Genomic DNA, 144,179 nt, shown 5'->3' with positions numbered 1-144,179 from the left:
TGACCTCACGAGGGATAAAACAACATGAAAGGGCCTTAGCGTAGTTATATTTAACCACAAAAGACTTCTCCAGAAGCAGTGACCCAGACAACACACTGAAGGTGTGACTGAGAAATGCAAGGAATGCCCTGTGGTGAAAACAGAGGGCAGCAGGTTCTGCAGGGGTACTGCAGCTCCACAACATCCCAGACCATGCGAGAACCACCATGGCATGTTTTAGGGTCATCTTAGCTCACAGTCATCTTCTCAGCAAGATCTAACTTTAACCTCTTACAGACACAGCAGTGAAATTCACTGTGTACAACTCATCAGTTTTGGAAAGGAAGAAGAAAGAAACCAGCTATTGAAATCCTTTATCTTCTTCTTCTTTTTAATTAAAAAGTTGGAGCAAAGGAAGCATTTAAGTATATGAAAAGTATGAAAAAACAATAAAGCAGATCTTCAATAGAGATGGCTTTGCTCAGTACTATGAACCTGCCCCACTTCCCCGCCACTGCAGCTACACCTCTTTGGAGGACATCTGTGCCATTCTATGCCATTGCTTCTGGCTGGAGGATGCTCCATTTATACAGAGTTCTTCCCAAGCCACGATTTCAGAAGGTGAGTCCTGTTTTTGCATTTCAGCATTTGGGTTCTGGCCACATCTGAGCAAGATTTCCCCATTCCTGCACAAACATTACAGCTGGATGATGATGCTCTGAAATGTTTCATGTACGGAAGGAATGTACTGCTACTGAAGAATTACTGGAAACACAAGTATCTCCAGAGACAAGCATATTTTTTGTATACTTGCAATACTCAAAATACTTTGTAGTAGACTTGCAATGTAGTACTGCCTCCTAGTAAGAGGCCATAAGCTTTGCATTTTGTCAGGGTTGCTCTGTCTGAACTTCTCCTGTGCTGTTCCTGACTTGAGGATCCAGAGGAGCATGGAAGAGTGAGCGCACTCCCAGGAAATGGAACAGAAAGCTACTACGCATATTACAATGTTAATTCTATTACTGCTATCCTTGTGACCTTCTCTGTAATAACAACATCTAAACATCTAAACTAACAACAATTATTGAATTAGACTGAAGATTTAGTTTCAACAAGACCAAGTGCTGGGTCCTGCACTTTGACAACAACAACCTCAGGCAATGCTATGAGCTTGGGGGAGAGTGTCTGGAAGACTCTGTAGAGGAAACGGACCTAGAGGTATTGGTCCATGCTCAGCAGAACATGAGCCAGCAGTGTGCCCAGGTGGCCAAGAAGGCCAATGGCATCCTGGCTTGCATCAGAAACAGTGTTGCCAGCAGCAGTAGGGAAATGATTGTCCCCCTGTATTCAGCCCTGGTGGAGCTGCACCTTGATTGCTGCGTATAGTTTTGGGCCCCTCACTGCAAGAAGGACATTGAAGCCCTGGGGTGTAGCCTGAGAAGGGCAACAAAGCTGTGAGGGGTCTGGAGCACATCTTGTGAGGAGCGGCTGAAGGAGCTGGGGTCGTTCAGCCTGGAGAAGAGGAGGCTCAGGGGAAACCTTGCTGCTCTCTATAACTTCCTGAAGGGAGGTTGTAGTGAGCTGGGGGTCGGCCTCTTCTCTCGTGTAACTGGTGATAGGACCAGAGGGAATGGCTTCAAGCTGCACCAGGGGAGATTCAGGCCGGACATTAGGAAATACTGCTTTTCCAAAGGAGTGTTCAGGCACTGGAATGGGCTGCCCAGGGAGGTGGTGGGGTCACCAACCCTGGCTGTGTTTAAGGAATGTTTGGATGTTGTGATGAGGGACATGGTTTAGTGAGAAACATTGGTGATTGGTGGATGGTTGGACTGGATGATATTGTAGATCTTTTCCAACTTATGTGATTCTGTGATTTACATTTTAATAAAAATATGTTCTTGGCTCTACTTATATATATAAGATGCTTTCTCTTTGCCTACAAACAAGACTTTGAGCCTAATGGTTTGTTATTTCATGGATAGAAAACGGAAGTTTTATTGGCATTTTGTGAGACAAGCCCTCCAAGCTCATAGTCCCAGTACCTAGGAAGACTGCATGACTGCACCAGAGCTTGATATTTCCAGTTGTGAGCTGCCCTGGAAAGCTATGGCTGTTGGTGAGTCCACAGAATAGACAAAAAGAGACATTTATCTTTTATGTTTTGGCTAGTGAGCTCAAGGCCAGCAGATATTATAATAATCTTATAAAGATTTTTCTTCAGGAAAGGGAAGATACAGATTGAACAGCACAAGGAGGTGCCTGTCTGGGGCCTTGGAAGACAAAAGGTTTTGTCACTTCCACAGTTCTGCACTGTGAGCCAACATCCATGTGCCACATCCAGGTAAAAAAACAATTTTCTTACCACTAAAAACAAGACGTTTAAGTCTCAACAAGGTAATCAAGATGAAATTTTGGCCATCGGTGAAAGTGCTGTGCTTCCATTTGGGAAAATATATGTTTATACGTTAAAATGAGTGCAAATATAAGGAATACTATAGTGCTGCTGTAAATATCAGAGGAACACTGGCCTGTTCGAAAAGTCAGGGAGCAGTGGAAAATTCATTATAGCTCTGGCAGAAGGAGGTGGATGTGGGAAGAGAGAGTTTTCATTACAGATACCCTCTGATGGTAGTCTTACCAGGAAATAACTGTAAATTTACATTTTTGAAGGCAGATTTCCAGACTAACAAAGCTACTGCTGCTGTCCTCTGAGAGCTGCTATGCCTCTGAGAGCACCATGTGCTGTGCCATGTGCCATAAGGGCACAACTGCTCTGTCATGCACAGCGAGGGCTTTGCTTAAAAAGAACATATCAACACACTCTGCACATATGGGGGTATAGTACACATATCTGCACATATGGGGGTATAGTACACACACAGTGTGCACAGACAGGGTGCAGAGCAAGCTTACAGGGAAATGAACTTTCATTTCTTACTGTTTTCTATTGCCTGAAATACCAGGATGCCAACTGCAAATTATGAATTCCTGCACATTTATGTACACATCCACGTCACTTAAAGCATTTTGAAAATAACTGCACATGCAACAAGCTCTTCTCCATGATAATTGTCACAAGCAGAGGTTTTGTGCAGTGCTAACTGCCTCCACTGAAATATCCTATTGTATTTCCACCCACCTCAAAAGTAAAATTTTCTTCTTTTTCTGCTTCAAATACGTACATAATTTAAATTTTGTCCTGATTTGCAGTTTCTAGATCCAATGTTAATTACAATTTCGCATGCACATGCTAGAAGACCTATGGGCATTGCTTTGAGAACACACCAGAATGTACTCTGAAAGCTTCAGGATCTGTACTGAATGTGATGGGTTTAGATGTATTTCTCAAAGAAATCCACTTGTATTAGAATCTGATGCAAACAACTAGAACACATGCCATCTAGCCTGAAACATATAATTTGCATCTACAATAACCTCAAAAAGATACACTCACTAAGTGGTCTTTCTCTTGGAAAAAGAGTTCAAGTCTATCCTACTAAGTAGGCAGTAATTAGATTAAGAAATGCAACATTAAATGTAGCATTATTGTTTCAGATTTAAATTAGGAGGCTAAGGACAAAATGCAACAAGTCTGTTCTATCAGGGCTGACATTAATACGTTATTTACTCCCTCCTCAAGCCATCCTCCAAATCCTGCCTCTATTTAGGTCCTATTAGTGTTTTCCTGATCTAGATGGGTTGATAAAATTACGACTGAGTTGTATTGATGTAAAAATTCTCTCTTCAATCCCTTTTGGGAATCCGATGCAAGCCAGCTGCTGTGATTATCTTCCACACATTTCCATTCGATTTGAAAGACTTCACCCCACCCCTTGAATCTGTTAAGTTTTGAAGTACTAGCAGTTATTGTTGTGATGCTCTAAGACTATAAGACAAGCAATATCCATAAATGTAGCCACTGTCACTTGAAGAAAAGAAACAACATCTCATAAGATTTGGGATACTCAAAATTCTACTCAGGATTCTTTTTTGTGCATGAAAGGGTAGGGGGGAATACCCAAAAGAACATGCATTTCACCAATTGCATTACTTTTTATATACAAGATTTCACATCTTCCTTCCTTGCATTTCAACAGCAGACAAACACCTGGAGAACACAGGGCAGTAAGAAAATTCTGTGTTCTGACTAGGTGAAAAAGTAAGTATTAAAATCTCAGCTAAAACAGAAGATCATCTGTTCTGAATTCAAGCTGATCCACAGAGTTGACACTGCATGCCAACACTAAGTAAATCTTAGATGGTGATGCGCCAATCCATAAAGCCAAAACTGACTATGGGAGTATGATGAATGGTATGATGAAAACTGAATGTTCTTTACCATTGCATGCTACTGCACTGCTGAATTATCCCACTTTGTATTTCTCAGAAGCTGGCCAGATACATAATTGGATATCAAAGAGAGAAAGCTTTGATAGCAACATTTTGTAAATACAGATCTTTTATTAAAAACAAACAAACAAACAAACAAACAAACAAAAACAAAACAAAAAACTTCCCTGAGCAAAATTCACAGCTGAGGTGGAATTTGGGGCCGAAAGCAGTATGAAAGGAAAAAAAAAAAAGAAGATACTCCTTCAGAAATGCAGAAAACTCAGGCTCTGAGTTTGATTGTGCTCACAGCTGTAAGAAGACATCACGTCTGCTCCTGGTACGGAAATTGAGCTTGGCATCAGATGCACGTGATCCTCCTTCCAGCTCCAACAGTTCTGCATCTGGGATGAAGCACAGCATTACAACCACTGGAAAAATACAAACAATGGTTTGCTGTTTCTGGCTAACAGCTCCACCTGTTCTGCATGGCAAAGGCCCCATTCCTCGCCTCACCATTAGAACTGTCAATAGGCACCTCAGTGCATGAGGTGGAGAGTATCGCTCAGAGCAGGAGAGAGGTTCTATTGGAGGACCACTCTCCTTAGGCTCAGTACAGCACCCACACAGATCTCATCAAAGTCAATTTGAAAAAGCTGCAAGACACTTCTAATTGGTAATCTACTGCGTGAATTTCTTCCTTCTCAATACTTTTTTTAGTAATGTCCATTATCAATATTCGGTACTGTCAAAATAACTGCATGTTGAAGATGTGTTGCTGTCAGTGGAACATATACATGGGCAAACACATCACAAACTCAGGCAGAAACTAAGTAATGTGATGCTTTTAGTGCAATCAGTGCTGACAACTAAAATGTGTACTTTTTATAGACAGATGAAAAAGAAAAACATGAAGTTATTCTCTAGTATTGTTGTTAATGTATGGTGAACATTTTAGAGAACATGAATCCTGCAGGGACTAGCAAATGTTATCTACCAGCTGATGAGTTTCCTGCACTAATGGATTGGCTGCTCTCCAGACTGAACTTCCTATATGAAAACAGACACATTTGTAAAGAGTTTACTCAGCAGATTCTTCCTTTTCAACAAAGAAACTAACACCTTCCCAAATCTTTGCAGTGTTTGTGTGACAATGACAAATTAATACATGTGCAGACAATGCTAAATCCTAAACTGGTTTCTTGGACTAATTCAGCTATCATAGGTGGCTTTATATTTTGCTTTTCAGATACTAACAGTGCTCTAATTTTTGGCCTCAAGCAAAGAGAAAAGTATGAACAGTTGTGTTGTTTATGGAATATGGAATTAATCTTATACACTGAAGTAATAAAAGTAATAACTTGTCCAAGACTTAGGGAGGAATGGCAGGGGCAGAGACAAGTGAGGAAAGAAACAAGACTGAAAGACATTCAGAGGGATACACTCTTCATAAATACATTCAAGAACATGGCCTTCCCTTGTGGATGGATCTGGAAAGGCTAATGAGTAAGTCCACGGTGCCTATTAAGCAATTTTATCTTGTTCCTGTCAGAAGTTATTTGCTTCCATGAAAGTTACTTCTCTTTGAAGTTGTTCCTTGCTTCATAGTTACTGAAATAAAAAAAAGCAATGGGAAACAGAAGTAGGAAGCTTGCCTCGCTGAGGTGGCACTATATGAAACCACGAAAGATAAATGCTCAGAAACCTCGGAGGAACAGAGAATCAGAACATGAAGCTTTAAGACAGAAGTTCCTTAACTGGAACCCCAAACTAAATGCTTACTGAGCTTTGCACACTTGAAATCCTAACTTGAATCCTCACAACAAGTTTGAGTATCATTTCAATTTAGATGTGCAGGAATATAGTAGTGCTCAGCTGTGCTGTGTGTTAGGATGCTGGACAGAGTAATTTTTTAAGTGGCAGGGAAATTTGGTTTGTCCTATTTAAGAAAACTTCTCAATTTTCTGGCTCATTAGCAGCATCTACCTTCATTTTGCAGAACAAATAATGTCTGTGCAACTGCTGTTATTAAAGTTGAAAAATAAAAACATATAAGTGATGTAAACTTCTCAACTAGTTGCAAACACATTCATTACAGGTTTTAAAACTTGGTGTTTGCTCAGTAAGGTCATAGTGCTAGTTCTGAAATTATTAGTGGAAAACTGAATATTTTGGCAAGTATTTGTAAGAAGCATTACTAAACGGAAACAACTCCAACCAAACTTGGGCAGTACATTAAATAGCATTTTGATGTGCATAAGTTGGCATAAGAATGACTTATTTTGGCTGCTTCCTATGTTAACTGAGTGAAATGAAAAACCTGCTCCATGCTAAATGCAAAAACTTTTGCCCTAGCAGGCAGGGGTGCTCTTAACTCTTCTTTCCTGCCTTCCTGTCAGTGCTACTTACAGAGTTGTCCAAGTCTTTTGAGGAGAAGCAGAGGAAGGCAGCACATCCCGCACAAAAACAAGAGATGCAGTTCCTCAGCACAGGACTAGTAAATATACAGTGAATAAATAATTGCTTCACTTAGAAGCAGTTCCTGAGTTTTAGCAGTTGATAAGGAAAATGGCCGCAGTTTTCTATCTTCAAAACTACCATGCTTCAGCAAATTGCAAAAGCCTCCAATACACAGGACAGATTTCCATCCTGAGCTCTCTCTATCCCAGAGAAATAAAAACTTAAGATATATTTTAAGCTTTTCTTCAAAATTAAGGTATAACACTGCTACCTCCATGTTACTGAAGTGACATAAATCAACACACAGTATCTGCAGTATCTTGTTCCATTAGGTTAAAATACATCTTGTTTATATTTTGGATCATGAAACTGAGTATCTGGAAAATCATATAGCATGTAACTTGAGATATAGGTATGGTTAGAATTTCCACTGTGTATCAGAGAGATTTCAAGCTTAAAGATGATAAAATGAACAGGGGAAAAAAAGGAAAAAAAAAGCAAAGGTCAGGAAATTCAACTGCACATTACATACACATAAGGCCTTTTAGGAGTAGAACTTCACTTCCAGTGCAGACTTGGGCAGCAGGATGAGTGGAAATAGGCTTTAACAGCTGTAAGAAGATGACTTCAGGAGCCAGAGCAGTCCTGCTGCACCTTGTGCTGCAGGTGCAATCATATTGCCCTTAGGCAGGAGTACTTGTTTCATGTCAACTAATATTTATCTCACCATTTTAACTGTGCCTGGTTAATATGTGTTCAGAATGCAAATGTATGCAGTCAGACACCAGAATGAGTACATGAGATCTGGGCCTCAGTCTCTATTTCTTGAGATTTTCTTTTGGCCCTTTATCCTTCCTGCAGTATCTGCAATGAGAGAGATCTGCTTGCAGCAGTGTTTCTCCACACTGGAGAAGGAAAACAAAGCCAAAAGAGGCTGCAAGAACCCCCCCGCTGGCCTGTGAAGGGTCATACGCACATAGAAATGCTCCTTAGAAAAAACCTCTCCTTAGCAAACTGCAGCTTTGCACCCCAAGCAGCTGGCAAGTCTCATTCTGCTCTCTGATCTGCGTCTTTCATGTTTGGCTCACTGCTGTATGAGAACACCTGTCAGGCACCTGAAATTACTGCTACAATCAGTATTCTCCAACATTACCACCATTTATCAAAATATTCTGTCTGTGTCAATATCTTACCCCAGAACCCTTCACATACAGAAAACTATGATGTGCTAGGACCAACAATAACTTGTTTGTGCCATCCATGTAGACCAAGCATATTCAGATCTTACTTAAGTTCATCCTATCTGAATATTCCCTACATGAGGAACACACAGAACTCCTTCAAAAAGATATTAGAAAGATTCTGACCATTCAGAAACATTCCTTGAAAATATGAGTGCAGAACACTGGAAATGAATACTTTCAGGAATGTATACAGCAAGGACGGGGCTGAATATATTTACAGTGACTATTTCAAAACAACTTTTTTGTGCCATGGCCAGAGACATAAAAAATATCAAGAGAGCCTTGACGCTAACTATTCTGCCAGAGATGAGTGATGGAATAAATGAGGCAGTGTAATGGAGGGAGTCAATTTTGTTCCTAGTTCACAATAAACTAGAGCTCAACTTCTTTATGAGTTGGCTATTGGCAAGAAATATAAAGTCAGCATATCAAGAGCACCCGAGGACAAATCTGAAATACAAATGCTACCTCATTAAAGCAGCTCAATAGAACCAACACATATCAGACTGTACCTATAGAACCAATGGAGATAGTATTTCCTGGGCTCTTCTTCAGTGCCTTGGACACTGATTAAATTCTGTCTATATATGCAAACAGACCCAGCTGATGGAAGAGCTATCACAGTCCCTATGAATCCAGTAAATTCTTTCCAGCTCACCAGTTCAGCTAACAAAACATCTGGCATCAGAATGCATCCAACTTCTAAGCAAAGGCCAAACATGATGCTGCTCAGAGACAGATGGGATCTATCCCCCTACAGATGGTGAAGGTCCTTTTTCAAAAATGACTGGTTGGGATGAGCTCACTTAGTTGACAGTGCATCAAACCCAACAGCTGGATGCCAGCTCAGCAGGTACAGGAGTGGCAGAACAACTCTAAGGAGGTAGGGGGCACATCTGGAGCTTGTGGGTCCAGCTGCTGCATGGCAGCATGTTGGTAGGTGGCAGGGCAGTTCGTTCTCTGAGAGCAAGGATGCTGCTGACTCAGGGATCCACAGCTGCCTCTGGACAGCTGATTTGAGGTTTGTGATCTAAATCCCACTGTGTTTGTTTTGCCCATACAATGAGACTGCAGTGAATTACAGCAATAAATATGACCTAATGAGGTGGGGTGCACAGAGACCAGACACACTCACCAGTGTGCACTGACACAGCGCTCATGATGGGAAGGTTCAACTGGTAACAAGACCAGTATCAGAGGATGTATATGTAGTCAAGAAACAAATAAACCCCCCACATTCATCTGTTTTGCACTGATTTAAAGAACATTCCTGTGTGGTTTCAGCAACGAATGGACTGGAATGAGTTTTGAGGAAGGACACTGTAAAATGAAATTATTAGAGAACCCTTATTAGGCAGGTTTCTTTAACAGAGTCTAAAAGAGATATGAAGTACAGAATTAACTACAGATTATTCAAAGATTAGACTGTGATCTGTAAAGACCATCAGTTCATGTCAAACAAAGGATGATTTATGTAATTGGCTTGTGCAATGCTCCAGACAACTGAATGGGAGTCAGGACACAGCTGCCTTTTATGTCCAGGCCCTAGATGGGAAGTAGACACAGAATTTTGTGATTTGGTCATGCAGAAGAACTGCCAGCTTTAGCAACTGGATGATACTTTGTTGATTATGTGATTATGTTACTTACATACGTGATTTGTCAGGTGTTAGAGGTGTTCCAGGAGGGTAGGGCATCCAAGCCATTCATTCTATATATTGAATGAACATTAGAGAAGCACCACCAGCAAGAAAAGCACCAACAGGAATACAGGATCCTGGAGTTTCAGAGCCTGTGTCCTATCAAATGAGAGTCCAAAGAGAAACGCTTTAACATAAATGGAACAAAAATTCATCTTAGCAGAGCCATCTCTAGTGTGCAAAAGGCCTGCAAGCATATTAAGGATACAACTTTACTTCTAAACATAATCAGATTGCACAAAGCCAGTCGTTCAGTGCTGCGGTAACCTCACCCTTCACCACTGTTCACAAGAGTATCTCTAGAGATTCAATGGCCCTCTGGGGCTACAATAAGCTACTGCAGCTGCTAGAATCACTCAGGGAGTTGTGACACCTCCAAGGCACAGAGTCCACATTGTTTATGGCAAGGAGTTAGGATATTGCACATCTTCTCTTTGCACTAGGTGTTGATTGCAATGGTTGACAATTAGCAATAAAAAAATAAGAACAATGTAAAGCAATTAACAAGATCATTAAGCTGACAGGGAGGTGAGTAAAACAGATGCAAAGATAGGTGTGTTTTGAAGCATACCTTATCATGTAGTCAATACGATAAAAGAGACGTACAAATTTAGTCTCCAGTAACTTCAGTTTAAAAGATACTTTAAAAGGTCTGTTTCTGAATCAGAGAAAACTGGGATTATATGGAATGTCTTTGCAGATCATCACAACAGCAACACAAGTCTAGGATCATACAATGGACAAACCTGAAAGATTGCATCAAATTTTTACTGCCTCTTGATATCTCACATGGAAGCTTTTGTGATTTTGGAAGAATAAATGTGTTTGACACGGCATCTCCACCAGACTTGCTGCTTAGAAAGGATTATGCTCCTTCTTAGCCACATGCGTAATACTGACAAAACATCTTCTTTAATCTGACGTTGGCTTCCTATTCTAATTTTCCTTCTTTCCTTTCCTTCAGATGGGATTTCCCTGCCAATAGGAAATCAGTAGAAAATCTATCATCAGCTGGAAAAAGTAATAAAAGAAGAGAATCAGATAATTTTAATGTATGGAAGAACAAACTTTCCTGGAATCTGACTGCTAGCAAAATCATAGCTTACAACTGCCTTCACATCCTGTTCTTGCAATGTAAGTAGGACACGGAAAATACAACAGTTTTACGAAGAGCGGAAATTCTAGCTAGAAAAGTTTTTCACATTTTGAAGATTGACTTCGCTTTAAACTGGATAAAAGCCCAAAAATTCAAGTTTCTTCCTAGTAAAATGCCAAAGCATTTTCCAAGCTGCTTGGTTTCAATGTAATATACTTTTCAAAAGCTGTTCCAAAAAGAGAGTGAAAACAGCTACATTTTTTCCATTTTTAAACAATTCATGTGCACCCTTTTTCCTTAATAAAGTATTTTTTTGCAACTGCACATTTCAGAGCAATGTTATTCTGCAGTCTGTCCAGTGAGTTCCAAACAGATCTTTTAGGTCTCATCGCTCCAGTTTTCCCCAAACTGTTGCTCTCTGCATTTGCAACAGTGAGGAGGGATGACTGAAGGAAATCGATTTTTACAGTGAGTTTAGTACGTGTTAAAGAAGAGTGTTTTCTTAGTAGATACCAGCATGGTATTTTCCAGCTCAATACTCAGCCAGTGACAATGCAGCAATTCCCACCATGGCTGTCAGAGCCCCACGCAGACCGTGTCCACACCGCAGACAGCAGCAGCTCCATAGATACCAGGGTGTGGTACCGAGCAATGTGCAGCTGGTGGGCATTATTTATGGACAATTTGGCAAATTAGGCCAATGCTGCACATGAATGTTGGTGCAGCAGGAGGGCCAGAATGAGGCTTTTCCCTCAGAGATGTTGCTGGAGGACAGTGCACTGAGAGAGACTCCTCTGACTCCAGAGATCTTGCAAATGCAGGGGAAAATACTTGAGCATCTGACGTGGCAGGACAAGCCTCCATGATCACTACTTTTTACTATTTAAGTGTTCACAGCAATTACTGATCTATTTGCTTTCTATTTGTCGCTGGGTTTTGATTAGCAGGTACTTGTTCATACAGTCCTTTGATATTTGCTTTGTATTGATGGAAGGCTAGGAAACAGGTTAATCCCTTAAAGCACTTCAATATAATAAATATCCTGTTTCTGTTTAAAAGACGCAATGCTATCAGGTGGGGAACGATCTAAATGCTTCACACAGGCAGGATCCTGTAGCTCTAATAGGAGCTGAGCTGTCTAGGGTGAGAGCTCCTGGATGCAAACCTTTTGCTCCTGATAATTCCTCCTTTTTACAATGGTAAGCATATAATCTGCTTAATGACTGTAGTGATCTCATAGAAGATTTTAAATGGGCTGGGCTGCAGGAAGACTCTGACCCAACGATGTTTACTTTAGACCATCTGACGGGTTCCAAGTCCCCATGAAGTAATCCAGTTGGAGTGAAATCCAGCTGGCTCCAATCTCTGATTCACTGATGAGTGCAGTAATATGTAAAATGAATAAGGTGAGCTAGAGTTATGTTAGGAAGCAGAGAAAATGGAAGTTCAACATCAGTAGTAACAGAATTAGCTAAATGATGCTGGACCAGTAACAGGTTTTGTGATGTTTGTACAAGTCATTAAAGCATTTGTTTTCATCTGAAAATGGCCTCAGTGGTTGGCAAATATTTTTCCTAAGAATTTGGGATTGAAGAGGACACAGTCTTATCACCATACACAGCCTCCCTCCCACAGCTTGAGAAATTAGTGAAATGGGTGGCAGCTGGGTTGGCTGGTAGCACTGGATGGGTGCAGCAGGGGAAGCCTTGGTGCCCATCTTATTGCATTAAAATCACCAAGGTTAAGAATAGATCTGAACTTCCAGCCCTCCCACGGACCTCCTTCAGTATTTGCTTTGTGATTCATTTCTAATGCTGCTACACCAAAAGAAAACAGATCTCATCTGAGGTAAGGCATCTACTTTAGTACTAATATTTTAGGTCAGGAGGTTTTTTTCCCAAACAACTCCTGTTTAGGAATGTTCTGACTTCGAATGAAGAAACATATATGAGATAAGTGCATAAGTATATTAATCTGGAGGTTTCTAAGGATTTTCTGTTTTGAAATGAAATAATTTTCAAAGTGCAGATTAAAGGCTTAACAATATGCATAAAAATTACATTGAATAATAAAGAGAATGCAGTCAGATGCTATACTTCATTGAAAACTGACACTTACCTACAACCAAGTTGACCCAGTTCAGCCAGTTCTATTGACTTCCCAAAAGGAGCTCTTCCAGCCCATGCTCTCCCAGTACTGCAAAGCATCAGGGCAGGAAGTGAAGGACAAGATTTTAGGTCAGGTCTCCGATGCCGTTAAGGAGGTATCCAGCTGGACCTGCTGGTGATTCATGCACCCATCAGCAGGAGATGTGAGTGAATCAGGATGGCAAGAAACAAATGTAGATACTGACCTGGGACTGACACATCCTTACACTAGCTTTTGGGCTCTACAGGAAAGTGGAGGATTCCAGGAAAGATGAGATTTTTCATAAAGAAGAAGTTAAAAGATTTGATCAGTGTGGAAGAAAGGGTATATTCCAGTACTATTTTTTTTTTTAAGAGAGTTTTTCTTTCAAAGTGTCATTTCTATTTATGCCAGTTAGTTGGAAATTTTTTTTTTCCCACTTGTTTTTCCAGCAGAAATGCTGGAAACATCTAAGACTAGACTGAGGGGCCAAGAAAAATATTTGGTTTATGGATCAGAAAAATATGCTACATGCACACTACAGTGTGACAAGTTAATGTGTGATTTGAATAGTATGAATTTGATATCTGAGTAATAATTACTGGAATAGCATTTGTTAAAGATAAGGCGACTCAAACTCATGGTTTGCTTCTTACAGGTCCCACAGTTGCTGTCATTTCCACAAAAATACTTCCAAAACTGCTTACATAATCTCACTACTTAACCTAAGAAAAGCTCTCTCACAAATTCCTTTCTGTGTAAAACTAATATTTTCTTCCTTAATCCCTTTGTAAATTATAAAAAATCTGTTCTGTTTTAAATGGCAGAAAGCACTTTTCAACACCAAGGCAGTATGTAAGTCAAACTCTCACCCTAGATCAAGGAATCATGCTTTGTGGATGTGCAGAACAAACCATGTGGCTGCTACTATATTATCAGCTCAACACCACAGCCCTGGGCTGCTCTGCCCAGCTGTGTTTAGGGCCATCCATGAGGGTGAAGCACCTCATTGCTCCTGCAAAGAAGTATTAATTAAGAGTTTCAGAACATGGACATGAAAAAAGCAACTATATGCATTTGGAAATACTGTCAATAGGACAAAACAAAAACAATTTTAAAAACCTTTTTCCTGCTGTGAGGAACCTTCTGTATTTCATCTACATCTTTTAAATATACCACGGTCTTTGTATTAGAAGTCTGCTCTTGCAGCTTAATTATCATAGATGAAAGAGTAGCAGTGGACTTCTACTGTCCATTTACTTTCATTTAGGATTTATGTTTTGAGGAGAGATTGATGGTGATGAAAATACGACTCAGGAGGCTGTCCCAAGCTCTACTAGCCAACAGAACAGTGCAGTCCCTTTAATTGCTGTGAGATACATTGTCACCAAAATCCAGGAATGAAACTCACCAACCTGAGTGACAGATCAGAAAGCCAACATTGCTATATTGCAACACTGGATGCATAGGAGATGTATCCTAGCATGAACATCCAGGAGGTAAAGCACACAGATTATATACATTCAGCATGTGAGTATTCATACAATTTACACAAAGTGCCCACTTATTACAAGAATTGCTGTACATATTAAAATCTAATCTAACATCACACGTGCACTGTGTTAATGTTTGGCTCTTGCAAGAGGACTTTGGTGGTCATGGGATTCCACTGGGAGGTGTTATTCAGGCAAAAGATCATGTGTAGTGTAGGCCAGGTCCCATATTTGGTCAAGAACTTATTTACTAAAAAATGGCTGTTGATTAGGTTTACAGTTAACACACTGACCTTGTTGTAGTGCTTATATTATCCACCCAGGAAGGGCATAGTACACACACTCAAGGCTTGTGGAATACTGGGACTGCTTTTAGGTGCCAGATGTCCTGCTTACCTAGGAAAAACCTTCCCTAGACAGAAAGTCAGTTTGCTGAAGAGTTTGAATTAATTGCTTGAAGGCTCTGAATTTATTGCCAAGTCAAAGCATCACCATGCTGATGCTTTCTAAATTCCCATTCTGCTTTCTAAATTCCCATGTTGTAATATAAGTTTCACACTAAGAATTTTAGCAAGAAGTTATAGGATATCCTAATGGTAGAAAGTAAGTTTGGAAACTGTGTAAATGGAAGTCATATTTTTACTACAGTACAGATAAAACAGGTTTAAAGCTCAAATTTTACAGTCCTCAAGCCTAGCTGCTTTTCTACTAAGAGAACAGAAATAGATGCCTCTGAATACTCTCATCAGGAAACTGCCATTGTAACAATTGCTTTTAATAGGATATAGGTTTGCTAGTAACAGCATGAAATGCCAAAAAGATTGATGAGAAGCAGCCCAAGAAACATGAAATTAATAAATCATAGCTACATAGCAACTAAATCCGTAAGTTGCCTTTGCCAAGACACAGCATAATGTAAAATGTTATTGCTTTGTCCTGTAATGTGTTTTAAATGCCTTAACCGTGAGAAATGTGCTGCTTACCCACGAGGTTATATATTTTACTGCATAATGATTCTCAGCATAATGGAAGAAGTGCATCTGGTAAGACTTTCATTTATTGAAACAGCTCCTAAAACTTCTCAGAATACAAATAATTCAGCCTCTTCAATATGTGAGTGAGAAAAAGTTCTTTGTAGAACTTCCACAGATTTGAAAAATTTACAAGAAAACTTAGAAAAAGTTAAAAACAAGAAAAAAATCAGAAGTGAGAGCACAAAACCCAAATTTTTAACACAATAACATTGCAGAAAGATTGAAAGGCAAATTTGAATTTAGATAAAACTTGTATTAAAGTCATTTTGTTAACCACCATCCTAACTAGATTCACATTCAGCTAGCACACATTACCTGTGTGTTGCATCACTTTCTTTTAGCAGTAGCTTCACTGTTTTCTTCACATGTTAATTATGAAAATCTGAATATGAAAACAGAAATCTGAAGTTTCACTACAACTGCACCTGCCATCTTCTGTAATGCTGCCGTGGAATAAAACAAGTCCTTCACATCTTACAGCAGACATGCTCACAAACAACTGCTTATTTTTTTGCCCTAGTTTGGGGTATGTTTTGGCTTACCATATCAACTATATGATCATTGCTACTATAGTAAGAAGAACTTGTTTTTTCTTTATCTCTCCAAATGTGTTTATTATCCTTGCATGAATTATAGACCATTTAGTAGAAAAAAATGTAGTTATGTGTGTGACCAACTTGGCAGAAAGCATGCATAGAGTTCTCTTACTAAAAATACAGGGAGGTTTAGCTAATTGTAGAATTGGCTTGAAATCCAGAGCTCAAAAATTAGTCATAGGTTTATGAAAATACTCCACTGCCCTTGGAGAAAACACAGAAAAAGCACATGACTGTAATTAAAAAGATTTTTTACCCCTGCTGTTTTCCTACGCAAGACCATTTGTTTTGAGTACCAGAATTACTCTTTCTAGTTCCTACACCTTGTATTTTTCTGAATATAATTATTTTCTTTGTGACTGTATTTACAGGTCTGACATCTCCTGTTCTTGTTGTCCAACACTTTTGGGCACAACATACCCACAGCAGCTCTTTGGTTTATGACCTTCAGTCCTGACCTTGCAGTTAGCCTGTGAGGACCTCAGTCAGCTTCAGTCCTTAGGCTTTTAACTTTTTGAAATGCTGATATCATTTATAAATCCTTCAAAAATTTCTGTCTGGAGGAATTTCAGAGAAAAGTGGTAGCAGTACAGTCACAGGCTGCCCCTTTCAGTTAAGAGCACAGCTTTCTGGCTGCTGGCAGCAATTAGATCCTAAGCATGGCAGAGGCAGTCCAGCAGAGCTTGCTGCACCACCTGGGACATCAGAGCAGATGTGGCTTCTCTTCATTCCTCCTTAAGTGGCCTAGTAGTTATGACTTACTTCCTCATTTCTGTGTGGTTGAGTATGCTGACTGTGGAGGGAAATTCTGCCAAAAAGAGAGGAATGGAGAAAAAAATCTTACAGATCTTACAGCAGAGTTGTACGTCCAGGTTGTTAGTTACTTATCAGTTACTCTGCTTATGAATCTAATAAGCTTGTGAACTTCCAGTGTGTGATTGGCTGATTAAGCTGTAGACTTGTCCACTCTTGTCAGCTTCTCTTTTTACATCAGCTGCACTCAATTCATCATTTTCAAGGCCCTTTGATGGGCATGGTCCATTAGATGCCCATTTTCTTGTGCCCAGGGACAGACCACCCCGCTGCCTGGCCTGCAGCCAGTATCATTTACAACTCAAGGACTTGTGAAGAATTCAGTCTGAATGGAAGCACACAGACTTAATCTCATTAACCTAGTTTTAAGTATCAGAGCAGCAGAAACAATCCACGTAAGCCCTAGGGCATCTTCAGAAGATGAGTCAAAGACTATGCCTGCCCGCCAAAAAGAAGGCGGCCAGGAGTGTGTCTGAGCACCGGCGGCCTGATTGTCTGCACTGATTAACCTCTGGCTCAGCTCAGGGATCCTCCAGCCAGCTCCCTCCCAGGCAAGCCTTGGAAATGAGCAGGAAGAGGACTGACTCCAAGGACCACTCCCGAAAGACAAATCAAATAAAGTGGTGCTTGAGAGGCATCGAACAATTGAGTTTGCTCTTCAGCAGGAGAACTCAAGTTCAAGCACCACTGGCAACACAGCTCGTGGTGTTGCCAGGATTTCTGTTTGCATCTGAACTTTGCCAGTTGTGACTTGAAAGCAAGGAAGAATGCTCAAAAAAACAGTCAAAATGATGCTGCAAAATCTGATATGGGCTGTCATGCATGCATGACAAGAAAGGAGAAAAGAAACTGGTAAACTGATATTTCAGAGTTACACCTAGACTTGGTTAACATGGCTCACTCCTTGTGAGTTTCTTACCATATGCTCAATGAGATTACATTTTAATTAATTACTGATTAGTAATGACTACTTTATAACTGATCGTGTTTGTTTTCAAAGGAAATTACAAACTGACAGAATAATCATTCTTCATTTTTATAGATGTGTGCTTTTGGCCAGGTGTTAAGAGGAAAATGATCTCGACAAATCTTTAGATAGTGGTAAAATAATTTGTCTTAAGGCACAGCACGTAATTCTTAAACGAGCTCTCACCCACCACCGAATTTACAAGGTAAAGTCTCTAATACTGGTAAGCTGGAGTCAAAATCATGCTGCTGTTAACTCGAGCCACAGACAAATTCTACAAATTCCATTTATAAATAACTTTTCAAATTGTAATGCAGTTCTAGTTATCACATCCCAAAGAAAATCACTATTTTCTAGCAGTTAAAAAGGCTGGTAGAAATGTTAACAGCTTGAAGACTCTCAAAAAGCAGCAGTTGTGAACCAAACTAAACAGAAATTTTTCTGATGAATATAAATATTGGTGGGGGAGGGAAGAGAGAAAGGGAAAGGAAAGGAAACCTCTTTCCTGATCCCTGCAGGGAAGGAAGTTATATTTTCCTAACTCGGAAGCACATGTTCACAGTTCACAGCTCTGTTTGAAACCAACTGCTTTTTGAACTAGGAGTTGAAAACTCAAGTTTCAGACAGTACCAATATTAGCAAGCTTCTCATCCAAAGAAATAGTGATTTTGAATCTTCAGAGTTAGCAGAGAGATGCTTTTTGATAGCATTTCAAAGGCAGTTTGGAATCTTGCTGTGATGTGAACACTTCTCCCAAGGGAAAGTTTCAAGCCTGTATGAACTGCAGGTTCACAGCATGATGGATTTAAAGATAACAACTATGTTCTAAGTAGGGAGCTCTTCATTAACAAATAATACTTCCACATCTATTTAACGAGAGCAAGTGTAGAGTCTTGCACATAGGCAAGAACAACCCCAGGTACCAGTATAGGCTGGGGACTGACCTGTTGGAGGGCAGCGTAGGGGAAAGGATCCTAGAGTTCCTGGTGGACAGCAGGATGACAGCGAGCCAGCACTGTGCCCTTGTGGCCAAGAAGGCCAATGGCATCTTGGGGTACATTAGAAGGGGTCTGGTTAGTAGGTTGAGAGATATTCTCCCCCTATTCCCTGCCCCGATGAGACCGCAACAGCCCAGTTCTGGGCCCCTCAATTCAAGAAGGTCAAGCAATTGCTTCAGAGAGTCCAGTGCACAGCCACAAAGATAAGGGAGTGGAGCACCTCCCTGTCAGGACAGGCTGAGGGAGCTGGGTTTCTTTAGCTTGGAGGAGACTGTGGGGTGATCTCATTAATGTTTATAAATTCGTAAAGAGTGAGTGCCAGGAGGATGGAGCCAGGCTATTCTCAGTGACATCCAATGATAGGACAAGGGGCTACAGGTGCAAGCTGGAACAAAGGAGGTTCCACATAAACATGAGAAAAACCTTCTTCGTGGTGAGGGCAACAGGACACTGGAGCAGGCTGCCCAGAGAGGTTGCAGGGTCTCCTTCTCTGGAGACATTCAGAACCCATCTGGATGCATTCCTGTGTGACCTGATCCAGGTGCTCCTGCTCCAGCAGGGGGATTGGACTGGATGATCTTTCGAGGACCTTTCAATCCGTGACATTCTGTGGTGCTGTGATTCTGTAATCAGTAGCAGAAACTATTTACCATCCCAGAAGTCAGCTGATTGATTGAGTCAATCACTCTTGCACCTCCTCCCTTCCACAGAAGGAGACAGAAAGTCATCATTCAGGCTTGCAGAATTTCTTTTATCTTTCTGCTTGTTTTTATTCCTGAACATATCTTCTTGCTCCTACTTCAAGTATGTTCAATCTAATTTATTTTACCAAGCAGCAATCATTAGGGATACATTATCATTGTAATCAAAGCAATTCACGTAACAAAAGTCAAAGTAATTCATCCCTCAAAATCATAATGCTTTAACTATTTCTGAAGAAGGATTCATGAAGAGGAGAAGGCTTAAGCAACCTTCCAGCAAAGGGAAAGGCAACCCTTTGAGACTGTGCTTATCACATCATTTGAGTACCACAAAAAAATGTACGTGCATCTGGATATCAGAAATTCGGTTTGCATTTAGGAAGCATATTGCTGCAAACTGTTTGCATTTGTAAGTAATAGTATTTAAGAAATGGCCTAAAACCCATGAAAATAGGCAAGGATGTGAAAATGGAAACTGCATGGTGAAGAGTTGATGAGCTCTGGGAGGTGAGCAAACACATTTACAGTAAGACTTGGCTTTAAATGTACTCAATCAATCAGAGTGCTCCAACATTGTTATTTGCGAAAGGACACCAAGCAATATTTCTGTAAAACTCAAAAGAAGTGGAACCTCTCAGGAGCAAATAATGTAAAGGAAATGAAGAATTTGAGGGAAATTTCTGTGAACAGGGAATGAACAACGAGGCTGAGGAAATTTCAAGAGGAAATGAAAAATAAAAATGAAGAGGTAGAGTGAAAAAAGATTGCAAGAATGAGAGCTCAAACCCTGACTTTCCTGCAGGCCAGATGACTTACGTCATTGGCTTCAGCTGAGACAAGAGTTCACTGAAGGAGCACTGGAGCTGTTAGCAGTCCAACCAAGATTATTTGGTGAAGGAAAGGATTTGAGGAAAAACAGTCTTATTGTGTTAAAAGCCCCAAGGAGAACAAAAGTTTTTGAAGCCATAGCAAAGTTCCAATGTGCTGAGACTTTCAGGATCGGGAATAAAAAATAGCCATTTCTAGCTTCAGCTCTATAATCTGCTGTCAAGCTGACCCATGAGAAGGAGCTGAGGGAGATCCCTGGAGTTTTTATTTTTCTGAGAGCTACAGGTAGCCAATGTCCATTAATATGTTTTTACCTAGATGACATACTTGGGAAAGTGTGTTGATTTTAGAAGAGTTTCTGAAGAGTAGGTTAGCCATTGCATCAGTTAGAAACAACTTGAAAAGCACCACCAGCACAACAGGAAAGGGAGCCTGAGGTGGTGGCTGTCCGTACACCATCAGGCCATTCTGGGGCAGTTCTGCAGTGGTACCAACATTTGTGCTGCTGAAAAATCTGAACTTTGCAAATGCAAATGGCAAATGCAGATGGTTCCTGGATGCTGAAGACTGCAAACACATTTTTGAATGGTCAGCCATCTGCAGAGGAAGGAGAGAAATTTCAGAATATTTTTTACAAACTTATAAATTTGTGAAGAATGGATGTCAATGTAGCATTGAAAAGTTTGCCATGTGAGCATTTTAAACCTTTTTTTTTTTTTTTTGCCAATATGAAATATTATTTCTGCTGGAACTTTGTCCATTTATTTGCTCAGATAATCTCCTCAGTAAGGAGTAGGGAATATATATTTATTCTGCACATCTGTCAGTATGAAATTCAAAAATATTTTGAAAACATGTATCCTTTTCTTTCTGCTCCTTACTAGGAGCAAATACAATAATCTTGGTGGATCTTTGTGGAGTGAGTAGGGTAACATCAGAGTAAAGAATCTGATCACTTACTGTATTTCTACACCATTAAAAAAAATCTCAAAGCAAGCAAAAAGGTCACTGACACATAATAACTGGATGACCATGACAAAATAAGCCTGACTTAAACAATGGAAAAATCTGACCAGAAAAAGATGAATTTCCAAAGCATTATAACGACAATAAAAGAAATAATAGTAATAATAATAATAACAACCATAAATACCTCCTTGTTATAATACAATCAAATTAACAGATATGCATTATGCTTTTATTAGGATCAGATGATTTGCTTCAGCTTCAGAAATTTTGAGACGTAGTGTGTAACTCTTGTGCTAATTATCAGATATAAATTACATTCATTTTTGGTCCTTTATCAATTCTCAAGATAAAAATTTACAACATATTATTTTCCACTCTACTTTATTGATCATAGTCTCTCTGATGCATTTTGGAACATTAATTCATTTTCAAAAAGTTGCTGTGGTTTGGCTAAGAGAGAGAAAGTGTTTTTCATGGCATCTATAAAACATTTTCCTCTCTATTTAGCAAAAACATTTACTGGAATTTGCACAGAAGGAAGAATGTGCCAAGTTAGAAAATAGATGCTTGGCAGAATATTCTGTACATGCATCGATGCAGGAAGACTGCTCCTTTTGTGAAACAGTCTAGCTCAAAGAACGGAAAAGAAGGGATTAAAATATCCTCTGAGGAATTGTCAGAGCTTTAACTTAAAAGGGAGCCTGCTTTAAACCTTTCTGTGTTTGACATGAGTAAAAATCGTACTTCACTTATCATCTTCCTATACCCTAACTTGTTCCTGGAGTATTCTCTGGGCAGGTGTTGTCAGAGCATCTCACCTTTGGGGACCAGAGCCTGGTAATGGGTGATGTAGCAGAGGATAAAGAGGTGCCTTAGAAGGGAGCAGTAGTGGAGCCCAAGTGCTGCAGCCAGACTTGGAATTGAAAGTTTTATTAATTAAAACAAATCCATTGGAAGAGAAAAAGACTGTTACTGAAAAAGACTGAATTTGTTGCAAATGAAGTGCCTGAGTATAATTGACATGCAATTATCAGTCTCACCTCTGTGCAAGGCAAGATCATGGGGCAGATCCTCCAGGAAGATACACTAACACACATGGAAGACAGGAAGGTGATATGGGAGAATCAGCGTGGCTTCACCAAGGGCAAAATCTGCTTGAGCAACCTAGTGGCCTACTGTGATGGTGTCACTGCATCACTGGTTAAGGGAACAGCCACTGATGTCAACTATCTGGACTTCAGTAAAGCCTTTGACATGGTATGCCCCTACTTCCTTCTCTCCAAACTGGACAGAGATGGATTTGATGGGCTACCTGTTTGATGGAGAAAGAACTGGCTGCAGGATAAAGTCCAGAGAGTGGCGATCAATTACTCCATGTCTGGATGGAGTTTGGTGACAAGTGGTGTCTCCCAGGGGTTGGTGCTGGGGCCAGTACTCTTTAATATCTTCATCAAAGACTCTGAGAGTGGGGTTGAGTGCACCCTCAGCAAGTTTGCTGATGACACCAAGCTGTGGGGTGCAGTTGACACACCAGAGGGATGGGATGCCATCTGGAGTGACCTAGACAGGCTTGTGCAGTGGTGCCAGGTGAACTTCACTAGGTTCAACGAATCTAAATGCAAGATCTTGCTGCAGGGTTGAGGCAACCCCCATTACCAACACAAGCCGGGAATGAAAGGACTGAGAGCAGCCCTGCCAAAAAAGACCAGAGGGTAATGGTGAAAGGCAAGCTGGAGATGAACCAGCAATGTGCCCTTGCAGTCCAGAAAGCCTACCATATCCTGGGCTGCATCAAAAGAAGCATGGCCAGCAGGGTGAGGGAGGTGATCCTGCTCCTCTACTCTGCGCTGGTGAGTACGTGGAGTACTGCATCCAGATGTTGAGTCCTCAGGACAGGAGAGACATGGACCTGTTTGGAGCATGTTCAGAGGAGGGCCACAGAAATGATCCACAGAATGGAACACCTCTCCTATGAGGACAGACTGAGGCAGCTGGGACTCTTCAGCTTGGAGAATAGAAGTGACAAAAGTGACCTGATTGAGGCCTTTCTGTATCTAAAGATTTGCTACAAGAAAGCAAGGAACAGACTCTTCAGACTCTTAGCAGGGTCTGTGGTGACAGAAAGGGAAATGGCTTCAGCTCAAAAAGGGTAAATCTGGCTGGATTTAAGGAAAAAGTATTTTACAGTGAGGGTGGTGAGGCACTGGAACAGGTTACCCAGAGATGTGTCTGATGCCCCGTCCTTGGAGACTTTGAAGGCAAGGCTGGATAAGGCCCTGGGCAACCTGATCTAGCTGTGCATGTCCCTGTTCATTGCAGGGGAGTTGGACTAGATGACCTTTGAAGGCCCCTTCCAACTCTAAGGATTCTACAATTCTATAATTACACAAACATGTACTCAACTTACCACCCACAAGCACTAAAAACTGCCTATTCAAATATTCATTTTAAGTATTGAAAGAAAATCAATTAGACTTTCAAAACCAGAAGGAGTAACCAAAAAAAGGTATCCCAAACTACCTCAATCATAGTCTTTCTTTCTATCCTGTGACCTCACACTGTTCATTCATTTTTCTTTTTCCTCTTGCTTTCAGCAGGTGGCTGTCTTTGTAATAAATTGTACAGTCTTTCCTAGCTCTTGAGGGGGTCTACTTGTTATTTCATCATTTCTGAAGCTTGGCCATAGCTTGCTCTTTGCCACAGTCTGCAACTGCTGCAATGTGTCATGGCCTCTCCAAGCTCCCCATCCCCCAGCTGAGCACAGAGCAGGCACAGCTTCCTCCCCGTAGATTTATCTGGCTTCATGAAGAGAAGCCAAGCAGGGCAAGTACAGCAGGCTTGTTCACTGCTGCTCAGCTGCGCCCTTTTGATGAATGCCGCCACACATCGCGCACAGAGTTAGCTGTGAACACACAAAAACAGAGATGATATGTAATTTAGCACGTGGTGTATCTCCAGTATACTAAAGGCCCAAGGAAATGATGTGGCTGAAACTAAGCAAGCACTAGAGGGAACTTATACCAAGCCAAAAAGAAAAAAAAAAGACACCACTCAGAGAAATTTTTGTTCAAAAAACAAACATACCATATCTGATTTCTTAAACATAATCCCCAAAGAAGAATGTTGAAATAAGCATCCCAGGAGCCCAAATCCTTAGCTGTACTGAAAATTAAGGTCCCAAAAAATACATTCATTTAAGTATTTGTTATGACCTTCCTCATATCCCTCACTGTATCACCCAGGATGCAACTACACACTTACCTACTCAGTTAATGCAATTAAATATAACTAAAAGCAGTCCTGTAGAATCTGCATTTAGCTTGGATTCTACTGTTTTTTACTGCAGCCTTTCAGTACCTAAAGGGAGCCTACAAACAGAAGGGGAATTTGAAAGGGTAGATAACAGCAGGACAAGGGGAAATGGTTTTAAGTTGAGGGAGGGAAGATTTAGATTGGATGTCAGGGGGAAGTTCTTTACAGAGAGTGGTGAGGTGCTGGAACAGGCTGCCCAGAGAGGTTGTGGATGCCCCATCCCTGGAGGTGTTCAAGGCCAGGTTGGATGGGGCCCTGGGCAGCCTGGTTTGGTATTAAATGTGGAGGTTGGTGGCCCTTCCTGTGGCAGAGGGGTTGGAGATTCATGAACCTTGAGGTCCCTTCCAACCCTGGCCATTCTGTGATTCTATGATTCTGTTTTCTGGCCACATAATTAAGCACCCTGAAGCTTTTCCCCTCCTCTCCTGCAGTAGCAGATTCAATCCAAGAGGCTGCTTCTGTAAGGGAAGAGATTGCTTTGCCCACTTTTCTCCTACATGAGGACTCTGGTGTTAATCGTATCCTTTCACAGGTAGATTAAAAAAAAAAACTGAAGTTTTGATGTTTTTTAATTGTCAAATTTAGTTTACTTGGGAGATTTTGGCACAAAGTAATAGGAGGGGCAGTCAGACTTTTGTTGAGATGGTGGGTTGCCTTATCCCTATTCACAGTGGTCTCCTGGTCAGAGGAAAGATACTGTCACATAAGATTTCAGACCAGAGAAGATGGTGATTAACATAGCTGTATAAGGCACTTGTCAAGTACTGATCAGAAACTGTCAGATCTAGAGTGAAGTACCAAGATGTACCTCGCACAAACATGTCCTTAACACAAAATTCTGTGGTATGCAAGAGGTCAAAATAAATGAACTAATGATCCCTTTGGCCTATTAAAAATGTAAGAAAAAGGAAAACATAAATAAGTAAATGACTTGTAAACAGCTCACTGCTGGAATCCAGAATCTTTTTTTGGACTTCAGTCTGGCTTTGAAGTCTCTCTCCTCCACTGCTATGCATTTTTAAACTCAAAATAAAGAAAATTGGTTCAGATGTATGGGCTTCTAGAAAAGGGAAAAGATGCTAACTTACTATCTTAAATGAGACAAACTGGCTAGTATCTCAAATTGTATTTCAGGCTGAAGTTCATGTTCTAGTGCTGCTTTTTCTCTTCTCTATCCACAAAGACTATTGGAAACCTTTTGAGTTTAAGTATTACATCAACAGAGGGTAAAGAGAGCAGCTCTTTGGTCTTGGCATGCGATCAGAATAAGGTCAGATTTGCTGCAATAACGAAAACTGGTAGAATTTAGAAAATAATTGAACAGTGGCAACACTATCACCTCTGGCACTGGCTTATTGCATACAAAGGCAGCTCTACCTTAAGAGTCAAAGCATTTATTTTACTCTTTGGCATTCTCTATCTTTTTTGTACCACTACTTCTATGGGAGATTATTTCAGAGCTGACGCCCTGGGCTAGAATTAACCACCTGATTTATTCAGGACTTAATAGGGAAATGCTTTTTACAATAAATTGTCTTATCTCCAGATCAGTGCAGCAAAAAGAATCCTGCAGTGTTATGTTCCTGCCTTCACTTCTCTATGGGTGGTGCTACTCTATCTACTCCTAGCATACAGACCTAGATAGGCTAATAATGATTTCAGTAAAATCTCTCTGTGGCTAAGGATGAAGTCACTTGCCTTCCCTTATTTCTGCTGGACCAACAGCTAAGCACAGTGCCAAGGCTGATGTTGCACACTGCACTCCCTAGTTGCCTCGTGATTTCCTTTTTTTTTTTCCATTTGGGATGCTTCAACCTCCCTTCTGCCCTTCAAGATGAATATGTTTTCAGTAAGGACAGACAGGCCTGCATCTGTTTTCAGTTGATGTCCTAGTACAGAATTAAACCTTGAAGCTGAGAGCAGGCAGGACAGCGTGAGTCACTGGGAAAGGACTGGAACACAAGGGCAGTTTAAAATAGTTTCTTTCTCCCAGGAGTGTTTCTTTTCAGAGGTCAGATGCTGCAAAGAACTTGTAAGCCTGCTCAACCTGAAAAAGGCTGTAAGCAGTTCTCTTTTGGGACGTACTCCATATTTATTTGCTGCTCCTCTTTTTCTCCAGTTCCGCACTATCCTTTATCTGGATTTTCCCTTTTCCTCTATACACTTCTTCCTTATACACCTGTGTCATGGCAATGAGATGTGTCTGGAGATGCATCTCAGCCACATCCCAACCTGTACCAGGGAGGGATTCAGATGAGGTGAGGGCTATGAGCCACACTGCACAGACCTTTATGGGCTTTTATGGCAAAACTTTCGCAGATTGCAGAAGAAAGAGTCATTGTGACTCTGTTTTTCCATGGAAGCATAGTTTTTGGATATACTCAAACCATAGTATGAATTTATCTACTTAATTAATTGGGCACAACAGAAAATAAATACCATAAATGAAATTGAGAAATAGCATCTTAGAGTTTGTTTATGTATTTGTGAGGGCCAATAAATCAGACAGAGGCAAAATGATAACATTTGTTCCGTGTATGACTTCTTTATTCTGGACTGTATCAGATTCAGGCCGCATACAATTAAGAAACTTGACACAACACAGCTGGGGCTCCGCCGCACTCTGAACCTACCTGTGCTCAGATATAGGTGCTATACTCAGGTCACTCTCACACTTAAGGGATTTTGCACTGATGTAACTTCAAAACAGTGAAACTAAATCATGATCAGTATGATGGTTTGGATAAAAGATTCATCTAAAGTATGAATGGTTCAAACCCAGGAAATTCTTTTTAAGATTCACGCTGTTGGAAACACTTCTATCGCTTTTCATAAGAGGAGTTCCCACTCCCACAAGAGCAAAGACTTGAGCTGGAAAGGAAAGACAACTAGCACCTTGGAGTTCTGGTTTTCAGTTATGGTCACACAAAGCCCAAGGCTGAGTTCTGCTGGGCAGGGCAGGTGAGATCTTCTCCCCATCTTCTGGCCAACCAAGAGAAGCTGCCTGGTACTACCCACCCCAGGGGTCAGGGCAGGCAGCCTGGCCTAGTTTTCCTGAGTCCTGCTTTGAGGGAAACATATTGTGAAGGACTTGGAGAGCCTTCTACAAGCAGAGAGAGGGGAAGCAGGAAGAAAGAGAAGGGCTGCACACTGCAGAGGAAGCAGGGACCGTAGCTCTGGAGGGCGGAGCCTGCCTTCACAGCTGGGCCTCGGAGGTCTGCTGTGCTTCTGCCTGAAAGGGATAGTTGGAAATGAGCAGTATTTAGGGATGCGAGATTAAACTGCTGATAAAGGAAGAACTGAGTGGGTCTTGCTGGTGTAATTGGTGAGGGCAGAGACTGGGAAATTCAGCCAGAAAGTCTGCACTGGAGGACGTGAGAGCAGAGCGCCATGGGGAGGTGGGGAGGAGCTGTGTGAGGTGAGGAGGCTCTTTGTGGAAATGCGCCCAGGTACAATGGGACAGGCAAGCAGCCATAGCGTGCTCCGTCTCTTTCTCAAGAAACCTCAAATTTGGATGTGAGTTTTCTCCCCTAGCTTAAGGCTGCTAGCTTAAGGCTGCTCTGTGCTTATTCAGCCAAATATTCAAGCATGCGGTTAACTTCTGGGCACATGAGTCAGCCCCTGGGGCTCCAGTTGGACTAAATCATGTGCTTAACTTTTAGTTTGTGCTGAGGTTCTTTGCTGAACAGGAAGGGAATCTCCTGCACACTTAAGGTTAAGCAAGTGCTGGAGCACAGGTCTGGGCCAGGGCTAACCTGGGAGTGAGGCCACAAAATCAACACAATCTGCAGATCTGCTAGAAGCAGAGAGAAATGACAGAACCAGGTCTGCTTTTTTATGGAGCTTTTCCTCTTGGTTGAATCTGTCAAAGTGAGCAAAATTTGCGATACTTAATAAAAGAAAAAAAGGAAAGATAGGAAGAAATAATGCTTGTTTCAACACTTACGGGAGACAGAAATCCAGACAGGAGATCATTATGCAATTTTCTATCTTAAAAGACACTGACTGTGATAATTACCCTGGTTTTCCTTTTTCATCACTGTAAAATTTTCATACACCATTATAAGTGTTGTAAATTGGAGGTAATATTGCAGGTGTGCAATAATGTAAGAGAAAGGAGAATTAGACTGATCATTACATGCATCTGGTTGGATCAATTCATGCTTTTAATCAAAGATGCATCCATTTATTTTTAATTATACTACATTTTTTTCCAACTCATTTCTAGGTCTTAATAAACAAACAAACAAATAAATAAATAATACTAAAAAAAAAACCAAACAATATTCAAGCCACAGAAATCGTTTGTATCATGATTCTTCTGGAAAATTTTGCTGCTTATCATGTGCTGAATGCTTTGTTTCAAGCTTGCAGAGGTTGTCTGGAATGCTTCTCCACAATTATACCAAGCCTGCATTTAACAAGCACTTAAAACTGAGGATGTGTATTTGTAGCAAAAAGGAGAATGTGCGGCTTTATGACAACTCCTATTGAAAATCACCCCCTCTTCAATGCTGGTGGCTGGGAATTGTGATCAGTGGTTCTGTCTCTGGGTGGAGGCAGGTCAGAAGCAATGTCTCTAAAGGGTCGGTCTTGGGTTCAGTGCTCTTTAACATCTTCATGAATGATATAGATGATGGCATTGAGTGCACAGCAAGTTTGCGGATAACACCAAGCTGAGCAGTGCAGCCAATACACAGGAGGGAAAGGAAGCCATCCAGAGGGACTTGAACAAGCAGGAGAAGTGGGCATAAAACAACCTAATGAGGTTCAACAAGGCCAACTGCAGGGTATTGCACTTGGGTCAGGGCAATCCCAGGTATTTATACAGACTGTAGTGAGATCTCCTTGAGAGCAGCCCTGAAGAGAAGAACTTGGGGGTCCTGGTAGACGAGAAGCTGGACATGAGCCAGCAGTGTTCTTGCAGCCAGAAGGCCAACTGTGTTCTGGGCTGCATTAAAAAATTTAGGAAATACTACTTTTCTGAAAGAGTGGTCAGGCACTGGAATGGGCTGCCCAGGGAGGTGATGGAGTCACCAACCCTGGAGGTGTTCAAGCAACACCTGGATTTTATGTTGAGGGTATGGTGTAGTGAGAACTATTGGCGATAGGTAGATGGTTGGACTGGATGATCTTGTAGGTCTTCTCCAACTTTGGTGTTTCTGTGATTCTGTGGTTCTGTGAAAAAAAAGGGTGGCCAGCAGGGACAGGGAGGTGATTGTCCCCCTCTACTCAGCTCTTGTGAGGCCCCATCTGCAGAACTGCATCCAGTACAAGAAGGATGTGGAGCTCTTGAAGCGGGTCCAGAGGAGGGCCATAAGATGATCAGAGGGCTGGAGCACCCTTCCTATGAGGAAAGGTTGAGGGAACTGGGCCTGTTTAGCTTGGAGAAGAGAAGGCTTCATTGTGGCAATCCAGTACTTGAAGAGAGTGTATAACAGGAGGGAGAATGGCTGTTTGTGAGGGTGGATAGTAATAGGGCAAGGGGGAATGGTTTTAAACTGAGACAGGGGAGGTTTAGGTTAGATATTAGAAGGAAGTTTTTCATGCAGAGGGTGGTGAAGCACTGGAACAGGTTGCCCAAGGAGGCTGTGGATGCCCCACCCCTGGAAGCATTCAAGGCCAGGCTGGATGTGGCTCTGGGCAGCCTGGTCTGGTGGTTGGTGACCCTGCACATAGCAGGGGGGTTGAAACTACGTGATCATTGTGGTCCTTTTCAACCCAGACCATTTTATGATTCTATGAATTGCTGCAATTACTAGCAGGAAACTTCTGGAAGCCTGAAATAGTAAGAATAATAATAAAAATACAGGTATGATTTAGAAATGTAAATACTTTTCCATTCCATTACTTATTAACAACTGTAAACAATTTTTAAAAGATTATTTTAAAGTTCCAGAGGCATTCCTATATATTTCAGAGTTGTTGAGAAGCTATAATCATCTATTTCTAGCTTTGGTAGAATGCAAAATTGTGCCTGTTTACAAAAGTTGTGAAGTTATTAATATGAAAGCCATGAATTAGCAACCACTATGACATTAGTTCTTTGCCCCCATGGACAGCAAGAAATATAAGGTGTTTTCTAGAGGCTGTGTTTAGCACAGACCCACTGTCTTCATAACCAGCACTAAACCATGAAGTTTCTTATCATCATGCTAACTTTCATTCAACTGCTGGCTTGGAAATCATGGAGTCCTGGGTACTTCCATTTCCTCTGTCTTCTAATGATACAAGTATGCTTTCAGTAACGTGCACTAAAAAAACGGTTTGGTATCCTTTCCTCTTCTGCTGGGGTCTATGAATGCCACTGTGTAGTTTGCAGGTATACTCCTTATTAGGTTCTGAAGTAAACATCAAATAACTCTCTATGATAAACATTATTCTGCCTTTTACATTATATTGGCTCTTTTCAACACCAGGATTTGCACCATTTGTAAAAACAAGTCCTCTTTCCCCCCTCTCAGAATTCCCATTAAACGTTCAATGATTTATAGTTCACCAGGCTCACTTTCATAATTCCTACAAATGTATTGAAATTGAATTTTATGATGCATTGCACTGGGAAATTAGAGGAACTGACAATGTAACCATTCAGTAGTCACAGGACAGCCAAGTGACATTGACATTAATTTCCACAATTCAATTCACACACTTTTTGAGATGAAATGGAGAGATTGCTTCAAAAACGTCAGTGAGAGATGCAGCATTAGAATATCCAGATTCTGGTCTCAATTACTCGAAAGAAAACCTACACCTGGTTTAAATAATTTGGATCCTTTTGTTCCACATCATGGAAAGAGTGATGTCAGATTAATTTAACAGATGCAGAATAATTTTAGCAAATAGAATTGATTAATCAGATGGCCTCACATACTGCACTGCAAAGGTAACATTAATGGTGTTCTTTGTCTACCAGATACATAAAGGCCTGTCAAAAATCAGGTTCAGACTTCACCATCTTTGTTCCTATGTCTGCTGCACGTACTAGACCTTGAGGTACAGTAGACCATTTGGATCAAAGTAAACTGTAGGAAGAACAGTCAAATAACAGCTGCGTTCCCTGAGCTTCATCTCATTCTGCCTCGTCCAGCTCCAGTGCTGTGGTTTTTGCTCAGAGGCAGGGCAGCATTTTCCTGGTTCCTGTACCAATTACTGCAGTGTTCTGCAGCAGAATGAGCAGATGTTAGAACATCTTCCCTTGTTGGCTTACCTAGATGAAGCAAAAAGCACTGTGTTTTCCAACAAGTTAATTTGGAACTTAAATGCCACAACTGGAGGAATTAATATAAGACGTTGCTACAAAGTCCTATGCTTTCCAAAAAGCATTCAAAAGCATACTGGGTAATCAGCTAGAGTAAACATGTGGATAGTGTTTAGTTTCTTCTTGGATGAACTTTACAGATGTTGTGTATATCATTACTAAAACATAGATCACAAAGAGAGACTGATGGAATTTAATTTGATTTATTGTATTTTATTACTTTTCTTTTCTTTTTTTTTTTTTTTTTGTCTCCTGAAGAGACTTGTCTGTTACTTTGTAAAAACAAAACAAAACTGCTTTTGCTTTGCAAGATTTACACTTAGTACTGTAACTTATTGACTCTTACTTCTGCTAAAACTCTGCATTTTTTTTACAGACAGCATAGAAATGAGGTAATGAATTGTTTTAACTGTGACAGCTACTATCGGAATGAAATCAAGAGTACAGAAATAGTGGCTGCTAGCATAATGCATAGCAGGTTCATGCATCCTAACTTTCCTTTTAATAGCGTCCAAGAAAACAGCTTCAAATTTGGATACACTTCAGTTACAGAATAAATATCCTAATTCCCTCTGAAGACCAACAGGCCCTTTGAGAAAATATTTACGATCTTAGAGAAAAAGCTTTAAAATGATAATGGAGGAAAGGACTGACTTCAAAAGGATTTTGTGTAGAGGTAGGAAATAACTATCACACATCCTCTCCAAAATTCTATGTAAGTTTAGTGCTGACTATAAAAATGCCTTCCTGCAGTTTAAAGCTAAATAAAATTGCCAATGAATTCAGTCAATAAGCACCGCAGTATCAAATCCAAAGAAGTAGAAGTAAATATTATTTCTTCCTGTCCATGTCAGAGTCTTTTACTTTTAAGATAAGCTGCCTAGGGCCATCACTTTTATTCATAAACTCCCCAAGGAAAATCCTTCCAAGGACACTTTCAGCTATTTAATTCAGTGGGAAACGTCATGCATAGCTGAGAGCTGATGCACATTTCCCTCACTATTTCCTGCAAGCCCTTTGGTTCCTTAAGGGATCATTCGTGTTAAAGCATTATATTCAATCTCTGGTTCATTAATCACGCAGAAAATAAGGAAGAAAACTAGAATCTGTCTGAAATGCAAATATTTTATCGCAACTCCGAAACCTTCTTTGGAATGTTTACTACCCAACAAGGCATTCAACTGTATATTCGATTGAAAGATTTTTCTGAGTTGTAATTAACTTCTCAATTAAAGCCCAAAAGTCCCGAGCAAGCAGTTATACCAGTGAGCTCAGGCATCAGATCTGGCTGCCTCTAAACATGTGCCTGTCATCACTTCCAGATTTTCTGGCTTTTACACCGAATTCTTTGAGCATTGTCAGTGCATTGCATCACATCAAAGCTGTAAGCAGGACAACAGCAATTTAGCTTTAAGAGTAACAAAGGCAGGAAATAGGGAATGCAGGCTTTATCTACATTAGCTGAAACATGCTTCCATGGACATGGTATTGAAGAACAGGGGAATATATATAGCCAAAAGCACTGATAAGTGACCTTCAGGAGGAAGTTGGTGTTGCTTGTAACAGGAACTAGAACTCCTTTTAAAACAGATTTCATGAACCTGTCCAGTTAATTCTGCAAATGCACATTAGGCTGCATTTTTCAGGTTTGAATCCCATCACTGAGTTATTTTCTCTTTTCATGCCTGGTATGTGAATGGAATCTGCTTCACTGGTTTTGCTGATTAGATAACAAAACAGATTGCAATGAAAATTAGAAAGCTCAAGGCTATTTGTAGGAGCTGGCTGAATTCCTTCCAATGAATATTTCAACAGGAAATCTAATCTAAGATCCACTTTATAAAATATTCACAAGCAATGTAATTCTTCAAAAGGATCTAATATGAAAAAATTAATTAAAGATTAAGGGGAAAAGTCTAATCTCTTTTATTTTCTTCCTTTAAAATTTTATTTCCCTTGTGTTTCTGCTAGAAAATGTGTTTGAAATGACAGAAATAGTAACTGTTTGTTATTAAACGCAAAAAATCACACAAAGCAGCCTCTTACCTAGGAGTTGACAAATAGTGCAAACTGTTACCTTTTCTCGCTTTTGGTTTCTCAGCTAAAGGAAATATTTAAAATCAAAGCTGGTTTTTCTCCTCAAAAACTGCAACACTAAGAAACTGCAAAACTAATCTTTTATTAAGAATTAAAATATTTACAAAGTTATTTTTGTCTTTTGTTGCTTTTTGTTTCTTTGTTTTTGTTTTTAAATTCCACTTTCTTCTTCAGCAAGACATTCACACACAGAAATGAGTCCCTGGTACTGCCAAATCTGTTGCTCTCTGCAATTCACAGGTTCCCTAGAGCAGTGAGAAGGCTTTGCATGGCAGCTTAGGCCTTTCAGAGAAGACACAGGTCCAAGAATCACAGGGTTGCACCCAAACCTCTGCACCATTTTTGCCTCAATCGGCTTCCCTTGAACAAGGGAAGCAGTGGTATTTAGGTCTAAATAAATCAGAACTAGAAAAACCTAATGCAGGTGCAAACAAATCTATGAAAATGTACTGGGTATTACTCTCAGTAATAAGAGTAATTTGGAGAGATGTTATATTTTTTAACTTCAAAATGCATTGTGCTAAACTCAGTTCAATTTGCAATCCTGGTACTCACTGCTAAATATGCTGTGCTACATCAGCGCTCACAAAGGAATGCAAAACTAGGGAGAGAGACCACTTTTTGCTGGGTTAGCAAAGCAGCTGCCAGGGTCACAGGGAGCTCTGTGCCCTGCTCATCACACACAAATGACTCCAGTGATGCAGGCTAGCTCCTCTGTCTCTTGAAACAATCTACTGGATAGAAGCTGCTATACACACAACTTCGTAATTAAATGGGAGGCAGCTCAGGGATTAGTGAGACATCTGGACTTTCACTAACAGTCTTTGAGCTGTATTTAACAGAAAATAAAAGGTTCTGCAGAATATAAGCGTTTCATCAGTATTAGATCATGGATCCTCCCAGTTACCACTCCTTCCTGGAATAAGGGTGTCACTGCGAACTCATGGTGCAGGAGTGGTGTGTCACAGGCTGCTCTTTGCCAAACACAGTGTGTAATCCTACACAAGTGTACAGCTACTTCCCACAATAAAATCACTTGTGTGTGTGTTATTAATGATTAATCATTTCATTCATTTATCCTCTAACTTGCTGATAAATTAAATTATACGAGTTGCAGAAATACTCACAAGCATTTTTTCCTTGTCATATTTTGCATGATTAACAACCACCAACTTTTCTTTCTGGGAGCATGTTTCCTTTCTGCAGAAATTACTGTTGGAGATTTTTCTGCAGAAACTGAAAGAGCCTGCAAAAGTTCGCAATGCCATAAGTGACTGTTGTGGCTGCAGGGACTTCTTTCTACAAAGACTTTGATGGTTTGTGAGAAGATCACCAACACACCCATGTCATGGTGGTGGCTGAGCATAGATCTGCTGCAGTGCCACAGTTTGTGCTTGGTCACTGCTGTGAGTGACACCAGAGGGGGACTGCTATTTTAATGCCTCTGCGTTACCTCATCCTTCTGTTCAGTGGAGAAAGTTCTTGTTCATATTGGTGTACAAACCCAGAAAGACAAGAAGTAGTTGGGTGACACTGGATTTGACTGAACTGCCTGGAAGAACATATTCTGCTTTTCAAACCATTTTTTTCACAAAGTCTAACATTTCTCAAGATGCCAAAATTATAGATGACAGTATTAGCTGAAGTCTCTTTCACAGAGGGTTAAGTTAATGTGTTGTCCTTTTATTTTGTTGTATATAATACAACAGAAACTGAATGAATGGAGTATCCTGCAATACCACGGGCAACATGTGCTTACGTATTACTGTTCGACAAGTTGTTCAAGTGTTTGAACACCAGTTTCTGTGTTAGATGTATACCAGAGTTTATCCTGTGTTTGATTATTACAGAACTTGACCTCCAGAACACAGGGCACTCCAAGTTAGTATGGATCTCTGGAGCTCATCTAGCCCATCCCCTAACTCGAAGCAGGGCAACATCCAAAATTAGAGCAGGCTTTTCAGGGATTTTCTCAGTTGAGTTTTAACAGTCTCCACGAAGGGAGACAGCCTTTCTGGGAATATGTGCCAGTTCTTAGTTACATTCATCATGAGATTTTCTTGCTTTAGATCTCACTGGAATTTGAAGACGTGCCATTTGCCTCCTATCCATTTGCTGTACTCTTCCAGGAAGGGTCTTGCCCTGCCTTTCCTACAACTTTTCTTTTTGTAGGGTAGTAATATTTTTTCTTCAGTATGTATGTAGAAAAATCACCTTAAAGTATTTAATAAAACAGTATCACCTCTTTAAAAAATTGTTTATTCTGTGAAAACTTACTTCTATAGTTTATTCTCGAAAAAATTCTTCCTAAGGACTGTTTTTAATTCCATTTTCTTCTGCACTGCCATATATATTTACCTGACAAGCATAGGGTTAACTGAAATTTATTTGTAATATGGGCAGTAGCTTGGTATAGTTAAAGCTTTTTAAGCTGTTAGCTTTTTATTTTACCTAGCTACAGAGAAGATTCTATTTTGCTTTGTCTTCTTAGCTCATATATTTTTTTGCTGAAGAATAAGGAAGGCTCCTTTTTAGACAGTTCTACATTCAATACTAGAGGTAGGGAAAATAAGGCATGGGTTAAGCACTGGAAAGAGACTGCTTTCCACACCATCTCTGCAACCTTGCAATCAGTTTGTAAAGCCTGAGTTTTTAAAGAATGATAACACTGCCCTTTGATGCTATGTATTAAAGTTTTAGCAAGAAATTTATTATAATAAGTTATTTTTGGAGATAAAGTTTGAATTCCAAACTCCAAAATAAACTTTCTGACTATCAGGCTGTCTGTTTCACTGAACCCAATCTCCAAAATAAACTTTCTGACTATCAGGCTGTCTGTTTCACTGAGCCCTTGTGCCTTAGTCTACATCTATATATAAGGAAAATTGTCACACCTCCCTACCACACACAGCTACAGTATGGAAAAATTCATGGTCCTTCTGGGAACCTCAGGTAGTGCAATAATGTTGGCATGAAGGAAGAAGATCAGACTATTTTTTTCCAAGCCAGAAACTGCAGGGATAAAGCTCATCCAATGCCAGATGAGCTTCTGAATTTCCAGTGCTTATCAGACACCCAGATTCATCCACGCAGTTTGATGGGTATTTGATCATTTGCTAAGCCTAGGAAAAAAACGAGAGATGCCTATGTGCTAACTTTGGTTGGTCTTAAACCATGACAATTCTGTGAGTAATTTGTGCCTTAGGCAAATTTAGATTCCATGTCAGTCTATGAATTTGCAGCCAAACCCTTACCATTGCAATCTGAACCAGAACCTAAGGTTCGTATATACTGAACTTGCTGTGTGCTATTACAACAGCGACAGCTTTCACTTTTCAAGATTACAAGGTGCAGAAATGGACATCATATATAAACTGGAGCTGAGTTTCTTAGCACTAATGTCTTAACAATTATATCGTAAACGCATTTTTTTAAGTCCCATCAACATGCAATAACATTTGCTCCTCAAACTGTTTGCTCGTCAGGATGCACACTCAGGGGAGAGCAGAGGCAGAAGTGATGCTATCACTGGAAAAGTAAGTTACCGAGAGAGATGCAAATACATCAGACAGGTGGTGACATGGTGCTTTTTGCTTCCTTTTTCCCTCTCACAAGAATTAGATGTTCGGTCTTGCTCACTTCATTGTGTGAAGCAGCACCTTCCACTGCTCCTCAGCAAAGCAGCTTAAACTGCTGACACCTCAACTGTGAGGGGAGAGACCTGGTGTCCTCCATTGCTGCTTTCAGCATGGCAAACTTCTGACAGAGCTAGCCCTTCTGTATCAAAGCGCTGACAAGTTTTTGCCACTTTTTAAAAGAACTTGGCTCCTACATAGGAACTCTGACTGGGAACATATGTTGGAATCACAAAGCCGGACTTAGTTGGCCTGCTCATAGGAATGCTTTGACATTTGAAATTGCTCAGGAGAAAGAATGCATGGATTTTAGGCGTTGTGTGTAGCAGTTAGCTGAGGTCTGTGTTCACTGCTGGCCATATGGCATCCACCCACCAATGTCATCACAAAGACCATGGAAACTGCAGAATCTTTGATCCTTTTTTTAAGCTATGTGTCCCTGACCCCAAGCTATTACTGCTCCTTTTTTTCCCTCAACTTTAATGAGCAAATGCTTTAATTGGAAATTACTGCAGTCACATTTCTAAAAGGAAAAGTGTGCTCTTCTTAAAACTCTGCAAGCCAAACACCTTGAAATAAACATGTGGGGGAGTTTCTGTGCTTTACCTAAAGGCTTGCAGGAGTTTGAATTGCTAAGAAGTCTTCAAATACAATTCCAACCCTCCCTTTCCTGCTTACAAAGACCAGTGAATGTTACTTTCACAGATGCACATGGAATTAAAACCTCTTTTTGTCATAAAATGGTTCTACTGCCTGGTAATCTGTGGCTCTTGTGGTGTATAAGGAAATGAAGAAAGAGAGTTCACTGAGACAACTCTGGGCATCACTGAACTAACTGCTATAACCGAAGATAATTCCTTCCCAAACACATATGAAAAATGTCACCTTCATCTTATGGGCAGAGCAATTGTACATCTCTCACAAGAACATTTACAGACGTGCACACAGCCTGGCTGCTGCATATATCTCAGATTTGTAAAATTTAAAATTACCTCAGCAACATGCAGACAGGTGCAAACTAACTGTAAGGACTGGTTTCTGGTTGTTGCCAGCTGATGAACTGTCAGTTTGACACATCTCATACTTGGGAAACGTCTACTTCAAATGCAGTGGTACTGCTCAGTTAGCTGTGCGAAAGAGTCAACTACCTATTTCAACACAGGAGCTTTCAAAGAGCTATACTGTAAGTATTCTAAGATCAGCATGAATCTCTTTTGATGTGGCCCATTGTTGTGAAGAAGATGTTTCTCTGTGCATGATTCAAGGCACAGAATATAGGCCAAGTGTTTCAAAAGTATATTCATTACTTCGCACTGGGAATTGCCACAGTAAAATATTAATTACAGTTGGGACAAAATAATATCTACTTTAAGGGCTCCATTGTGTCATCAATCAAATGCAGATGTCCTAATTAATATTATGCAAACTCATTATTTTGCCTGGAGAATTTCTGGCATCTAGAGTCACAACAGACAGTGTCTCCTAGGAAATAAGGAATAACCAGGCTTAAAAGGTTCAAAATCTCTCAAAAAAAAGTGGTAAGTGTCAATTTAAAATTTAGTGTCTTGGCAATCCCAAAAGGACTTGGCAAAAGCAGCTCAATTAGTATATTGTGCAAAATAAAAATAGGTCCAATATATTCTGACAGTGATACACTTTAAAAATTGTTTAACATACAATTTAAAATTGATCTCTTTTTTTTTAATTATTTTTTTTTTTCCCAGAGACTAATAAAACCATAAAATGTGGTTATGATATTTTCTTTGGCTGCTACCAAATTCTGCATATGCTACCTAGTATGCTTAATTAAGACCATGGCATGAAAAGCAAATTTCCTCCTCCAGGGCAAGCTGAATGACAAAGGATCATCTTGCCTCACTCTTGATGAGTACGTCTGCAGGTGTGCAAATAAGCCTGGGCTCTTTACTAGCACTAGTGAAGAGAAACATATTTTAGACATAATTCACCTTGGCCACCTTAGCAAATAGGTAAATTTAAGTTTTAAACCTGCATCTTTTTTTTTCCTGTTATCTATAGCTACAGTGACAGATCAGAGACAGTAACTTAAATATTGAATATATATATATAAATATATATATATATATATATTATATTTATATATAATTATATACATATGATTTCCATCCACTATGTCTAAAATATCATCAGATCTTCAAAAGAATTGAAATTTCCAAGCCTTGAAAAATCATCTCTTAAAATGAAAAATTTTAAATACTAAGTAATGGATTTGACTACTCTTCATTTTACGAAAAAATATGCCCCTCAGCCCTCTCAACCTGATCACAGAAGGAGCTTGTTTGCTCTGCTATCTCTGCAATATATTGATAGCCAGAGGATAAACTTGGCTCTGAACTCCAGCTTTCCTTGGGAACAGGAAGAATCCACTGAAACCATTCACCTGGCCTCCCTGTTAGTGCTAACTGTACTGGTATCTTAGGATTTTATCATATATCTTAGGATTTTATCATTATTTAGGCAACTTTGCATTTTCTGTATCTTTCATGAATTAGAAAAAAATTCCCTGTTTTTTTCACACCTTAAAGGCATGCGCACACATGCACACAGAATAAAAAGTCCCTCACCTTGGGCAAGAGTAAGAAATTGAGCTTATTAAGACAGGGCAGATTGCATTGAGATGGTGCAGGGTATGGTCAGGCAAGCATACAGATCAGCTAACACATTTATACAGGCCCAGACCCATTCAGCCCCTTATCTCTCATGTTTTTCCTCCCAAACCACTTTTACCCTTCCCTTTGCCCATCTTTGCTTCCTGCCCTGAATGTCGTACAATCTTTCCCTATGCTCCCTATCCATAACCCATATCTGGGGAGACTCTGCTATTGATCCACTGTGTAGGATTTTGGTTTAGGTAGAAGAAAAAAGATATAGTAGCATACTTTCAATTGTCTATAGTTAAAATAATTAATGTTTTACTTTAAATTAAATTTTCCAAATTTTAATGAAATTGATGAGCATCAGACTCTTCAATAATCTTTTGAGCTCACAGAACTGAAATAGGACAGATCTTCCTTTCAAAGCTAGAGACACCACACGAGTTTGATGACCAGCTACCGATCATAAATAGCAAAAGTTTACACAGACTGCTCAGAACCAGACAATGAAGTATCTGCACACATTATATGAATCAAAAAATTGCAAGTGAAGAATCCACAGCTTAAATTACCTTTTTAATTATTAATTTCAATTAATTAATTAATATCCAAACAATAGTGTTAGATGCATAATACTCTGAACTACTTCAACTGAATTATTTGACTAGCCCTAATCATAGCCCAGTGAATTTATCCCAGAATGTGATTATCTTTACAACAGGACAATACTGTATGCTGCTCTACCAAATGAATTTGTTACTCAAGTCTGCTACATTAGCTGTAAGAAATGGGGCTGTCAGTAAGTGGCTGCAGCACTTGGCTGGCTGCCATTTTCCCACCTTCACAGTAAATCTGAATTCCTCTTCTGCTGCTTAACATAACAATGAAGCCAATCCATTTAGCGACCCTACCTTCTTCTAAATTTGCATGCACATATGTGAAACATTTAGAGAGGAGACAAGGCAGAAAGACCCTGCTTACCTTTTTTTTATTATTATTATTTTTTAGCAGACCCAATTTATTTAGTGTGTGTAGAGAAAGTAGCAGTGTTATTCCCTATGAAAGTAAATTCAGAAAACCTGCCATTCCATTGTGCCTGCATCTCACCCTGCAGCACTGGAAAGGAAAAGTCTACAGAACTGTAATCCAAGTATCCTCAACAGACAAGTATTATGGCCTGGCTTTTCATTTCCCTTTCCTGTAGCAAGCTTTCCCATAAAAACACAACACAGCTAACGCTAGGTGTGCTCAGTTGCAAGACCAAGCAGCCAGCGAGTAACAATGGAGGTTACAGTCGTTAGGTCATGCTGATGTCTATGTATCTGGTTGGGCTGTTCCTTTCATGCTGGCACCTTTCACCTACAGTCCAGAAGATATTCTAACAAGAGACTTCAGTCTCCTTTTCATTCAGTTTAATAAACTGTTTCTTCACACATTTTGAGATTTGTAAATTCATTTTGGCTAAAAGCCAGTGGGTGGATTCCCAGCTAAATTCTTCAAGATTATAGTGATTCAAGCTACTCCCAACAACCATAATGTTGCTCTTGAACTCATGTGTGTTGTCACAGACTTGCTCTTTCCTTGTCAAGATTAAAAGCATTTTTATACCAGGATCAACATCCCTGTTAATATTCTGGTCTTTGACAATAACTGTCTTCCACTGTCCCTCCTAGTACTTTTTTCTGGCATTAGAACACGCAAATGCTATGTGAAGATTATTTTTTCTGGATGTTTCCCTGTAAAAATGTATTCTATTTATGGGACATGTAGACACAGCCGGTTCCAATTTTCCTTTTCATGCATAGCAATTTGGGAAAGCCTGCCATACTCCTGTATGTAAATGCAATCATGCCAGGCTTTTCTTTCAGAGAGCAACCAGCCTTTTTATTATGGGTCCTTTTTATTGCCTGGGGAGTTGATCCTTGCGTTCACTTGCCAGATTGCCCTCATCTTCCTCAGGAGATGCATAGACCTACCACTGGGATCATGGCCAAGGGTAAAACAGAGAGACACAATGCTTCTCAAGCCTAAGGCTTTGTTCTCCTCCCACTATTCTGGAAAAGGCGTGTCCACACATGGAGTTAATCAGGAATAAGTCCCTGTGCAGACATGCCCTCACACTAAATGTATCCTTCTAAGAGGTGCTGAGGCCTCTAACCACATCCTGGGTACTACATGTTCGCTACAGACTTCTTCAGCACTGTGATTCTGTGCTGCAATCTCAACCTGAGCATTCAACCTTGGATCAAAGAGCAAGTAGCCAGACCTCTGCTATTAACTCCAAAACCTTACAATGATTATTAATTCAGTAACTTTCATACTTCACATACCCATTTTAAATGCCTTTGAACACTAATTAATCTTCACAATACTTCTATAAAAATTTTACCAAATACCTCTCTGCAAATATTTTAGAATTATGTTTAACATCTGTATGTGGATGTCAGGAAAAACTGTTCTTTATTTTTCTAGCTGTGCTGACAAAACACTATGGTTTTTGTGATGATGCTCTAAATTCCTGTGGAATTCCATGATGAAAGGATAGTTTTTTCTACTTTTGCATTTCTGAACACAATTAAAGGCAAAGTTCCAAGTTCGATTCCCAGTTACTGATGTGTAAAACTGGAGTAGTTCCACCAAAACCATTGGTACTGCACTAGATTTATGTTACTCTGAGGTCAGAATTTGGACTGCAGGCTTTGTGGTCAGTGCTTGACAACAAAGATTTTCAGTTTGAGGGTTTTGTAATTCTCCGTCCCAGCATTTTTTTCAGATGAATTTAGGAAGGCACTTCAGACAACATTGTATTTTTAAAACTATGTTAGTGAGTAATTGTGAATGCAATCTTCCAAGTACAAGGTAGAATACAAATAGAAGGAGGCAGTAAGTATGAGTAGGTTTCATCTGTTCTGTCATCAATGCTGGAGATATCTGAATTTCCTCAGCAAATGCTGGGAATTGAGTTACCCCCCAGGGAGCTTGAAGGAACTGATCAGATGAAGTTTGTTTCAAAAGTAGATGAACTGATTTTTTTGCCTGTTTGTCAGCATCTGGCAGGATTTGCATTGGAGAAGCACTGGCTGCAGGAGCACACTGGGACCTGGTATCGAGGACTCTCGAGTTTCATCATCCCTCACAGGTTGTTCACTTCCTGCCACAGGGCTCTTTGCCTCTCCCATCTTTTCTTTCTAGGTGCAGTGTCACACTTCACAATGTCCACAAGCTGGCTGTGCAGGTGATAACCCCACCATACAGGGTTCTTTCCCAAGCCCTCTTTCCAATGCCAAACCAGTGTCTATATTCTACCCATCCAGAAACCTTCTTCCCATGGCAGGTGAAGAACTAACTCCTTATTCATTATGCACCACAGGTAGGGCTTGATCAAAAGGCTGTCTGCAGAGTGGGTATGGAGATTCTCTTGTGGCTGTCCTTTGGATGCAGGAAATGTAGGAACAGAAGAAGCAGACGACCACACAGTCTGGGCTCTTGGTGATGGCCAGGCAGATGGGCATTGAGCAGCCAGCTGACACCTCCAGACAAGCACAAGTCTTAAGAGGAGCGGCTGAGGGAGCTGGGATTGTTCAGTCTGGAAAAGAGGAGGCTCAGGGGAGACCTCATTGCACTCTACAACTTCCTGAAGTGAGTGAGCTGTGGTGAGAAGGGATTTGGCCTCTTCTCCCAGGCAACAAGCAATACACGGGGTAATGGCCGCAAGTTGTATCAGAGGAGGTTTGGATTAGGATTAGGATTAAGGAAGAACTTTTTCTCTCGGAGAGTGGTCAGGCACTGGAATGGCTGCCCAGGGAGGTGGTGGAGTCGCCGTCCCTGGCAGTGTTCAAGAGGTGTCTGGATGATGTGATGCATGATGGTTTAGTGCTAGTGGTGGCAAATGGTGATGAGGAGATGGTTGGACTAGATGATCTCGTAGGTCGTGTCCAACCTTGTGATTCTATGATTCTATGACAACATCTTTAGCCACCCTGCTCGGTGAAGATGAGGTATACTGGTCATTGAAGCAGGGATGCTCTGCTCCAGAGTTTCTCTGTGCCTGTGCTGTGAGCCAAACAGTCTCCACACTGAAAAGTTTTACTTTACTTTAATCTTCTGTCCACTAAACCCAACATCTGAACACGAATTCACGTTATAAGGGTGAAAAACAAAGGACACAAACAATCAGACATTCAAGTGAACATCTTTCCTCCAAGATTCTTAGTCTCATCTTCCCTTATGTTTCCCCAGTTTTTGGTGAGGTGGTGGATGGCACAAAATACTAGGTACAAAAGCTGGAGTTTCCAGGAGAAGCACCTGCTCCTGTACCATGGGCATGTGGCTCTGCCAGGGAGGACCTGCTTGGGGCCTCTTGTATTTTGCAGGGATTTTAAGGTTTCTGTAGAGGGAGAGAGACAAAAGACTTGGAGCTGCATAAATATTACAAAGTAAAGCTTTTCATGAGCTTGAGAAAATAAGTGAGTCTCATGCCAGAATATCTTGGGGAAGGCCCAAAGCCCGGGGAATGAGATGAGTGAGGAACCAGTGTGAGAACAGAGGGTGATAATCATAGGAAAACTCAGCTTGGGAAGTACATCAGGTTGTCCCTTGAACAACTGCCTGTGGAAAGCAGTGTCACAGTGGAGTGGAGGACTTTTTCCAGCCAGGTCTTGAGAACCTCCAAGGATGCTGTACACCCCTGTGGGTAACCTGCTCCAGTCTGGGAAAAAAGATATCCCTTTATATCTGAAGGGAGCTGTTTTTTTGTTTTCAGACTGTGCTCATTATGTCTTCTGACACTGTGTGCTACTGAAAAAAAATGCTGTGCTTGTCAGTGATCTGCCCAAAGGAGGGAGGATGCTCTCAGATTCTCCCAAGGCCGGGTTGGATGGGCCCCTGGACAGCCTGATCTTGTGGATGGCAGCCCTGCCCATGGGAGGGGGTTGGAACAGAATGGGTTTTTAAATCACTGACCCAAACCACTCCATGATTCTACGGGAGGTTGACTCAATGTTGTTGCAGACAATATACGACTAAGAGGAGGATGTACCTAACGTCTCTTGACCTTGAATATCTGCAGAGATACCTAGATCTGGTTCAGAGTGATCAAATTTAAGAATATCATAGACATCATCATTAATCTATTTGCAGCCATAGGAGAAAGAAACAACATTGTGTCAGGGATAATAAAACATCCACCATTACAGTGTGCATTAACCATCCATCCACTAGTTACAGGGCCTTTAGGCAGGACAGGTTAACTGTCAATCCCATTTATTCTTTGGAATCTTACTAATAGGATGTTGCCTCACTGATATGACTGGACTCATTTCTGCTATTGCAACAAAGTCACAAAGTACTCCAAATTTATTTAACCTTTTTAAACCTTCAACAGCAATCTAGTGTTTATTTATACATTATTCTCTCATGCTTGGCCTCTCTCTCACATGCTTGCACTCCACCCAAATCCTATGAGGCTATCTTTAGACTTGCAGTTTCAGGAAATCACCAGTTACTGTTGTTCTAATTTTGAAGTCTCAAAAAAGAAAACCACTGAATGCTGAACTTCACCTTATCATTAACAATCCAAAATCTGTAGATGTCAGTGTAGTTTGTAGGCTTTTGTACTTTCATAACAGCTTGAAATATTTAATGTATAAATTTTTCCACTGTGTATCCTGCTAAGCATTAAGATAAAATAAATGGATACTACCAAAGCTGGATGAATGTGGGTAGGATTGGAAGACATCACTTATGAGGATAACATATGAACTCATTTGGACATGGGACACCAGGTCCACACTAGCTACTATATTTAGGAGGGTAGAAGTGCAAGGAGAGAGGCAGAGGTGTAATGCCTGTTGTGACATGGCCTGTCTCCGTTCAGCAATCATACCTAAACTGTTGGGTAGCAAAATTGTTATCAAAGGCTCAGAGCAAAGGAGACATTGAGCTCTGAAAGCAGCCAAAGACTGAGTTAATATTTTCATGTTTACTTAGTTTAAGACAATGTGAATTAGTCTTTCCTTTTTCCTATTCTTTGGTATGGATATTGTATTTGTGCCACGACACAGGTTCTTTAGTCCACACAACTGAGTGTGTATTATTGCATATGATGTGATTTTTCAGGGTGACCTACAATTATATGCTCTGAAATTTTAGTCCACAGTGCTGAAAATTCATCTTTCAAAGACCACAGAGCATCTCCTCATAAGCTTCTCTGGTGTTCTTTCTTAACTGTGGATGTCTTACACTCAGGCTGCTTACAAGGCCCCATGTAGCTTACAAAGAATACCAGCAGCTCACCCGTGGAAACAGATATTTTCTTCATGCGTTTCAATGGGACGTGCCCCTCTGTGACCCTGTAGTTTTAATCATTTTGATGAGAGCTCTGTTTTCCTTCACCATTTATTTTATTTCCCCTTGGGAAATCTATTCATTTCCAACATCTGTCACCTATCAACTCCTTGGGAACAAAGGCTTATGTCATTACGGTTTCCATGCATCAATCTGCAAGTCAACCTGTGCACGTCTCCTCCCATTTTCTTTCAAAAAAAAAGCCATCTGTCCTTCACCTCAGACCACAGGACAAACCTTTCATATGCACCTAATGCACCTTGTGCACTTCTTCCCCAGAAATGTGCTCTCAGATCAGTTTTGCAGAGGAGACCATGGCCCCAACAAATCTGAAGCAGTTCGTGTCTCCAGGCAAAGTGAATGTGAAGCATCCTGTTTGCTCGTTTAAGTTCATTGCTGATGGCAGACCTGAAGGAAACTGACTGAATAACAAGTCTTGACTTTATATATGAAAAATAAAACTATCTAACTCCATCAGCCACTACAGTTTTGTTTGCAAGTGGAAAACACTTCAAACCTTAATTAAGACACATTTTTTCAGTATTTGTGCTTGCTAATGAGTAAGATCCATGTACTGAACTCATCTTCATTGCACTGGATGACCTCATCATCAGAAACTTCATTTCACAAACTCTTGGATTTCCTTCATGTCTTCTTGTTCCTATCATGGGAAGTATAACTGCCTCTTGGATGCCAGCACCTAGATATAATGATGATAAATGCTATTTAAAAGAGGAAGGCATCTAGAGTATACAAAATGGGAAAAGAACTAGTCCCCCACCAATTATGATAATTTAAAGATTCATATAACTTTTTGAAATCCTGTATGTTCTTTCTCCTTTCTTAGCCAAACTTTAAATAGTGAGCATGCTGTCTTTTCAGACAGTAATTTTTTCTCTTCACTTTCTTTTCAATCTTGTTGAGCAAATCCAGTACTTTCTTGGTGCCATCCTGTAGGTGACTGAGTAATGATAACTACTCGCACAGAGGTGTAACACTGGAGGTGTTAAGGCCAGGTTGGATTGAGTCCAGGGCTGCCCGACCCAGTGGGTGGCAGCTCTACCCAGGGCAGGGGGGTTGGAACAAGACCCAAGACAGCTGCTCAGCTCTTCTTTTCATGGCGTAGTAACATGCAAATTTATCACTGGTGCACAACACTCTTCTCATCATATGCTCCTTTTCAGACAAAAAATGCCTGCTTCTCTCTCGAGCTGTCCTGATGTGCATATATGTAAACAGATTTTGCGAGGGGATGATTATTTACTATTTCTTCCACAGGGCTCATGTTCCCAGGAATGTCCTAAGTCCTCATTGGCAAGGTGAGGCTTGGCAGCTTAATGACTATATTAAATGCTCATTGAGGTGGGAATTGAAAAATCTTTCTATTGCTTAGATGATGTTGCAGTCTGAATGATGCTGACCCTGTCAAAAGCTAATTCTAGTTCTCAGAAATATGCAAAGGAAATAGAGCTAAAAGAAAAAAAAGGATGGTATGTAAAAGACACTGGAATAGCAGTATGCATTTCCCTCTATTATGGTAGCGTGAATACAAAAAATGAAAGTTTGACATGCTTCCACCAGTATCTCAATGTTTCATATTTTTATCTGCTTTTGTTTACGAGTGCTCAAAGATGTCTCCACAATGACGTTTTTCCATTTCATTTTGGAGTTTCCTACTTTTCCTATCATTTTTCTCCTGGTATTATTCTTCCTGTTTTTTCTCAAGGCATTTTGTTATCTACTCACTGCTTCATATTATTTCCTCTCTGTTCAACCTTATGCTTAACTTAGTTGTTTTTTCCTTCCTTTATCTTACTTTTTCTGTCAATTTCCTATTAATTCCTATGTCTTCCTTACTTCCTTCCATATTTTAGCCTGGTGTCTTCTCAGAAACTTCAAATATTTGAGAACATGATGTGAGCATGATTCATCAAAAACATCTAGAAATAAAAAGTTTCACCCTCTCATCAGTGCCCTCATCTGATTATGACAAAAACACCTGTCTACAAATTACTGCATTTTATTTGCCTGAAACAGAAATTGACTCTGGATATAAATGCTTGTGTTGACCATACTTTCTCTCTTTGTCTCTGTCATGGTTCTAAACATAGAACCATGACAGTCTCTCAGCACAACATCCTTGGCTACTTCCTCCCTCCCTGGGCTCTCTCTCTCAGGAGATCATGGGACTGTGCACTGAGCCAAGGAAGAGACAACAAAAGCAAAGATTGATTTTCACCCAGATCAGTTCCCTGACTGGATGCAGCACAGCCACAAAAATTTGCACATCAGCACAAGGAAAGCAGTGGGGCATAAAGAAGGAGAGCCACCCACCAGGGGAGGGGTGGTTGCAGGGGTGGCCAATCTCATTTGAAACTGATGATGACACCAAGGCATTACCCAAGCTGACTTCCTTGTGCCTTGTCAGCATCAGATGTACATGAGGAAACAGAGCTCAGGCCCAGGACCTTCACTTTTCACCTGAGAGCTATGAGCATTCATCAAACAATTTCTATTGTTTGTCCAAATCAAGGCTTTCTTCTGTCTGGAGTTAGAGACATGAACTTCTCTATGCTACCAGCAGACCACATGTAGTCTGATCACTTGTAGTGACTTACATCAATCTCTCCATGTTTTCTGAATTTCATCTTTGCTATCTCTCTGAATTACCTTCTGCCTATTTTCTGTATTCTGTATTTACTGATTGTGAACACCAGAAATGCAGAGAGGTTAGAATGAAACAAATGGAAGAACACCGTGCAAATACAGCAATTCGGAGTGTTAATAACTGCTCTAGCAAGCTGTCTTGACTTGGGCAGGTATACTCTTGGCTGGGTAAGGAAATGGCTGGAGGGCTGGGCCCAGAGAGTGGTGGTGAATGGAGTTAAATCCAGCTGGAGATCGGAGTGGTGTTTGCCAGGGGACAGTGCTGGGGCCAGTCTTCTTCAGTATCTTTATTGATGACCTGGATGAGGGCATCGAGTGCACCCTCAGTAAGTGTGCAGATGACACCAAGTTGGCCGGAAGAGTGGATCTGCCTGGGGGTAGCGACACCCTACAGGAGGGTCTGGACAGGCTGGAGAGCTGGGCTGAAGCCAATGGGATGAGGTTCAACAAGGCCAAATGCACACTTTGGCCACAACAACCCCAGGCAACTCTACAGGCTTGGGGCAGACTGTCCAGAAGTCTGTGTAGAGGAAATGGACCTGGGGGTATTGATTGATTGATGCTCAGCTGAACATGAGCCAGCAGTGTGCGCAAGTGGCCAAGAAGGCCAATGGCATCCTGGCCTGCATCAGGAACGGTGTTGCCAGCAGGAGCAGGGCAGTGATTGTCCCCCTGTACTCAGCTCTGGTGAGGCCGCACCTCGAGTGCTGTGTCCAGTTTTGGGCCCCTCACTGCATGAAGGACATTGAGGTCCTGGAGCGGGTTCAAAGAAGGGCGACAAAGCTGTGAGAGGTCTGGAGCACAGGGCTTATGAGGAGCGGCTGAAGGAGCTGGGGTTGTTCAGTCTGGAGAAGAGGAGGCTCAGGGGAGACCTTATTGCTCTCTAACTTGTCTCTAATTGTAACTACCTGAAGGGAGGTTTAGTGAGGGACATGGTTTATTAAGAACCATTGGTCAATGAGAACCATTGGTGATGGATGGTTGGAATGGGTGATCTTGTGGGTCTTTTCCCTTGCTGATTCTGTGATTCCATGATTCTTGTATTCTGTATATTTGTTGCATTGCACTAGAATTCAAAATAAACTCTTCACTTTTCTACAGTTTGAATTCACACTGCAGAATTTCACTGTCCTTTATTCCTGCTTCTTTTCTTTCTACTTCACTGGGAATACAAAAAGAGAAACCTTTGTTAAATCCCAAAGATTTTAAGAAAAAATTATATACAAGCATACAGTTTGCAAATAGAAGAGAGCGTGCAAGATATTTTTATAGTGTACAGCTAATCACATTGCACCTGGACAACCTGATACAGTAACTGAGAAAACATATCTTGCCCATTTTGCAGATCAAGCAATAATGTACTGTTTATCTTAACTGTATCTAATAGGATTCAGCACTTGTAAACAACAGCTGTTTGTATATCTTCCTGTAAAATCCTAGGGATTTTTGAGGGAATACAAAGCTTTAACAAGATCCTTAAAATAGCCTGGTCAAAAGGATATTAAGATCCTTAAAAATTAATGAGAAACTGTAGATGTCCCTTCTATTCTGTTTGTACATCCTTACACCTTCTAACTGCATGGACATAATTGAAACAGGAAAGCAGAATGGGGAAGCAGATGTAAAATAAACTTGTATGAGTTCAAACTGTAACTCTTAATCATGGCAGATGCTTCCTGTGAAATTCAAATTTAGCAAGATTTTTTACCTTATTGTCTTCATTCCTAGTCTTTTTTTTTTTTTTTTTAAACAGTGTTTTATTGGAAATCAAGGGTCTGACCCAATCTTGTTCTGCCATCAACCAGATTCCCACTGAGATCATTTGGGTTTGGAATCCTTGTTCAGCTTAATTGCAGAAACATGGACAACTACAAGCAATTAGGCTTTACTTGGTAGACCTACTGAGAGTGTCTGTAAGAGTACAGCTCATCCCAGTGTGACAGTATCCTAGGGCTTTGAAATGTTGTGTTATTACATTGGCAGCCTAATCTCTAAGATATTTTTGCAGCTGCCACATTGGCTGTACGGCAGCCAATGTACAAATACTATCTGAACTCTTGTGCATCCCAGTAAGTCCAGCAACATGGTATGGGACTCAATGGAGTTTTAGGCAACCAAGACGTGAGCAGAATTTTTAGTTTCTTTCAAAAAGGAAAGCAGCAATAGTTATGCCTATATATCCTTAGCAATCAACAGATATCCAACAGACAACAGGCCAAAGCAAGACAAGTCTGAAAAAAGGATCACCCTTAATCTACTGCTTTGTAAATGCAAATTGTCAGAGACAGAGAAGAACTCTTTATTTTATGAATAAAGGATACATAATTTTCGACCCCTTGTCTGTGGAGTGTGCACTGAATTGTGAGTGCATATGTGCCTTAAGGGTTCTTCAAATAACAACAAATATGTTTTATATATATGCGTGTGTGTGCAAAATTTCTAAGAGTTCTGTTTCTCTTCCAGGAAAAAAAAAACAAAACACAACATCATAAGAGTCTGCGCAGTGAAAACAACTGAAATAAAGGGACTGGCTGAGTTCCCATTAAGGGAAGGGTCATGAGCTGGAAAGGATTTCAAGTGCCATTCAACATGCAAGGATTTGCAGCAATGCAGCCTTGCTGATCTGTAGCTAGGATTACAACCAAAACACTCCAATGTCTGGTGTTTTAGCTCCATCCCAGCAGAACTTGGTGTGTAGAGTAGGGCCAGTGAGTGAAAGTGGAATTATTTTGCTTTCTTGTGTTTTGTGGCTTAAACGCAAATCCTCCAAGAGGATGAGCTTATACTGAAGAAGCTGTCGCCTTTATAGGCAGCTCAATACTGAGCAAGTTCAAAGAGAGGGCTGTGAAATGGTTGTACCAGATTAAGAATCAACAACTTTATTAAAAATACTCAAACACATCCCTACCACTAAGGACACGTTATTTCTCCTTTTGGTATGTGTAGAACTTCAGAAGCCGGTTGCTCTGGATGCACCACATCCCATGAAGTAGACGAAGTTGGTCGATGTTGTTTCAGTCAGTGGTTTAAAGGCAGAGTTCAAGTGTGTACTGTTTTAAGTCAGAACTTCTGTAGTAATTTAATCTACATGGTATGTCTTCATACCATCAATTTAACTGAAAAAGAATTGGCATGTTTTCAGACATGACACTCCAAAATAACTGGTTCTCAGGTGTTATCCAGCACTTTTAAAAATTCATTCATTCCCTTTCCCCAAAGCTTTGATCTGAGCATGCATTCATACAATTGGATGAATGTTTAAAGAACGCGTTTGATAGATCTGCCAAGCATCCTCTTTACAAAAACATTTCTTCAGAATTCTTGGGAGTGATAGGAACAAGCATGAAGCTTTTTAAATGTTGCTGTGGTAGTTAGCCAATATTTAGCAGCTCATAAGTAGTTTACCATAATGAAATAAGTTTTTCAAAGGACAGCAGAAAGTCTATGTAAAGTATTGCAGCATGGCCTCCTTTAGCTAGCACCTGCATGAAACATCTGTGGCTTCAGAATATAGTATATTGTTTCATACAAAAGAGAACCATCCAGAACCATAGCACTCTAAAAGACAAAAAATATAATAATAGTTTTGTATGCTTTCCTGCATTTCTGAAAAGAAAATGAGTTTTAACTGAACTGGCAAATTCTAAAGACTTTCTGAGTCACCAACCAAGGACAGACTGACTTGTGTAGGCCAAAATTTCTCTTTTCCACTTTGGACCTTCTGTTGGTCCACTTTACAATGACCCAAAGAATTCCTCTTCCCCTTTTGACTGATGGAGTTGTGGAGAGTTCTAACACTCAGCACATTGATTGAAATCGGATTTACTTTAATTTTTATTTATTAGGGTTATTGCCTTCGTGCTTCTCATTTGTATAACTGGAAGCAAATGATGCATATGTCAAGAAATATTAATCAAAAAAGATATCACCACAGTAATTTTAACCAAGATATTAACCAAAACAACTGTGCAGAAAGTTTGGACAACACTGCTTTCAAAATAAATCAGGACAACAAATATTTCTGTGGCAGGAAGCTAGAACTAAACAGCTATATGTGATAAACAAGGAACTTTTGTTTTCCAGCATTCTGAGTGGTAAACATTCAGAGGAAATTGTCAGGAATGGTGGTCTAATCAGATGAAATGATGTGCCCTACTATTTGAGAGCTCAGGTTCCTCACAGTATAGATATAGGAACTCTTATTGATTGCTTTTACTTCCTACTGAATTTTCTAGATCTTCCTTGTTCCTGAACCTGATAGCACATAGGCAGCCTGTGTCCTTGTGCTAAGTCAAGGACTTAAGTGTCTCCCAGCATTGGTTTCTTCATAGGACAGAGGCCACAGCATTTGATCCCACATCTTCCCATGTGGATGAGAACCAAGAATCAGGTGTTCTTGAAGGCAAATGACCATATAGACAAGGATATCCTGGAAGGGCCTGCAAGCAGGAACAGAAGGTAGGCTTTGCAGCCTAGGACACAGCTAGATTGCACTGCGTTGTGCAGGGGTGTGTAGCAGTTCTGTGCAGTGCTGGCCTCACTATTTTCCAGCCCCACTTTCTCCCATTGCAGGGAACATAGCTGAGCACTCAAATGAGTTCTGGGTGAGACTCCAGTGTGAAATCAATGTGAGCTGCCAATTTCTCAGGAGGTCACTGTAGACTTTCCTTTCTCTGAACAGAAGGGCTTCCTAGCTGCTCAGCATCTGAAATAAACATGAATGTTACTGCATTAAAAATAGCAGATGCCAGTTTCAGATATGTTGTATGTAAAGTAAAATCCAGGAAGATGCACTGATTAGTGTACAATGAGAACCAGATTTCCTTTCAAAGATTATATCGTTGCGTAGTCTGGACTCTTAAGGTCATCTCCATCTGGGAAGTGGTATAATTCAATTAGAAAATTCACTTTGGCCTAAGACCTCATTTATCTCTTGGAATTAGTGCAATAGATCACAGATTTGTGAGCAACAGTACAAGACAGTTTTTCTGTCCTCCACCTTTCTCACTGATCAGCCTGACAAGGGTGCATCTGTCTCCAAGATCTGGCACTGATCTTTGTTCTCCTAGAGATCTGGCTGCAAGAGTGGGAGTAAGAGCCAAGTAGATGATGTAGAAATAACACCAAGTAGGAAACAACTAATTTCCATGCAATTGGAAATGCATGTGCAGAGAGCAACCATGTGTAATGTGAAAATGTGTTTGTGAATATTTCAGTCACCCTTCTTAATCTGAGTTTCTTACTGGCAGTGGGCCTCTGCTGAACAGTAGTGTCATGGAAGCTGAGCTTAGTATTCAAGATCAGTTGAAAAAGTACAGCAATGCAAGTTTTCTGCCAGTTCTCATAAGAGCTTAGCAGTTAAGCATGGAATTCTCTACACACATTACGTTTTGGCAGTGAAGCAATTGTTTAGTAGAGAAATTCAGGAAAGTGGAATTATCCAGCAAAGCACCTCTATAGCAAGCACATTTTCTCCTTCAGGGACTCCACAAGAGGCAACTCAATTGGATTTTGGTTTGGGGGTATCCTCATGGCCACATTCTCTTGTTATGGCTAAGATTACCTGCTTTGAGGGTGGCATTCAACATCCATCTAGGCATATATAAAATACCAGCCCACAGATAGAGTCCTGAATAGACTCAGGTGAGTGAAAATAGCATAGAAAGGAAATAAGACTGAAATTAGAAAGAAGCAAGTCAGAAGATATATAGTAAGTATTGGTAGACTCATAAGGACCATGAAGAGATCTGTAGTTAGACTGCTCTCTCTTATATATTGTATATTACTTGTGGATTTCTTCACAATAAGATCTTATATGTGCAGAAATATGTAGATATATTTAAGGAGTGACTGAACAAATTCACAGAAGAGAAAAGCATCACAGGTTATGTTTGAATAATTCTTTGTCTCTGGATATCCACAGATTTTTGGGCCCCAGGGGAAAATGTTATATATGCATCCTTTCTTGATTTACCTTTTCAGTAGTCATTCAATATGGGCCACCAGTGGACACAAAATAATGCCATAGATGGACCTCTGTGCCAATATGATGCATATTACATATCTCTGTTCTTAAACTGCAGTTACATTGGTCTGCTGGAATTATCCTACCCTTCACAGATGAGCATATCATAAGTGCACTCACTGTCAAAGAGCGCATCTTAACAAATCGGTGCTAATTCGGAAGAAATTGGAAGAATTTTTTATGCTGTCACTGGGAACAACGCTCTCAAGTGTTTTAAAACTGTCACCCAAGTGAGAATCTTCACATTAGCACTGACTGCCATATATGAGACATTTTTTTTTTATAAATGAGGCTGTTTCCTCAGAAGGAAACATGTCTAGACTAAGAAAAGCCTTGTGAATCTTTGCAATAAATGTAATGGCCGGGCATACTTATGTTCAAATTGCACTCCTTGCTTTGTCAATTTGTGTACTGCTTGGAAATCAATATGCCACTCTGTCTAGATAAAAGCTAACTGCAGATAATGGATTAATCAGATTATTGAGCTGTAATGACAATGTCCCAAGAGAGCACAGATGCATAAAGATGCATGTAAGATTTTGAACTGCCCAGCAACAACTGAAAATACTTTTATCTTTAATATGCAGACTGTGATATTTTTTAACGCATTAATTCAGAATATGGTTTAAAGTGGTGTTTGCAGTGAGTGAACACTCTTGGTTTGGTCTAGTTTTGGTTTTTTTGAACATTGAGGAAGATAAATAACATCCCTCTATATCATTCAGTGTACGAAAATCCCAGCCTTCCCAAATTAGCACTTTGTTTTCACAGTTATATGACAATATGCATTCTTTTCCTTATTTTAAGTAATTCAGATATTGTATTCTGCAAATGAGCAAGAGCGTTCTGCAGATGAAACCACAGACGTCTTTTAAAAGCATGTTCCAATACTGTTGTCTTGTTTATCATTTTTAATTTATGATCAGTGGACTCTTCTGTGAGATTCACAAAGAGAAAAGCAAGCCAATAGGCAGCAGGCTTAGATTCTCTCTAAATGAGCTGCAAGTCCGCTTGGAAAGATGGGAGGTCTGCAAATCAGAAAATCTAGTAGGATCAAATTGTACTATCTCAGATATAACTTAGTAAATGCTTTATTTGCTCCAAAAGCAGAGTCAGTTTTGTACAAGGCGCCAAGGAAGTGACTTACTCGCTATTTCAATACTACTGCAACTACAGAGTAGCAGGAAGTGTTGCACTGTGCTTTTGTTAAACATTGCTCAATATAGAAAGCTGCATATGGAAATTGATTCCTTCCTCATGTTTTAGCTGTTAATGCATAAAACAGTGCAAACATTAATGACCTAACGTCTGGACAAGGAAATTTCATGCGCTCTCACTTCTTTCTTTCAGTTTGGAACTCACGGGTTTTCTTGTTCACACTGCCTTGAAATACCATAACAAGTAGAAGAAAGAAAAATAAATTCAGGCAGCCAGTATAACATATAGCATCTTCTGTTTACAGCCTCTGACATACCCGATATATGCACAGCCAAAATCTAAGCCTTGATAAATGTGAAAGCACGTTGAATAATAATTAAATTTTTTTAAAAAAATTATGAATAATTCATAAGGAGAGGAATTCCCATATTGGTCAGATGAATTATGCACAATGAATAATTCATCCAACTCCATTAAATAATTCTACATCATTGAATCCCCTATTCCCGGCTGCCCAGACGTCTCCTTTAAAATCATGGTCACTCTGGAATAATGTGTGGTATTAGCTTTGAATATTTAAACCATATTTTTAAACTTCTAAGTTTAATGACTAAGGACAGAATAGGCCAGTATGGGACCAGGAACTGCATGTATGTTGGCCAGGCTATTTCCACTGAAGTGAAATAATATTAATTCCCCAGGATGTGGAGAATTGTCTGATGTTCTTCATTTTCAAGCATAGGTGCTCATTTCTATTACCAGAACTATTAGATCATACTACAGATGTATCTGATCAATCAGTTCAGTTCTAGTCAACTAAAAGACAAACCTCTTTGTTTCTACAGGAAATTATCTGTTTTTTTCTGCCTGCGTACAATTACACTGGAAGTAGTGCCAGAGTAATGCTTTTGCTTTTGTTTTGGTGGTGATGATGGTGGTGTGGGGAGAGCAGGTTAGTGAGCACCTTGCTAGGAAAATGAATTTAGTGCAGACAGCCTCAGCCGCACTTGCAATATGTGGCAACTGATAGGACTTGACGTGCATACTGTCAGATGAACAACTGACCCCAAGGATTATGACATTTCATTTTAAAATATATCAGACCAAGGCAAGTAGGTTAGTAAGCAGTTCCTGTTTGCAAGCACAGGAGTCTTTTCAACCTTACTCAGCAATCTGTGTCAGACACTGGATGTCTGTGGTCATAATATCAAATTCCTGTTTATTTTCAGTGACTCAGCTGTTTCATTTTTTTTTTCTACTCTGAAAAAACAAATCATTTCACAGGACTCATTTTCTTTAGATATTGTATTTGTCATGATTTACAGAGCACAAGTCAATTCTTGTGTTCCTCGCTCCTCAGGTCATGATAACCCCTGATTCTTTTCTATCTCTTTCACTCTTTAGAATAAACCTGAAATTGGGCTTAATTCTCAAATGTAAAAAAGTGCAAAAGCCATTTCTTTTTTGTATAATGCAAGAACTGCATGTGAGAAGTAAGCATTTAGTTCAACGTCTTCTAAAGGGAGTCTAAACAGTAGGAACATGGGAACATACGTATTTTTTGTAGGATTGGCTAACACAGCACATTGTAGTAAGATATGTATAACTGCAAAGCCACTGGGATTATATATTCTCTTCCTCTGTCACTTGCAGCCCTGTTCAAGCACTTTCTTAGTGTCTTTTGCAATGTGAATAGTCTTTTTTTTCTCTCTCTTTTTTTTTTTTCCAATAAATGGAGTCATGGCCTAGTTTTATAAGAGGACATGTCCCTGGGGAATTTATACACCAGAAGGAGATGAGGCTATTGTTTGCTGGGCCTTGGCAATACCAAACAAGTAGATGATACAGCTTTGAGCCACAGGGCTCTGCTGTTTCTGTGTCATCCAGAGTAGATCTCCACTGCAGAGGAGAAAAACACTTTTCAGAGAGGCTTAAGAATTTGCAGCTTACGTTCTTACTTGAATACTAAGTCAAGGAACTTAGGTTTGTTGAAAAAGTTATGTGAAGGGGTTTTGTCTCCTGTTATGCTGTGTACTGCAGCTAATACTGCACTGAAACACAAGGCAAACATTTTGCTAATTAGGACAGTGCCGTAGGTTGTTCTTTGCCACTGGCACTCAGTGTTTTTAGATCATGAGAATCATCCTCAGTAAGGTTTTGGTTCAAGACAACAAGCTGACTCCCTGTAATTCCTAGACAGTCAGTTTTCCTTGTCAGTTTCCTAGGCTACCAACCTTTCCCAGAGAAGTGAGTGACCCAACTGTGGGCATCGTACTTGGGAAGGCAGGAGAGGTTAATAGAACATGGGCTCTCCTATGAGATTTGGCTCCTGTGCCAAGTAAAGATCTCTGCCACATTTGATTTACTTGCACAGGTGCAACTACTAAGCTGAGCTCTTACTTGATTTCTATAATTGTGATCTTCAGATTTTGACTATATCAAAATAGTGACAATGGTGTCACTGTGGTGAATGATGACTATGAATGATATATTATGGCTTTTAAATCTACTCCAGAGATTTGCAGTACAGCCAGTTAGACCCAATCACTGTACTACCTTGCTGTCTACACATCTCCTGACCTAAAATTGGGTCAAATTTGACTTTTCCATCTTTCATCTGAAGCTGACACAAATGATGTGAGACCTTCTTTCTTTCTTTCTTTCTTTCTCCACCTGAACCAATAACAGCATATGCTGATCTCAAGAGCTTCAGCACACCGCTTTCTGGGCAGCTAGCACAGGAAAATGGAACTTGCCTTTGGAAAAAAATAAATAGAAGCATTGTCGTGTGCTTGTACTTTTGGAATGAAAAGTAAAACTCATTTTTCCTGCATGGGAAGAGAGAACAAATGCAGTAAACAGCAGCATAAACCAATGAAGCCAATTCTGATGATTTTTTTATGAGTGGCCTGCATGTACAAATGAATCATTCTTACTAAAACTGGCAGGTTAGTTACTGGTTTTTCAAATATTGCTGTTCAGCTCTTCAGGCACAATTGTGGCAAATGTTTTTTTAACAACCTGCTATTGTCAGAACACAGCAAAGAGGTGCAGGTTTTAGAAACAGGGAATGACATGACAATAGGCCTTTTTGGTCATTATCTCTTTGACCAACAAGGGTCCTCTAAATACAAATAAGCTTTAACATTTTAAAAACAGAAAAGAAATACCTCACCCTTTAGGGGTTATTTAAGCAGCTGGGAAAATTTCTTGTCACGATCATTTCCATTCTCATTTCTTTCCCCTCTGTGTTTCCCTTACGTTCTTTAACCCCACTTCCAGTAATGGAAAAATAAAACTGAGAAGAAGAGGTGCCTGTGGAACAACCAGGAAAGCAAAACACCATGTGGGTGGAAGATGGAGGGAATCCATAACAGTGGATTCATCTGTGCAGTCTGTAGCCTGCTCTTTTCAGACTGCTCAGCAAGAGGCCACATTGCCCAACCTAGCTCATTTCAATGCAAGAAAAACCATGACTATCGCAAGCAGGAAATGTTGACATCATAGAACTATTAAGAAAACCTGAACGTTAGTCATTCTCCAGACCAACCACATCAGAGGCAAGGTCACACAAACATTATTCAGGCAAATACCAACTGCTCTTTTGTCTTGGCAAGACTGACAATCAGACACTGACTTTCTGTTGATATATTAAATTAAACAACATTTTCCTTGAATGCATTGGAAGGAAGCGTGTTGAGCCCATAGTGTGGTTGTATGTTGTGATTAGAGAACAGATTTACTGCAAGGAAAGTGGCATTGCAGAGAATTGTGAGGACAGATTAAGACAAGTGTGGGTATCTTCTTCCTCCAGTTGCTTTCATTCATATATGTCTAATTGAATTTAAAAGCCCAGGATGAAACATTAATCCTGCGATCAAGAATTCTTTCTTAATATAAAAAAATTGAACAATAAAGTGTCTTTAATCCTATTCAACGCTTCTGTAAATAAAATCCATCACAGAGATAGCAGTAACAGGATGCATGGAGGACTGAATAAATGAGGATTTTGTGGCATGAACCAAGGAGAGCAAAGGAAGAGTGAGCTGCTTGTTATGGGGAGGATAAACAATGCAAGAAGAGAAAAGAAAAAAGGCATTAGCAGATGTGCAGACTTACAGGGCTTTGGTGTCATGAGTGGGCCCTTCCATTTGTGGTGGGAAAGGAGAGGGAGAGCACTGCCACAGGCTGTGGGACCACCCGTGTGTGGCACAGTGGTGTGCTCCTGAGCAGAGATGCAAAGGCCAAGCAGCTCAGCCTCCAGCTCTGCCTTTGCCTCCAGTCTTTGCAAAACATCCTGCAGGAACCTCTGCTTTCTGATCATTTTCATTCTTACTCATATGTAACCCTATTAGCAACAACTCATTTTCCATCATCTCCACTTTCTCAAGACAGGAATATGGCCGATTTTCATCACATTATACAAAATAAAGATCTCTAAGAGCCGTTCCAGGAAGTTAACCCACAATACTTCTGACAGTTTAGTGGAGGTGAAGTTGAAGATTCTTGCTCAGAGATGAAAAAAATGGAGGCAAAGAGAAGATAAGCGTTTATTTAGTCACTATTTTTTTGGCATCTTCATTTCTTAGGCTGATTGGTTTTTGATACATTCATATTTAGGTCTTGGTGCGAGTAAATGGTCCATCCACTAGTACACCTTATCTAAAGACATGGATGAAATCAGTAACTGTTAGAAGTCAGAATTTCTAACATGTAGATCTTCTGTCTAACTTGCACTTATTACCTATTTCCTACATTTCAGAGCAAGTGTTCACATAGGAACCAACGAGCCAGATATTCCAGCCGTTGTATTTAAACTAAGAAAATGTTTGGCTTTTATGCTGAACTAAAATGTGAGGAGTATACCATCAAAATCTGAGTTTCTTCCCTTTTGTTCCTGCATGCTGCTAAGCTTGAGTCTTTGAATAAAAATATTCCTTTTATTTAATGAAGGACATTAGTACATGAACTTCATCTGAAATAAGTGTGAATGAAATAAAAGCTTATGTTTTTCCGTAAAAACAAGTCACCAGTATTTTCTAGGTAACTAAAGGGGTATTTGTCATGATGCAGAGATCACAGACAGGACTAGCCACAAGCGTGTCATTCAGTATTAGCTGTGATGTTGAGAGAGAAAAGTCAATCTGCCTTTCACATTTTAAAGCTAAAGGTCAGATTTGAAACATTTTCAGTTATTAGTAAAGTTAAGGTTCTTGGCCTCAAAATATGAACACTCTGCTCTGAATAAATATGCCAAAGTATACAGTTCTGTGCAATCCGAGCTCTTCAGTATGTTGAAAAATAGCCCAGTTGGGGTTGCTTATCTTTATAATTGAACAGCAAACAGGTTCCTTCTGGATAGTATTATTATCAAATGACTCTGAAAAGCAAAGACTACTGAATTACTGAATCTAATTTAAATTATACTCTTAGAAAATGTAGAAAACTCACTACAAATCTGTTCCTGCTAAATATATTTTTTGCTCTTAATTTGTGATTTAAGCTTTAAAATAATTATCTCATTGTTTTCACCCTGACAGTTCAGCTATCACAGTTAAAAATAGCAGTGAATAGGAATACTTGAACTTTTTTAAAAAAATTCTGTTTTCCTTTTATTTTGTCTCTTTTAATATGAAAGTGCATTTATTTCCAGGCAAGGAATCTTAGAACAGGCACACAGCACCTGTTATGTGAGGCTCAATATTAGAAATACAGCAATACCAAAAAGATTAGGGACACTCAAGTCACTTCTGTTTGCAAACAAAATAAATCAAACAGAAATCCTCCGTAGTTTAATGGTCTAAAAAAAATTAAATTAACCCCTTTCATTATGGAAAGGTTACTAAGACTGCATGTGCCTCAGAGATTATGGCCTTTTTACCAATTACTCTGGTAATTGTCAATGATATGGACACCTGTTCTCCGGACACACAGCTCAGACCACCATGTTCATTTCATCTGGGACACTAAACAGCAACCAGATGGCTGCTGATTTAAGTCTTCTAGGAATTTGAACCTGAAATGGGAAGCAACATGTACTGTTCTCAGTTTCCCAAAAAAATGAGCTGCATACATATGGTGAAAATCCAGAACAAAAGAGCGACGTTTTCCTCCTGAGATTTCCTTGTTTCACTCTCTAAGGTAACATAGTAACGACATCAACATCAGTCCTACTAACAATAAATAAACTCTTTCCAGAATAAATGCAAATGTCCTTGTGAAAAGGAGCATAAATTTCTTCTGTATGTGTGTACTGAAACAACTGAAGTGCATCCACACGGGGCAGAAGGAGAAGTATGTCATGTTGGACTTCGGCGCAACGCATAGGCTGCACTTGACAGTGCAAGTATAAGTTAACAAAAGGCTAGCTAGTATTAGGCAACCCTTCCCTTTCTGCTTTTTCCTTCTACACTTTTAATCTTCAAATTAAAGCCTTACTAGATGGAAAAAAGCTTCTGGGATTACAATGACTGGATGCACTGTGGCTGATATTTAAAATCTAAGGCAACTCCAATAGGCCCCAAAATGTCGAGAAGAATATGTATTTAACTGCTAAATTCAAAGATGTAATGAACATACTGCTCCTTCAATGACTTCAGGGGAACTTCAGGCAAGAGTTAGCCTGTCAGAGCAAAATGTGAGTTAGGCCAGAGCCCAATGAAAAGCTGCACTTTTGACTTATTGCTTCAGATACACTTCACCAATACATTCAGATAGGCAGTTCCCATCATCCCTGGACATAGAGGCTGAAGATCATCAGGATGGACGAAAGTGCAGGGTCAGGAAGGAGGGATGTGTTTGGGCATTAGAAATGCCAACTTTTTAACTTCCCCTTCCTAAGACAGATGAGGTAGGCACAATGTCTTTGCTGGATTGCTGGTACACTTTTTCTACCTTATCACAAGGGTATTTTCGTTCTGATTCCCATTATTTCTACTCTTAATTTCTTCAATCAACTCCAAATTTTACTGGGGGTTTATTTATTTATTTTTGGTAGCATAGCCTGTGGTCACAAATCTCTTCTCCAGAATTGTAACCACCTCGGCCATTACCAAGGCAGACCTCAGACATCTTTTCCTGTGAAAAAATAAAACCAAAAATTAATAGTCTTCTCTTCAGAGATACAGGTTTGATTTCCTCAAGTATATCCTCCCACCAAATCACTTCCGTTTAGGTTTCTTTTCTACTTATATTGCTTTTCCAAACATGCATATCAGCAGTAGGAAAACTGCTCCTTTTTGCCCCACTTGATGTATCATTGGGATAACACTTCATCCTTAAGCCACTTGGATGTTCTTCTGCTCATAAGACCAACAGTTATCCTTGTCTTTGATCTAATGAGCAGCATTTCAGACCAGGTTTTCTGCTGTCATCTGCAGTCATTTGCTCTTTCTGATCTATGTCACTGCTTTCCAGAAAGCAAACTTTACTCTGACTTACAGTCCTCCTTCATATACCATTGTGGTTATAGGTTATTCAGAAATGTAGCCTCTCATTACTGCTGAAGTGCAGCAAAGGATGCCAAAGGAAAAGGAGTAGAAAACAAAATCAGCAAACAAAAACATCCTAAAAGTATATATATATATATATCATAAAGAGGATGGTGAGGAGGAACTGCGAAAGCATGCTGACAGAGTTTATTTTTGACAATCACAAAACACATTTTAAAGCTTTATTCCTTACTCTTTAGCTACCTTTTAAACATAATTTTAGCAGATTGTTTCCATGTAGCTGAGTTACACAACTCAATATTTCAACATATACAACACTTGAAAACTTCTTTGTATTCCCAAATTGTTCTTTCCTTTTAGCCTGGTTGTGTAAGGGAACAACCCCTGTGCAACTGTACCATCTGCTTGCCTTCTACCCCAAAGTCAGCGATACAGCCAACTACTACATCCAACTTCATAAGGGATGCAAGGTCTATAAGACTTGACATTCTTACAAGTTCTGTGAAAGCTGGCAGCTGGAAAGAGGAAAGAAGCCCAATTCAGTGTCTCCTGATGAGGGAAAGACAGGCACAATCCTGCATCTTCTCTGTTTGAAGAAAGAGCAGCTATCTGAGCAGTGCATACACATTTTTTTGGATGTTTTGTTAAGGCACACAGTGATGAAACTGCATAAGACATGTATGAAGGAGCTGAAGGTGAACCTGAGGAAGAAGGGGCTAAAACACAGCTCCATAGGAAATTAGGTCTCATCTGTCATGCTGATAATCTTATTTCAGCGATTCCCTTTAAGGATAAGACTACCTTTTTCACAAAGACAAGGAAAGGAACTTACTAATATTCTTAGCCACAGTGTCAGATCGCCAGTGGTTTTAGCTAGATAACAAACAATAAAAAGGCATATCAACACAGGTGAGAAAATGGAAAACCCCTTGAGATTCCACAAAACTCAATGAAGAGGTGTCGGCATTATAATGATACTGTCACGGTTTTATGATTTTCAGTTATCCCACATCATAACATCATGTAATGCACTGGGGGTTTGACTGCTGATGCTCAAGTTCTGGGTGCCTGCCCAGAGGAGAAGAAGAACTACATTCCCCAGGGGGCTTTGTGGTCAGCGAGGAGATAGAACTCCCAGCAAGGTCACCTGATGTTCTCTTCTTCGCTTCTTCACCTGCTCTTCTCTGTCTGCTCTTCTCTGTCTCTTTCTCTTCATTGGCTCAACTGGACTGCACTTCTCACCTCAGCCTTGTGGTGAAGTCTATCCACCTTTCGGACATTCTCTCTCTCATTATATTTTGATTTATTAGCTTCAATTCCATTATATCACATTATTTTGCTGATACTATATTTAGTAAATTAGTTTTTTTCACTCATATCGTTGCCGCTGTTCTCAATTATTTTGGGGTTCCGGAGGCGCGGATCTGCGGATCCCTCCGCCCCGCTCGTCACGAACTGGGTCGAACCAGCCCGTGAACTGTTGACAGACACACTTTTTGTGCCACTTTGTCACATCTCACACAATTGTTACCATACACAAAACTGGCTATGTATTGCACATAAAATATTTGAGCCAATGCAATTTCATGCCAGCTTCCTGTTAAATACTGTTCTCAGTATGCTTGAAAAGGGGCCTTTCTTTCCGACTCTGTGCTTAGCAGTGTTGTTTGCCGTTCATTTGTAGCTTAGATATACAGCTGTTTCTATCACTTTCAGATTAATAAACAGGTTCTGAAATACTGTGACATGAGAAAACTGACAATGAGTCATTAAGGATATTGAAGATAAACCTAGCACCCTTTTAATATTACTTCTGCACTCAGAAAAACAGTTTCTATTAAGATAGAATTGCAGCAGTGCCAGGCAGTGTCTGAGAAGGCTGTCTCTTCCATCTTTTAAAAACAGGCCAAAATACACTCATATTTTCTTTTAAGGTGGGCCCAGGGCAGCTCAAAACCAGCATGGATTATACAAAACAGTGTGGTTTTGCATTGTACACATCTGAGAATCTGCTCGGGTAGATTCACATCTGCTGCCAGCTGAGCAATTTTACTGGGTGTTAGAATAACATTAGGAGCTGGTGCAGCAATGGGAAAACAACATGTCAAGAAAGAAGCAAGCATAGCTGAATGTAACTCATTAAAACTGGAAAACAAAGTAAGCATTGTCACAAAAGCAATGGGAAAACATGTCTGTTGGGTAGCTGCTGGGTAACAGCAAAACGTCAGAAGAATGGCTTTACTTGAGACTGTCATGATATGATTTCTGTGAGACTGTTTATCTGAAAACAGAAAACAAAAACATCAAAAGCTGTAAAACAATGGGTAAAAAAGCCCCTGTCGTTAACATCTAAGGGCAGTTCTCTGGAGAGGAAAATTTATGCACAGCCTTTGTCAGAGCAGATTTGAATGCTCAGACACCAGCACTGTGGGAGTCAGTGGCAGTATATAACGTATTAAAAATAAAATCTGCTAGCTAGTCGGTTTGCAGGAGGTGGGGGTCACACCTTTCCCAGTCAGAGATGAAGGCAATTTAAACTCAGATTTCCCTAATGATATATGAGTGCCCCACACAATAAACGTATGGAAAATCATCCTTACCTGGCAGAGCTTTGCAAATACAGTGGCAACTTGGGTTTTTTTTAACCCTGGCAACGTGCTGGCTGGAGCAGAGGTCCAAGATTTTGCTTTCTCTTCAGCTGCTGCATTTATATTGCCACTGGCAGAAATAGGGTTGTTAACAGATTTGGGAATGTGTTATTGTTGCCTAGTCCCATTGTCACTGCTGCACTGGTGGTTAAACTTGGCAGAATTATGCAAAACTCAGGTCACTTTCTATGCTGAATTGCCAGTCCTGGTCCCAGCCCAAGGCATGTCCAAGGGCCAGCAGTGTGAGGATGGCCTCCAGCCATCTGGATGTGGCCCACCTGTGTGCAGCGCTGAGGTCTTCGTGTGGGTCACTCTCTGTTGGGTGACAACTAGGCAGGTGTACTGACACCCAAGTCCTTCTTTGTGATTTACCTCCGTATGAAAGCACTTGCTAGATGTTCCTCCTCTCTGTTTCTGTCTGTGGCTAACAGGAAGCAGGTGCCAGTAGCACTCACACCTCACACCCGCTACACCTCTGTGACAGATCTCTCTGAGCTGAGAACCCAGCGAGGTTACTTCCAGCCAGTCAGTCCCAGCTGGCTGTGTAGCTGTGTACCTTTCATATACTCGTGTCATCTCCAAAGCACTCAAGAGTCCTGTGGTTTTGCCCCAAACATGCGAGAAATCAAATATAAATTACCTTCATGAGGTACTTGCTAGATCCACCTTTGGCATTTCTTAGGCTTGTCTTTTCAGTGTGGACACCAAAGCCCATTTCCAGCCCCAGTTGCCCTTGATTCCTACAGGAGGGCAGTCAGTCACAGCAGAATTGGCTTTTTGGAAAACACACATACACACACACAAACAAACAAACAAAAAAAAAGCCCAAGAGGAAGTTAAATGTCTCACAGGAACTGGGTAAGTCTGCGTTTCACAGAGAACTGCCCTCTGGTCACAGCTGTCAGCCTGAGAATTCCCCAGCAGGGTGAAAGTGGTGGTCTACAAAACCAGAGCAAAGGAGCTCTGCACTATGGCCCATCCAGCACCTCCACAGAAGAGGGCTGCTCCCAGGAGCTGAAGAGAGGCAAAGAGGTCTCCAGGAAGGCTTGACATAGAGCTATTAAATGTCTGAGGTGTGCCGGGACCTAGGTGTGCTGCGGCCATGCTGGGGTTGGGGGAGCACTGCTTCCTGGCAGTGGCCATACAACAGGAACATCCTCAACCCACCATTTTATATTTCGAGCATCTTGGGGAACCACAGAAATGGACATAGGGTATAGTGTGTCTCTAAATGTAACTTGTAGATTCGGACTAGAGTAGGCCACAGCTCAGGACAGTGGTGACCAGTAGTTACCAACCCACAAATCTCGTGAGGCATGGACAGAAGCACAGGGCTGAGGCCAGATCCTGTATTCGAAAGTGAGGACCAACAAGCAGACCTCCCAGAATCCCAGGAATCAGAATGAAGGGGAAGGACTAAATGATCCTAAAGTCTACAACCAGGGGAAAGGTGATTTAGAATCAGAAAACACTGATACTTAAGTTGCAGCATTCCTAACAGAGTATAGGGCCTTGGTTGCATATTCCTGACTGACTAAGAGGTGCTATGAAGCAAGTAACTCATCTTCCAGCTGATTTATACCACTTCTGCTTACTTTGCCCCTGATCTTAGTTCTAGCACTGATTTTTAATTGTTTTATGGAGCCATGTGTAAATGGGAATGTTCCTCAACCTACTTCCATTCTTTTTCAGAGGCTAAGCTCAGGTCCATTTTTATTTGTGTTAGTTGTGTGCTCTGAGGCAGAACCATGTCACCATTCTTTCACATACCTTTAAGCATTTGCATCTAACTAGAGTTACCATTAATCATTAATTGTGATTACAGTCAGAACCTCAGGCAAGTTCACAGAATCACAGAATGGCCAGGGTTGGAAGGGACCTCAAGGGTCATGAATCTCCAACCCCCCTGCCACAGGAAGGGCCACCAACCTCCACATTTAATTCCAGACCAGGCTGCCCAGGGCCCCATCCAATCTGGCCCTGAACACCTCCAGGGACGGGGCATCCACAACCTCTCTGGGCAGCCTGTTCCAGCACCTCACCACTCTCTCTGTAAAGAATTTTCCCCTGATATCCAACCTAAATCTTCCCTCCCTCAACTTAAAACCATTTCCCCTCATCCTGCCCCTTCACCCTGCTCCCTTCTGCAGTTTGACCAAGAGAGTAAGAACATGGTAGCTCTGTTTTTAAGGCAATATTCATGCCAGCAGGCTTTAACATCTCTGTTATTTCCTGGCTAAATCTGTTCAGCAAGACTGGTTATATAACGAAGAATCTTTGTGATTTGATCTGATTTATCCCCACCGCTGGACTTCTTGACAGCCAGCCATCTTCTAAGTCTACATTCAGTATGTTCATGCCATAGCAAGTTTAATTCTACTGAATCTCCTACCAGCTGTGAAGAAATGCACACAAAAAAAAAGCCAATTGAACTTCTCTCCTTGTATGGCAAGAGAACTTGTCATCTCACTTCTTGTTCTTCTGGCAGAGAGGAGACTTCTTGAAACCCTGTGGCATGTCATAATCATGTGGCACTTCCACATCACTTCTGCCTTTCAAAGAAGCAAGTTTGCTTCTAAATGACCTTTTGTGGTTTTCATGTATTTCTATCTACCCCAGTGAACGTGTCTCCGTCCTGTCCTCCTGGCTCCCCCCACATTAACCAACATCTTCCCCAGTACTTCCTGATAGCAAAGCAGCTCTCCTGGAGACTTTGCATATCTGAAATCAACATTGTACATTTATCTGGCCTACTTATTTAACCTCATTTATACATATTTGAACCTGTATATGATACGTGCACTTTTGATATCTCTGATTATTTTAAAATTCTGTCTAGAATCTCATTCAGACACATTTTCCTGTACTATACACGAAAATTGCTATGTAACGAGTTTGGTAAGTCACATGCTATAAACTACACCACTGACTTATTCTGAGCTGTTTGCTTGTGCTCTTTCAGAAAGTTCTGACGCTCAGTCATATGCCATAACAATGCTCAGTTTTGATTTTCCCCCAGTGTTGGAGATCTGATGCTCTTCCCTCTGCATGGCCTTGAAAACATGATGCAGCTAAAACTTCAGTCTGCAAATAACTTCATGTTTAGGCAGTGGTTACCAGCATATACAAAGCATTACTGCAAAAATAACCAAGAAGCAAAACTGGAAATGAGGAATTGAGCATGCAAAGCAAGTATTTCACCATACCACATTTCCCTACAAACAGATGTGAAACTATAGATTGCAGTGAAAGAACATTCTGGTCCAGGACTGGATTTGGGGTAGGCAGGCTCTGGCAGAAACGATTGTTTGAAACAAGTGAAGATAAACAGTTTCTGTTGAGTATGCCAGAACAATTATTTTTAGCATCTTTAATAATATTCACAGAAAGTATTTCACTATAACATCAAAAGGGTAGGCTTGAAAAAAAAAATGGTGCAGACAGGATGTATGCCTGTAGCTTAGCACACTGCAGTAATTCACTGCTGGATTTGGTCTAGCAGGTCTTAATAGGCTGCTGCAATGAAAGTTGTAGCTGGGGCTTACGGGTTTCTGTGTCAAGATGCTGTGTCATGGCCCAGGGGAAGCTGCTCCCTTGCTGCCACCAGAATTTCTGACATTTCAAGCTACAGAAACAACAACAGACCATCCCAGTTCTGATTAAAGACAGATCAAAATCCGGTTAAAGAAATCATTTAGTGCAATATGGGGTAATATTATCTTAATTTATTATCCTGAAATTGGGAAGCAGTTTTAGCATGCAGTTTAAAATTCTATCAATCTAAATCACTTGATTGTTAGAATCATAGAATAGAATGGCTTGGGTTGAAAAGGACCACAATGATCATGTAGTTTCAAACCCCTTCTATGTGCAGGGTCACCAACCACCAGACCAGGCTGCCCAGAGCCACATCCAGCCTCGACCTGAATGCTTCCAGGGATGGGGCATCCACAGCCTCCTTGGGCAATTTGTTCCAGTGCTTCACCACCCTCTGCATGAAAAACTTCCTTCTAATATCTAACCTAAACCTCCCCTGTCTCAGTTTAAAACCATTCCCCCTTGCCCTATCACTATCTACCCTCACAAACAGCTGTTCTCCTTCCTGTTATACACTTCCTTTAAGTACTGGAAGGCCATAAGGAGGTCTCCCTGGCAGCCTCCTCTTCTCCAAGCTAAACAAGCCCAGTTCCCTCAACCTTTCCTCGTAGTAGAGGTGCTCCAGCCCTCTGATCATCTTAGTGGCCCTCCTCTGGACCTGCTCTAAGAGCTCCATGTCCTTCCTGTACTGTGGGCCCCAGGCCTGGATGCAGTTCTGCAGATGGGCCCTCACAAGAGCCGAGTAGAGGGGGACAATCACCTCCCTCTCCCTGCTGGCCACCCCTTTTTTAGTGCAGCCCAGAACACAGTTGGCCTTCCAGGCTGCAAGCGCGCACAAATAATATGTTCAAATAATCTTTTTTGCTCCAGTTTAACAATTCTGCTTCAGTAGAGCCAGAATAGAAGGGTTGCTTATTTTTGTAATCAGGAATATATGGATCAATTTTCAAGTGAGATCGGCATTTCTGAACATTTGAAGAATAATTTATAGTCAGCTCCAGTCCTGGTCTAGGTGTCCCGGAGTGCCAGCTCACATGCTCAAATCTTCCTCACAGAGCCAGCCAAATGCACACTGCCTAGTTCTCTAAGGCAAGCATAAGGTGCTTACATTTTTACCGTATCTGGGGCACACAATTAATACTAAAACAGCTCTGTAATTCAGCATGACTGTTGCACATGGCTGACAGGTATCAAGAGGCTTGTTCTACTGCCTTTTGGAACAGGGACAAAACAGCACTAATATATTAACATTTAAGAAACTGGTACTTCAAGATATTCTAAGTATTTTTAGTGAAATGACATAAAACTTCTTTAAATACACCCATTGCAGTGCTGTTTCAGAAAACTCAAATCACAGAATCACACAGATTGGAGAGGAGCTCAAGAGACCAGAGTCCGATCCCCCTGCAATAGCTGGTCCCCTACAGCATGTCACACAGGCAGGCGTCCAGATGGGTCTTGAATCATCTCCATAGAAAATGAAACTTCACAAACTCTCTGGGAAACCTGTTCTAGTGTTCCATCACCCTTATGATAAATTTCTTCTGCATGGTAGTATGGAACTTCCTATGTCCAAGTTTTAGGTCATTACTGCTTGTCCTATCGCTACACATCTCCAAGAAGAACCTGGCCTCACCAATTTGCTTCCCACCTCCCTTTAGATATTTATAAACATTAATCACATTCCCTTTCAGTCTTCTTATCTCCAAGCTGAACAGACCCAGGTTGCTTCAGCCTGTACTCACACGAGAAATGCTCCAGGCATTTCTCTATCATCTCCCTCTATCATCTTTGAGGTCCTCTACTGGACTCCTTCTGGGATATCCATCTTTTCTGAACTGGGAAGCCCAGACATGGACAAGGTACTCCAGATGTGTCCTCCCCAAGGCAGAGCAGAGTGAGAGGTTCACTTCCCTTAACTTGTTAGCCACTCTTTTTAATGTACCTCACGATATCTTCTTGGCCACCAGGACACACTGCTGGATCATGGCCAACCTGTTGTCCATCTGGAAACCTAGGTTCTCCTCTGCAGAGCTCCTCTCCAGCAGCTCAGCCCCTGCCCTTTACTGATGAATGTGGTTATTCCTTCCCAGGTGCAAGACTCTACACTTGCTCTAATAAACCTCATCAGGTTCCAATCTGCCCAACTCTGCAGTATGTGCAGGTCTTGTTGAATGGTAGCACCGTCTGCCAGAATGTCAGTCATTCCTCCCAGCTTTGTATCATCAGCAAACTTGCTGAAGGTGGACTCTACTCATCTCTTCATCCAGGTCACCGGTGAAGATCAGACTCAGCAATGACTGCTGGGGAAAACCACTACTTACAGGCCTCCAAACAGACTCTGTACCTCTGATGACCACACTCTGAGCTCTGTCAGTCAGCCAGTTCTCAATCCACCTCACCATACATATATCTGTCCCACACTTTCTAAGTTTCATAATAAGAATGCTGTGGGAGACGGTGTCCACACTTTGATGAAGTCAAGATACACAACATTCACTGCTCATCCCCACCTTCTCAGCTGCTGAGGACATCACAGAATGTTTTCTCACAGCACGATTTCTCCTTGGTGTATCTATGCTGACTACTCCTGATAATCTTCTTGTCTTCTAATTGCTTGGCAATGGCATCCAGAACAAGCTGTCCCATTTCCTTATAGGAATGGAGGGGAGGCTGACTGGCCTGAAATGAATTAATTTTAATGTTACGTTCATGCCCATGTTGAACACAGCCCAGAGGACACGTGATGAGGTAAGATAAGATAAACCATTCTCTGACAGAGACTATTCTGCCTTGTCCAGTGGAAAAGCTTACATTGCATTAAAGCACTCTTTTTTTTTTTTTTTTTTAAATAGGACTCTGGTTACGATACTAAAGTAAAATCCACACGTAATTATCAATTATAATATTAAAGAGAGCATTTTATACGAAACCCAGCAATCAGTGATACAATATACTTCTCCGCAGAGAGTTCTCATCCAAAAGTTCAATAGTATGGCAAGTATTATGGCACGGTTGTGTAACAGCAGCACTGGGAGAGCAAACTAAATGCTGGTATACATCACAATCAGGCCTTTAGGTTTTTACTAAAGAAAAAATTAACACTTTAGAAACAGCCCTGTTTTTAAAACACAGCTCACAGTGCTCATTCTACTTGAAGCAAACTTCTGTTGTCAGGCAGAAGCAATTCTGAAAGAAAAAGAAAGTTCAAAAAAAGAAAAAAAAGAGTTTAGTTCATTATGCTTACACAGAAACTCAGCAATCTCCTCTGTATTTTTCTATTATTTCTTGCTCAGAGAATACAAATACAGATATGCAAAGGGTCCATCCAGTTTTCAAGTTCTAATTGCATTACTGTTTTTTTTATTCACTTGATAATATGTTGTGGCTTCATTTTTTACCATTACCACCACTGCAGTAGCTCTACCTTCTATCTCTATGGCAGAACAAGCACAGCCACCTCCTTACCTGTCTTTACAATGATACATAGTTTAAAAAGTCTCTTAGGCACATATTTCATCTCCTTTTTTTTTTGGCTTGTCTACAATGTGGACTCCAGTAACAATATTTTGATACTGCACTAAAAGCATATAACTTCATTTCATGGTAGGTGTCACTTCATTCTGGAGTATGACACTTCTTTTTCTGTTGACAGGAAGGTCTCAACCATAGGGAAATGTGAGACATACTCTTTAAGTGTCATGGAACTACAGGATTATAACTATTAATTATTGTTTTTTATTATTAGAGTGGAGCCTTGGAGTAGATACAAAGGAATTGAGTTCCTGCTCCTGGCTAAATGGCACTGGAGGAAGGGTATTGCAAGTGCTCTGCTGACAGTTGGAATCTGGAAGAAGTTGCTGTTTGCTTGGTGGCAGCAAATAAGGTCTCAGGAAGTGGCAGGAGACTACAACTGCACCTCCACAAAGATGCTAGGGTGTCCCTGCAATGGCTGACAGCACCACCTCTCTTGCTGAGAGTTTCTAAAATAGTAGCAAAGGTTTTTTGTTTTTGTTTTTAACTAGAAAGGCCTATACTGCATGCTTGTAAAGTCCATCTGGGACATCTCAAATCCCAGGCTTTTACACTGATGGTAGAAGGTGACCTCAAGCCTGCTCACAGTGGCATCAAGGAAAAATGGCAAATTTTCCTTGATGGCAAGTATTGGCAAGTAAAGACAAAAGATGGCAAGTAAAACAAAAACTTCATAACATGCTTCAAATACATTTTAGTTTGAGCATATGAAGGATTCATATCTCTCCACTAACTGAAACAGTTGAAAATGTTGCCTGCATATTTTCCACTGACACTGACCTGGCAGCAGGCTCCAAACAGCGTACTGCTTTAAAATGTTTCTAACTGGGCATGCTGCTCAAGTATTTAGCTCCTGGGACATAGCAGTAACAGAGATTTAGTCTGTCCCTTCTCACTGGTAAACATTTCCCTCAACTGAAATATGTAAATGCCAGAAACGCAATTAATCAACAGCGGAAAAAGACAACCAAAATGAAGAACTGTGAAATTAATAGCACCAAGGACGAATACATCCATGCTATAAAAGCAAAAACAGCAGTAATTTGGATGAAACAAAAATATTATTCCAGTGTTAATAATAATAATGCAGCAGTGAGACATTTACAGTGTTTTTACAGAGAAGCTACCTAAAAGTTCATACAAAAATATATGAGAAGTTTATTGGTGATTTTGTCCTCTGAAGTCAATAAGAATTTAGCTGTTGTTTTCAGTGGGAGAAAGAATGGACCTTAACAGGAGACCGCATGCCACTATTCATTTTCATAAATGAAAAAACATTAATCACAAAAACATTATCCTTACAGAGAAATAACTGCACATTTTGCTATGACTAAGTATGCACTATGAGTAAGATAATTAAGAGTACCTTATCTGACATATCTGACAAATGTCAGAGAGCATAAGGCACATAAGACTTGCATTCTGGGAAATGAATGGTAATTTGTGAACCTTCAGAAGGGAGTATGTTTTTAGTCACAGTATTCAGTCAGTAGCTCCACCACACAAAGTAGTTTGCAGCAAAGGATTTGATGATACCATCATCTGCTTGGACTCACAGATCACGAAGAGAGCTGCTCTTGCTTCACTGAAGGCAGAACTTAGCCCTTAGTAAGAAACAGGAAATTTGATACGTTCTTCCAGACATAAACTAAGCCTGAACATAATTCGGCAGGCAGGTTGACTGGTAGAGGCAGAATTTTTGCCATGTGGATTAGAGGCCATGGATACATTTTACCAGTCTGCAGATATTGAGGCTAGACTCCAGCAACAAATAAGGAAAACACAAAACAAACAATAAAAAAAAAGCCACCTCACAGTAAGCATTTTATCGGAACCTTTACTTACTGCTGCTGTCATAGAATTACTGCTGAAATGAATGCTAGATTTCAAGCTCACTGATCCAGATGAATACCTGGCAAAACAATTACAGCTTTGTTTCTTTATTATTGGCCTTTGAACAGCCTTTGGGTCAAAATGACATTATCAAGATTAGCACCTTGATATCTACTTGTAAAAACAGTTTCAAGTTCTTAAAATAGAAGTACCAGTTCAGGAAAGAACACAGGATTTTACCGCAAACTTAGTTCTTCAAAAAATAATAATGTTAAAATAGATATAATCCATGACAGTACATTTTAGTTTACCACTGTCATGGAAAATACAAAATACTGCACACACAGACTGCACTAAAAATCTATGAGGACAAGTTCTGCATCTGATCAGGTGGGAAAACTCAATTCATGGCCATTGTAATCAGTAAGACTATTTCACAGCTATGTGGGTTTCACCTAACAAACAATGCACCATTTGACCTATTATAAATTATCATAATCAAGAATTGTGTGTCAGTAAGGTACACTCTCCTTCCAAATTACATCAGTTGGCATGACCAAAGCTGGCCATGAACTACACCCAGTACTGACTGCGCTTCAAAGTTGGGTTTGTTTTTCGACAATACTGGATCATTTCAGGATCTAGGTTTAACCAGCTGTTTTGCAAAGGCTGTTCTGCAGTCAGAGGAAACATGGTAGGAAGCAGCTGTTCATGCCTTACTGCCATCAGTGCAGAGGATGTATTTCCCTCAGTTCCCTTCAGGAGAGGGGTCACTGTAACGGTGGGTACAGTCAAGCTCCGTTCCAGACAATGACCTGGACTGCTGAGGACTACATCTGTTTGATTTTTGACAAGGGGTTTTGCCTTCTCTTTCTTCTGACACATTAGCAAAATGCACACAGAAATAACAGCAATAATGAGTAACACAGACACCAGGACCAGGGGTATAATGATGTACAAATGATTGCTGCTTTCACCAGCTTGCTCTCTGGAGCTCATGGCATTAACCTGATCTGTGGTCTCAGTCCCTGCAGATCCCCTTGTTCCCACTGCAAGATTTAGCAATGGACCTTCCTCCAGTTGATTTCCCCAACGTTTCCGACCTACCCACACGTCTGGGACAGTCTTCTTTGGTGCTACAGTAGGTACTTCATCACGGGAGTAAACTAGCACCCTGTCATTAGAGGTAGTTGGAATCTTTAAAGTGGTCATACTGGTTATGAAAGGCACTTCAGCTGTGAAATTTTGCACAAGAGGAGGACTGTATGGCACTATGGAATACTCAAAATGGCCAACAGCAGGCTGCACATCATCTGCTCTGAGCACAAATGTGAATGAATCATTTAACAGATCAATGCCTGTCATATTTGTATCTATGTTGAGAAGCACAACACCTCCATCAATATCAGTTTGGGTGAATGTCTGAATATCTTCAAACACTGCATCATTCACAGACCTTTTTTTTACAATCCTCCCATGAGCTGGGGGCACTATAACTTCAAATGTAGGATTACTGTTTGTTAAATTGGCTAGCTCAGAAGCATCCAGATCACTGCTTTTGAGTTTATAAACTGCTTGATTTGAAATTTGCATGTCAGACACAACTTGCACTAAAGGCTTCATTGTGATGTTCAGCACTTGTTCTGTTAGATTACTTTCTGCAGTGAATATCATAAACATCAGTACTTCTCTAAACACAGTGAAATTTGACAAGTGGTAAGAAAGTCTTCCCGAGTTCAAATCTGTCTGCTCAAATTTAGTAACCTGCTCATTTTCAATCATCAGGTGCCCATACTTGAGGGGTTCAGTTAATTCATACATGACATTAGTGCTTTTTCCATTTGTGACAGCTGAAAGCTGTGTGTTAGTAATAGTGACAGATGTCTGACCCTGTGGAAGTGCAACATCTGTAAGGTTGACCAGAACAAGAGTAATTGGTACAACTTCAAGACTGAAAAGTTTGTATAAAGGACGATGTTTACCATCAGTCACACTGAAATAAAACACCCCAGAAGAAGAACTCCCATCCTGCACAAACCAAACCCCACCACTGTCAATATCAGCTTGTGTGAAATCCTGTATAGAGATACTCAGATTGCTCTTCATTGCTAAATAACCATTATTGGGGTTGCTAACAATGGAATATTTGAGCTCTGCTGGCGTGTTGTCTAAGTCTTCAACTTTCAGATTCTCCGACCCCAGCATTGACACATCTCCCTGCAGGACTTTCAGGTGCAGCCTTTTAGTCTTCAGTTCTGGTGGTTGATCATTCACTGGAATAACAGTGATATTAAACATCTCTTCTAAAACTTCACCATGGGGCTTTGTTGCAGACTTGGTCTTTAGGTTTAACCAAACAGCAAAAGTGAAATTGTCCATAAGTGATTCAGAATTATCATGCACATACACAATTCCAAATTTGTTCAGTATGTATTGTGAGAAATTAGGTTTTTCTTTTGTAACATTTCTTTCTCCAACAATTATTATACCATGGTGGGGTAAAGACACAACTTGGTACCAGACTTCATACATGGAGCGTTGTACTTCAGGTAGCTTAATCAATAGATTTGAAGCATCTAAATGTGTTTTGTTGATTAATATTCTACCTCCTTCCTGGACTACAGTACCTAGCAGAAAGGAAAAGAGAGTCTTAGAAACTCAGTATTCTGAAGTTGTGGTGTTTCTGAAATCAGATTTGTGTTTCAAAAATTGATAATGCTCAAAAAAGAGAACATGGAAACAAATATTCTTCTTTCATGGCATCCTTGATTTCCATATGCCATAGCTAGATATATATTGTAACTAATCTTAAAAGAGATCTATCCATAACTAACGTGGTTTTCTATTGATAATAGAGCATCATTAAAGAAATATTAGTATCTCAAAGTTCTAGGTATTGCTTTCCTTATCTCTACCAAAATTCTTCACAAGGAGAGTGGTTAGGCCCTGGAACGGGCTGCCCAGGGAGGTTGTGGATGCCCCGTCCTTGGACGTGTTCAAGGACAGGTTGGACGGGGTCCTGGGCAACCTGATCTGAATGTGTGTGTTTGGTGGCCCTGCTAGGCAGGGGGGTTGGAACTACATGATCCTTGAGGTCCCTTCCAACCCGGGTGATTCTGTGATTCTGTGAAAATGGAAAATATCCACTATAGAAGCAGGAAGAACTGAACAAAGGTGGTTAATCACATTTTTAAATATGCAGAGATGCACCTACTTTCTAGACTATCCCCTGTGATTAAAATATTCTGGTCATTTGATACTGAAGAAAAATTTCCCTTTGATTTTTCATATGTGTCCATTGGAAGCCTAACAGATCTAACTCCATTACTGTGGAGAGCCAAACAGTATGTTATTTTTACCTGTATTTGAAAGAAGACGACTGTTCCAATCATGCCTGGGAATTTCATATGAAATGACAATATGGAATATCTGAGGGTCTAAAGCTGATGGTGGAGAAGAGACAGTAAATGTAAAGAAATCTTCTGCACTCCAGTCAGCTGACTCTGCCTTTGAGTGCTCATACATGATCACACCTTCATTCACCTGTTTTTGGGGTAAAGAGAGCCAAAGATAAAAAAGGAGAATGATTTTAAATACAGAGTAAATAAAGAGTAAAGACAAAGCACACAAAAATGATATTAAAATGATAGGTTACTTCAAAATAATTTTTCAAAGCTTGGCAGTATGACTTCAAGATAAAGAAAGCAAATTCATGTAGCAAGAATAGGCACACAATATGCTTCTGATAAATTCAGTGGTATTTATCAACTGTTAATCTTCCTAGGGCTACGTATTTTTAAATCCAAAACCATGCTAATATCTGCACTACTAAGAAAATGAAACTGGTGAGCATTGCCTTGTTTACCTCTGCTATGACTTCAAATATAATGAAGAAATTATGGACTTCTGCAAAATGAAAATACTTGCAAACTATCATAGACAGTACTGATAGAGGAAAAAAAATGATTCTATTCAAAACTACTGTGCTATTCTAGTGTGTTTAATGCACTAGAATTTTTAATTTTAATTTTTTGTTCAATTTTCTTATTTTCTTTCTGCAAAACAACTGTCCTTGAAAAATTCCTCTGGAAATGCAATTTTTTTTTCTTTTTCTTTTTTTGGCAAAGAGACAGTAAGCCACAGGGAACATGGCAGAGTTCAGCACCACAACAAAAGTGCTAACTTCTTTTTATAATCTACCTATAATTTTTAGAAGCAAAATTCTAGGTTCCACAAGAAAGAGTTAAGTAAATGAAAATGCAAACAAAGAAACTACATCAAAATACTTTTCATTTCAAATCTGATTAACAAGCTTTGAAACAAGAAACTGGAATTCTTATGCTCTGTGCAATGAAAAATGTATAATGCCTGCAGCGTCAATGCCATTTTTTCACTGACATTATGGCTATAGCTTGCTAGATGGTAAGTTTATTTTGGATCTCTTTTCTTCCCCTAATAGCAGGACACCACAGTCTCTGCCAGAATAAATAGCGATCCCATTAAGATACCTTCATTTTACCTGCAATGAATCACTTAGCTCTACTTGTTTGAAGTGAAAACAGCAATACAAAGACCCCCAACAGAAAATAGGGAGAATAGAAGAACACAAATAATTAAGCTCAAATCCTTACACATCTTACAAAGTTCAAGGCAAAGTTAGCTATACATTAGTAAGAACTAAAGTTATAGAGAAGAAGTGGCATGTTCTGCCACGGCACCATCCAATAGACATATGTAGATATTGTTATGTGTAGGGAAAGAGATTAAAATGTCATTCTTAGCTGAAAGATTTTCTGACGTGCTTAACTGTTTCACTTAATGCTCATAAATATCATCCCCTTTAGGAACTGAAGAGAATGGTGTCATTAGCCAGTTCACCTCTCTCATAATGTAAGAAAAAACTCAGCTCAGTAGTTATTGCAGTAAGAACAATAATGATGAGATTAGAACACAGTTTTAAGAGAAAATATCTTGTCTTCAATTTGATTTATACAGTTCAGGCGGAGATACATTCCACCACAGTCCTTGGTTAGGTTGTTCCAAAGTTCATTTTATTGAATAAAAGTGCCAGTCTTTTTTCTGTTTTGTTGGTCATGCTTCACTTTCCAACCAATAGATTTTCTCAATCCTTCATTTAATTCTTTTAAAATCTGTGAATGTAGATTAAGATCAAATTGCCTCTTAATTTTTCCCACAGTAAAGTCATACATTGAGGTCCTTTTACCTCCCCAATAAGATTTTCTGAGAAAATCTTACTGTGTGCAGAGCACACAGTTAGACTCTGCAAACAGACATAACCAATTTCTTTTTCAGCTGCAGAATGTTTTCCATCAAGTTACATGAGCTGCCACGTTTTTAATCATTCAAGTATGAGACCCTGTATCACAGTTAACATTCTCTAAACACTTAATATCACAGCCAATCAAGTCAATAAAAGTCTTCTTGGGGACACCCATGAGAACTGTGCACAGCTGAAATGAATCTGATACTTGGAGTTTTCATACAGCACAAGGCTACTCCTGCTGCCAAAAACTAAAGGATTCCAACCTCTCACTGCTGGTTAATGGCAACAGAACAGCTCTTCTTGAAAAATATTGTTACAAGCAAAACAGTGGAAATTGCCAAGACTTTGCTAGTATTCAACGAGAGGGAGGAAAAGGCTCCTCTTGCATTCATTACTACATGCCAGATATTTAATGACACAGCAAATGTGGGCAATCACATTGATGGGTCACATATGTCTGGTTACTAAACAAATATAAATCTACCAGACAAAGAAAAAACAATTGGGATGCCCTTCGAAATAACAATCTACTGCTGAAATACCCATTATAACGTAAATGCTTACCATAGACTGTGTAAAACTGAGGATTTCCTGAGTGGTATTATCAGAGTTTGTTCTGATCAGCCTTCCAAGTTTGGGGGAAACTAGAATCATAAAAGTTATAGTTCTGTTTCCTGCACTGGTCACATCACTGGTTACAGCTTTCAGATCATGTTGTGAAATAGGTTTCCTGGAACCTAAAAACCATCAATTAAAAGTTACTTAGATTTGCAACAGCAGTTTTTCAGAAAGGGTACAAACCACTCTCTCATCTGCTTACTCTGCTTAGCATTTTAATAGCGCTTTGTAAGATCAGCAAGTTTACCCCATTTTTGATTACTTCCAGATAACGCAACTCTTCCATGACATTTTCAATAAAAGCACATCAGTATGAAGTACCTTTGTTTTACAGAAATGAAAGAAAGTACATTTCTCTTCAGCATATGCAATTGCTAAATACTAACTTATGTAAAAGCAATATGAACAAAGGAGTAGAACTCGTATAAGAAGTGCTGTCCTTGTATTACACATCTAGAAATAAATTCAAACTATAGCTGAAGTCAGTATTGGCAATGTATTTGGTAATTGCAGGTGCCCACAAAAGGGCCAGTAATTTGACTGAGAAGTCTTAACACAGTGAATCTTCTAGTGAACACAGATAACCAAAACCGTGAAGATTAAACCACGTTTTAAGAATGTGAAACATGATTTTTATTAGATGAAACTGAAAAATAAATACTGAATGAAACAAATTAGGAAAGAAATAATGGTCTAAACTGAAATAAACTATTATTCATATGGATGGACAACTGAGGAGTCCTTTCAGTACACAGAACTGCACTAACCAGTACCTTCTGGCTTAAAGATTATAGAGCTTCCTGGAATCTAATCAAATCAGGACAATTTCTGACAGATGTGACAAAGCCAAACCTAAAAAAAGAAAAGCCAAACCTTGTAAAAGAAAAGAAAAAAGCCTGTTTCAGCATTTATTTTTTTTTATTTAATGACACAGTTTCCTGATGGTATACGCTCAGCAAACTGCATCTGATGTTTAGTGATACTTTGGAAAGAGCAATAGATTTTCATAATCCTGCTCCTCCTGCTCCCACTTCTGCCTTTCTTTTTATGTCTTGTTTTTTCTTGAGCATCATGCTCCAAGTAGCAATGCAGCATTTCAAAAGTAGCAACAGAAATCCTTCAGGTTTGCATTAACAATCCATCCCCACCACAAATTTACCTTCCGTTTACAGAGGAATAACACAAAATCTTTCTCCTATTATATTCAGATGGAAAAACATAGTAATCAAACCAAAGAATGGGAATCTTTTGCAAGCTGTTCATAACATCGGGATTCTACTTGTTTACGCATAGTTGTGCTGTGGTTCAAAATCACATCTACTTTGGAATACAGTTGTTATAACCAAATGAACAAAAAGAGCTTCTGGCTCTTTTGTCCTTTTTACCTTCTCATTTCTCTGTGTACCAGTGTCGCTTAGAAAAGTGAAGCAGTCTCTCAGAACTAGAAAAATTCTCTCACTGTCTAATTGAAGAAAACTCCCTTCTTCTCTCTACTATCCTTCTTCCTCTTTTGCAAAGCAGACTTACAGGGAAGCAGAAGCATGTGTTGAGTCTATGGCAGATGTGATCACGAATGTAGAACAGAGAACAAAAGTTCATCAGACCACGTGTACCTATAAACAGTTATTTCTCAACAACCTCATTAATGTAATCAGGCCCTGGCACCATAAAAAATTAAGACAGACTAACTTCCAAACATGATTACACTGTGATGTGTTGTGATTACTTCTGTTTTTCACAAAATCCGTGTTCCTTCCCAAAAGACCTGACCTCACTCAGGAGCCAGGACTTGATCACAAGGAGCTTCTTTGCATGGCAGAGGCCGAAATACCATTCAGGGCCACAGACTCTGAGTCTCTCGCACTCTCCTGTGAAATGAGATCCTGCTCAAACACAACCTTCTGAGTGTGGTCAACACATATAATGAAAGTGGATGAATGCTTTTCTTTTGACTTTTTGTGGCAGTTGTGGCAGTTCTGCTGGGGCCCAGCCCCTTGACAGGGAGAAGACTGGTTATTTGCCAGCCAACAGACTGGGTAAAGGATAGGGAAGTGCAATCACAGCTTGCCTGCTTCCAGCACAAGGGCATGCAGTTTGCAGAATGACCACCACCCAAACTATGCAGAAAGGAGAGACTGGATGCATGATTCAGAGTAGGGCCAAGCTAATCCATACAACCAGAACATAACAGCATAAAACTGTTGTCACTATCTAGTGATTTTGCTGTCTGTTTTTAATGCCAGTATTTTGAATCAGGAAACTACTCTGTATGATCATTTTCCAGTCATTGCTGAACAATTATGGATCATTTTGTCTACTGGTTGGCTTATACAGCTATGTTTACAAATACCTACAATACTTCTTCTCTTAAAGCAACTCATCTAATTCCATCTTCAATTAGTTGCTTCCTTGAAGAGAGCAAACATTCATGTTATAGATACCTAGCACACATAAGAAAAGCTCATGTATCCATCACACCATGTGTTAAGCACACTGAACAAAATGAGCTGCTGTTGGACACAAAAAAATCCATAAACTCAACAAACAATTTTGCTATATTCAATGCAAAAGAAAACAGCAGTACACGTTTTTATGAAACTGCAGAACAATATGCTTGAAAGAATACTTCATACCTAGTTGTTCAGACATGGCAAATTCTTCACAATATATTCCAGATTTAATTTCCTAGAGGGAAGATTCTTCAAGTTGTCTCAACAGTAACACTGCCCTCACTGCTATAAAACATAATAAAGCACCGGCTATTGTTTTTATGTGTGTGGGTTAAATGTCTGGCACCATCACTGATTTAACTATCGTACCACAATGAACAACTGAAACCTGTAAAATTCCAGAATGTTTTTAAAACATATCATGGAGAGAACAGGCAAAAAAGCTAGCAATACTTTTTAGCACCAAACAAGAATCTTTGCTAACTCAAAGCAAGCAACAATTCAGTAGAAGTTGGAAGGTTAGATGAATACAGCTTGCAGTACTGAAAGAAATATTCTACTTTCCAAGGTGCAGAACTGATAGAAAGTCTAGAAACTATTCTACAGAAGTATCAGACATACTTTTGTTATAATTATCTATGGCTTAAGACAGAATTCCTGTTAAGCCCTGTGCCTAAGGCAACCTTACACCTCAAAATCACAGATTAATAAACCTTTTAAGTGGGTTTATTTGAATTCCATTTATATTGATTGAAGAAGATCATGCTGCTACAATCTCATTTTTGTTGCCCATGTTTAAGCAGCTTTCTTTTCAAGTGTTTGTTCATACAGCTTACATTTATGAAGTCTTAGAAACTGAAGTGCTTCTCTTCTGTAGTGAATTAATAAAACAAAAAGATACAGATAAATATCTACAGTGCTTTCCTAGCTCCCTGCCTCTCTCTGGCCATGTTCAGAGGAAAAAAAAAAAAAGGTAGTGCAAACAAGAAGCAGGATGCAACAAAACTCAACAAGCGATTACCCTTCCCAGTGCAAAGGAGGAAATGGCACTGGTCAGACCTTTTTAACTCCTGCACCAGTATACTTTAATTAAAAATAGTCCTCTCCTCAGCTGCTGACCCAGTTAACTGCAAATGCACAAATACAAATCAAAGTTGTTCAGTCCTTCTTATCCATCCTTTATTCTGTGCCGTCCTCCATAACTCTGTTAAAACAGTAAGAAAGTGAACTAGCAGTATGATGAGATTAAGCATCCAATGGATACGTACTTCATTGCTTACTTGCCATGCAAAAATCACTATTGTGACCAATGGTTCTATGTCTGGGTGGAGGCTAGTCACAAGTCATGTCCCCCCAGGGTCAGTCTTTGCACCGGTGCTCTTCAGCTTCATCATCAATGACAAAGAAAATGGAATTGCATGCACCCTCAGCAAGTCTGCAGATGATACCAAGCTGAGTTGTGCAGTCAGTACACTGGAGGGAAGGGAAGCCATCCAGAGGGACCTGAACAGGTGGAGAAGTGGGCCCATGAAAACCTGATGAGGTTCGAGGCCAAGTGCAAAGTATTGCACTTAGGCCAGAGCAATCCTATGTACTTATACAGACTGTGGTGAGATCTCCTTGAGAGCAGCCCTGTGGAGAAGGACTTGGGGGTTCTGATGGACGAAAAGCTGGACATGAGCCAGCAGTGTGCTTGCAGCCCGGAAGGCCAACTGTGTTCTGGACTGCATTAAAAAAGGGGTGGCCAGCAGGGAGAGGGAGGTGATTGTTCCCTTCTACTCGGCTCTTGTGAGGCCCCATCTGCAGAACTGCATCCAGGCCTGGGGCCCACAGTACAGGAAGGACGTGGAGCTCTTGGAGCAGGTCCAGAGGAGGGCACTAAGATGATCAGAGGGCTGGAGCACCTCTACTACGAGGAAAGGTTGAGGGAACTGGGCCTGTTTAGCTTGGAGAAGAGGAGGCTGCCAGGGAGACCTCACTGTGGCCTTCCAATACTTGAAGGGAGTGTATAACAGGAAGGGGAACAACCGTTTACATGGGTAAGACATGGAGAAATAGTTTTAAACTAAAACAAGGGAGATTTAGGGTAGCTATTAGGAAGAAGCTTTTCACTCACAGGGTAGTGATGCATTGGAACAGATTGCCCAAATAGGCTGTGAGTGCCCCACCCGGGATACACTCAAGGCCAGGCTGGATGTGGATCTGGGCAGCCTGGTCTATTGGTTCGCGACCCTGCCCACAGCATGAGATTGAAACTAGATGATCTTAGAGGTCCTTTTCAACCCAGGCCATTCTATGATGATTCTATGATGAGGATGATGAATATTAGTTAAGAAAGCCTGAATGCTCTAATCAGCATGCTGCACCTCTAACTTTTTGAATATATTATAGTGCTTTTAAACTGAACTACTCTCAATGAGGAATGTTCAGAGCTTAGGCTGACAGTGTTATTGTCACCTAGTGCCTTATGTGTTTTACTGCCAAATTACATCACCCCAAGCACTACTCACATCAAAAATTTAAAGACCATACAAACAATAAATGCTGTTGAGACAATGTAGCTGTTCTTTTAAAAAGCAGACAGATGCATGTTTCCAAGTATAGATATCTATATTTTAGTCAGCTGGCAATCTGGCAAATAACAGCATACATTGCTACCTGTGCAATTTTTTTAAGTGCACAAAATAATGATAAGCTGTTAAAAACAGACCTGGAAAGACTCTGAGTCCATTGTTCACTTCAAGGCTAATGACCAGAGACCGAGCTGTGATGCTAAAAATCTGTCGTGGTGAAAAGTTCAAGCCATCTGTTACCTGAAAGGTGAAGCCTCCAGACATTGCCCCTGTAGAAAACAAAAACATAAATTTATAATATTTTTCTGTTTTTTTGTTAAACATACAAATATATATACTGGACACCTTTCACGGTACTGTATGTATTTCAATGTCACCTACAAAGACATTCTGAAGAAGTTTTTGATTAGTACTTTTGTATCTAAACTAGAATTTTATTAGTTCATAGTGCAGAGAAGAAAGAGCATCCCTACGAGGACAACAGGCTAAATATCTCAGAGCTGTAAAATGGAGTTCACCTTTCCCTCTAACTTCACTGAATTCAGCAGATTTGAAACCCAGTCAAGTCTGGAGAGACAGTGGCTCCCAAATTTTCTACTTCTATTTCATCTTAGGAGGTACCGGGGCATCTAAGAAGCCATTTTGTCACAAAAGTAATTTTAAGAGAACAGCTACTAGAATATTCTTTCATTTTTTATTTATATTTAAAGGACTGGACCAAATCACAGATTGCTTTTTTTCTTTGCTCTCCTTCAGTTTTGCTGAAGAGGATATCTTGCCACAGCTTAAATTATTTCAGATTATATGTGTACTCATAACAAATGCACATCTTTTTCTTTAATCTTAGGACCCATGTGTAGTTTGGCCACAAAGCAAAAATACATCCAGGAAACCAAGTGGATTCATGAAGAAACACAGTTTTCAAAACTGACTTATTAAGGTATATAGTGCTTCCTGAGGCTGGCTTTGACAGTGTCCAGATTGTTTAATTAGGTACAAAAAAGAGAATGAAAAATGTAAACATTAATTGTTCAAAACAGTCAAAATTGCTCTTTTACTTTGCCTAATTTTGCTGTGAGATTGCTACATGAATATATATGGTGAAAGCAGGATGTTGTCATGTACTTCACTTAAAGACCAGTGCTCCTTGCCTAGCAATAAATTAACATATCAAAAGAATCGAATGTGGATTCTAAGATTATAGCTAACAGTTCCCTTAGGCAATGCTCCCACATCTGGACAGGCACAGAAGCAGCTCTGGAGGTTAACCAGGTTATATTGCTTCTTATTTTAAAAGCTTTTATGCTCTGACATTTCCTTACAATAAATACACACAAGCAGTTGCACATTTTCAGAGGCACTGAAGAACCAGCCACTTGCTTCAAGTTAGGAGAAAAAGGCTTACTTAGCTTCACTTGATTTTTTGGACAATGCAGAGCAACTCTGTGATTGATATGATCTGACACTTTGACAGCGTCAAGAACAGAACTAAATCCTGAAGTGCTGCTTAGGTATTATTTTATCACAATTTTTGAAGAGATAACTGATCAGAGGTGATAAAAAGGATATCAGAAAGGGAGTTGTAAAAATTGTGCTGAGGAGACACAAAGGTTGACAAAAGGTCACTTCAGTTCTTTCTTAAAGAATAATGAACTGCGGATCCATACTGCAAAAGCTGGGAAGGGTGCACCCTGGAATGAAAAGAGGGCAGAAAAGGGAAGGAGGAGTACAGAAAAGGAAAGATCTGATCTGGTTCTGCATTTATAAAACAGACAAAATTTGAAGGGTGGATATAAGAGCAAAGTGGCAGACTTGCAACTCACAGCACAGAATAAGCAGCTTAATGTAATTCACAGGACTGAACAAAGATGAAGGAAAAGCTTTATGAAGATTGATGTTAGAGACATAAAAACAATGCATGGTAGTACTTCATTTGTACTACAAAACACTTCAAGAACAAAGCACTAGTGCTATGTGCAGATGCAAAAGCCCAGTGACAGCTGGAGCAATATGTCTCACTGGGTAGAAGAACTGCCTCAGCCAAGAAGACGCTGCTCTTCCTTCCCCCTGGGAAGGTTCACAGTGAGTGGGAAAAGCAGAAGACAGTATGTGGAGAACATGAAATGAGGTATTTGCCAGGAGGAGCCAAAGCTAGTACGCAGCAGAAAACTGAAGAGAAAGGACAAAGCAGCTGAAGAGAAGAGACATTGTGACAGCAAGAGATGAGAAGGTCCAAGGCAAGGCTGGGAGAAAGATGAGCACGGCAAGGACATTTCCAGCAACAGCCCAAGATGAAGGAAGAAAATTATTTTCTTCCTAGATGAAGGAGGAAAGCCTGAAGAAATAAAAAAACTGAAATGTCAAGAGTACTTTCTGAAACACTGGAGGTAATGATATAGCCAGAGCAGCTGCAAGAGCTGATGCATGACCTGGGCAAATTTGCATTTCAAATCTACTGGACATCCCACATTCCCATCACTAAAAAAAAAAAATTGAATTTGCTATTCTTTTTGCTTTTATTAATCAAGATAACTTCCAAAGGCTACAGATGTGCATTTGCCACTTCAGGAACAGAATGAATTAATTTCCTCACGTTCAGACTACCATCTTCCTACCACCATCAGGGTTTTTACATATCAAGTCTCCCTTGGAACAACTTAAACAGTTGGGCTCGCTTTTGCTATGTTCTTGACCTTTCACCTCCTGCATAAATTATTTGAGTAGGATATCAACAGCTCAACAACAGCTGCTTGTAAAGCAACTTCAGCAACATTTATGTACTCTGCAAGATACTTCTCTGAAAGTCAGAGTGCTTTAACCTGCACCAAGCCTCGTGGAGTCACAGCACAGATCTGGAGTGACTGATGAAAACAAGCAAGCCCCGGAAGGAATTCCAGCTCACTCCAGGGGCTGGTGAGATAATCCTGTACCTCCTCTATTTCCTTCCCCATCATTCAACTGGTTTACCCTTCTTAAGCATCTCCTTTCTTCTCTTTTCAGCTAATGCAATATGATAACAGAGGTGGAGCAGGAACACAGCAGCTTCTGTCCTATAAAAGCCCCACCCCTTCTTCAGAACCTCACAGAGATGTTCACTCCCAGAGCTTCTTGGTGCTGCTAATCAAGGACCCTGGAGGCTGCCATGACTCCCTGTTTTACTGTCTACACAATACTTTTTTCTGTAGAAGCAGCAAAAATCTGTGTTTCTCACTACTGGTCAAAAGAATCAATGGTTATAGCAGAATTTCTTCACAGCCATGTTCACCTCACCCATGTAAGTCACAACTTCATTGCCCAGAGCTTTTTAGGAGCATGACCATACTGTGACAGGTATCTGAGAGACTGCTAGTACATGAATAACCCAGCACTGTCAAAAGGTTTTTTAAAGACTCTCAATGACAATGGTCAAAAACATCAACTACATATCTCTGAAAGCTGCATGGCATTATTACCCTTCTGCAAACCATGCATTCAGTAAGACAGCTGCTAATAGTCTTCTCACAGAACACCAAGCTTTCATGATGAGCACTCATTTAAGTGGTCATAAGGACGGTTTCCTGTCTAGATAGTTAAGACCATTTATCACATAACCAGCACTCTGAGATTTTTGTGACATTACAAAGAGATCCTCATACAGTTACAAATGCAAATACAATGGTAACATACCATTGTGTACAAATACCAGCTGCCCTTCAATTATATGAGCCTGAGTAAAACTAAGGATGCTCTTGTTTGGAGAAGACTTCAGAGCCAAGTACCCATTGCTGGGCGATGTAATTGAATAAATCAGGTCTGATGGTGAGGAGTCCTTATCTTCTGCACAGAGGTCATCATCAGTTATTTCTGTGACTGAACCCACCCAAACCTAGAAAAACAAACATAAAATTAAAAAAAAAATTAAAAAGAAAGAAAATACATGCAAATAAACCTCATAAAAAAGACAAAAAAAAAAAAAAAAAAAAAGGGAAAAAGAGATTTCTGCTGTATAGCACTAGCAGCTAAAATAGGTTTCCCATCTGTCTAAATTTCTTATCATGGACTCTGATGGTTAAAGCCGGCACGTGGTTTTCAAGAAACAAGACCATGAAATAACACAAACAAAACAAACCCAACATGGGTTTGAATTTCAGAGGGCTAAAGTGTAAGATCTCTATTTGTCAGGCCCTACCCAAACTCCTACCAACAGAGCAAACTTGTATTTTGATAACTGAGTCAAGGAGCTCCCTTCCAACACATACACATGAATATTATTGTCATGTAATTCAAAGCAGGCACAGCATTCAATATGCTCTACTTTCAACTAGCAGAAAAGAAAAAAAGAAAATGTCCTGAGGACAGCACAGTCTCTAATATAAATGGAAGACTTGTCGCTGCATTATTTCATTTTAACAAACTCCATTAAAGCCCCTTTTTCAGTGTACCCAACAACCCACAGAGATGCTCAGAGCAGAGACAGAGGAGGGAAACATGCCCTCAGCAGCTGCCTAGCACTTTGCAAGTCACATACAAACAAAATAAACAATGTATTTGATGCTACAAAACCTACTACTTCTTTCTGAAAAATCTTTTATTTTGTTTTTGTTTTTTTTTTTAACTTAATATCTGCACATTCTGCCAGATCCTTTTTTGATTAGAACTGTTATCTTGGCTTCATTCACATCTTGGTAGGTAATTTCTTGATTAAGAATTACAGACTTTACTCTTCACCTTTTCTGTAGTCAGAACTACAGACAAAAGTACTAACAAAGAATAATACAAATTTATCTCAACATTAAGAAAAATCTCCAAATATTCAATATATCAATGTCAGTTCTTTCCATGTAGTCTGTATCACAGAATATAACCTAAAAGCTGTAGACATCAAAAGACTTATCTTGAGATTCAAAACATATTCTGCACCATTCCTTTCTGTCTTCCCAGGGCCCCAGCACACATAAGACGTGTCTGGTAGCAGCATTATATCAAGTGGTTTAAGAGAAAATGTGATCCCTGAAAAAAAGGCATTTTACTCCTGCCAGAAACAAAAATCATCAATCAGATTTTTCCTTAACTATCACTATCAGAAATCTCGAATGTTTTTTTAAAGCCACTGGGAATTTTGCCATGACACTTAAAATAATAGAAAGACTGCAGCCTAGGCTTTGTCACAAAATCCATGCCACAGAAAAAAGAGATAAAATTGAATGATATGTGTTTTCTAATGAGGAAAATGAGTTTGAAGTTGTGTTACATTTTGTAATAAAAACTTGCAAATAGGAAATTGCTATTTTCTCTATTGAAACACGTATTTCTTTGCATTAGTATCTAAGTTTGATAAAAGATATCACCCATGAACACAAGATGATAACTAAGCAAAGGCTGACCTATGAAGCATCACTAAGTGAGTACATCAGTGCCACTGGTTTCATATCAAAATACTTAATTCCCATCAGTAACACTGTTTCAGATTATTCTGCACAGTAAATAGAAGTCACATAGAGAATACACAAACACATTAGAAAGAACTGTGCGAAAACTATCATGTGTGACTCAGGCTAAATGTCTGCAAGTTTCAAAAAAAATCTCTTAATAAAAGAAAAATTCAGCTTCTTTTTCTATAAAAAGGCAGTATTTATTTCTGTTGTTCCTGTACACTGTCACACAATGCTTTTTAAAGTACTGTAAATGCCAAGTCCCCCGTGACCTGTAATATGATCCTCAGGGAATGAAAGGAGATACAAAGCTAAACAGGGCTGTAGGAAGTGGACACTCAGAGCACTGCAAATACTATGCAGGTACAGCTTATTTTCCACATCTGGAATCAAGTCTTCCCCAAGGAACACCATGAAAACTGTATCCAAATTTCCAGGAGGTACACAAATTTTGCACTTGCCCAACACATTCCAAAAGCATGGTCCAAAAAAAAGTCCAAGACTTTGTCCATTCTGCTCCGCTTAAAAGCATTTAGCTGATCACCTCTTCTTTGTGTGTTGTGTATTCATGTATAAATTCAAAGATATTTTAATATTCTGGTAAATTCATGCTTTAGAGAAAAAAAATGTCAGTGTTTCAATTTTGTTTAAATAAAATTAACTGGCCCTCTTGTGGCAATAAGGACGCACTCATTTCAAAGCAACTGATAAACACTCCTAAAGATATATAAAACAAACAAACAAACATACAACCTCCCAAAATTTTAGAAAATTATGTGCTACAGTACAGTTTCCAAGTACATTAATCTCTTCAGCATTTATTGTTCTAATAAAAAAAGTTATAAAGTGCAAGGATCACTAGCATGCATTACTAAAGCTCTCACTGTAATAAAATTTCCCAATCTCATTCGTTATGTTAATGTAAATATCTCAGCAGGTAATAAATTCTCAGTCAAGGGGAAAAAAAAAAAAAAAAAAACTTCCATTACTTTAGCTTCCTGAAGAAAATCATAAAGCAACCCCAAAAATATTTGGTTGTTCATCTTCCTGAAGCTCCTCCCACTGTGTTCAGAACTTCAATATAAGAAACAGACACTGCTGTTTGAATAATATGTGAAGGATGCTCCAGAAATAAGGGAACTGGTGCTGAAAGACTCATTCAGCTTGTATAAACATGCTCTTTTCATGCATTTAGGCAAGTCCCATCACAAAGGCCAAAACTAGGTAACATCACTGACCATGTCACTCAGCTCTTCACAGAAGCTACCTTTGATAGCAGGTGCTATATGGAAACCTAATTTTTACACTGTTCGATTGTTCTTTCCAGCTCCCTTTATACTATGATCTTCAAAATTTCTGAGATGCTAAACTTCAATTCAAATGGTCCTGCTAGATTTTAGTTTTCACAATACTGGTCGCAGATCTTATACTTCTGTACATTTTCAACCTTTCAAAATATATACAGTAAAAGAGCTATTGCCTTTTCAAAAGCAACACACAGTTTATTCTTCAACATTCATCACTAGCAGTATCCTTGACGAGCACAGACTGCTTGGCTCAATTGAACATCAGGCCAGCTATACTACATAGGAATGCCTAGCTCATCTCAATATTTAGGCAGCTTATGATAAATCCATTTTCTCCTACTTATTTGGGATGTGCTAAGTTCCTTTGAAGAAGAATCATGTTCGTGTATTTCTCCCAGTGTGTAACTTGACTGTCACCACACTGTATGTGTGTATTCATGACAAAATCAAAGCTTAGTTGTCAGCAGCAGTTTAGACATGGTGAGCAGAACCACAGGATACAAAGGCAACATCGTGGCTGTCAGCTTGCAAACTGCCTGCACCACAAAAAAAAGATCAACTGTGGCTAGGTTCAGCTGCATTATCATTGTTCTTGGGAAGCCAGGACTTAACAGCCATTTTTAGAAAAAAGCCATTTGCTGCACTGCAGTGCACTGTGCTGGTTCATTTCTCAGAGCAGAATGCAGCTCTAAGCCTGTACTGCACACAGAGAGCTATCAAACTGGGCACACATCTCTTGTATGCTACTAGCAAACATCACCATACGCTGTGCTGATGTCTGTAGAGTACCTCTGTAATTAATTTAACCATGTAAGGTTTTACTCTATTACTTGAATGCTTGTGAAGACAGTTTGTCCTTCTATTGCCGATATTTGGAAGTGACAGGGTGCTCTGTGTTGTGCATATCTGCAGATTATCACAAACAAGTTGCAACCACTGGGAAGATGCTCAGCATCACTACTATCACTGCTTTAAAAAAACATCTTTTCTTGTGTGAAAAGGCAATATGCACAACCTAAGGCTGTGGTCATCTCCAAGTAATTTATTCTCCCTTGGCAGCACAAATCAGATACATAAAATTAAATGCATTTTTAGATGCCACCAACTTGTAAAGTACATTACACAGCACCAGAAACAACACCCATTATCTACTTTCAAATCTATTCTGAAATGTGTTTTCCGTTGTAACGGCCTCTCCGCAGGTCTACTGTAACCACAAGTTGTTAGCTAAACCTTACTCATTAAATTCTGTTTCTTGTAGCCATATTTGCCGGGTCCCACAGAGGAAGCCTTTAAACACTGAGGGCTTTTTGTGTATATGGGGGCATGCAAACTGGTTTTGTTACTGGGTGCAACAATAACACAAATAAATAATAGAAGGAAAAAGAAGGGAAGGACAGACAGGACAGAAGGAAGTGAGAAAGGGAAAAAGGGAGAGAGAGAAAAAGATCTGAAAAAGTTCTGAAGTGACAGAAGTGACTTTTTTCAAGAGTGAAATGTTAAAAAGCCAACCATTAAGACAAAAAAAAGGAAGCATCACTCAGCAATTTTAAACTTTCCTTTAGGAATTGACAAGGTGGGAGGGACTACATTTTTTTCATCACAGTAACACAGAGTAATAACTTCAGTGTCTGCAGCAATATCTTGGTGACCTACCAGCCTAGATTTTCACAAACTGTGTTATATTATTCTGTTAGGAACTTTAAAATGCCCAAGAAAGCTTTAGAAGGGGAACATTCTGCTTTTGTATCAGAAATGACCCAAAACGTATTGATGCACAAGTGAGAATGCTGCTCTTTTCTGTCCTGTCCCAGTGTGGGATCAAGATAAGAACAAGAAGTAGCTTACACATTAGCAGGTCTGACCTCAGTATATTTAATAGCAAGAACCAAGGCTGCACAAAGGCAACAGTAAGACATTTGCACTCTTATCATCACTACTCTTGGTATTTTTCTAAGCCATGTTTACTAACAGCCCTGAAGACATCCTAGTGAAGAACACTATGATACAGCAGTGTTACGAGTATGAGCTGTCTACCCCAATCAATCTGTTAATGAAAATATAATAAATGATATCAGGTTAGAAATCAACATTTTAAAATTACGACAAACATACCTGGAGAATTCTGTTAACTTTTATAACAGGAGCTTCATCATTTACTGCGGTAACTGTTACAAACATTGTTTGAGGCAAGCTTTGTTTCTGTAATTCAGTGTTATTTACTATAAAAGTAAAATTGTCCATTAGTTCCTCACTGCCATCGTGAACATAGTAGATTAATTCTTGTTCCACCTGAAAAATATAACAACCTAAAAAACTAAATATGCTGAAAGAAAATGAATGTGACATTAAAAAACATGTAAACCTAGTGAAATCCTCTGGATTACCTTAACTTTTTATGACTCCAAAAGAATTAATTTATGGTCGTATCTAATCTGTATCTCTACCTTTGTTCTACCCACAACAGCAAATTTTACAGCTCTATACCTCTAGCCAGCCACATTGCCAGTCTTGGCATTCTCCCTTCAGCCTAAAGAGAAAATAGTGGGATTCACTCCCACTGTACTTACAATATTTCCTGGGAGCTACAAATGGAAAAAAAATGAGTATTAGTAGATGGTGACTTAACATACAATTTTCCTTTTTAGAACAAACAAACTGAAAATTAGCTTTTCACACATAAATTTACTCTCTATGAGCAAACACATAATCTAAAAAAAAAAAAAAAAAAAAATTGCTTCCACATCTCTCCTTGTTCAATTTACACATTATTTCAGCTGGTCAGCTCTTCTCAAGATATCCCTAAGAGTGCAAGGGGCTCGTCAGTCACTTGTGACTATAATACACTGCTTTGTTTGACCAGTGGCACTCAAAAAGTGATGTGGTTGACCATAAAAAGCAGCCACCCTTTTCTGAATACCAAATGACCAGCAGCAATATCTCTGTTACAAAGCCCAAAGCTCAAACTTCTGCATCTCAACTTCTCTCACTAAATCCTCCCACTCCAGACAAAAATTAGCATTTAACAACACGGACAAAGAATTAATCATGATAATGAATCTAAATGCATTACCTGTTTTTTGGTAAATCTGTTTAATTTTATTCCAGGAGCATTAGAATCTTCAAAATATCCATGCTTTGGCTGGTCAACTAAAATAATCTCACAGCTGAGTCCTGCAAAGTGTCTACTAGAAATTTTTAGATCGTCTTCCACGAGGGCTTTTGAGCTACCTTCAACTACTGTGAAGTTCTTTACTTCCAAGGGAATCATTTTGGGAATAATGTCAACTGAGATTTCTATTCCATTCACGGTTTGGACACCATTGGTCACATCCAGAGAAAAATAGTCACTTAATTGGTCAGAAACTGTCTGCACATACTGAACTTTGCCTTCATCAACATCTTGCTGTGTGAAGGTCAGAACTGGCTTTTGTTCAGAACCAAGATAACTCTCATCTGATGAAAACGTCCAAATGTATCCATGTAATGGAAGCTGCCTTACTGTGAACACAATCTCATATGGAGAACTGTTTTCATGGGCAACCTTAAATTGAAAAACACACCGCAGAATTATTAAACAGAAATATGAGAAATTATTTAATTCTCTTGTTCTGAATTTGTCAGTTTTAACCAGAGGATCATCAACCTAATTAATTGGCATTCCTTGTCTGGGGTACAGGTATATCTGCAGATTTTTAGTACACAATAGTTCTTGAAATAGGCATGCATTAGATGGCACGGGATTGTATTGTAACTGTGAATATTCTCTGTAAATTTTGAAAGAACACACTCTGGAATTAACTAATTGAGCAAGAGCTGTAGAGTCCTGCTTGAAACAAGGACTTACAGTCAACACAGCAGCGTGCTGCAGCAGCCCCCTCGTGGTGGTTATCGTAAGGCTACAAGTAGACAATAGGGAGCGTAAATTAGTGTTAACAAATGAGATAACACTCACGTTTGTGACTTGATGCTTTTAAAATATTGGATCAGTATTACCTGAACTAGCTCCCAATTGAATGAAAAGAAATCTTTTCTTCCCTGGGATATTCCACTAGCTTAAATCAGGATGATACATGAAAATAAATACAAAAATGTCTCACAACTAAAACAAATACATAAGTGAAGATATTAACCTTTTCAAGCACCAATACCTAACAGTGCCAAAGACTACAGTCAGTCCTTCTGTTTCTTTAACATAACTGGTTTTCTTTCCTAGCAGTGGTAGCCTGCTAGTGTCAGACTCTCTCCAGAATGTGAAAACCAAAAAGAGCTAAAGAAGAGAAAAAAACTTGGTGAAAGAGACTGCAGATTCTGCAATATCTGAAAAAGCAGAGAAGAAAACTTGCTACTAGAGCGGAGAAATGGCCAATACAGTTTACTAGCAATTCAGTTAACTCACTTGCAGTTTTCCTTTACTGATCTTAACTGTTTTTCCTTCTTCAACTAAGAGACTGTTACTGTTCACAATCCTTGGTGGCCACTGATGACCTTCCAAATACATGCGAACATGCACAGCAGAATCAAGATGGATGTTTTTAGCATAGACTGTAAAGTTAAACGTGTCAATAAGGTTGTTGCTGTCATCATGCCTGTAGGTCACGTACCCCCTTATCAGATCAAGCTGTGTGAAGGAGTCCATCACTAAACTATTTACATATATTTTTCCATATTTTGGGAAAGTGGTTATCTGAAATGTAATCTCATGATCATTTCTGATGTCTTGGTTTGTACTAGCACTTAGGTTAGCTGTTGTAACAATTTCCTCTTTTCCTTTTTGAACCAACAGGCCTGTGTTATTTGCCAAGCTAAGATAAGGATCAGTGGCATTAACTTCTAGAAGGAAAGATGTGTAATGTTTGCCATCTGTCACAAAGAGCACAAAACGCCCAAAATCTGCACCGTGGTGTATAAACAAGACTTGCTTTTGCTCCAGGTCTGCTTGCTTGAATTGATAGAGTCTGTGCAATGAATCATTTGTTAGCACCAAATCCCCATTCGAAATGCCACGTCTTGTGTATAGCAGCTGCCCATCTTCAAAATCAGAATCAGGATCGTGATAACAAAGATCTGACAAAGTCAATAATCGCTGTCCATTTCTCACAATGTTGAATACTTTATCAACAACACGTACTGGTTTTTCATCATTCTTCAGCTGGACAGAAATGTTGAATCTAATTTCTACTGAGGAAGGTCCTACTTCAGGATCAAAGATTGCACTCTCCCTTGATTCTTCATTGGAAACTCTCACAAGAAATTCATCAAACACTGTTTCAGAATCATCATGAACGTACATAAGACGCTTATCAGTTATATCTTTATTAGTGAAAGTGGTGAGATTGCCATTACTCTCAAATGAATCTGAAGAATTAATGAGTTTTAATTTCCCATGTTTAGGAAACTTTAAAACTGTATATTGCAAAGTTTTATTATCCAGTGTTTGCACAAACAATTTTGAGTTTGTTATTAATTCTCCTTCACCTTCAGTAACAGTTAAGCCATTGTTAATTAAAATTATGTTTCTAAAATCTGATTTGATGTAGATTTCAAAGTCAAAGACATTTGATTCCAGATACTTTGTAGAGATGAGGAATTTAAATGAATCATGATTGTCTTCACAATAGTTGCTCATTAACTGATATGCCACTTTTTGATCAGCAATATCTTTCTGGCTAAAGACTGAATATTCTTTCAAAGACTGGTCATTAAGCAGTATATCTCCACTCTTTGGTAAGGACAGCAATTTAAAGTGAAGCTCATCTTCAGGTACTTCTTGACCCATAAGCACAGCAAAAAGATTATCTGAATTCAAGTATTTCTTTTTTGATTTTTCAATTTCTAGAGGAGCATATTTCAATAAACTGTACCTTAACCATTTCACTTGGACTGGAAACACATACTCTTCACTGATTCTGTTTCCTATGCTAACTTTGAATTTAAATTGGTCAGTAATATTTTCCCGCTGAACTTCCTTAAAAGTGCTACAGTATCGCACACGGCTGCGCTGAATGGAGCGCTGAGAGAAAGAGCTGACTTGCTTCCATTCCCCCCTTGAATGCTGCCTTTGAACTTCCCCATACTGGGGTGCAACTGTGATCTCATATTGAATCTCCAGCTCTTGTAGGTCGGCATTTGTTTCAACTGTCAGATGCTTGGATGCGATTAGAGCTGTAGCACCCTGGACAAGTTTTATTCCTGAGTTGCTAACAACTCTGTATTCCAAAGGAATTGCCATGACGCGTAACACAACAGTATTGCTCACTTTCTCACCATCGTTTGCTCTCAGAACAATTCTTGAGTTCCTGACACCTGTGTGGACAAAGAAAACATAGCCTTTTCGTAAGTCCTCATTAGAAAAAGTAGTAATAGCCTTTCCAGGATGCTTTGAATTTTCTAAATATCCTGCATTTGCATTAAGATTTCCAAGAACTGAAAGACTGAGGTCCAGAGGATCTGTATCATTATCTAATACTTTTATCAAGTCACTAGTCAAACGTTTCTTTGAGTTTTCTATCAAAAGCAGTAAGTTTCCCTCAGCAAGTGTGATCTCAGGAGCATCATTTACTGGAGTGATGATAATGCTAAACATATACTCATCATTTCTTTGCAAATATGGAGGCGCAGTCTTTCTATTGTTTGCAGAAATTGAGAAATTAAAATAATCGTAAGTATCTTCAGAGCCACCATGGATGTACAGAATCTTCCCTTGCCACACATCCTGCAAAGTAAACATATTTACCTCCAGCACTGGTTCAACATCTAGTTTCAAGTTACCACGTGATGGCGGTTCCTTTATTTCAAAAAGAATTTGTGACAGATTAATTCCTAATTTCTGAAAGTCTAAATTAACTTGAATATGTTTAGATTCAAGTGAGGCTTTTCCACCTTCTTGAACAAGCAGGTTACTCAGAACTAAAAAGTGGTTTTCATCTTCCTTTCCCAGAGACACAAAGTCTTCAGGGGAAAGGCCAAGTGTTGGGGCTGCTTTTACAGTAGGATATTTTACAGCCATCTCCAAAGAAAGATTTGTATTAAAAGCATTTTCCGTTTCACATCCAGCTGAAATATCCTTTGTTACTTGAACATTCTTCAGCGATTTCTTTTCTGAATTGACTTTCAGGTCTCTCAAGCAACCTTTGAAGGACCTTCCTCTGCCATGCTTCCCAGATGCACCAGACATACCAGACACAGAGGTTAGCCCTAACTTAATCACTTCCGATCGTTTACTGTCATCTACGCCACCTACAAAGAGAGCCCCGTTCAGAAGCAGCAGCTCGTTTTGAGGAGGGAATGATTTTTTAACAGTTTCTTTATCCAATGTCAGTTGTAAATATTCTGCAGTAAATTTCAGCTTAATATAATGCCAATGACTGTCATTGACTGACCTAAGAGAGGAAAGGTGGGTTCTACTTTTATGCTTTTCAATATAGGCTTTAATCAATCCATCTTCCACTTCCATTGCAATGAAATCTCCTTCTTGTCCGGGATGATAAAGCAGCAAGCCACGTGCAGCTGATGTTTGCAATGCAAATTCCAAGATTCCCTCACCATCAACATTCCATAATGGGAAAGAAACATAGGATCTGGAACTAAAAAAACTGATGGGTTCATCTTCACCTGCAAAGAATTCATCGCTGCATCCCATTGAAACTTCATGGACTTTTTTAAAGCTGGAAGATCTCAGGGGCATCAGAATGTCTAGCTGATTAAATAACACATCATCAATACATCCTCGAAAGCTGGGCAGTCCCCCAGCAAGGTAAGGAACATCAAGTTCTGTAGTACCACCGAGGTAGAATCCATGATCAATATTTAATTCATAGAGAAATCCAGGCATTTTTGCAGTAGTCCTATCATTTTCATCAATTAACAATGTGACATTATCACGTTCATGATGCAGTTCAACCAAGTGCCAAGCTAAATCATTCAGATGAGATTTTTGCCAAGATCGCAATATTCGTTCTCCCATGCCAAAGTTAATTCTCAACTGCAAGAAAAAATTAAAAATACATCAAAATCCAAAGTAATCTTTTTTACAATCATATATTCATAGAGACTTGCTAGGTTCATTTTCATTAATTTTCATATTAAGCATACCATTCATAAAATATAATTTAAAAAAAAGAAGTCTCATTAAATATTTGTGTAGGTTCACTTGACATCACAAGTCTGACTTGTCTAATTGAAGAAATGGGAATGGACTGCTCTCTAATTTTGCTAGAACCAACAACTGAGAATCCAGGTGACAGCGTTGTTTGAAGAACACGCATTACAGAAAAGTTATTATTTGGACCCCAACATTTTTTAAGATGTTAATATCATTAATTCCGAAATTTTACCTCATTGAACCTCATGACTTGAACAGAGTGATTTTGATTTTACGACTTTCTAGAGATCTAGGAGGCTTCTAAATAAGTAGCTTCTTAATAACTATCATTGTAAGAAACATATAATTTAATTGAAAATTTCAAAAAAATGTTATGTGTCATTTCCATTTTTTAAACATAAACTTTGAGAACTGCTACTGACAATAGCTTAAAGAAAAACTCAACAGCAGAGGCTATAGTTACAAATCATACCTGCAGATTTCCTGACTGTAACTCTATCAAACAATAACCTTTCTTCCCAGCTGCAAGAAAGAGCAATCCATGTGGCTTGCTTGTTAGAAACCGTAACTGTAAGGTTGTCTGACAGGATGCTTCTGCCATCTTCAATGCCACAAAACTATCACCATAAAATGACACTAAAAGAAAGAAAACAAGCATGAACTTTAGTTACACACATAAATTCTCTTTTTCTCATTTGTATCTAAACATATATAAAAAAAACATATATAAATGAGAGTTAATACTTGTCTTGGTTTAAGATGACAGTTTCCTTATAGCATCTGGTATGTAGTGTTTTGGCTTTAAGAGAGAAACAGTGTTGACAGATTTTAGCTTTTGCTGAGCAGCGCTGCACAGCACCAAAAGTTTCAGATTCTCATACTGTCCTGCCAGCAAGGGGTCTGTGGGTAAACAGCGAGTTTGAAGAGGACAGAACTAGGAGAGATGACCTACACTGGCAAAAGGGATACTCCACACTATATGGTGCCATGCTGAACTATAAAAGTGAGGGGAGTTAGCTAGGGTGAGAAATCTCTGCTTGAGGACTGTCTGGGAGCTGGTCAGTGGGTGGTGAGCAAATAGAGAAAATACACTGTGCCTCACTTGTTCTGTATATTCTTTATTATTATTATCATCTCTTCTAATTCAGTCTTATTAAACTGTCTTTATCTCAACGCATGGGTTCTACTTCTTTTTTTTCTGATTCTCTCCTGCATCCCAGTTGGAGGGAGGGAAGAGAGCAGACACTGCTGCCAACTGGCTAAATCACAACATGAACAGAAATATATCTTAGATATCAAATTCATCCTGTCATTGGATAAGAGCTCAATGGCCATATCAGTTTGGACAAGAAATGAACATAGCCCATTGGCTATTTCCAATTGTAGTCAAACAATATCATAAGAATGCACAAGTATATTTAACAACTTCCTTCAAATACACTCCTACTCTGCAATTCTTTTTGATTTCAGTCTTCTCTGGAGCTTACCACAGTTGAGCTGTTTTTGAATTGTCGAAGTATTTCTCTCTGAAGTACTTATCTAGTTTCTCTTTTGGTACATGTAAGCATATTCATCTATAATAAGTTCTCCTACATCTCTGCCAGAGACCTCCTCTGTCATCTTGGGTAAGAAGACTTGCAGGTCTCTGGCACCCTGCAGAAACATATTCTTTCACATTTTCTTGTCTCTTACTTTTCCAGGCTCAAGAGTCCTACCTATTCTGTTGGTTCCTTTATGCAACCATCAACCAACCCTGATGCCCTGTAGCCCAATAGCTCAGTTTTGTACACATCTCCTTCAGTTCTTCACTCTCTGAAGGAGAAAACAACTGTAACAACAGCAAACTTCTTCATTCAACTGCTCTCTGCCTTTACCACCTTCTCTATTACTACACTGAGCAGCACAAATTGCAAGACAAACTCTGTAGAATTCTTCTGCTAACAATCTCTCTTTCACAAAAATAAAAAGGGATTTCAGCTTGAGAATCTTCCTAGTTAACAGTAAACATCATACTGTTTAGCTTCTCTGCCACAGTCATGCTCTTTCCGAGTGCTTTTTATTAACCACCTCTTATTTAGTAACCACTTAACTTAATTAAGTAGATACATAGATCCTATACAGGATTTTTGTTCTTGATATATACACAAAAATATCTATATATATATAGATATACTATATCTAGTAATAACTTTGATAGCTGACCTTTGACCTGATTTTTTTCAGGCCTGCCCATTTACACATTAGATCTGTGAGGGCCTATGATGTCTTCAGCAGCACTAGGACACAATCACTTTAAAATGCCAGTAGTTATATATTTAATTTGCATCTTTCAGCTTCATGTAAGACAGCTTTCTTGTTTTAACACAGACCTTTTTAAATTTAAGCATAACTGCAGAGAACATCTTAGCTGAAATCGTTTCTGTTTCCACATTAACTCCCATCCCGCTGAATTTGATAACACTTTAGTGACTCTTAGAAAAAACATGCAACTTCAACTCAGATTCCAGACTCAATTCTGGAAGTTGTCTAAGTTTCAGACTATCAAATCAGAGGCCTCATTAACCAGTTGTTTGATGAAAGAATTGCTAACATTAGTATTCTAAAATTTTGCTATAGAAGAAGATTTTAGTGGCTTTCTTAAGAACAAGATTTCTGCAAACCCCAGAGCCAAAAACAAAGTAATAGTATGTTATATTCAGTTCCCATAGAAACAGAGGGATTTTTACATTATTGAGGTACACACACTTCTTGCAAAGGAAGAGTCACTACTGTGTGTAAAAAAAATGGTTTTAAATTAAAGAAAGAAAGAAAAAAAAAAAAAAAAAAAAAAAAAAAAAGAAGCTTTCATCAAATAGCTCTAGTAAACCTAGCAGGTATTCCACAAAATCCATACAGCAATAAAACAAAGGCTGGTTTTTTATTTAGAAATGTTGCTATTTTGAGGTTAATAAAGAAAACAGATTAAAAAATAGTACTAGGATACAGAACCACATACAGTATAAATGAGAACCTCTCACTGATGAGACAGAAAATAGCTTAAGTGTTCATAAGTGTTACATTACGGAGAACACATATTGTAGTAATGGCTAGGTATGTTACTCTTCCTACAGACGAAATGTAGGTCACTGATGGTATCCTGCTGTGCTTTGGAGTCAATGACACAGGTAAGGGAGAGAAGTCCTCAGATGTCTATCTCAGCAAATGAAACATTCAGATACTGTCTTCCTGAATGTCATAGGAAGTATACCCTAGCTTTCTGAAACAATTTGTGTTAATCAAAAATTGATTAATTTCCTTCAGATACTGCAGTAACATTAGAAAGGAAATATAATAGAATGAGTACAAGAAGGTTCAACCTTCAGATGCTGCCACTCACCCTACTGAGGTTCACTTTGTTGCTACTTATATTTTAGCACTCCTATGGATGGGGAAAGAAAAAGATTCACTACAGTTTTATCAGTGAGGTTCATCAGAAATTAACAAGTAAAATCCAAAGCTTTTGTGGACTTTATCATCATGAAAGTTTCATTATGATTACTCTAATACAGCCCACAGATTTCATCTAGGAATTTCTGTATCAAAACTAATGACCATGGTTGGAACTTGAAATTAACTTCTCAAGACATCAAATTTTCATTAGACTCAAGTATGCTGGATGAAAAAAACAAGGGGTGTCAGGAGAAGAAACTGAGCAGAAAGACAAACTTATCCGTTACTAAATGCAATTTAAAATAACCAGAAATGAAGTTGCAGAGAGACAATATTTTTCAGTGTGCCACTGGGAAACAGTTTGGTGTTTTAAGTGGTTTTCCTATAAAACAAAAAACAAACATAAGTTAACATAAGTTTTTGCCTCCCACAGAACACATCAGAGTCACAATCCACCACTGAAGGTAGGATGGGAAACTCAGTATCAGGCAGTGATCTAGTACTAAATGAGATCTTGTGCCAAAACCACCTACTGCGCTTTGGCATGCTTTCTGCTTCAGTACTCATCAAAATAAGCAGCATGTTATTACAACACAGGAATCAAGTTCCTCTAAAGCTGACTCTTTCAGGATGATTTTAGAATGATTTCTGGCTGAAACCAAATTTTAACTGTCATGCCACCATGTTAGAAAAGGGGACATTTGCTCCCTTGATAATGGAATATGTGAGTTTAACATATCACAGAGTGAACAATTCCTTTGGATTTCTTGAGTAGACGATCAATTTTACAATGTCAATCTATGCCCCAAAGGCAAAAGATGGATCGAAGGAGACAAGAATAAGATCTAGGTCAATTATAATTTTGTCTTTGTGCACATTTATACGTAGAGTAGAAATGAACAGAACAGGTTGGGGCTACAAAGTTCATCACGTCCAACTGCCTGACAACTCCAAGGCTAACCAGAAGTTAAAGCACATTGTTATCCAAATCTTATTTCCCAAGAGGCATTACCCAAATGCCTCATAAATAATGACAGGCATAGGGCACCAACCTTCTCCCCAGGAAGCCTACTGCTGTGTTTGACCACCCTTCCTACAAAACATTTCTTCCAATGTCCAGGTCTGAACGTCCTCCACTGCAGCCTTGTGCAGCTTTATGCTGTTCCTGCAGTCTTGCCAGGAAATGCTGGCTTCTATCAACATAAATACATAAAGCCAAAAAACGTGGTCATCCATTTAAAGATCTGATTTACCAGTTAATTAGCATTCCTTAACTCTTTTCCTTCTCCACTAGAACCCACTTCCAACACTGATTAGAAACACCACACTCAGGCTATAAGTCCTTTCTAATATTTTCATCATAACAAATTGCACTTACCTGTAAATTTCAAATCTTGAAAAGTTTGAAGTAATTTTTCTAAATATTCCTGATCACCTCTGCCCACAACAGCTTTCTTAGAAGTAAACACAAGAAACCAGTTGAGAAAGAAGTAGCCTTCAGAATAACAGAGCAAAGAAATCGCTCTGTTATCTAGTGGAAGCATTAGGTTAGCATTTTAACTTTTCATCCAGCATCCTTTTCCTTTGCTGTTAAAAAAATAACTGAATTCAACAAGTTGTCACACTTTCAATTGTTTACCTCTTAGCTTCTCTACTCAATATGCAAAAAACAAACAAACAAACAAAACAAAACAAAAAAAAAACAAAAACCAGAAATGCATGAAAAAGAAACCAGCCTCAAACTTGCTACACAGCTATCATAAGCTACACACGTAAATCCAAGAACAAAATCAAGATTAAAAATGTAATTGAAAAAAAGCATTATTTTTCCACATTTTTGCCAATATTTTTCATTTCAGACTAGAGCACGTTTTCTCAGCAGTGCATAAGGAAGAACTGATATTGGAATGGCAATTCCATTCACTGTAATTAACTGAAGTAGTTTGATGCAAACATCATATCTGATCAACTTCTTTATTCACCTGTGTTGACAGGAAACAGCCAAAGCTCTGCATATCTCAACCGTTTCCTTCCTAGGATCCATTCCACACTCTTCCTAAAGAAAGTTTTACGAACAGGCTTAGGCTTGGACCTTAACTCAGTAAGGTTTTTGTATGCATTCTATTCCTAATAGATTCTATAGAAGGGGTAAAATAAAAACCACTTTTCACTGTTTTTGAACCTGCTACTTTATCATCTAATTTTGTCACATGCTACAAAGGTAACAAGGAGCTCCAAACACAGAAAAGGTCTCAACTTGGTAGACGCTCTACACAGATCCCTCTGGTGACACTTGCAACTATACAACAAGCCTTCAAGAAAATGAAATTATGTATCTTTCTCTGTGAAAAACAGAAAGCCAAAACAGAGTGCGTTTGTCCAAACAGGAGACTCAAGACAAAGCACAACAGGAATATTCATTAGTTGTGCCTGGTCAGCTATTGCCTTCAGTGCTTTCAGTAGAGCTATGACGCCTCTCCAAGTCATGATGAAGGCTTCCTCCCGTCCAGCTGAGATTGCACCTTAAAGAAAGACTAGTTCCCTGCAGCTCATTCACAGAAAGGTAAATGAGACAGAAATGGGCCAGCAGAGGTGGCTCAGATAATTATTGATCTTTCAGAATGGCAGTATTTTCCTTTGTCTCTTTTGTTTCAGTGACATTTCCATATTAAAGGGAGACTATGAAGCACATTCCACAAGAGTTCACTTAGGGGCTGCTGAGACACTGAAGCTGTGTAACTGCATCCTTCCTGCCTTCAACCCTCCATTCGAAAAGCAAACAAACACTTCTCCATACCAACACACTTCTTCTGAACTTCCACATACTTTAGGGCGCTTCAGTGAGAGACAGACAAGATGTGGTATTTCAAGATAAAGGTTTCTACAAGGTAGAATTTCAGCATTCATGAAAGTAAAGCTAGTAGCCCCCAATTATGCAAATGTGGTAAATAATGAAAGATCCCTTTAGAATCCAAAGTGCTTCTGTTGTAACTAAGATGAAATTACTGGAACAACCCAGGGAATTAGCAAAGGAGAGCAACAGCGTGGACAGCTGCAGCATGCACGCAACAGAGCACAGGAGTGCATGACTTATATGTCTTGCAGCTCTTTTTCTTTTCCTTCCTCCTGGTATGGAATTGCAAATTTTAACGACAAGAGGTGATAAATTCCTAATCATCTAGAAACAGTTTGAACTGTTAGTTGTACAATGTGTAGGTTCCAACTCTTTTCTTATAAGCTACAGGAAAAACAGCATGCAACTTCAGATGTGAACATAATAAGTATCCTCTCCCCTGAGGATCTGAGTGATGGAAACAAGTGTTCAGTCTTTTAATACCAAATACAAATAAATCATCATGATATTAATTACTTTTAAAAGTCTTGTTCATTTTGACTGCACAAAAAAAGTGGAGACATTAACAAGTTCTGAGGAATCCAGAGAAATTAAATGTACCTCACACAAGAAGCTTTTTACAGCTGCTCACCCTGGAAAAAAAAAAAAAAAAAAAAAAAAAAAAAAGACAGAATGAGGGACTAAAGAATATTTCCGCAACTACTGCACATAAATATAAATATGCCTAAAGCCGACCCAGAAACAAGCAACTTCTCTAGATGCTTTGAGATAACAGAGCTTTTCATCCACATCCAAGACTTTAATAAAGGTACAAGAAGAGATATCAGTCTTCTCTGAAGTGAATTCTTTAATGTCCACAAATACAGTTTACTTCCTTTTTTTTTTTTTTTTTTTTTTTTTTTTTTTTTTTTTTTAGCTTGACCATATTTTCCTTGAAGCTGGAACTAGAACTGAGCCAAACTGACTCCTTCATATGCTGCAATTATCTGTTCCAGCTGTTTCCTTTCAATCTGAGGCTGCCACGCATGCATTTAAACCACTGTGACTACAGGAGAATCCTAATACTGAAGTATATAAAAACAGGTCAGAGAAAGAGATACTGGTCTCTATCGGTATTTTATAATTATTTGAAAGTGAATCATTTAAACAAAACCCCCTGAAGTAAACATCTGAGTGGTGGGAGATAAATGCTGTGGAAATATGATGAAATCAAATGTTTGTTATATAAAAGTGTCCTAACTGAAAAGTAATTTTTTCAGGCAGAATATTTTTATATGAGTAACATGTCTTTTTGAACTTTTGGAAAGATCATTAACAACACTCTATAGTATACCAGTGATTAAAACTACTGTTTTTTCAAGACATAATACAAATAGTAAAAGCCCTGATCCTGGTGAGGCTGGATCTGGAGCTTTATGCACAGTTCTGGGCTCCTCAGTTCAAAGAAGACAGGGAACTTCTAGAGAGGGTCAAGTGCAAAGCCGTAAAGATGATAAATGGCCTGGAGCATCTCCCTTATGAGGAAAGACTGAGTGACCTGGGTCTGTTCAGCCTTGAGAAAAGAAGACTGAGAAGGGATCTAATCAATGTCTATAAATACCTAAGGTGCAGGAGGTAAAGAGAAAAGGCCAGCCTCTTTTCAGCAGTGCCTGGTGAAAGGACAAGGGGAAATGGCCACAAACTGAAGCATAGGAAGTGCTGCACAAATGTGCAAAAGAACTTCTTCACAGTGAGGACGACAGAGCATTGGGAACAGGCTGCCCAGGGTTGACTGGAGCATCCTTCTCTGGAGGTATTCAAAAACCAACAGGACACTTTTCTGCGCAACTTACTATAGTGAATCTGCTTAAGCAGGGTGCTGGACTAGATGATCTCCAGAGATCTCGTTCCAATCCCTATGATTCTGTGATTCTGTGAAACTGCCATTATAACAAGACATAGGTTTCATGAGTTCTCATGAGCAATATATTCTAGAAATAAAAACAATCAGCTCAAGTTATTCAAAACTTGTACAAACGAGAAGTTGGAAAAAAACAATATCTGACAGCAATTACTTTCTTAAAATAGTCTCACATTAGCTTTTTCCTTCTGAATAGCAGTGAAGAAGAATCAGTTTGGTAGCTGATTTTTCTGACATTCTGGATTGAAACCTGGCTTCACTTTAAAAAACTCTGGGTTCTGGTCCATTAGGATAGACTGAACTGGTGGACTTAAAAGAACTGACCAGAAAGTCAAGGGCTTGATGAAACGAGCAATACCTTTGTGCAGGTGTAACCTCATGCTGATAACAGCCCTGTTTTCTACAGTGAATCTCAGTGCCTCTCCTCTAGCAGGGAGATGAAAAAGTGCAATTACCAATAATAATCTGGAAAGAAAAAATAATAATAATAAACAGCAGAAAATGTATTTTCACAATTTAAAACACACTAATGTCTTCTTCATTTTATCTTGCAGCTGGATGGAACCATATTTAAAATATTGTACTTTTAATTTAGTTCTAGCTGCATCATAGATAACATTTAACTGGTGAGATTGATAAACACCATCAGAACCACCGAATATCCCAGCATTACAGTTTGCTTACAAATCTCTGTTGGAAAGCTGGTTAAAATCTTTGTTCTAAAAGGACAGTGAGCATCTAAGTTGCAGTCTCTCAGAATTCAGGTGCATTTCTTCCAAATATCCCCAATGACTAAATTCCACACAGATATCCTTTCCTTCTTTTTCTCCTTAGCAAGGTTTCCTGAATACATTGGTGGTACTATGTCTAAGAAATACAAACACATTTCATTATTAAAATGTTTGTCTTCTGCTCCATTTGAATAGTATGCAAGAATCATATACTCCAGAAACAGTAGGGAAGTCATCTTCTGTAAAAATTCATCAGAGAAAAACAAAATATCAAACTGCACTTTGGATGACACACCTCCTCAAGACCTGAAAGTAAAAGACATTCTGACAATTAGGAATGCTGTACTACACTGGGGTATGTTGGAAATGTCTCTTCACAGATCACAGAGTCTGAACTAAAGTTACACTCTTCACTGCACCTTTCTGGTACTTCACATAACAGGAGTTCGATTAGCTAAGTTTTGATAATGACAACAGAAGATACAAAGCAGCAAAATGACAAGGAGTAAACACAACCAAAACTTTACTTCCGTTTCTAATTCTTATTGAAGCCAGTAGCAGATGCCATCAACAGCACACAAAGGAGTACAGGAAGAATGGACACATTAAACAACTGCCAGATTTGCTAGGAATGCCATTTACAGGTAAGATAGCCCTCATTTGGAAGTGAATTCTCACTGTTGGTTCACGCTTTCTCACTGCTAGATTTACAGTGAGATTATGTGGGCAAATCAAAAGCTAAGTATCTGTAAGTCTCTAACAGATTACAATGCACACAGTGATACGCATTCTTGTGCTACATCCACATATGCTTTACACACCAGATTTCCAGATAACGATAGTCCTATAGTTAAAGCACTGGGTATCAAAAACCATAGGTAATGTTAAGTTTTGGTTCCATCATCAAATACATCAAAGAGTTGTGCAAACTACTTAACACCTAATTTCAGTTCACCATTTAAAAGAAGTTGTTAGTGCTGGTTTTCTGTTTCAGACTTCTGCAGGTTTTCCACTCCAATCTAAGACGTGTGGACCGGGATCTGTCTCTCATGGCTATAAACAGCAACTACAACAGGAGACAAGTGCTGGATTTTAACATGCTGATCGGGTACAGATGCCAAACTACATTGGCTGTCAGAACTCAGCATGAAGAGAGCTTAGCTGAAGCATTCCATAATGCTGCACCTAGATTAGCACAAGCAGCAGGCTGCGTTTGACGCCCTACCCTGCAATTTGGAAATGCCTCTTCCAGCTGTGGCTGCGCCTTGCAAAGCCTGGAATTCAAGACACTACTGTAGCAGCAGGCATGAAGTGGTCTGTCAACTTCCATAGCATTGTTTGCAAAACTGTACTAGCAGACCTCACATTACTGCCAGCACAGTAAATGACAAAACTCTTAGATCGTGACATTTCTGACAATGCTACATCACTACAGAAATTCCTGTGACAATCAGATCTCCTGGATACTCATGACATTTAAGAGACATTCCTATAAGCAATATTCCCCCTACCATGTGTGTGCAGACCTTTTACCCAGAAGAGCTCATGTCATGTGGGATTAGAGAGCACGCTAAAAAAGACACTTCAATGCTTACTAGCCAATTATTAAGCACAGATATTTAAATAAAAAAACTGGATGACCAGTCCTCAATGCTGTACTCACAGCTCACAAGAAGATATCGACAAACATCAAAAGTAAGCACCTGGCTATCCCGGTGCCAGCTCCAGCAGAGCAGCACACGCACCAGCAACAGAGCAGCAGCCCCTGGCAGGTTTGGAAGCCAGACGTCATAAGCTCAGATGGCTGCCAAAACCAGGTGCCCGAGCTACCGACCACGGGGACTGCTCGTTGGCAGGTAAACCAAGACGAGAAGGAATCACAGGACATACTTTTGCACGTGCCTTGGGGCTCTGTTCATGCCATATAATTACAGTCACGCTCACAACTGTTTTAAAAAAATAATAATAATTTTTTTTTCACGTTCTTGTTCCAGGCCTCCCAGAGCAGCGCAGGGGGCACACACACAGTTCAGCCGCATCTCCGAGCTCACACTCCGCTTCCCGACCCCGACGGAGCAACCCCGCGAGGGCCGCCCTCCCCCATCCGCCCGCCCGGAGCCCCGCGGCGCCCGCCATGGCGGCAGCCCTACCTGCGAGAGCCGCCCGGTCGGCGGCCAGCAGCAGCGCCAGCACTGCTAACAGCGAGGCGCGGAGCCCGCCCGCCATGCCGCCTCCCAAGAGGGGGGCGAGGCCTTGGGGAGCCGGGGTCCCGCCGCGGAGCTCCCCGCCCTCCCCTCAGCGATCGCCGCTTCACCCCGTCCCGCCTCCCCGCTCGCAGCGCCGTGAGGGGGGCGGCTCCGCGCCGGCACAGCCTGGCCCGGCCTTCTCGGTGGCTGTGGCCGGGGCCGGAGCTGCCGAGTCGGAGAGCCGGACCGTACCCCGCGTGTTCCGAAATGTGCCGTGTTTCGGAGCTAGAGGCGCCCTGACATTTATTTCGGTACTTTTCTTCCCCAGCTCGTGCCTGGGACACATCGCAAGCCTTCCCGTCCTGCGTGCCCGGCCCTCGGCTGGGCCTGGGCTGCCCCGGCTGAGCGCGCACAGAGGCACCACGCAGGTCTTCCCGCCTTCGGCAGCTGCTCACCGTTTTCACATCCTGCTGTATCGCCGTGTCACTCCAGCTGGAAGAAGCCACGGGCGGTCTGCACTCCCGAATGCGATGTTGTCTGCAGACGTAAATGACAGAATAGTTAAGGTTGGAAAAGACCTCCAAGATCAAGTCAACCCGTCACCATCATGCTCACTAACCATGTCCCTCAGTTTCACATCTACACGTTCCCTGAACATCTCTAGGGACGGTGACTCCTCCACTTCCCTGGGCAGCTTGCTCCAATGTGTTACCACTCTTTCTTAAAAGAGATTTTTCCTAATATCCAACCTGAACCACCGCTGGTGCAGCTTCAGACTGTTACCTGTAGTCCTATCACAAGTTATCTGTGAAAAAAGGCCAATCCCCAGGTTGCCAAACCTCGTTTCAGGTAGTTGTAGAGAGCAATATGGTTTTCCATGAGTCCCCTCCAAGCTAAACAATACCAGTTCCCTCAGCTGCTGCTCGTAAGATTGGTGCTCCAGTCCCCTCCATCAGTTTCTTTGCCCAATAGGATTCTGGAATGGACATACAACAGAAAGTAAACAGCACATCGTAGTGCCTTTAAATTCTCTTTAGAGAGTAGAATGAGGTTTCAGTACTCTACATATGTTCTACTTCTGACTTTTAAATGCCATTGCTGTTTGTAGTTGTAAAATAAAATGTCTTTTTATCTATTACTTTCTTGATAATTTTTTTAACCAAATACAGTCTGTATCTATAGTGATAATTCTTGCACAAAAAGTACTTTGCATGAGGATGTAAAACATGTTTTCTTTTAGAATAAATATGTAGTAGATAGAGGAAATATTAGGAGCACACAGTGAGGTGGTGTATAACCTGTACAGAACCTAAACTAAACAAAGGGATTTCTGCTTTTTTGTCTTATCAGTCTCCGTACTTGAAAGCACAAGGTTTCTGGGTTTTTTTGTTTTTTTTTTTAAGAGCATGCTTGAACAACTCATGCATGAACCACTCATCATAGTTCAAATATGCAGACATACCCTCAGTCACATACATTATCCATGCCAAGATTTGCCTTGCAGTCATAAAATTTTCTCTGATATGATCAACTGGCGGACGCTTCTTAATGTGTCTCAACAGGTCAGTTATTTTTTTAACTTGTTACTCCCCTTACACTTGGAACTGGAATTCTAGAGCTGTAAACTTACACTAAATGAGCAGAACAAGTAACGTGGATAATATTTGATAGCAGCAGAAATAAAAAAAAATTGTGATGGAATAAAAATCTTTTCTGGGTCAGCTGTCTGGTTCTTCTCTTCCTTTGAGGTTTGTAACCATGATTTAGCCTATTTAGAAAATCATTTAGATTTTCCTTAGCAACTTCTGGCAAGCTTTTCTGTCTTCATATTTTTGAAAGAATGTACGTAGTGTGGAGAGCCATGTCTAGCGCTGAATCACAGGGAGTGATCTTCACTCAGATACTGCTGAACAGCTTTATTCAGGATCTCAAAGGCAGAGACCTGATAAACTTCATTCTCTTCAGGTCAGCACTCTAAGGAGGCTTGTGCAAACCTAGAGAAGGAGTTGTAGAAAAGTATCAGGAGAATCTAGGATGTGAACAAGAGGGGCAAAGAAATGACTCAGTATGGAATAACTTGCCATATAAATCTGAGACTGAAAAAGCAGACCTTCAGGTGGCAGTGAAACTTTGCTGCTGAGGGAAAGCGTTGGGAAAAAGTTGCCTTTGCACAAGTACAACTCAACGTATCCTCAATTAGGAATATTTTCTTTCTCTAACCATGTTAGAAGAAAGGTAGAGTTGAGAAAGATATCTGGTTAAAAGACAGGAGGCAGGCAAATGGGAGTTTCTCGTATATACGGAAGTGTAGAACAAGACATTATTTTTAAACACTTTGTGATTCATGTTACAGGATGCAGTATGTTATCTTATGTTTATTTTAAGGTATGTAAATCTTAAAATCTATTCTACCTGGCAGCTACACTCATATAGCCTAAAAGATGTAATCAGTCAATATTTTATTTGTAATTATATTGAGTAACTCAGCAGTCACTGAGTGTTTTCCTTAAGTAAAATATTTTTACTATACACATTTTGAAATTGCTTCTCAGTCAAAGAAAGGCAATCTACTGTGACATGTGAGAAGTGACTGTCAAAGCTGTGTTATTCAGCCTGGGGAAGAGAGGGCTCAGAGGGAATCTCATCGATGAGTATAAACAAATAATGGGAGTGTCTGCGGAAGAGAGAGCCAATATCCAGAGAAAGGATGAGGCATTGTGAACAAACCAAAATACTGGGAATTCCATTTAAACACAGAAAACTTTCTCACACTGAGGGTGGCCAAGTGCTGGAACAGATTGCCCGGAGAGGCTCTGTCCTTGTTGATATTTAAAATTTGACAGGACACAGACCTGAACAACCTGCTGCAACCCTCAATTAAGAAGAATAATTTGATAAGGTAATCTCCAGAGATGCCTTCCAATTTCCACTCTCCTGTGATGCTGTGATTCAGATAAGTGTCTTTATGGTCATGCAAAACCAATGTGAATAGACTTCTGACAAGAGAAGATAGATCACATTTTGACAGGAGTCTAAGTAGTCTATATCTTTATGCTACAGTTTCACAATCATCCAGAAATTCCCAAATCTGAGTCCTACTTGCTTTCAGCAAGAGTTAGATTTTTTAAGAAATGTAAAGCTGAATTTTTCTTTGATTTCCAAGGAGATTTGTTTTTTGTTCAGTTTGTTGTGGTTTTTGTTGTTTTTTTTTAAATCATCCTTGTCATTTATTACTCAAGGATTTATTGTGTCCTCAAAGCATGGCAGGACTTGTTCCCTAAACAAAAATGCTGGTTATGTGGTCAGACAGACAGAATTCCAGTCTGTAAAATGTTCTGTTTTCTGTTCTTTCTTTATCCTCTGTAGGATTATTTCTCTAAGCCAGTTGAATACCTAGCAGTCTTGACCTGTTCTGAGTAATTCAGTGAAAATGTGAAAAATTGTCCGGCTGGTTAACAGACTCTTTCCTATTAATAATGAAGATCTGCTTACTGGCACGTGACAAAGCAAAATGCATGATATTAGTGAACTCTGGAATGCTCTATGCATCAGGTTTTTTGTTTTTGTTTTTTTTCTATTGAATTTGGTTGAATAAAGGTTTTAGAAACAAAAAAAGAATTTCATTCTGTACCAGAAACAACTTAAGAACTTAGTTTCTATTCACTTTTCAGACAATCCTCTCTAAAAATTGCTGCTGTGACTCTTTAAAAATTGCTGCTGTATATAGGGTTCCTATATACTTTCAACAAATTTCAAAAGCCAGAACTATCCACATGTTTTCAAAAAGCTTATATCAGACTTTTCAGGGTGGGGTTAAGTTTTAGTGAAATCCCTGTAGAGCGTGAGTAACACTCAAAAGAGGTGTATTGATAACTCAGAGGAAAAGACCAAACACTGGCTACAGTCAGTCAAGACACTTCATATGCTAATAACATAAAGATCTCCAACTATATAGAAGAAATTGACAGCATTTGGGCAAAGCAGTGGTAAATGAACATTTATTTCATTAAAATGACACATTTCAATTGTAATTTTAAGTTTACGCTGTAGCCGATGACAAAGATTTAGCTTGGATCTTCTGAGTGAATACCTAACATAGTGAGCACGTTTATGCATCTGAGACGCGAATAAGAAATTGTTGATGTATGCTCTGTAGTCATCAAAAACAAACATGAAACGCTCAACAGTCCATGAACGAGATTCCCACAGAGTCTGTCTGTAAGGACACTAGAGGGAGTCCTGAGCCTGCAAAATAATCTTAATTCTGCAACAATTTTTTAAAGTAAATAGTGCCCTACAGATGAAAATATTTTTAAAGTACAGTTTCTGGGAAAAATGAAGAGGTCATTCCGTTCAAGTGGAATCAAAAGGTATTCAAATTCTGAATTCCAGGTTTCCAGTGATTCATTTAGCAACCCAAGTAAATTTTAAAAATAATTAATAAGGACTTTATTTTCTTCAAAATATGATATTCAAAAATGATATTTAATGTCACCATTCAAAATAAAGTATAATATATTTTAGATTTCTGTTCTGTCAATTTAAATAACCAGAGCTCCACTCTACAAAATCGGTGCTCTTGTGATTCATCATTGAATCCTTCAAGGCTAGATCATGTATGTTTTCCAGCTGGACAACTGAATTCTTATTTACCTTGAAGATCAGGTTAATTATTTGCAATAAAGATTTGTTTTGAAGTGGTGCATAGGTGAGTTGGAAACATAAGTTACTGTGGGGTTCTAGTCCATACATGCTCCTAAACCACTTCAGCAATGTTGAAAATTCTGGTTTTGGTATCTGAAAGAGAAATTTCTGTGTGTACCCAGAACAGGCAACACTCAGTATCTCAGAATTAAGGTTTATTTTTTCTAATGGATTGCTTGAAGCAAGGCAAGGCAATCTGCTCTGTACAAAGGTGGAGGCTGATCTTGGTCTTTCTTCACCTTGGTGGTCCTTTTCCTAAACCATGATTTGCTGGCTTTCTTCATGTATTCTCCTTACGGTCCTTGCCCCTTCAAGGGACATTGCAGAGTGACTGCTCAGCTCTTACTCCTCTCCTTATTTTTTATGAGCTCTATTAGAGAGATTTAAATTTGCATTGAGGAATAGATCGTCTAAGAGACAAAAATTTTTCAATTTTTCAATCAGAGTGGCAGTCTGAGGGACTCAGCACAGGAGGCTACAGATGCGACGGAGAGGAAGAGGCTTGGCTGTTGGAAGACCTGAAGGAGGAATAAGTGAGATGGCATTGGTAGGTAGAAGTGCCGTTTTCCTACACAGTTTTGGCGTGCCACTGAGAAGGAACTTCTGAATGGTAGTCCTCCCTGTGCTGTTCATGTGGTCAGCCCAAAGCAGATCCCCAGTGTTACCATGGCAGGAGGAAAATCACAGCCATCTAGGGGGCCAGATCTTGTGTCTTCTGACTGAAGTTATCCATGGGGTAAAGGCCTAGGCATTCTGCTAGGCACCTTCACAGGGCAGCAGCGCAAGGACTCGCTCAGGACTTCTGAGGAAATTAAGTTCTTAGGTTTTAGTGAAAATATAATAACCTCATTTTACGGCATGGCTGATAAGATGTCTACATAGGTATCAAACACTGCAACAGCCCATTTGCAAGTACTGAAATTAAGACATTTTCATACTGCTCATCTTTTGAGTTTTATTTTTCTAATGCACTTTGCTTCAATGGTTTTATTCATCTTTTTGGCTTTTGCTGGCTTTTTATGCACTTGCTTTTGATCAGTAACTCTTTGCTACTGATTGTTTTTTGTAACTCAGACACCTGGTAGACTCTTACTTTCTAGGAGAATTGTTTATGCTCATCCATACTCACCTGCTTTTCCCATTTGCTGTGCAAACAATCCTGATTTTTCCAATAGTGGTAAGATATCTTTCATTCACCAAGTAAATCCTGCCTTTGTTGTCACTGTTGTTATCCTGGCTGAGCTTCTGATACCTTTGCATGTGCTGCTTTTAACATCATTAAAAGTGAGCAATGTATGTAGAGATATCTTGCTCTTATATTGACTCTCAAAAATATCCTTTTGCCTATTTTAAAAGATACATTTGCAAATGCATTTTATACAGCTTTTCTTTTGAAATTACCTATCAAATTGCAGCTGTAGTAAGTTCACACCACTGCTATGCAGAAAGCTGTCACTTCCTGTAAATCAATATCCTCTGTTGAAAGTAGCTTTTACATCTGTATTGGATTCCTGTCTAGCATCAGTCTTACACAAGTGCTGCTGGGCTTGCTAAATTATCTCTGGCTCATGGTAGGTATTTTCACAGTCCTCATGATTTTGATTGCTTTGCTCTTTTTAAAACATTTGTATTAGAAGAAATGAGAGCCACTCTTTTTTTTTCTGTTGGCTGTGGGTACAGAATAATGTTGGCTGTGGGCTCTTAACAACATGGGATGGAAGGGACCACCTGAATCATTAAATCCCACTCACAGCTACTGCAGACATTACCTCATGTAATAATCTCTGTTTTTCATTTACTGAGCTTTGTCTTAAAAACATTCATACGGCTTCGTCTCATCCTTGTCCCTCCCCACTTCCCCCTTTGAAAAACTGTCCCTAAACATCTTTATCCTATTGATTTGGAAAGTTCTGATTTTCAGCTAAAGTTCCTTATGGACTGATAACTCATTTGTGCCAACACTACTTTTTAACCAAAATAATCAACAGCTTCTGGGTGTTGAGCTTTTTCCTCACTGTATTTGTAGAGAGCAGTATTTTCTCTCTCTGCCTGGCTGACCAAGTGTAGCTCACCTGGCCTCCTCACAAAAATCAGGCTATCCATATCCTCACTGTTCTTTTCAGCCTTCTCTGCTCCTCTTCTAATTTGAAGATATCTTTCTGAAACATGAGTGAGCAGAATGGTACACAACAGACCAGACCTGGTTGCAGAAAGGCTCTATCTCACAACTCCCTCTTCGCCTTTGGAAGGTCTATCTTTGTGTTACTCTATGGACAAGTCTGTCAAATTTAGTGGTGGTTCATTTGCCTCAAACATGGCAAAGGAGGAGACAACTGCAACAGCTGGCACATGAGATGGCTGTCAGCACCCAGAGACTCCACCTTTCCCTCTGTGTGCTGCCTGACAGCTGCCTCTCAATGCCAGAGCCTGATAGAACTGCCAGATTTGTGCCATGCTTCCCACACTGGATGTGTGTAGCACGCAGTGACTGGTGCTGGCCTCCTTCCAAAGTAGGACTTACCAGCTTTGTTCCAGCAACCTGGAGCATACACAATTCATTATGCGTGTAGTTGTGCCTCTTTATTCCTTAACATTTAGGTATAATTTATTTCACATGCATTTCAAAACTGTATTGTTTGAATTCTGCTGTATCTAAACATGTTGCCTGGCAGTTTTTTCTTGAGGAATTTTTTGCCAGCTCTCTTCTTTCACTTCATCATCACTTATTTGCCTTAGTTGCTGAAATGTTGGTAGGCAGTTTGGAAACCATTGCAGACCAATGGCATAGGAAATAAGTCTGATGAGATAATGAAGTAGTGAAATAGGCTGAAATGAGGTGTAGTGAGCTGAGTTGTAGCATGGACAATAAAGCTGCATCTGTATTTTGAATATATTGGGAATATGTTTCCACAATGATAAAAATGGTTAATTTTTATATATGTTGTGCAGGTTGTGAGCATGGAAGAGAACGCTTGAAGACTGCACATGGTAGTTTTGTGCTGAGGTGCTTGGCGGCACTGCATTGGAAGAGAAGACCTGGGAAAGTACATCAGGGACTTTGGCTGAGAAGGAAAAACAAAAGAAAAAATCAAAAAGAAAATAAAAACTAGCACTCCTGATGAAGTAGATGCTACGAACTCTGTGATGTATAACCAGCATCCAGAAAATTCAAATGTAGTACTCATAAAAACATGGAAATATGGCAGGTCTTGGAGTGACATGCTCACCAGCAAATGCTGCTTCCTCACAGCTGGAGTTTTAGCAGAATGGATGAACAAGTCCTTCTGCAGCCGGCTAGTCATCCAAACATGTGTCCCAGTGTTTCCCAACTAGATCAGTTTCTTACAGAAGGAATAACACAACTGATTTGATTTTTAATCCCCCAGTTTCCTTAAGAAGGAGAACAACTGTTTAAAGCTACCTCTTAACACTTTAGGCATGTTTGACTCATCCTATCTGGCAGATCCCTCACTGCCCTAATAAACCTGGTATGAACACTTTGTTCTGGTGTGTGGTATTTCAACTCTGAGATTACATTTTGGAACCAGCCTGGTTATTGTATCCCACTCCAATGTCCAAACCCACTGAATTGGAGCCAGTTACTCTGCACTGTTACTACTGAGGAATGTTTTAGTGGTCTGGGTGTTCCTGTGGGAGCTGAAAGAGAGAGAAAATCATACTCTCAAACTAGCTATGAGCTATGAGCTATGCTTTTGGACAAACAAAGATTTTCCAATCTGGTGTATGTCAGTGATACACACTCCATTTTAGTGCTATAGGTAGTATACCTGTAGATTCATATGGGATTTACTGGACTCTTTCTCTCTTCCCTATCTTCTGAATAAGCAGTCCACAAACCTAATAGTTGGCCACCCCAGTGTCAGTGCATGTAGTTCTGCAACTACTACATGCCCTCCCTGCTATTCAGACAGGAGCTGCATCTGCTCCCCACGCTGATAACTCTGTTGCTCTGTGTGTCATTCAGCTGTGTCTGATCACATGCTATTTCTGTGCATCTGCTTTAGACTGACCACTGATGAAATCTTGTTCCCTTGCTACTATTCAACTAGAAGAATAGCTGCCATAGCCAAATCATTCATCTTTGTTCATCAAAGGACTGCTAATGCAAAAAGAAATATGAGTTCAAGTTCTGGCTGATCAGAGATGGTTGTAGGACATATTTGCATTACCATTAAGTGGAAAGTACATACCAAATATTATGAGATTTATATTCTCCTTCCATTTTTCATGGTCTTTTCAGATCTATGTGGTCCTGCTATTCTTCAACTAGTCCTTCAGTATTCTATTAAGGTGGGGGTTTCTTTTTTCTTCTGTAGTTTAAGAATTATAGTTCTCATCTGAGAAGACTTTCCCACACTTTCCTACTGTACTCAACTCTCCAGCAGTATTATCAGCATAAGTAAAACTTGTGCTCTTGTTTTAAATGAGTAATCTAAATTTGCCATGACACAGTGAGCGCTACAAATGATCTTTCCAGCCAGAGCAGCCTACTGATATGGTAGCAGATGCAGCAGTTAGGCCTGGAGACCCACCATCACTCTGGACTGCAGAGGCCTAGGTCTGGAGTGGACCTGAGTTCCTGGTGAGAGCAGAAACAGGGTCAGAAAAGTTACTGCCAGAATTGCACCCTGATCTGCATTGAGGCAGCTTTAAATTTATGTCCAGTCCCTGAGACACTGCAGGAGTCTGAAGAAACCAGAGATGAGATGTTTCACGAAGGGAGATAGCCTGGGTGATGGTGGTCAGTCCAACATCTATTAAGAGCCAGGAAGGTCTGGAAAGGATTGTAGAGGATAGATACAAGAACAAAGAGAAGATTGTTGACAGACAGGGAAAAGCAAAATAACTTTTTAAGAAATGCATAAAGTGAAAAAGAGCAAATAGGAAAGAATTCCTTCCTTTCTTGTACCTATGGTCCTGTCTGCCTTGTAGGCACAGGGCATATGTGTGGCTGAGATACACACACCAAAAAAGAAAGAAGAGAATGAATTACAGAAGAGACTTCACCAATCATTTATTTCTACTGTCCCTTAGTATTTTCTGTAAAGCTTAGGTGATCCAGAGAGCTTATAATTGCTTCATAGCCAGACCCCAGAGTTCCTAGCAGCAGCTTTTTCCCTCTTCAAAAGCAGGGATAGTGTCCTTTAAAATCTCCATAAAATATTGTTTTCTGAGGATCTATAGTGGTATTCTTTGTGTAGGAGAATACTTTTCACTGTAACTTATTCCAGTTATGCTTCTTCTTCAAATACTTTAATTTTTAGGCACAGCATGTCTGGTTTATTTTGGCTTCGTTACTTTTTTTACCCAGAATACTAGGAAAATAGACATGCATCTCCATTGCATTCTGCTCAGGTCTGTGTTCAGAGCACACAGCTGTGCAATTTTCTGGAGATAATGTTGCTTCTTCTGGCAGGGTTAATTTTGTGCTGTCAGTGAGACTTCTTTGAGGCAGACATCAACCAGAATGTCTCAAAACTAGAAAAGAGTTTGCTTTCCCAGTATTAGTCCCTGTTTTCCCATTAATGGTGGCAGAGTTCAGCCAAATCTAACACGATCCCTGCAAGGACATCTCAAGTCTGCCTTGTTGTGTGGGTGTTTCCAAAGGAACAGCTGGCCTATGGAGACTTCCTGACTCCCTCCTCACTCATTCTCGTGTGGCACCACTGAATCCAGTCAAATTCCAGCCTTTGAAAACTGCTGACAGTGGGAGCAGTATCTCCCCTCTCCTCCGTCCTCCCACCACTGCTCTGTATTTTACCGGTCTGCATAATTTTTTCCTACCCGCTTCTGACTCCACATCAGGACTATAAAATTGATGCTCAGAAAAAAAAATGCTTGATAGACCCAGAGAGAGATCTTTGTAGCTCTTAAAGATTGGAGAATTTTGAAAAAAGCAACTAGTTCCATTCCTTTGTATGAGTGCAGTTTTTCATATTCAAAAAAAACCAAACAGAATTAGTCATTTGTAGGTGACATTTGAATTGTGTTTTGTTGCAGACAGTCATTTTTTCCTCAACTATAATGTGGGGGATTTAAAAAATAAACAAACAAACATGTGATTCAATGAAAATAATTAGAATTAGGAAAGGGAATTCTATTGGATAGTAGTGATCCAAGGCTTTTTGACTTCACAGATATCTGCTGCTTAGACCAGAATCCATCAGTTGTAAAAATGTTCTTATCATTTCGTTTTACTCACTAAGGTAGTTTTAGTCCTCCATTTGATAGCCAAAAGGGGCTTTTGCTAGTATTTGGGGGCTGTATTTTGCAACAGTTCTCCAAGTGTGCTGTGATTTCAAAAATAGACTCACTGAGAGCATTTATTTCTCTGATATATAATCCTCCTTATAAGATAGTTCCACATCTGTGTAATATTTCTCAAGAGAAAAGAGAAATAAAGGGGGAAATGTACTTACTCTACTGTTCATCTCCTCTGTCAGCACCACCACCTAGGACCTGATGGTAATTTCCTTAGCATTTCCAGTACTTTTTCCCCTAAGTGTTGAGCATCTTGCATATCCTTCCAGCTCCAAAACGAACTGCTGTGTGGTGAGTTGTTTTCAAAACCCAGGCAGCCTGTTCACCTGCTGAGAGAATGGAGTTATGAGTGCACACATCTAAACCAATGGGCTTGACGTCTTGAAACTTAATATCCCCTTGCTGCTGATGGTTTGGATGGCCAGACTAAGCAATTATGGTATTTTGGCTGTTCAACATTTCTCTCATATGTTAATTTTCAGTGGAAAAAACTTGTAGTGAAAGGTCATAATTTGCCAAAGAAATCACAAAGTCATCTGTTGTTTCTGCTTGTAAAATCAAAGGGTAACTGGTAATCAGCTAGTAAGGACAGGCACGTGCCAGCTCTGATGTGGCAGCCACCAAAGCAATATCTGGCAAATAAGACTTTGGAGGATTGAATGGGGATGCTCTGGAGACCATTAAGGCTCATGAGTAAGAGTGAATAAATTAATCATTAAAATCTGAACACAACAGTCATTTGTTTTTCCATGGAGAACTTGTGCATCAGACTAAGAGTATGCCAAACCCAGCTGAGATAGAAATTGCTTTTCTTCTGCTTCACTGAATGCAGCATTGCTGATTTATGCCATCCAAGCATCTGAGTTGGTGTTGCCACATGTTACCATGGTGAGAAAGGTTTTATCCAAGGAGCTAATTGGAAAATTTAGTGTGCTGGGGTTATTATTATTTTTTCTTGTACTACTAAATCATGTTAAAAACAACAGTAAGGGTAACGTAAAGAAGGGGTACCAAAATACAATATTTTGTCAGTAATTTTTACAAATTTGCATATTGTTGAGATACAGCCACAGCAAGTTGGTGTGTTTCACCACATTTGTCTGAAAATATTTTGGTATGTTCCAAAGTTGCAGTTGGTATGTTTTGGTATGTTCCAGTTACTTGAAGTTACATAGCACACTTGGTAAAAGATCAAAATCTTAAGGTATTATATACCATTAATTTGCCAACATCTACATGATTAATTTCTAATTTTTCTGATGACTCATTCCCTCTTCTACTCATCTTGGCTTCTACAGATGTAAATCATAAAATATATGGAGAGCTTTCTAATTCTCAGGACCGTTTCAATACCAAGGTGATGTTCATTAAGTGTATTAGGAAATTCATGGGAAGCATGCAAGACAGTCATATTGTTCTTACAATGCTGGAGAATAAAGCTTAGGATGAAATAGTCTTCCCTTGTTACTGATTTTCTGAAAAATTCTATAAACAGTCAGTGAAGTAGTTGGCATTAATATATTTGTCCCTTCAAAAAATGCTTGTGGAATAGAATCACAGATCAATGAATCATAGAGTCAAACAACCATAGAATGGTTTGGGTTGAAAAGGATCACAATGATCATCTAGTGAGGTCTACCTGCAACCTTCTTTTCTCCAAGCTAAACACACCCATATAGCACGAACTATCTCAGATTACATTTAGGGGGATAAATTTAAAAAAAAAAAAAAAAGGCAAAATATTTTGAGTCTGCCTTGAAAAAAAGAAGTGCAAGCATGGTGAAAAAAACTTCACCTGCTTATGGGCATAAGGTTGTTGAAGAATTTCACTTAGACACTGAGCAGAAAAGTGTGCCCATTTCATTTTCCACAGCAGTGCTGATTTTTTTTTTTTTTTCTCAAAGACAGGAAGGATAAGAGTCAACTTCAACACTCTTCTAATTGCATTTAGGTGAACTTGGCATTAAGCATGCCTTTTAGCTTTGGGTTTTGATCACAATCAATAATCAACTGGAAGAATACCTTTAAAAATTCAAAAACCAAAAATAACAACTCTGTAGCTGGCACCACCTCCCCTTTCCATCCAGCTATGGAAAGCACTTCCCTTCCTCTCCTTCTTCTCTTATCCAGCCGTGTCCTCTACCAAACCCCACAACTGGGTCTGGAAGCACACAGGAAGGCAGCTGGGGAGGGAGAAGATAAAAGCATCTGAGCTTTGGAGATGATAGAGATGTTTTTTGTTGACCCTACAATACTTTCTAAGCATCCTGCTTTCATTAGAGAGAAAGGCAGCTCATCTGCCATCCAGGTTTAATTTCTTTTAAACCAATATCCTTTTCTAAGTCCAGTATTTGGAAAATGCAGATGTGTCTCGAAGTGTCATTTCCAAGAACATTTGAAAATGAAAAGAACATTTGAAATGTTTAATTTGGAAACTTTTTAAATTGTATGTCTCAAATTTTCTAAAAATAAAGAAATTATCTCCTTATTTTCACTCTGAAGCTGCTTAAAGCCAACTTCATACAGATAGCTCCATCCAGCCCTGGCAGTGCCTTTTTTAAACAAATGGTGCATCTACAGCCCACTCCAGTGCTATATCAAATCCCCAAACTCATCTGCAGCCTAGCAGCCACCAATGTGCATCTTGATGACAGTGTGAGCTGCCCTTGTTTATCTCAACAGAATAAAACAGCTCCTATTGTTCATTGTTCCCTTATGCACTTTCAGAAAAATCTGGTTGTTGCTGGCAGTGTCCTCTCAGAGAAGTGCAAGGCAGAGCAAAGATAAAAACGTAAGCATCTGTGAAGATGATTGGCGTTATTCTGACAACAGCGTAAAAATTGTCTGTTTGGGATGGCAAGCAGGCACAAGCCAAACAAAATCAACATCAGCTTCAATCTGCAGTGAGAACGATTAAGAAAATGCTGCGATTCAGGGCAGCTGCACAGAGCCTGCTGCTTGTTTCCTAGCATCCTACTCTTTGCAGTTGTGCATACATACACAGATTCATTTAGGCGGAGCTGACGCTTACATAGGTGCTAAGAGGCAAAGCACTTTTGAAGATAATAGCATGGATAGAGACAAAATATATAACTACATTATCATTTTGGTCCTTTTTAGCCCAGGCTGTTCTAAATACATTCGTAGAATTCTTCAAATGTTAGTTCTTAGGGCTTTTACAGAATGTCTGTAAGTCCAAGAAGCTGGTGCTTGGCTATTGATCCTTTATTTCACTCCTGAATGTTGGAGGACAGACCTTCCCCTGTCACTTGTGCTATTTCAGACAGCACCAAAAAAAATTATTGGTGTTTTCGCATACAGATTTTGACCTGACCTCACCCTGCTTAACTTCAAAATCTAACAGTCATAGTCTGGTATTAGTTGCCTGTTGCTAAGGACTGAATGAATTGTAAATGCTTTATGTTTTCAACTCTAAATCTTGGTCCTCTGCTCAAGATATATTATTCTGTTTGGCTTTTACATAGCTGATTTTTCTTATCATTCCTAAGAAATGTTTATATGGGGGGAAATTGCTGCAAACTGACATACTGTGCGTTCTTTATATTTCTCATTAAAATGTGTTTTAATGAGGCACTTATCTACTTCAGTATTCTCTGTTGAAGTTCACTGCAATATTCCTGCAAGGAGATTTTCTTTTATTACTACTGATTTCCTGGCTAGATGCAACAACATTATCTTCCTGAAAGAGAGCAGCTGTTACTATTCCTTCCTTTCTTTCCTCCCCCAGTGTTTTTTTTTCAGTTTTGTAATGTAAAATACCAGAAATCCTTTCAGATACTTTCAACAAATGCAAGTGTCGAATTCCCTAAACATCAGGAAATGGCTATAGAGATTCTTCTGCAAGAACTCAGACCTTTGCATTTCCATAATTTGATCGAAGTGGCATGGCTGGCATGCAGAAGAGGGAAGACAATCTCGTATCACTGATGTTTCTCTGTGGGCTGCACAGAGATATCAGGTTGATACTTTGATAGATTGCAATCTGTTTTCAGCAGCTGACCCAGACATAACATCATCATTTCCTGATTATATTGATATGTGTTTCTATTATTTGCTTATTTTGCGCCTTGAGAAACAATTCCTTTTTGTTGTTCAACTGTAAACAGCATTGCAAGGCCTCATATTAAATCATAATTATTTACCATGCTGTTCACGCACCTTTGTCCCTGGGGAATGTGGTGACGTGAATTTACAGGAAGATCGGGGTATTTCTCACCAACAGTTTCCTGTTATTGATATGCTTTTGTTTAGTTGTGATCTTTTTTTTACCCTTTCAGGTTCTCAAGGGAAAAATAAACAGGCACACGACATTAATCACACTCCTTGGGTATCGTATTGGAGGTCTCACAAATACTCACGGGTTTGAACTGGGTTTGGTTCTTTCCAAAGCACCAATGACAAGTTGTTGTTCCTTCTTACTGAATCTGCTACTCTGATAAACGATTCCAAAAATTCTTAAAAACTGTTTTTAATCACAATGTGATTGTGTTCCTTTTTAGCCAAGGAGGTTCAAAAGTTTATGAAGACAACCTTGAACATTTTGTGTCAGTGTCTTTTTAAGAGAAGATGGAATATGTGGAGATACAGGAGTAATTACAAAAAATCGTGAATGCTTTCAACAAATACTCATAAGCATGGCCAAATTTTTTTCTCAGGGTGCTGTGCCAATTTCTTCTATTCATATATTAATGAAGTTGTGGAGAGCCCATATTCTCTTTGCAGAAACACGATGTATATATTACACTCATTAACAAGTTGGGAGCCGTCAGCATAGTTACCAGGGCAGCTTCACGCTTCTAAGATATCAATCCTTAATCTACTCCACTGTTTCCAGCTATTCTACTTTTATTTTTGTCTCTGTGGACGTGTGGTACACTCCTAAACCAGTGACCCTTGCATAATATCTTAATTTTGCAAAAATGGACTACAGAAGGGCAACAAAGAAATTTAAGGTCAAATCAGTGTTTGGAAGGTTTAGGTTGTTTTTCCTTCAAGCGACTGTAGGAATAACGTGATAAAAGGCAAAATTGGAGTATCTCCCACAGAACCCACACAAGGAAGATCACTAATGGATAGTTAGATCTGCTGGTCAAGAGATGGCTTTCAAGATCACAAGTAATGCAATAGTTATTTAAGCTCGTTACAAAAATTCTCGAAGCTGAATATTTTTGGTTTGTATCTCATAAAGTAATATCTTTCTGAAAAATTTGCTGTAATATTTAGAGCAGAATCTCACAATTAAGGCTACATGTCCAAATCCTGTTAGCATCTGAAGATTTATTGTATTTGGTGCTTAGTATTTTGCTTTGAATGAGGGACACGATTACTTTCCTTCAGTACTTCTGCTAGCACAAAATACTGCGTAGAATATACCAACAGAAGTTACATGTGATACAGTATGAAGGACAATCTATGTTATACAACATCACACTGGGTCTTAAATAACATTCTGTTCTACTTTGGGAGTATTTAACTTCTGGATTACCTGTAGATTTTTTTTTTTTTAAATTCTTAAAATGCTCATTTGTACATTTTCCAGTAGTCTAAAAATTGCAAAAGGCTCTGTAAAATTTTCTCTATGGTCATGTTTACAAAAAGCACAATCCTGTTCTCTCAGAGTTCCTGTTAATTTGTCCTCATCTGTAAACTCAGCCAAGAGTGATTTGGGGACTTTTCACAGGAGGAAATTCTGAGAAATTTCAGATTAAAAGGTTATTCTGGGTATGATATTTCATCTTCTGGACTTCCAGGTCTTGAAAGCAATCTATTGCTTCTGTTACTGATTCAGACATATTCCCTCCCAAATGCCTCAGTATTCCACAACCTGAGCAAGAAAAAAGCTTTTCCTTTCTGGAAATTCTCACTGCAGACAAAAATGTTAAAAAGCCCCACAGATGTTTTATTAAGAAAACTACAATGCTTCCTATCCAATTTTGTTCTCTAAGCATATTCACCCTCAAACCATAAAAACATACTTTCCCTCTTCTCACTCTAAAACTCAGTGCTAACAGATTAATGCCCCTGTACAAGCAGCAAGCTCTTCTCCCACTCTTTGAAATCAACAATGGAGACTGCTTGCTGGAAGAGAAGCACTGAGACTTCTTGATGGGGTCTTTTTTTAGTTTTTCCAATACACTGACATCTGATTAGCATTTGTTCAGACGCCTTCTTGGCTGCCCATCCCAGCTGTGGTGGAACAGCAGTGTGGTCTGAATGAAGCAGTGGCTTAGCATTTGCTTCATGCAGTTGGAGTGTCCTTTAACCTGCCATAGGAATTGACTGATCTGTTGAAGATCGATTCAGTTAAAACATTTCACAAATGAATGAAATTCCAATTTCAGTTGTCATATCCGCAATTACTCACGCTCTGAATGCACAGAGTTTTAACACAGTTCTTCCTTCCTCAGTAAGGGTTTAAGATAGGAATCTGGATCTTTTATTTAAGTTCCAGACAGGACGGAAGGAAGTCGGAATTGCATATCATCCAAGAACTTTCAGACTCTTCATTCCTCCTGGGATGAATATCTGGTCTCAGTCCTCAGCGGAGAGGAAGGGATAGGTTGCATCGTTTCTCTGAGTCACTGGCCGTTTTGTTGTTACTGATCATTTTGTTGTTGTTGTGACTCTGTGGTTCTTGTTCTCTGCCAACTACCTCAGGAACCACAGCCACCAAGATGGAGTAACTAGCTTGCAGTTTGCCATATCTTTTCTAAAACATGTGCACTGATTTTGGTATTTTTAGTGTTCCTCTAGATATTCTTTGTTATCATTCATTCATACTAGGGTAAAAAGATACTCCTATTATTGCTAAGTGTTTTCAGAAAGCAGACATCAGTCTTCAGACATCAGCCATAATCATGAAAGAATCATTACACCAGAGTGGGATATCTCATCCCTGTTTCGATGCTCAGAGTCACTTTGTTTTAAAGTTTGACCAAATGATTACTTTCATGTTTGTCACACCTAGGAGAACAAAGGATGGAGGTAATACATGAAGGGCTAGAAGGTATTTGGAGAACAGTGTAAGATAAAACCAATATTACTTTCAGAAACCCTGTCCAAGATCCAGATACATCCAAGTTTTAGAAAACTAAAAAATTCACAAATTCTCTTGTTTCCAAAGTTCATTATCATGTGGGAAAAGATTAATTGCATTCAAGATGTATGTTTATCTATTAAATCAGATTATTAAATCAGTGTTACCTTCATAATATTTGTTCTCTATTTCCGATCTCTTCATAGCTACTAATACTATTTTTACACAGAAATATAAAGAATATAGGGGTATATGTATCAGTTAAAAGCATTGGGTGGTATTTACTTGGCTTATCTAAGACAACTGAAACATACACAACCACAAGTGATCTCCTTAGTTCTCCTTGAAATCTAAAATTCTGAGCTGCAGTTCCTCTTGCCCTCCAGTAGACACCAAAATGAATTAGATGAGCATGTCTAGATATTTTCCAACTGATGCAGGTTTAGAATCAGAGAGATCTAGCAAGAAAGTAAGTGATATTGTGGTTGCAGCTGTATGGATATTATGCATGTGTTTACAGTTACAAGTTCTACAGTGTTCAGCAGAGAGGATGCCTGCAGAGCTCTAGTCCCAGCTGCCCCTCCAGACAAGGCTCAGTGCCGCTAGATCAGATCAGCCATAGCTTTGTTAAGTTGTATATAGCCCTGGGACTAATGCACACAAGCTGGTCACACCATTGACCTCATTTAGCCTGACCCCTTGGTCTCTGTAGCATCTCTCTGTTCAGTATTAGAATCATAGAATCATAGAATCACCAAGGTTGGAAAAGACCTAAAAGATCACCCAGTCCAACCGTTCACCTATTCCCAATAGCTCCCACTAAACCATGTCCCTCAACACAACATCCAGCCTTTCCTTGAACACCCCCAGGATCAGTGACTCCACCGCCTCCCTGGGCAGTCCGTTCCAGTGCCTGACCACCCTTTCTGAAAAGTAATACTTCCTCATGTCCAGCCTGAATCTCCCCTGCTGTAGCTTGAAGCCATTCCCCCTGGTCCTATCACTAATGACACGAGAGAAGAGGCCGACCCCCAGCTCACTACAACCTCCCTTCAGGAAGTTATAGAGAGCGTTCCTGCCAGTGTATGTGTTTTTCCTTCATCTTACTTAGGCAGATTTTCATTGTTGAGGGGTTTCTTTGGCATTATTTATCACTGTTCATTTTGCTGTGAATTCAAGCACACTGAGATACCCAGCGTGTAGTAGGCAGTGAAAATGGAGTGCTCTCTCAACAAGTAACTTCACTAAGTTGTGAAATAATTAGGAGTCTTGCCCACATCTATAAGAAATGGCAAATATGTCATCCACTGCTTCTGAAGCACAGGGAACAAAGAGTAGGCCAGCTTTATATGGACTTGTATGCTGACTTAAATTCCTAAATAAGATCTCAGTTTTACCCTTAAAAAATTAAAAATTTACTCTCTATCTGAAAGGGCAATAACACAGGTGGGATCTTAAATCTGTGGATGAGCAAGTTTACCTTGTGCAACTCTGCTATCTATTGCATTGTTGGCAAAGAGAAATGCTGAAGGCAGTGTCCCTTACCATACTGCTCTGAATGATTTGAAGGTAAACACAGGCTGCACTTTGTGCTGAAAGCAAAGTGCAAAGCCAAGAGTTAATCATTGGCTAGATTGAGGTCCTCAGAGCCACTGGTAAATATTTCCATATGAAACTCAGTCAGTTTGAATGCTCAAATTTAGCATTTCCAAACAGCTTCAATTTTTGCTGAGAAAGGGGAAAACTATTCCAGACCAAGTGCTGAAGACATTTCAGCTATGGTGATGTCTTCTGCTGATTTACTTAGCTAATGAGAGCTGAGTCACAGCAGTCAGGAGATTGACACAGAAATGAAAGCATTTTCATGCAGACACACTCTCCACTAATTCCAGAGATGCTTGTGGTGTCTCATGCCTGTAGGATGTAGAGCAATCTCATCATGGAAGAAATATCCAAATGCCTTTAAAGGTTCACACTTGAGTAAAATTTGCAATATATATGCTTAAGCCTAAATCAGGGAGTTGGTCCTACTGGAGAACAGTGCTCTCAAACACTTGTGTTTACAACTGAGAAATCATTTTTAAAATGTAAAAACTACTGTATCTTCTCTTGCAAAATGTTTATTCTTGCTTTTCCTAAGCTTTGTTTTTCTCCAACAATCTCCAGATATCGATGCCAATGTCATTTTACAATGAAACTGGTTCTGAGTACAATATAATAAACTCTTCTTCTCCACACAAAACAAACAAATGAAAAGAGAAACAGAAAATCCTTTATCTGTTTATTATTTTTTCAAAAGTAAATAGTTACTGACTGTTATTATAACCACAAATCACTCATGAAAACCTGGGAAAAATGAAGAACAATATCTGTGCCACTAAACAGCTCTTATTTTAAAAAGATGTACATCATCATAGCAATGCATCTTGGTTTTATTTATAGAACTTCCATTTAAAGCACAAAATACCTATTTGTACTCATAGCAAATCGTTATATGATATGAAGATGTATGCTTTTTATTTTTCTCTGAATTTCACATAAAATTTAGGAAGGTGTGTTTGAAAGAAAACATTAAGGTGAATCCAAACCTGCAATATTCCCAGAGAACTGTGCTGCCATTTTTAAGATAAAATAACTCGCTAGTTATTTAACATATCCAAGTTGCATGTCTTGTTGGTTCTTTCTTTGATCCCACTTGCTTTCTTCCATTGCACTTTGGTCATTTGTTTCCACCCAGCAGAAATTCTTTCTGAAGAGCAGATTTAAATCAGCATGAGATAAGCAACACGTTTTCAGTGGAGGTGGTACGGTACAGTCCCAGAAAGTTTACATACGTAGAGAAATTATTTCATTCTTAATGACAAGAAGAGAGCCAAACAGTTGGCTCTTCCCCTTGGAAAACAGGCTCTTTGGCATTATGATTTGATTGAATTGCCACTTCACAGCGGGATGGTGCATCATGGTAACACTGGCTGTGAGCCTGAAGAAAGTTGCCAACAAAAGCCTTAATGAGTATGTAGTTATTCCGGAAAAAAAGTCTCCTGTCGGCAGAGCTTATTTGACTCTTGAACTGATTTGAGCTGTGCCAAGAAAAGCACTCTTGCTCAGGTGCAGAGACACTGCCAGTATTGCTGAAACAAAAAACTTTTCTAGTGTAGGCAGAGCTGTAGCATATATATATTACAGAAGCATGATCCCTCCTGTGCTGACCTGGCCACAGCCTGACTCTGAGATCCTCACTTGGTTTATCAGTCTGGTTTTGCATTAAGAAATGGTTCCATGTGGACTTCAGAAAACCTACCAGTCATGTACTATCCAGGCTGCTTGGATGGGTCCTCCATCCCTCAACACACACATGCAAGAGTGCTGCTCACTTCAGTCCACAGAGGTGGCCCAGCTGCTGCAGAAGTGATATCTCGAACCCAGGAAGGCCAAAACTGCAAGTTCACAGCACATACAGACCATATGCTAGGCCTGCATTGTGATCCCCACACAGTTTCTGGAGCTCCAAGCACCATCTACATAATGAACTTTCAGGAGGGCAGTGAAGGAGGTGCAAAGGAGAGCCTGGATGCAGATTTGGGCATCAGATTTTCTTGTTTCTATTTCTCCACAGAAGTTAGAGGATGAGCTTGAGTTAAATGGAAATCCCTTTTCCGCCAAACTTGGAAATATTCTGCAGAATCTCAGATTTTCCAAACTTTCAGCTTGCAAGAAACAAAGAAAGTACTTTTCACAAAATGATGTCACATTTTAACAAACCAAATAGTAAATAAACAAATTTCAAGCACAAGGAGATTTGCTGTAGTGTTAGTAATGAATTTCTGGGTTCAAACAAGGTATCCTTTTTTTTTAAATGTACTTTATTAGTAATGAACTATTGCTCAAATATAACTTTTGACTGAAGGATTTATTTCAAACAAGAGGACAGTATCATGGGGCTGGTGAAAGCATTTGAAAGTGCTAAGTGTACAAATCAGAAAGGAAAATATTTATTTTCATGAAGGCATGATGACAAAGAGAAGATTCTAGAGATGTTTCCAGTTGCTGCTTGGATACCTGGCTCCTTGGCCAAGGGACTAATTCGTACAGTTTTTACTTGTCTCATACAAAACTCCTCTTGGCCTTCTGTAAGCCAACTACTTGTTGGTGAAGTATAGCAGAAACAGACCCATTCTTCTCAAGGATAAAAGTCCTGATGTGTAAGCTTCAGTCTTAAAAATTTGCAAATGATTTTCAACATCTCAAGGATTAGGAAGAAACATAAGTCTGTTTCCAGCTCTGGAAACCTGGTTAATGCTATGTCAGGATTTGGGGTGTCACTTTCTTTCCTCTTAAAAACAGGAATGGGAAATGTGCTTTGGAGGTAAAGTTGCAGTCATTATACAAGAGGTAAATATGGCTGGTATTTTAAATTACCAGTGGAGGAACAGGACATATTCATTTCACCATAGTGCTAAAAGATTCTTAGCTTCAAACATTGGCTCAAATTTTCTTCCGGTTTTTTGTTTGTTTATTGTTTGGTTGGTTGGTTGGTTGGCTGGTTGGTTTTGTTTTCTTTCCTACATGTCCCAGATTAGGAAAAACTGGCCAAAAAAAAAAAAAAGAAAAGTGTAAAGAAATAAACATTTTAAATTTAATTAAACAAACTTACTGGGGGGAAAGGGAACAAATGATGAGTTTTAGATGAAAATGCCATTTTGTTGTGCAGATTTTGAAGTGAAGGCAACATGGTTTTTGTGCTGGAATAACTTTCTCTACATCTCAGAGAAACATCTGTAGTAATAAAAATATAAAAGATCTCTTAAGAACAAGAATTAGAAAAAGATCGGTCGAGAAGAAACAAATAATCCTGGTAGAGAAAGTGAACCTACTTTAGTGCATCAAGAGGCAATAAGAGAATACTTAAAGATTTCCTGCAAACCAGCAATAGTAACAAATAACATGTTATTCATACAAGGGAACATAGTCTGATGATGTTATTGAGTCACAGATATCAGGGATATTGAATAAGGAGATATTGGGTGCTAAATCCCCATGCATGGTAATTACAGCCAACCAAGTCTGTGCATTTACATATTTGCGTGCCCAGCCACTGGGACAAATATGTGAATGTTTTTCTCAGAGCAGCATGGGTTTCAACGGCCCCGCACGGGACTGGGGCTTCTTTGTACTTCACTCCATAAGCTCACAGGAAGACATGGTCTTTGTCCCGAAGCATTTTAATGTCTATGGAGAAACAATGGCATGAAACAAAAGGAGGGAAGCAGAGAAGCAAAGGGACAATGAGGTCTCGCAATTACGTGAGTCAACCCCATGTACAATCATCTGAAAGTCTCCTCGGCTCAATAGCTTTGCTGTCCTGGGATGTGTCCGGGCAGCTGGTGCTTTTGCACAGCTTTGATGGTCTGTCTATTCAGTTTTATTGTTCTGATGTGGAGGATGTTGTTTGCGTTTGTAGGAGAAGGAGGCCTGGTTTGGAGGAGGGAAGCAGGACTTCCAGGTTTCCATGCCACTGCAAAAGGTTTAGGAAATAAAATAAACCTAGGACACACATTGCTGTTTTTCACATCAGGTGAGAGGAATGCAGCAGGAACTCATACTGTTTCTATTATCTATCCTTCTAGACTTTTCTGCCTCTGAAGTCTCAGCGGGCTCAGAGATGTGACTGGACAGGTGCTGTGCAGAAGATCACCCTGCAATTTAATTTACGTTCCTTGGGAAATCAGTAAAATATAACTGCAGCTGACAGTCAACAAAACCAATGTGTGCCCTCTGTCTTGCATAGGAACATTTTTTGTATGAAGAAATACTGGTCTCAAATTATGCGCGAACAAAAAAATGTCACATGAATTCTCCAGAGGAAACAGTTGGTAGCTATCTAGCCAGCACTAGGGAAAACATTCATGACTGTTGTGCAAACCTGTTGAGCTACTGTGAATCAGCTCAACGTTAGCCATGTCATTAGTGTTTCTTCGTTACATTTACAATAAGATACAGAAAAAGTGCACACCGTTCCCTCAAGTTTCCCCTATAAAACCTTATTGACCAGAAGTCAGATGAACTGTATCCTTCCTCTTATTAAAGTACTAGAAGTTTAAATGTTCTGCAATCACTCTGTTAAAGAGGATAATCCAATATCAAAGTCACCTGCAATAGCTGGCTAAGGCCCTTGGTCTGACGAAGAGCACCTGAAAAGGCATGGACATTTGGCCTCCTCTTTCCTCAGTTTGCCATCTGTAGCCTGAAGTGTCTTTCTGACTGTGAGAGCAACAATGAAGAACACACTAACTGCAGTAAGATGCTCATGGAGTGGTAAAAGATTTTCACCACAGCTTGGTGAAAGATTTTCGTTATACATAGAGCTGTTGCTTTCAGACGATAAATGTTCATGTCTGGTCAGCACAACCTCATCTGCTCTTCTGTACATACTGCTGTGCAATTTGAAGCACAAGAACTACAGGTAGCTCATTTGCTATTTCTCTGTATGTTTGCGCTGCCAGCTGAACTCTAAATGCTTCTGTCTCCTTCCTTATTAAGGAAGCTATTTATAGCCCCTTTGGCTGCATTCCACTTGAAGGTCAGATTGTTTACATAGAGTGAGGATATATTGTGTTTTTCTAAATAGAGAGCACATTTTTTGATCCATTAAAAAAACCTATTTTTCCCTGCACAACATAATGGACAGATAGTACTTCCCACTCCTAACTGCAAATCCAGGGAGTCCCAGACAATAACTGGGATAGTAGGAATATTGAACTGCATGCAGGAAAATAAAGGACATCTAAGTAATCGGCAAAAGAAAATACAGGTAAATGCAAGTAATGAGCATTTATCTCAATTGAGTGTTTATCGCTGTCTTATGGTTGCATTTCTTCCAGCAGTGACTAACAGCATACGAAGTCCAGCACAATTTCATCTTCCTCAGGCAGTACCACTGTTCCCATTATTTGTTTTTCAGGAATTTTACTATTTCTTTTGTTGGAAACAAAGTGGGGTTGAAAAATTTGAAGACCTACAAGCCCAAATGAAAAAGGAAAACGATACATGCTATATGAGGTCAAATTATGTGGATATACTGTTTATTATATTTATTATATTTCTTCCACCAAATTCCCCATGTAGTATAAAAGTACTTCATGTTCTAGTGGAACAAAAGTGTTCCTGTATATGACAGCATATGGTTTTCTCCTTTCTCTGTTGTTTTTTAGTTCTTCAGCATTTCCTCACATTGATGTATCAAAACATTACAAAGATTAGAGCTATTCTCTCCACCTCAGCAGTTAAAAACATAAATAAAGAAAATGAGACGTTTTATCACTTTGATGTTGCAGCAGTTTGCAAGAGAGCAACACTTGGAATGGACAGAAACTCTCACAAGTTCAACCAGCACATCTATCAGCCTAGAAAGCTATTTTTGACACACCAATTTGATATACCAGGAAAAAAGTTTCTCGAGAATGAATTTTTATCCAGAATACAGAAGAGGCCAATGTCTGGCCATTGAGCTGCTTATAGGCTCAGTTCTTCTTGGATAGTTGGGGTTACTTCTTCTCCCCTCCAATTAATTCCAGCCACTGCCACACCACTTGGCACTCGGCTGCATTTTGCCCCTGAGCTGCTGCCATTTAACAACTTTGTAGCCTGGTTCTTTATTTTTGTTGATGAGACTGCTACAAAGTTAAGAACCTAAAGAAAAGGAGGTTTAAAATGAAGTGACTGATAACCACCAACCACTTTGCAAAAGCATCCATGAGGATATTCACTTGGGGCTCTGCACAAAAAAAATAGCAAGGGGAAGATTATGGTTGCAGCCCCTACAGTTGCGTTTGCTAACACGGTGTGGACAGCTGGGAGGCTTACGGGACCCATGTCAAAGAATGAACACAGTAGGGCCAAAGGCTGAGACTGGGTGGTGCTTCATTCCCAGAACAGTAATTTCAAATAGAGGAAAATTGAGGGCTTCACAGAAGCCCTCTTCTCTTGGACTAAAATGTGTGAGAAACTGCAGATAAGCCATCTGTTCATAAAGTGACAACACTGGGGTCTGCCTAATCTCTTCCCTCACAGCCAAGTCTATTTGGGCTATTCTGCAGCACAGCCCAAGCATCTCTGCCACCTGCACTGGTAAGTTCCCCCATGGATGGTCCCATATTGTCTTGGTTATGGTCAACCTGCATGTGCATAAATGTAGCTGACCCATCATCTAATGCCACCAAAGATAAAGCTGTAGTAACATCAGTGAAGCTTTGATCTGGCTGTTGGAAAGAACTTCTATCTCCTGAAGAGGTTCTGGGAAGAAGACTGCCAATTTGGATGGATGTTAGGGAGCTAGAAGTCATTATGAAGAGATTATTGCGATAGAAGGATTTTCATCTTGATCTAATACGTTTTCACTCTTAAATTATGTTGTTCCCTAAGATGAGCAGCAGCGCTGAAAGATGGCTTTACCTTAGCTCCTGTCAGAGCAGAGATTAGTAAGCATGCACTTCCTACTTCATGTCATCAGATTTCTGGCATCCCAGCATTTGCCCTTATGAGTCGTGTGCCTACTCTGGCAGTAAGTAAAAGCTTTTAAAATGGTGAAAAGGAAGATTTGGGTCACTTTCACTGTTCATCCCTTACTCTGGTATCATAACTACTGTTGGCCAGCATCGGCATCAAGAAGATAAGCTCTCCGTTTCTCTCGGGAACCCAAGTCCCAGAAATAATTACACCATTTTCAAAATCTTCTAAGATTTGTGTAATTTTTTTTTAATGACACCTTTTGGACTGTACAAGTGGCTTGCGGCTTCTGAACTGCTGGATGCATGCTAGGAAGCCTACCCCTGCAATTAAACTAATTGGAAAACAAGGTCTCCTCCTCAACATCTCTTTTTAGACACCAGCTGATGTTACTAATTCTGTGTGGATAGGTCCTAACCTGCTAGCAAATACGCAGTAATGTGAGATTTGTGGTGTAGCTTAAGGGGCAATAACATCTCCTGTTCTAAAACAAGCTGTATGTCATAGATTCATAGAATCATAGAATCATAACCTTATGGGGACAGGCTGAGATGCCTGGTCTCAGAAGAGAAGGCTCCAACGAGACCTTATAGCAGCCTTCCAGTACCTGAAGGGGGTCCACAGGAAAACAGGGGAGGGATTTTTTGTATGGGCATGTAGTGACAGGATGAGGGGAAATTGCTCTAAATTGGAAAAGTGTATATTTAGACTAGATATTAGGAAGAAACCCTTTACTGTAAGGGCAGTGAGACACTGGAACAGGTTGCTCAGCAAAGCTGTGGATGTCCCTTCCTTGGAGGTATTCAAGAGCAGCCTGGTCTAGTGGGAGATGTCCCTGCCTATAGGGGGAAACATGGAGTCATGTAGAATCACAGAATGATTTGAGTTGAAAGGGACATTAAAGCTCCCCCAGTCCCAATCCTCCTGCCCTGGGCTGATTGCCAACCACCAGCTCAGGCTGCCCCATCCAATCTGGCCTTGAGCATCTCTAGGGACAGAACATCCATAGCTTCTCTGGGCAGCCTGTACCATCACTTCACAGCTCTCTGAATGAAAAATTTCTTCCTAATATCTTACCTAAATTTCCTCTTCTTTGGTTTAAAGCCTTTCCTCTTGGTCCTCTCCTTATCAGAACATGTGAAAAAAAAATAAAGTTGCTCTCTCTCCTGCTTGTAAACTCCCTTCAAGTACTGGAAGGCCACAATGAGGTCTCCTTTTGTTACACATGGGAGAGATGTTTCCATTGCTCCAATCACCAGGGCTTTTGCCTGACGGACACAACTTTTCAGATGAGTATAAGATTGCGAATAACTCAGCATATAAATAAGAATAGGACAAGAAGCTTCGTTATAATACACTGTTTTAAAACCAGAGTCCATTTTTATTTCTTTCTTTATTAGGGAACTGTGGTGTTGGTCTGGAGCAGTTGTTTCTCAAGTGAAAGGAGGACCAGTACAACCAAGAAGTAGGCTTACATTCTCTTTGTTTGCTGCTATTTTCTTATGCTTACAAAGACTTACAATGTTCAAAGCTGAAAAGTAGCAATGAAAATTTCCTAAATGCCTTCAGAAAACCAAGAACTCAACCACTGCTATTAGAAACATGAGTTCCTGAAACTGGACAGCACTGCTTGGATTTCCTTTGAAAAAAAAAGAAGGAAAAAAAAAGGCCAAATGCCTGAAGTGTGTAAGAAGGAGCCTGTACAGGAGTTAAAGGGAAGCTGCATAGGAAGCAAAGCAGAGCCCAAAATAAAAAGCGGGAATAGAAAACTAAAAATAACAAACAGGAAAGTGTGACACAGCTGCAAGGGCTCTTGTCCATTCTCCCTCAGCATTGTACCTTTTTTTCAGGAACATACTAATATTGTGTTTGGATTTCAATGGCATTCCAATCTATTATTTGTTCTTCAAAAATAGATGTTTCTCTTGTGAAGAGGAAAGATTTTTTCAAGTAATGTTCATATGATTTCAGTTGTCCTAATTTATCAAATAATGCTTTTGTGACCCGGTGCTTGCAAAGAGTGGGAGGACTGTGCAAATTACTTTGATTCAAGAAAAACTCAACTCAACCTCCTTAGGACAGTGCAAGCCATACAGTACGTAATTAACTGTTGCTCTTATTTTCAGGTGAGTATTTATGTGATGGTTTTAAAAGTAAGAAAGGATCTAGCACACAAGTGGGAGTTGCGGCTGCTCTGGGAGGGGATCAGGGAGGATCAGGACAGTGTACTAAGGAAATCTCTGTCTTATTCCTCATCCAAACATGAGTTTGTTTGTTTACACAGAGCATCTTGCCTGCCCTACAAGTGCACAAAGTGCTTAAGAGAGAGGGAGCAATGTTTCAGCTTTCACAGTTTTTGCTTTATTAATGTTTATTTAATTGTTATGCTCATTCATTCTGCAAAAACTAAACCATGCATCTAGATTTTGCATCATCACTGGCTGCACAGAACACAGATACAAAAATGACTCTGTTTGAATGGTGTTAGTGCCTATTCTGGGAGAGCAAGAAAGACAGAACATGCCATTTTGTCAGCCTAAGTGTAGTCCGGGACAGTCACAAACCCCAAAGGAAACCACATTAGACCCGCCCAAAGGGGGATCATGGTGCCTGTCAAGTTATCAGTTCCAACTTGTAAAATTCCTATTTTCAATAGACACAACAAAAACAGGAAATATTTACCAACTCTGCAGGTGTCAGGAAATACCTTCAAACCACTGCTGTGGCTTGACAGTGCAGTTAAATATCAAGCTTATAGAAAGATGACAATAAATATATTTTCATTTAAAACATACTTCAGTGTGTTTGTTCTAATACATGCATCTCAGCAGATCACAGAAGCAAATTTGTACTGTTAATTACACCCTGGTGATTAGACAGTGATTTGTGCCACAACACTTATGTGAATGTATTTGTACAAGGAAACAACAGGGAAGTACACTGAAGATGTTTTGTGCAGTTGAAACTGATACAACTGCTTGTCATTAACAGTTAGTCTACGCTGGGAATATATTTTTTTTATTATTTGAATGGTGGATGGAATATATCTGAATATATCTGAGTCTTCTATATTCCTCAGTGTATTTCAAATGTCATACTAAAGCATATGACAATATATTGTTTGTACTGTTATGGTGTCTGCAACATCCTATAATGTAACATAATAGAAACTATTACACTGTGCTGCGATGTAGTCCTTGCCACTGGATCTGCACATCAAATATAAAGTAAGACATACTGTGTATGTTTCCAGTTTACTCTTTAATAGTCGGGAAAATATGTTGGGAAAATTACTTGAAATGAGATCCATTTTCCAAACATACTCTTACTGGAAATAATATAAGGCCCCACTAAAACCGAATCTATAATCTATGTGACCCAAGAACACTGATTATCCGAGAGAAGAACATCTGTATCTAAATTCAGGTTTGTGATGGATAGAAAGGTCATCTGAAAAAGAGTGAAACATGCAGAGTTAGGTAAAGAAAAGAAAAGAAATCTATGTAATTCCACACTTGCAAATATCAGGGAGGAGACCTAGGGTGTGCAGTGTGAAGCAAAAACAGATGTGAGAGGAGAGGTTAGAAAATAGAGAGGAAGGTTAAGAGCCTTTGTTCCCTTAATAACCCTTTCATCATTTGCATTATTTCCTTTACCAGTGTAATCCCACTGCCACTAGTAGCAATAGATAGAAGTTTGAAAGGATGATGAATGACTTTTCTTCCATCATAATCTCATGTTGGAACCTACTCTGTGTGGAGCAGTCTACCGCTGGGGTAACTGGGGAAATGCAAAAGCATTTTGTAAATTGGATGGAAAACAGAAGAAAGCATACAAAAACAGTTTGCGTATGTCCCACTCCTTCTCCATTCATCTTTTATTTGCCATAAATGAATCCACAGGCTATAACTATTTGACAAATCAAATTCCTGGCCATTGAGAGGTTCCCAAACATGTTCTGTTCTGTGCTCAGGGGTAAGCCAGGGAGGGACTTCCCCTGGCAGGCAACCTGGGCCCAGCCACCTCTTCGTGAAGTTGAAGATGGTGGGAAGGCAAAGACACAAGCCACTTGGGCGCAAAGTCACTCTGGAAACAAGCCATTCCCTTAGCTCTTGGCTTCAGCAAAGAAAATTCACCAAGTAGATGCAGACATTGTGAAATCATTTGGGAAGAAAACTGTGCCTAGTCTGCATGCCTAGAGGCTGTGCAATCACCAGCAGAACTGTCGTTAATGGATAAACACAACAGCAATGCTTTCAGACGTTTTTTATTGAACAATAGTTAACACATCCTTTTAAAAATCAACCAGCTTATTAGATTTACATTCAAGAACATCATTTATGACACTTGTAAAACAACAATAATGTATGCAAATATTTACTACATTCTTTAAATAATGCAATTCAGTCTGCTGAAAGAGCGTGGATTGGATTCTGCTCTCACTGAAAGTGTCAGAAGATTGCTTTTGATATCAATAGATGAGTATCAATATGTTTTCCTATAAATATCCCAAGACAGAATTTCTCCCTCTCAGTCCTAGACATTCATTACAAGTTAAAATGTGGTATCTGCTAGTTTGAGATTTATGCTTTCTAGATTATCATGGACCCATGCTGCCATATTGATATTTGAAGTCCAGACTTCAAACAGCAGACATTGTCCTTTTGCTCTGACACGGTGTGACTCAGTGTTTCCCTCTCAGGTAAGCAACCTGCTTTCACTGAAGCTGCCTTTGGATCAAGGTCTGGACTTCTTAAAGGCTCCAGAGTTTCTCTTGGTTGTAGTTACAAGGTAAATTTTCAGATCCTGCACAAAACCTTGGCAGTGGTACTCTGTGCTCCTTGTTTTACTGAAGTCACTGTCAGAGCTCACATTGCTTTCAAAGTGAACATGCAATTCAATTCAAAGTGCATTTCCAATGAGAGTTTTCTGTCTAATGAGGCAGTTCTGAACTTATGCAGCACAGGTTCGTTCTGTTACGCTACATTCACTTCCTTTATCTGAAAATCCAGTCATTTCCAAACATACCAGAAAACCTATCCCTGTGTGGCATTTTGTGTTACAAATATAATCCAGTTGGGCTTGAATGATGGATGCTGCCAAGTTCCCGAAACACGCTGAAGTATATAAATTATACTGACTAAAATGGGGATGCTTGCTCATGCACATAAGAAACGGATGGCTTGACACCAAAGCATCACAGAATCCCTGAATGGCTGAGGCTGGAAGGGACCTCTGGAGGTCACCTGGACCA

The 144,179-nt window shown here is 39.7% G+C and overlaps 2 protein-coding genes and 1 long non-coding RNA gene across 3 annotated transcripts in view; all 3 read right to left on the bottom strand.

Moving 5' to 3' along the window:
* Window positions 1-63,430: 63,430 nt before the first annotated feature.
* LOC122163978 lies at window positions 63,431-65,127 on the bottom strand. Its single transcript, XR_006170088.1, has 2 exons — window positions 64,751-65,127; window positions 63,431-63,544 (listed from the first exon to the last, which is right to left on the bottom strand). It is a non-coding gene; the product is annotated as an uncharacterized LOC122163978 (long non-coding RNA).
* Window positions 65,128-73,148: 8,021 nt separating this feature from the next.
* LOC122163977 (chondroitin sulfate proteoglycan 4-like) lies at window positions 73,149-112,680 on the bottom strand. The gene is given in 13 exon segments (XM_042825603.1): window positions 73,149-78,157; window positions 78,890-79,073; window positions 81,379-81,551; window positions 86,593-86,724; window positions 90,122-90,320; window positions 95,289-95,465; window positions 96,247-96,717; window positions 97,573-101,157; window positions 101,750-101,913; window positions 112,342-112,434; window positions 112,437-112,518; window positions 112,521-112,602; window positions 112,604-112,680. Coding segments are annotated over 13 exon segments (7,473 nt in total). The 3' UTR covers window positions 73,149-76,103.
* Window positions 112,681-143,176: 30,496 nt separating this feature from the next.
* ESM1 (endothelial cell specific molecule 1) overlaps window positions 143,177-144,179 on the bottom strand; it is a 9,076-nt gene continuing 8,073 nt past the window's right edge. Inside the window, exon 3 of the mRNA XM_042825724.1 lies at window positions 143,177-144,179. This exon is cut by the window's right edge and continues 1,073 nt beyond it. The gene's annotated coding sequence lies outside the window, so the exon portion shown is untranslated.

This window comes from Centrocercus urophasianus, unplaced genomic scaffold (genome assembly GCF_019232065.1).
Source record: "Centrocercus urophasianus isolate 14NV4802_14NV808 unplaced genomic scaffold, USGS_Curo_1.0 seq_25, whole genome shotgun sequence".
Taxonomy (NCBI): domain Eukaryota; kingdom Metazoa; phylum Chordata; class Aves; order Galliformes; family Phasianidae; genus Centrocercus; species Centrocercus urophasianus.
Note: the sequence above shows the minus strand (reverse complement) of the source record. Positions and strands in the feature narration are given on the sequence as shown.